At 37.2% G+C, this 137024-nt stretch overlaps 28 protein-coding genes, 2 long non-coding RNA genes and 1 pseudogene across 39 annotated transcripts in view; 19 read left to right on the plus strand and 12 right to left on the minus strand.

Moving 5' to 3' along the window:
• Positions 1-5936: 5936 nt before the first annotated feature.
• Positions 5937-8441, plus strand: LOC9324100 (protein NRT1/ PTR FAMILY 8.5). Its single transcript, XM_021035388.1, is given in 6 exon segments — positions 5937-6115; positions 6319-6442; positions 6525-6742; positions 6826-7425; positions 7428-7455; positions 7458-8441. Coding segments are annotated over 6 exon segments (1911 nt in total). The 5' UTR covers positions 5937-5998; the 3' UTR covers positions 8282-8441.
• LOC9322552 (fatty acid desaturase 4-like 1, chloroplastic) lies at positions 8435-9426 on the minus strand. The gene is given in 1 exon segment (XM_021035389.1): positions 8435-9426. A coding segment is annotated over 1 exon segment (888 nt). The 3' UTR covers positions 8435-8538.
• Positions 9427-14774: 5348 nt separating this feature from the next.
• LOC9324101 lies at positions 14775-17591 on the plus strand. Its single transcript, XM_021035046.1, has 5 exons — positions 14775-14860; positions 16464-16686; positions 16771-16962; positions 17090-17137; positions 17238-17591. The coding sequence occupies exons 1-5, from the start codon at positions 14775-14777 to the stop codon at positions 17322-17324; spliced, it is 636 nt and encodes a 211-aa protein (XP_020890705.1). The 3' UTR covers positions 17325-17591.
• Positions 17592-19917: 2326 nt separating this feature from the next.
• On the plus strand, positions 19918-21910 carry LOC9322553 (5'-adenylylsulfate reductase 2, chloroplastic). Of its 2 annotated transcripts, none has more exons than XM_021035369.1 (4): positions 19918-20111; positions 20238-20375; positions 20461-20590; positions 20687-21910. In XM_021035369.1, exons 1-4 carry the CDS (start codon positions 20027-20029, stop codon positions 21699-21701), a joined length of 1368 nt encoding a protein of 455 aa, XP_020891028.1. In that variant the 5' UTR covers positions 19918-20026; the 3' UTR covers positions 21702-21910. The 2 variants fall into 2 exon arrangements, with proteins under 2 accessions (XP_020891028.1, XP_020891029.1); XM_021035370.1 differs by having other exon boundaries at positions 20464-20590.
• Positions 21911-21918: 8 nt separating this feature from the next.
• Positions 21919-22781, minus strand: LOC9322554 (probable non-inhibitory serpin-Z5). The gene has a single exon (XM_021035371.1). The coding sequence runs from the start codon at positions 22702-22704 to the stop codon at positions 22006-22008; it is 699 nt and encodes a 232-aa protein (XP_020891030.1). The 5' UTR covers positions 22705-22781; the 3' UTR covers positions 21919-22005.
• Positions 22755-23566, minus strand: LOC110230977 (probable non-inhibitory serpin-Z5). Its single transcript, XM_021035372.1, has one exon. It carries the CDS (start codon positions 23429-23431, stop codon positions 22838-22840), a length of 594 nt encoding a protein of 197 aa, XP_020891031.1. The 5' UTR covers positions 23432-23566; the 3' UTR covers positions 22755-22837.
• Positions 23567-23880: 314 nt separating this feature from the next.
• Positions 23881-25573, plus strand: LOC9324102 (transcription termination factor MTERF2, chloroplastic). Its single transcript, XM_002886442.2, has one exon. The coding sequence runs from the start codon at positions 24024-24026 to the stop codon at positions 25413-25415; it is 1392 nt and encodes a 463-aa protein (XP_002886488.1). The 5' UTR covers positions 23881-24023; the 3' UTR covers positions 25416-25573.
• Positions 25574-26426: 853 nt separating this feature from the next.
• Positions 26427-33309, plus strand: LOC9322555. 2 transcript variants are annotated; one of them, XM_021034965.1, is made up of 27 exons: positions 26427-26596; positions 26688-26787; positions 26877-26968; positions 27044-27160; positions 27279-27419; positions 27518-27769; positions 27846-27976; positions 28249-28376; positions 28460-28551; positions 28652-28865; positions 28961-29015; positions 29305-29453; positions 29536-29606; positions 29691-29864; positions 30308-30364; positions 30455-30544; positions 30876-30951; positions 31038-31131; positions 31217-31286; positions 31379-31549; positions 31806-31916; positions 32003-32086; positions 32170-32327; positions 32413-32551; positions 32663-32722; positions 32825-32929; positions 33015-33309. In XM_021034965.1, exons 1-27 carry the CDS (start codon positions 26465-26467, stop codon positions 33120-33122), a joined length of 3171 nt encoding a protein of 1056 aa, XP_020890624.1. In that variant the 5' UTR covers positions 26427-26464; the 3' UTR covers positions 33123-33309. The 2 variants fall into 2 exon arrangements, with proteins under 2 accessions (XP_020890624.1, XP_020890623.1); XM_021034964.1 differs by having other exon boundaries at positions 26444-26787.
• Positions 33310-33648: 339 nt separating this feature from the next.
• Positions 33649-35201, plus strand: LOC9322556 (transcription termination factor MTERF15, mitochondrial). The gene is given in 2 exon segments (XM_021034966.1): positions 33649-34542; positions 34544-35201. Coding segments are annotated over 2 exon segments (1290 nt in total). The 5' UTR covers positions 33649-33670; the 3' UTR covers positions 34962-35201.
• Positions 35202-38354: 3153 nt separating this feature from the next.
• On the plus strand, positions 38355-39198 carry LOC110230838 (ankyrin repeat domain-containing protein 2B-like). Of its 2 annotated transcripts, none has more exons than XM_021034969.1 (4): positions 38355-38451; positions 38559-38638; positions 38723-38926; positions 39006-39186. In XM_021034969.1, the coding sequence occupies exons 1-4, from the start codon at positions 38373-38375 to the stop codon at positions 39063-39065; spliced, it is 423 nt and encodes a 140-aa protein (XP_020890628.1). In that variant the 5' UTR covers positions 38355-38372; the 3' UTR covers positions 39066-39186. The 2 variants fall into 2 exon arrangements, with proteins under 2 accessions (XP_020890628.1, XP_020890627.1); XM_021034968.1 differs by having other exon boundaries at positions 38386-38484; positions 39006-39198.
• A 124-nt stretch (positions 39199-39322) lies between these two features.
• Positions 39323-41536, minus strand: LOC110230837. Its single transcript, XM_021034967.1, has one exon. It carries the CDS (start codon positions 40733-40735, stop codon positions 39962-39964), a length of 774 nt encoding a protein of 257 aa, XP_020890626.1. The 5' UTR covers positions 40736-41536; the 3' UTR covers positions 39323-39961.
• A 111-nt stretch (positions 41537-41647) lies between these two features.
• Positions 41648-47183, plus strand: LOC110224179 (transcription termination factor MTERF4, chloroplastic-like). Of its 4 annotated transcripts, none has more exons than XM_021009970.1 (2): positions 41648-44241; positions 44340-47183. In XM_021009970.1, exon 1 carries the CDS (start codon positions 42558-42560, stop codon positions 43944-43946), a length of 1389 nt encoding a protein of 462 aa, XP_020865629.1. In that variant the 5' UTR covers positions 41648-42557; the 3' UTR covers positions 43947-44241; positions 44340-47183. The 4 variants fall into 4 exon arrangements, with proteins under 4 accessions (XP_020865629.1, XP_020865627.1, XP_020865630.1 ...); XM_021009968.1 differs by having other exon boundaries at positions 41648-46248; positions 46343-47175; XM_021009971.1 differs by having other exon boundaries at positions 41648-45807; positions 45918-47175.
• A 65-nt stretch (positions 47184-47248) lies between these two features.
• Positions 47249-50612, plus strand: LOC9322557 (transcription termination factor MTERF15, mitochondrial). Its single transcript, XM_021034306.1, has one exon. The coding sequence runs from the start codon at positions 47342-47344 to the stop codon at positions 48725-48727; it is 1386 nt and encodes a 461-aa protein (XP_020889965.1). The 5' UTR covers positions 47249-47341; the 3' UTR covers positions 48728-50612.
• Positions 50613-50863: 251 nt separating this feature from the next.
• LOC9322558 (ankyrin repeat domain-containing protein 13C) lies at positions 50864-53775 on the plus strand. The gene is made up of 2 exons (XM_021035365.1): positions 50864-52566; positions 53247-53775. The coding sequence occupies exons 1-2, from the start codon at positions 51094-51096 to the stop codon at positions 53613-53615; spliced, it is 1842 nt and encodes a 613-aa protein (XP_020891024.1). The 5' UTR covers positions 50864-51093; the 3' UTR covers positions 53616-53775.
• Positions 53776-54478: 703 nt separating this feature from the next.
• LOC9322559 lies at positions 54479-55186 on the plus strand. Its single transcript, XM_002886447.2, has 2 exons — positions 54479-54673; positions 54840-55186. The coding sequence occupies exon 2, from the start codon at positions 54861-54863 to the stop codon at positions 55062-55064; it is 204 nt and encodes a 67-aa protein (XP_002886493.1). The 5' UTR covers positions 54479-54673; positions 54840-54860; the 3' UTR covers positions 55065-55186.
• Positions 55187-55641: 455 nt separating this feature from the next.
• On the minus strand, positions 55642-57114 carry LOC9322560 (autophagy-related protein 8c). The gene is made up of 6 exons (XM_021035366.1): positions 56960-57114; positions 56774-56830; positions 56499-56554; positions 56359-56411; positions 56026-56144; positions 55642-55881 (listed from the first exon to the last, which is right to left on the minus strand). The coding sequence occupies exons 2-6, from the start codon at positions 56808-56810 to the stop codon at positions 55787-55789; spliced, it is 360 nt and encodes a 119-aa protein (XP_020891025.1). The 5' UTR covers positions 56811-56830; positions 56960-57114; the 3' UTR covers positions 55642-55786.
• Positions 57115-58658: 1544 nt separating this feature from the next.
• Positions 58659-59878, plus strand: LOC110230654. The gene is made up of 2 exons (XR_002333782.1): positions 58659-59447; positions 59670-59878. It is a non-coding gene; the product is annotated as an uncharacterized LOC110230654 (long non-coding RNA).
• A 7102-nt stretch (positions 59879-66980) lies between these two features.
• Positions 66981-69684, plus strand: LOC9324103. Its single transcript, XM_021010186.1, has one exon. The coding sequence runs from the start codon at positions 67274-67276 to the stop codon at positions 69503-69505; it is 2232 nt and encodes a 743-aa protein (XP_020865845.1). The 5' UTR covers positions 66981-67273; the 3' UTR covers positions 69506-69684.
• Positions 69685-69695: 11 nt separating this feature from the next.
• On the minus strand, positions 69696-71251 carry LOC9322561 (annotated as a pseudogene).
• A 257-nt stretch (positions 71252-71508) lies between these two features.
• LOC9324104 (coatomer subunit alpha-1) lies at positions 71509-75951 on the minus strand. The gene is made up of 4 exons (XM_002887995.2): positions 75803-75951; positions 75449-75681; positions 74839-75333; positions 71509-74678 (listed from the first exon to the last, which is right to left on the minus strand). The coding sequence occupies exons 2-4, from the start codon at positions 75654-75656 to the stop codon at positions 71728-71730; spliced, it is 3654 nt and encodes a 1217-aa protein (XP_002888041.1). The 5' UTR covers positions 75657-75681; positions 75803-75951; the 3' UTR covers positions 71509-71727.
• A 1347-nt stretch (positions 75952-77298) lies between these two features.
• On the minus strand, positions 77299-78875 carry LOC9324105 (putative F-box protein At3g19560). Its single transcript, XM_021009978.1, has one exon. The coding sequence runs from the start codon at positions 78619-78621 to the stop codon at positions 77350-77352; it is 1272 nt and encodes a 423-aa protein (XP_020865637.1). The 5' UTR covers positions 78622-78875; the 3' UTR covers positions 77299-77349.
• Positions 78876-79626: 751 nt separating this feature from the next.
• On the minus strand, positions 79627-81350 carry LOC9324106 (transcription termination factor MTERF15, mitochondrial). Its single transcript, XM_002887997.2, has one exon. It carries the CDS (start codon positions 81131-81133, stop codon positions 79862-79864), a length of 1272 nt encoding a protein of 423 aa, XP_002888043.1. The 5' UTR covers positions 81134-81350; the 3' UTR covers positions 79627-79861.
• A 19321-nt stretch (positions 81351-100671) lies between these two features.
• On the plus strand, positions 100672-101831 carry LOC110231056. The gene is made up of 2 exons (XR_002334143.1): positions 100672-100810; positions 101513-101831. It is a non-coding gene; the product is annotated as an uncharacterized LOC110231056 (long non-coding RNA).
• Positions 101832-111552: 9721 nt separating this feature from the next.
• On the minus strand, positions 111553-113145 carry LOC9324108. The gene has a single exon (XM_021010208.1). It carries the CDS (start codon positions 113035-113037, stop codon positions 111778-111780), a length of 1260 nt encoding a protein of 419 aa, XP_020865867.1. The 5' UTR covers positions 113038-113145; the 3' UTR covers positions 111553-111777.
• A 231-nt stretch (positions 113146-113376) lies between these two features.
• On the plus strand, positions 113377-114553 carry LOC110230858. The gene has a single exon (XM_021035047.1). It carries the CDS (start codon positions 113672-113674, stop codon positions 114551-114553), a length of 882 nt encoding a protein of 293 aa, XP_020890706.1. The 5' UTR covers positions 113377-113671.
• Positions 114554-115768: 1215 nt separating this feature from the next.
• On the plus strand, positions 115769-118590 carry LOC9324110 (probable cyclic nucleotide-gated ion channel 12). The gene is made up of 8 exons (XM_021035459.1): positions 115769-115932; positions 116004-116424; positions 116508-116711; positions 116787-117088; positions 117160-117271; positions 117336-117572; positions 117647-118023; positions 118119-118590. Exons 1-8 carry the CDS (start codon positions 115904-115906, stop codon positions 118405-118407), a joined length of 1971 nt encoding a protein of 656 aa, XP_020891118.1. The 5' UTR covers positions 115769-115903; the 3' UTR covers positions 118408-118590.
• On the minus strand, positions 118530-120650 carry LOC9322562 (mitochondrial inner membrane protein OXA1-like). Of its 3 annotated transcripts, XM_021035462.1 has the most exons (5): positions 119695-120650; positions 119365-119619; positions 119175-119265; positions 118960-119014; positions 118530-118768 (listed from the first exon to the last, which is right to left on the minus strand). In XM_021035462.1, the coding sequence occupies exons 2-5, from the start codon at positions 119589-119591 to the stop codon at positions 118665-118667; spliced, it is 477 nt and encodes a 158-aa protein (XP_020891121.1). In that variant the 5' UTR covers positions 119592-119619; positions 119695-120650; the 3' UTR covers positions 118530-118664. The 3 variants fall into 3 exon arrangements, with proteins under 3 accessions (XP_020891121.1, XP_020891119.1, XP_020891120.1); XM_021035460.1 differs by having other exon boundaries at positions 119365-120650; XM_021035461.1 differs by having other exon boundaries at positions 118679-118812; positions 119365-120650.
• A 58-nt stretch (positions 120651-120708) lies between these two features.
• Positions 120709-122012, minus strand: LOC9324111 (transcription termination factor MTERF4, chloroplastic; the record flags this gene model as incomplete). Its single annotated transcript, XM_021035048.1, has 1 exon — positions 120709-122012. A coding segment is annotated over one exon (1170 nt), but the record flags the coding sequence as incomplete, so codon positions are not given.
• Positions 122013-122054: 42 nt separating this feature from the next.
• Positions 122055-123478, plus strand: LOC9324112 (F-box protein DOR). Its single transcript, XM_002886450.2, has one exon. The coding sequence runs from the start codon at positions 122141-122143 to the stop codon at positions 123389-123391; it is 1251 nt and encodes a 416-aa protein (XP_002886496.1). The 5' UTR covers positions 122055-122140; the 3' UTR covers positions 123392-123478.
• Positions 123479-123566: 88 nt separating this feature from the next.
• On the plus strand, positions 123567-131537 carry LOC9324113 (putative disease resistance protein At1g63350). Its single transcript, XM_021035562.1, is given in 3 exon segments — positions 123567-124576; positions 129012-129286; positions 129289-131537. Coding segments are annotated over 3 exon segments (2682 nt in total). The 5' UTR covers positions 123567-124415; the 3' UTR covers positions 131535-131537.
• A 3275-nt stretch (positions 131538-134812) lies between these two features.
• The window catches only part of LOC9322564 (F-box protein DOR), a 2261-nt gene continuing 49 nt past the window's right edge, over positions 134813-137024 (plus strand). The window contains exons 1-2 of one of the 2 annotated variants that reach the window (XM_021035563.1): positions 134813-135943; positions 136024-136128. In XM_021035563.1, the coding sequence (XP_020891222.1) occupies positions 135182-135943; positions 136024-136047 (786 nt within the window). In that variant the 5' untranslated portion in view covers positions 134813-135181 and the 3' untranslated portion in view covers positions 136048-136128. The other variant, XM_002886452.2, reaches the window with a different exon arrangement.

Consider the following 137024-nt stretch of genomic DNA (forward strand, 5'->3'; position numbering starts at 1 on the left):
TGGCGTCCAGGAGAGTCTCTAATGCTACAAGAGTATCTTAAGAACATCTCAAGCTTCATTTCCAGCCATTGGATCAGGTTGATTCAATCTTTCCTAATCATACACCAAGAGTTACCATATATGGACCCGAGAACATTCAAAGCCCAACCCCAACGTCTATCTTCTGATTTGGTGCGACTTAAGGGAGTTATTAGAAGATTAATAAGCCATGGAATCATCCAGAAGCTGTCAAGATACAAGAGCCCACGAATTACTCCTTTTGGCCTAAGCATTCAAAGCCTAACGGCTATATTCTTTCAAGGCACAACTCCACTTGATTTCTTTGATTTATTTCGTGTATTGCTTTCCTATTTTGAGTCATTAGACTGTTATACCAATCCTAGAGTCGAGCCTATATAAGCTCAAGTCATTTCTTTGTAAAAACGACCCTTAATCGAGATTTTAAAGTTCATAAGAAACATTGTTTTCTTTTCTTCCACAAAGTTGCAAATTCTTTGTGTTTCCTTTCATTAGTTCTTATTTGAGTGAGTCAATTAAGTTCTTTTGAGTCTGCAAATCAAGTTGTTTGAGTGATTCAAACTTTTGGTTTGTTCATTGATTGAGTGAGTCAATCGCATCTATCCATTGTTCCATCCCTTGATTCACGAGAGAGTGCGTTATAGCCAGCTCGTGGATTCCACCTTCCGCAAGTTAAGCTTGGAATCTCTTGATCATTGAGTGATCATAAGTTGGATTGGTTCCAATCTTATATCATTTGGTATCAGAGCTTCAAAAGCTCATATCCATTAGGTTGTATTCATCCAACCTTTATCTCTTTTAATTTTCTGTTTTGTTATTTCATTTTCATAAAATTTTAAAACCCTTAATCATCTATTTTAATAAACGTTAAGTTTTCTTTCAAAGACAAGTTCTTTGTGTTCCTTTTCATTTTGAGTTTAGTGTGAGATACACTCTTCTCTTGTGAAGCTGCGGATCAGTTTGTTGTGTGATTCAACATTCTTATTCGTTCATTGATTGAGTGAGTCAATCGCATCTATCCATCGTCCCATCCCTTGATTCACGAGAGAGTGCGTTATAGCCAGCTCGTGAATTCCACCTTCCGCAAGTTAAGCTTGGAATCTCTTGATCATTGAGTGATCATAAGCTCGTACAAAGGACTCATAATTAAGACACCGAAAAAACCGGGTTGGGGCGAGTTAGGGTATTAGGAAATTACTTCATTGGGTAGAGTTTTGGTCTATCCGTGGGTATCGGTTCGGGTCGGGGAATATTCGTTACCCATTTAGGGTACCCATAAACCCGAAACTTTTAGACATGTGTTTATATATGTATATAGATATATAGTTATATAGTCATATAGCCTTAGCTTTTGAGTTTTAACGATTGAGTTTCCTAATTTCCTTCTAGAATCCCTATTCCCTCGATAATCTTTGCTTAAAATCCCCTTCTGAGTCTCATTATCGAAACTGGAAACCCTCGTCGCGACAGTCTTGGCGACTTTACCGTCACCGAACATTCCGATGTCATGTGATTTTGGTTTGGATTTACTCTTAACACTTAAGACTTAAGTAGTCACCTTTGTGATTTTGGATTGGATTTAGTCTTTAGATGTCATGTTTGATGTTCTGTTCTCTTTATTTGATCATTTGAGCATGTACAATGATTTAAAACTTCGGGTATTGGAGTCATATTTCGGGTTTATGGGTAATTTTATCCATTTAGACCCGAACCCAATGGGAACCCAAATATTTCGGATTTTTTTCGGTTCTCATACTTATTACCCCAACCGACCCGAACCCGACGATACCCAAACCGGACAGGAACCGAATCTTTAGAAATACCCGAATGGACCATAAATTCATTACCTATTCAACCCGAACCCGAACGGGTTACCCATATGCCCAGGCCTAAGAGTTTTCATACGTTTTTTTTTTTTAACGTCTGGATTTGTTATTTATTGCAAATTATGAGAACTGTTACATAGAAGATTTTACAACGGACAATTTTTTCCGACCCTTCTTAGATCCACGATAGATTACACTTCCTTTTTCATGCTCTTGATGAATACCTTCAATGATCCACAACCTGACGACACTTCCCTCCCTACGTAGAATCCTAGCAAACAGCTATAATTGTACATCGTTAAAAATTTCTTGCACACTTGTTTCCAGAATCTGCAAATTTATTAATAAATCGCAGTATCTAAGACTCGAACCCCATATCTCTTAGTGTAAAAGCATTAATTAACCATTAGTCAACCAATGGGGTAAGAGGACTTCCACTTCATAACTTTTATTAATCATTAATTATCTTATAGTGACAAATGAAAATGGTAGTATATATTTCGTCGTATACAGAAATAAAATAAATGTGAAGAGAGTTTTCATACGTTTTATTAATCATTAATTATCTTATAGTGACAAATGACAATGGACTCATCAGTCATTATATATATTATATATCGAATTCATCAGTCAGTCAAACTAAGGCATTAAGCAGATAATATGGAAATATTAAGTGAAGAAAAAACTGTTCATCCCAAGTTTTGGCTAAGTATTTACAACTTTTATTTTTCCCTTGAAAATTGCATCTCACTCCATTGAAATTTCACAGATGCAATTGCAATGTCCATAATGGTCATGCACATTTGAGCCGTTTAATGTGTGTTGATTCTGATGGATTATGCCAAAGTATAGCTAAAATACAAAATCACCTAACAGTCAAATTTAAACTAATTTGTTAGTGTTTTTTTAATACACGTTTTCATAATTTTCCAACATAAATGTTTCGTATCGTGTAAAGTATAACTTTCTTTTTAAACAATGACAGGAATTGCATTAACTCGTGTCATGAATATATACGGCTTGATTCACTCCTCTCCGTCTGAAAATGAAAGCCACATAATCAAAATATTGCTTAATCTCTTCACGATCTTGGATATAGCTGTGGACGCTAGGCCATTTGAGAAGATACCTAATTGCTTTAATCAAATTCAATGAGTCCTTCAAACACCACTTGTTTTAACCCCAAGTTTGCATCACATGAAACGGCCCAAACAAGGGCAGTGGCTTATGTTGCTAGGATGGTCATGGTGTTGACATCATGTCATATGTTAGTTTAATTATATGTGAGCATGTGATACATTTAATTAATTATTGTAGTTTATTATACATTTTCAAATTTGGGATGTGTGGTCATGTCTTGTACTATATACGTCGTATATATACATGACAATCTTTATGACAAACATTGAATCTACTAGTAGCCATGATTTGGTAGGACGTAATGCCACGGCTACCAGAGTATATATCAAGAAAACTGTGTAGCTACTTGCTTATGGTGACTACATCATTTTCATTTCCACAGATTGACCTTTACGATTTTCGTGGTTAGGTTGCAACTGATGGATGTGGTATATAATTTTGTGACAATTAATTATATAGATTTTTTACGACTTTAACCACTAGATATTCGTGAAAAAATATATAACGTTGTAATTAATCACGAACTATCGTAGTTATCATCATCAATGGGTCACATATCACTTTAACATGAAAAAATTTCTCTTAGTCTTTTTTTTGTCTTCTAAATTTTTTCATTGATTAAACATGGAAAAACACAAAATCCATCAAGGATTATTGAAATCCTTCTATAGACAAAGCCAATGAATTCTGAAAACTCGTAGAGACAACATCCCCATACCGGAGAAACACATGGATTACAAACCGAAAGCTAACAAAATATCACAATTTCTTCAACCCTCAATCCACTCACACGTCTTTGAGATCAGAAGGACCGAAAAAAACACCCAACAATGCCTAACTGGATCTTCAAATCTATTTGTTCTCTCTTGGAATAAGTAATCTTGGGAAGTTGAATGCTTGTGCTTGCTAAACTTAGCCGGATAAGAACTCAAATGAGGCATATTGGACCCAATTACCAAGAGTGGATTGACAGAATTCTTGTTATGGATTATGCTTTCATATTTTTATTTTTTTTGCCATGAGACCATTTATGTAAGTTTATAATCATCGATTGTAAATCTAACACGTTTTTATTTTTATAAAATATTTACATTCTTAACAAAAAAAATGAATGGAGTGGGCTTCTACAAAGCCGTTTTACCGAAATAGCAACACTCGAAAGTGGTTCCAGTTTTCTTATGATAAATCAAAATGCTCTATAGTTTAAAAAGTTATTAAATAATTTATATGTTATTATGATTTATTTTTGTTTTTTCTCATCATAAAATAAAAAAAATTCTATCTTACAAGTTCCATTATACATGAGCTTAAATTATACTCCTTCCGTTTCAAAATATAAGATGTTTTGAGGTATTATTTTTGTTTCAAAATGTAAGACGTTTTCAAGTTTCTATGCAAATTATATTAAATTTAATATTTTTTAATTATTTATATTATGCAGTCTCATTCATGATTGGTTGAACTTTCTAAAAGTTGATATTTCTTAATCTGCGTGTTTTTAACTAAAACGTTTTATATTTTGAAACGGAGAGAGTATATTTTAAAATTACAATAATAGTAAATTGGTATTATTTTACTTAATAAACTAATTTGAAATTGATCACGTAAAAAATATGAAATTTGAAATTTTTTAATATATATATATATATATATATATATTGATCTATTAAAATCATATATTATATAAACAAATAGAACTAATTAATAAAAATGAATATATTTAAAATATAATTTGATATGGTCTAAAAGATATTAATAAGAAATATTCTAATTTAAAATAAATATTCAAACTAAATTATATTATAAATAATTAAACTATATTAAAATTATTATATTAGTGAAAAACTTAGCGATTCTATCATAAATAAATTCCAAAAAAAAATCTAACACTAAACTATGCTACAAATAATGATTTCTATTAATAAAAAAAAAACTCAATATCTATCACGTTCTTACAGATTTGTTTTAAGAGTCCTTCCAAAAGTTCACGAATCTTTGGTCTCCTAAAGATTAATCTTTAGTCTAAGTTAATGATTAGACTATTTTTATTCTTCTTATTGGCTGGTGTGTTAATCCCCTTGTTTGAAGACTCGCTAGGCGCTAGTCGGACGTTCGGTATGGGTCTAGCGATTAATCGGAAAATCGGATTGAAATCGGGGATTAATCAGGGATTAGTTTTAGGGTTATTTTAATATTTTAAAAATATATTAATCTAATATAGTTTTCAAAATTGTAGGAAACACATAAAAATATATTTTAAGGCAAATTTTTATGATTTTTTATTAAAAATTATGACTTTTATTAAAAATTTGAACATAAATTATTGTAAAATATCACAAACTTCGAATCAAATGTTTAAATAACAAAAAAAAAAAGAGTTGTTTTATACTTGGAATAAAAAAATAATTTGGATATGTAAGAATATACGGAAAATAATCGGATTAGACGGAGAGTAATCGGATGACTTATGTTTTTTAAGGGATTAATCATTAATCGAGGCGGAAAAGGTGAGCCTAGTCTGGGCCGGCCCTGAGGGCAGCCAAATGAAGCAATGGTTTGGGGCCCCATTTTTGTGGAGCCCCCATTTTGATTTTTTTTTTTTTTTTTGAAAATATGTAAATACATATGCTATATTTTATAGATATGATTAGAAAAAAAATAACAATTAATCTTTTAATGTGTACTCTATATAATATGAAATAAAAATTCAGTTTTTAACACATTTTATTACCTAAAATAATTTAAATTAATATAAAAATGATATAATAATAGAAAATATTAAATATATAATTATATTAAAGGGCTCCTATTTTTGTTTTGTATTTGGTTCATATTTTCTCAGGACCGGCCCTGGACCTAGCGATTAAGCGGGGAGTAAACGGATTAGACGGAGATTTTTTGAACGGGGGTAATCCTAACGAAAATGCAACAAGTCAATTTTGATCATTTAAAAAAAAAAAAAAAAAACTATGCTCTAAATCTATTGCGTCCACGCAATCTGATTATATAGCTTGATGAGTTCCAGAAATCTAATTGCTCCTCTCAATAGCTTTAATCAGTTTCAAAAGATGAATTCCAATGAAGACGAAAGGATAATAATCCTTGACGTTGAAGAATCTCTTCTTATACAGGTTTTTTTTACTTAATTTATTAATTTGCGTTTTGTGAATTTCTCTGAATTAGCTATATTTTCTTCAGTTTCAATGTTTAAAATCAGTTCAAGATTGTTTGTTATATGTGGGTCAGTTTTTTTTCTGCTGAATAAATGTTTGATTTTCAGCCACAACACAACTTCTGATCCAATCATTTTTTTGTTGTTGTCTGAATATCTCAGGAGGAAGTGAAAAATGTCTTGACCGGATTGTCTTCTTCAGCTGAAGATGGTTCTGTTGACATTTATGGAAACCCACCATCGAAGAAGAAAACAGGAAACTGGAAAGCTTGTCCTTTTATTCTTGGTAAACAAAAAAAGATCACTTTTTTTTTTGTTCTCTTGTGTTTGTGAATAGTTAATCCTCCAAGTTTGGTGTCTCAATGCAGGAAACGAATGTTGTGAGAGATTAGCTTACTATGGAATTGCCAAGAATCTAATCACTTATTACACAAGTGAATTACACGAGTCCAATGTTTCTGCAGCTAGCGACGTCATGATTTGGCAAGGAACTTGCTATATCACACCTCTCATTGGAGCTGTTATAGCTGATTCTTACTGGGGAAGATACTGGACTATTGCTTCTTTCTCTGCTATTTATTTCTTTGTAAGACTAATCAAATCACTTTGAATAGTTGCATTTGTTGTTTAAGTTATTTGTATAGTTAGTTAATCTGGTTTTTGAATTAGGGAATGGCTTTGTTGACACTCTCGGCTTCAGTTCCCGGTTTAAAGCCAGCGGAATGTGTTGGCTTTGTTGCGGTTCTATGCCCACCAGCAACAACGGTTCAGTATGCGGTTTTCTTTTCAGGACTTTACCTTATTGCACTTGGTACTGGAGGTATCAAACCATGTGTCTCATCTTTTGGTGCTGATCAGTTTGATGATACTGACCCGAGGGAACGAGTTAGAAAAGCTTCTTTCTTTAACTGGTTTTACTTCTCTATCAACATTGGTTCATTTATCTCGTCGACTTTGCTAGTTTGGGTTCAAGAGAATGGCGGGTGGGGACTCGGTTTCTTGATCCCCACCGTGTTTATGGGAGCCTCTATCGCGAGTTTCTTCATTGGAACTCCGCTTTATAGGTTTCAGAAACCGGGTGGTAGCCCGATTACTAGAGTTTGCCAAGTTCTTGTAGCTGCATACCGTAAATGGTATCTCAATCTCCCTGAAGATATCTCATTTCTGTATGAAACACGAGAGAAAAACTCCATAATTGCTGGAAGCAGGAAGATTCAGCACACTGACGGTTACAAGAAAATATCTGTCCCCTTTCAGTTTCTCATTTTGACATGAGCTTTTGGAAATGTTCACTGGAACATAACCTTCGTTTTCTTATCTGTGCAGGTGTCTTGACAAAGCTGCCATTGTCTCAGAAGATGAATCGAAATCCGGTGCTTTTTCCAACCCATGGAAGCTATGTACTGTAACTCAAGTCGAAGAAGTTAAGATTCTGATCCGTATGTTTCCTATCTGGGCCTCGGGGATCATCTACTCGGTCTTATATTCACAGATTTCCACTCTATTTGTGCAACAAGGACGGGCCATGAACCGGGTAGTCCTCTCTTTTGAGATCCCTCCCGCTTCATTCGGGGTTTTCGACACACTTATCGTGCTCATAGCCATCCCAATCTATGACCGTTTCATCGTACCCTTTGTGAGACGGTTCACAGGTATACCAAAAGGGTTAACGGATCTGCAGCGAATGGGCATTGGTCTTTTTATCTGTGTCCTAAGCATTGCAGCTGCAGCTATTGTTGAGACAGTGCGGTTGCAGCTCATTCAAGACACTGTTTCAATGAGCATATTTTGGCAAGTCCCTCAGTACATACTAATGGGAATTGCAGAGGTCTTCTTCTTCATTGGTCGAGTCGAGTTTTTCTATGATCAATCTCCTGATGCAATGAGAAGTGTATGCAGCGCTTTGGCATTACTCAATACCGCAGTCGGAAGCTACCTGAGCTCGTTGATCCTCACTCTTGTGGCGTATTTGACGACAATTGGAGGTAAAGATGGTTGGATTCCAGACGACCTTAATAAAGGACATCTTGACTACTTCTTTTGGCTTTTGGTCTCTCTTGGACTTATCAACATTCCTGTTTATGCCTTCTTCTCTGTTAAGCACACGAAGAAGAAGGCTTTATAAGCTACTTTTGTAACAAGCTATGCTGTTTTGGTTCATCATGTTCAGGGTGATACTCTGTGTTTTATAGTCTGTACAGTTCTGAATGCAGGATACTTGTACAATGAACGATTATTGAAACAAAATGTAGTTCTTTATAATATAGATTCCAAGTAATAGTTGATATGGTTCTTTATTCGATATACTCAAACTTCATTACATATAACTTACTAGACAAACATTTTCAGCATATTCTTTAAATCTTTGTAATAGATTAAGTACTATGCTTGGTTGTTGGAGATCTCGGTTTCTTCTGCCCAGTCAGAGTTTGGCTCGTTCCATGACCTTGGTCTCACACCAAACTGGAAATACAACGCCATCTCCAATGCTTCAAAGAACTTACTTTCATCCAAAACCTTGTTCCATGCCCCACTCACTACACAGTAGTTGCTGTTATATGGTGCTTGGTGATGTCCCAAGTGATGTTTCCGTGAAACGAGTAGTCCCATATCCTGTAACGCCACCACGAGAGGCGGAAGCTTGCTCGTGGTTCCATGAGCCCAAGCATGGAATTGTTGGCTTAACAATATGCAAAATGCAAATATACTCACAAAGCTATGAAACAGAGGATTGTTAATTACAAGGTTTAGTGGTAGAACTGTAAAAGTTATGGCTCGAGCTATAGTGTGTGAGTTGTTGGCGAATTGACGCTTGGTGATTGTCCAAGGCCACTTGTGATGACCCTGAGACGCTTCGAGTTGTGCTCCTACTAAAGGTGTTGATTTATCACCGTAGTTGTCAATGGCCCAGTGGTACACACCTGAGCCTAGATCAGCTAAGACGTACCCTGCATAACTGGCTAAAGCTGGTTCGAGCCAGAGATGGGAACCAAACCCTCCAATGAAAGATTTAGCGAAAGAGGCAAAGACAGTTGTGCTTCCCGCTGCAACCCATAACCGATGAGTCCATGTCGATTGCAGAGTTGGGTCGTTGTCCTTGGACAAAGGATGATTCACAAGGCGTTGCTCAAGGACAAGCGCCTTCTCATGATTAGGATGAGGATTGGTGGTAGTAACAGAGCATGTGATACGTACACTTGACGGACCGTAGCTTCTTGGGATGTTGGTGATGGGTCTTAGAGGGTACTTGGTTTGAAATTATATAGCCATTGAGAGAGATTACAGGTGAAAGATGTCAAGTTTTGGCAAAGATATATATAGAGGAAGAGATAACGATAGAGTACGAACTAACTATATTTATGCGTGGGGGCAATTGAGAGATGCATGTGGACACGTTAGAGATGCGTTGGGGGCTTGGGGCTATCGTGATCTGGAGATATCAAATGGCAATCAATAATTGCTGTACACGCGGCGGACCATAGCTTCTTGGGATATTGGTGATAGGTCTTAGTGGGTACTTGGTTTGAAATGAGACAGCCGTTGAGAGAGATTACAGGTGAAAGATGTCAAGTTTTGGCAAAGATATACTCTCTCCGTTTCAAAATATAAGGCGTTTTAACTAAAAACACGTCTATTAAGAAGATTTACTTTTTAAAAGTTCAATTAAAGTAATACAGTATATAATTTGCATAGAAACCTGAAAATGACTTATATTTTGAAACAGAAAAGTTTCTCCAAAACGCCTTATATTTGAAACGGAGAGAATATATCTTTGGGCATGTGGGTACGTCAGAGGTGTGGGGATAGTGTGATCAAGTACATCGAATGGCAATAATTGATGTTTGTTTTTAAACTACCATAAGGAAATTAGGTATACTGAAAACATTATAACAAAGTAACAAAAAAATATTGAGGAATTTATCAAAAAAAGGTATAAAAAAAAAAATCCAAGCAAATTGGAAAACAAACACTAGATATGGTGAAGGAGACGACGTATACCGTGATTTAGTAATTGATGAGCCGAATCTCAGTAATTGATGTTTTGAGCTACATCAGATTATTCCTACTACAAAGTATGAATATTAGTTTCCGAGTGTGTTAGTCAGTCATCGATCAACACGAAGAATCCAGCAACACACTATATACGTGTTTGGTCCCTACAAATAATTACCTTAGTCTATGTCATCAAAACTAGAAAATAAAATAAAAGAGAAGCTGCAACACAGTTTTGAAAATAAAAAGAAAGGATGTGGTAAACTAAGACTTTGAATGGTTAGTCCACATGATGCAGATTGGACACTGCATACCAATATTTTAGTATGCAAAATAGCGGACTGTAGTATGGAGCAGACAATTGTATGTTGGTATGGAGCTTATGATGGTATGGAGTTTTTGGGAAGTGGAATGAAAAAATGCAGACTAACAATGAGTTTATGATGGTATGGAGTTGTATGCTCAAGTGCATACTAGTATGAAGATGTTTAGTCCGCAATAGTGCATACTAATCCGCAATAGTGAATGGTGAATTAAATGCAGACTGATCCGAATTTAGTCCGGTCTGCAGCATACTAGACAACCATTCAAAGCCTAAGTTTTTGTATGAAATCATCTATCATTCTTTGTTCGGAGGTAAACAAGTTAAAGAAAAAATGAAGTAGACTTACGATTAATGAGAATTGGTGGCTTTCTTTTTTCTGTCTTAGTTACGCAAATTTTTACGACTAACTAAAACTAAGTCCCTACAAATTCCAATTCACAAACAAACACATATACACAGTCACGAATCAGAGAGCTTAAGATTGGAATCAAAAAAAGCAAGGAAGTTTCAAATGTCTAAAAACACCATTAAAATCATACTCTGAATCAATTAACAGTAGCAAACAATAAAACAACACCATTTCAATAAACAAGATACAGAAACAAGAACAAAAATGCGGTTGTCGATAAGCTAAGGAACCAACTCCGAACTAACCTCAAAGCTGTAAAGGAAGAAGCTGGAGATTCTCGATGCGTGATGGAGTGTTTTTCCAGCAATTGATCAAGTCCCCTCTGTTCTCACAACATCATATATCTTTGTATAAATACAAAGTGGAACACAAGTTTAACATCAATAAGAAAGTGCATTCTCTAAAATTTACAAACTACCAATCGGTAGTGAAATAGACAACAAGCTCAAATGAAATAGAACACTTACTAAACAAAGTAGAAACATAGAACATAGTGAAGGGAAAACGAAACTTTTAGGTACCTGTTTTAACCGACAATCAATAAGGACGAGGAGAAGAAGAGTTAACCCTAGTTACATAGATACCATGATCTCAAACCAATAGATGCTACATATGGGGGAAGACTCTCTTTGGATAAGGAAGGATCCTTCTATAGGAAGTGGCTGGAGATCATAAGTAGTCATGATCACACCGTAGAGGTTTGGAGAATCGGTGGAGATAGAAAAATGGCTACGTAAAAGTGTAAGGGGGTTTCGAAGAAGGGTGGTCTTCTGACAAAGCTTTTAGAAATCTTGTTATGCTTTTTTTTAATGAAATTCTTGTTTTTGATCAAGTGCCCGGTAACAAAGCTTTATACTCAAGTAAGACTATTTTCTAGTGGGAGGTTGGGGGTCGAATGTTGGGCCATAGCCCATAGTGTAGAGCAACGAAAGTTAAAGGGAGATTGTTAGTTCATGATCCAGACTATTTTATGGGGCCATTTGAAAAATGTATGGATCTTGTTTAATGAACGAAAGCTATGGGCCATAAATTTGAAGGCCATAAAATGTATGGACCTTGTTTTATTCACACGTGATTTATGTTTATTCAAGTTTTATTGCCCTAGAAATTTACTAAGGTTTTTAAACGGTGTCAGGCAAGAGTACATATATGGGCCCTGTTCGTTTAAGTGTCGTGCGACACAAACCAGCGACTGCTATTTTTTTTTTTTTTTTTTTTTGTTTCGGTAAGTTTTGTAATTATGAATATCTAAAGGGTATAACTATAAATTTGGCAAAATTATCCATTAAAGGCTGGATTTTTAAGTTGGAGAAGAAGAAGGAATCGTAACAGATCTGTGAAATTCTGATAACTTATGATTTGATTTTCAAACTCCAGCGACTATCGCTACTTCAAACTAAAGCTTAGAATTGTGTCGCTGATTATTCCGGCGACTCCGAAATTTTGAGATTGGAGTCGCTGCGACAGAAATTAAAGAGAAATGAATGAAAAGTAAGGCAAATTTCTGATCGCCCATGGGTGTCGCTGCGATTCATTGCCGAACGATATATGCACTAGATAGTCAAATTCTGAGATCGACATAAACTGGTTCATATATTGTGTGTGTTTACAAATATCATATTTTAAACCCAATAATATGTTATTTTACATAATATTATTGAAATCACTTTTTATATTATTAAATGATGCGATGCTGTGGAAGTCCTCTTGGCCCATTGGTTGAACAAGGGTTAATTAATGCTTCTACACCCAGAGGTTTGAGGTTCGAATCCTAGATACTGCGATTTATTAATGTATGAAGAAGAAGGTGAAGAAGGTGTCGTCTGTCGTGGATCTAATATGGATCGGAAGGAATTGTCCGTTGTAGAATCGTCTATGTAACAGTTCTCATAATTTGCAATAAATAATAAATCCAGACGTTAAAAAAAAAAAAATGATGCGATGTTCCTAAATTTGCAACTTGGGAATATCTCTATACTATTAAAAGAGAAGTACAAATGAAAATGGGTCGGGTTAAAATCAGAAAATTGATCCGAAATTCTGAAATCGGATCTTTGAAAATTTTTTTGGAATATAAATTCGAATTAATGATGAAAAATCGAAATAAAATCAAATATTTATAGAAATCAAATAAAATCTGATTGTACTTATGGTAACTAATAATAAAAGCATATTCCAAATAATATTATACATTAATTACGTATAATAAATTTGTTCATATATTTTTGGGACTAATTCCATAACAATCAACGTTTTTGTCATTAATTTCGCTCATTTTAGCCAATTATCATTAATTGAAAGATATTTTACTTGCTTCTAAAGATTTCTAGAAAATTTATCACAAATAACCCATCTGTTTTATAAATTAAATTGATATTTTTATTTTGGTCGTGTAAATTAAATAGATATATTTATTTTGGTCGTGTAAATTAAATAGATATGAAATCCATGTAACTAATTTTAATTTAATTAGATTAAATCGAAATTATGATATTTTCATACCTATAGCTTACCAAAGAAGTTTAATTTTCAATTTATAAAGATTTCTTGAATATGATTTTAGAATTATTCAACAAGATGATAAGTATTTATTAAATTTTGTGAATCATGAAAATAATAATTAATTTTTAATCATTATACTTCATCTTTCAATCTCTCATCTAACAAATAAGATACATATTCTATTATTACTATGTTCAAACTTCATTTTGTCGTATGACTAAATAATATTCCCATTAGAACTGTCAAAGCGAGTTAATTCATCCCGTTAAGTCCGTTTTGCGATAGACAAAAAATATTTTGACTTGTAGTTTGTCGGTCCGCACGACCCGCGGGTAGCATATATGAAATACAAACCCGTCCCGCGAATGTATGCGGATTTGTGGGATTGTCCATGAATTTTGTTTAAATAATTTTAAAGTAACCAAAATTTAAAATACTACTAAAATAAGTAAATAAATCAAAATACTATTAAAAGTTTGTTTAAATTACCACATGTTGAATAAATTATAATTTTATCAATAAATACTAATATGCGGGCTGATCCGCCAACCCGCGGATGAAAACCGATTAAACCTATGACCCACTGCGAATTAATCCATGTGGCCCGCTTATTTGCGGGTTTAATATATTTTCCCAAATCTGCCCCATAGTGAGATGATGTGGGCTCGACCCGCGGTTTTTGACCTATTTTGACTGCTCTAATTCTCATGAATCGTCTAATTTTAGAATTTTAAAACACAAAATTCTATTTTGTAAATCATAATTAATACGATGGGTATATTTATAAACAATTTTACATTTTCTCTATAATTCGTTATTATGAATATCTATAAGTATACTACACGTTTCGTTCTACTAAAAAACACACACAATATTAAACGCAACGTATGTAAACCAATATTCTCCCGCGGTCCACCGCGGGTCCGATCCTAGTGCTCCTCTTATTATTAAAGGATCCAGCTCAAACCACATATATTATTCTTATAATATATTATATGGACCGTGGTCCTAACATTTTAACTCAACACGTATCAAAAGAAAAAAAAAATAAAAAAAATAAAAAGAAAAAAGGAACAGAACTTCAAATCCAATATCATTATTTATGTAAAATAACCCAAGTAGCTTTTTTTTTTTTTGTCGGTAATCCAAGTAGTTTATTCGATATGCGGTCAAAAAAGTTTGTTTGATATATAATTATCTTGAGATTGATTTATAGTCACATGCACTCCAAAATTTAAACTCAAGAGGGTCGGAGAAATTGGTTAAACCGTGCCAAATCGAAGTTAAACCAAATTTGGTTTTGAGTAAAGTTTTTTCTAAACCTTGATTGGTTCTCCCGCTAGCATCCTCCTAGCGGTTGGTTGCGGTTGTTAGCGGTTGGTACCAATCATGGAAACCGTTCCATACCGCTTCGAACCGCTCGAAATTGCTGAATTTCAAAAGCTCCTTCCCGCAAGCGTTTGCGGTTACGGGCGGTAGCGTTTAGATTTTATTAAAAAATAATTAAAAAATAAATCAAATGTTTACTTATAATCTATATATAATAGCAATCTAATAAATACCATTTGCACATCTGAACGGTTGTGTCTTTTTATCGTAACCTTTCGTTTAAATCGGTTATTTTTTTTACGGTTATTTTGGTTGCGTCTTTTTATCGTAATTTTTGTTTTAATCGATTATTTTTTTACGGTTATGTCGTTTCCAATAAATACCATTTGTACATCTAAACGCTTGTGTCCTTTTATTGCAATCTTTCGTTTAAATATTTATGGTTGTTTTTCAGTTATTTTTGTACGGTCATGTTGTTTTATTGAATTTCTTTTTACGTAAACCAATAAACTACATAAATTAGTTTATTTCATAGTTTACATATGGATATATTTTTAATTTTTAAACTAAAATTTATATTTTACGAGTATATTTTTTAGAAAATTGCAATCCGAATATCTTCTGCGGTTGCTTCTTTTTATTGTACCTCTTCATAAACAGTTGCAACCGTTTATTCGAATTATTGCAATATTTAGTTTATTTCACGAATAATTGCAACCTTTAGTTTATATCACAAACAATTGTAACCTTTGATTTATATATTTAGTTTATTTCACGAACGATTGCAATCTTTGATTTATATATTTTGTTTTGTATTTCACGAACAATTCCAACCTTTGGTTTATTTTACAAATTGCTATAACATCTAATTATCTACCGTCGCGTCTCTCGGTATAATTTTCATAAATTAATATTTTTAATTTTTAATTACCAAAATGCATTTAAATGAGATTGTTATCGTTTAGTTGAACCGTTGAAACATTTGGTTTATTTGACCAATCATTGCAATTTTTGGTTTTGTTTTACGAACCATTGTAATTTTTAGTTTATTTGACGAACTTGACGACCCGCTACAACTTTTGATATATCGTAACATTTCATTTATTTCTTTTTAAACTAAAAAAATTATTTTATGTTATGTTTTTTGAGAAAGTTGCAATCCGAGTAAATATTTTTTACGGTTGCATCTTTTATCGTAATTTTTCATAAAATGATTGCAGCCGTTTAGTTGAACCATTGCAACATTTAGTTTATTTCACGAAAAATTGCAACTATAAGTTTATTTTATAAATCGTTATAACATTTAATCATCTACCATCGTTATTATTAATTTTCGTTTGATATTTTTTAACAATTTTTGAAATATTTTCCCCCGCGATCCTAGTTATTATAATATATATTAATCTTATATATATCTTTCATCTTTCTATCACGTTCTCATGAGAAAACCCTAATCAATATTCTCAAACTCTATTCTCTCAATTATGTCTTCCACCCAAACTGATGAAAATCAAGAATCAAACGTAAGTATCATATATCCTTTTATTCATTCATCACTTCATGTGCAACTCTTCGAATATTTTTCATGACATCGTTTTTTCTTTTCATTATGTATTGGTTTGCTTGATGATTGAATATATGTTTTAATTTCTTTTCTCGAATAGAAACTCACTTGGTCAGATGAGATGACCCGTCTCTTGTTAGAAACTTAGAATTAATAACACTAGAGAAACAAGCTGGAAATTCTAGAGGCAAAAGTTTGAGTGAGAAAGGAAAAGAAAACGTTCTCACGGAATTTAAAAAGCAATTTCCACTAACCTTAAATTGGAACAAAATTAAGAACAGACTTGATACTTTAAAGAAGCAATACGAAGTCTATCGTAAAATCACGTTTGGGTCGACTGGGCTTGGAACTAATCAGAGGACAGGAAGTCTTGATGCCCCTGACCATTGGTGGAAAGATAAAATTAAGGTACGTAACCACATAGTTGTATTTATATATTAATTTCTTGTTTTCTATTCTTATTTTGATTGAAATTTGTTTTTGGTTTATAAGGCTTATCCTGAAGCTGCTAAACTTCGGTCGCACCCACTGCGGTTTATACCACTTCTTGATGTGGTCTTCCGAGATGAAACTGTTGTGGTTGAGGAGTCATGGCAACCAAGACGTGGTGTATATCGTCGTGCTCCAATAATGGACTTAAGTGACAATGAATGGGTAAACAATAATGGAGAAGACAAAAGAGAGGTACCTTCTTTTTCTTTTTGCTAATTAAACGTGTTTCTATTTCAATTATGATAGTAGATTTGGTTAAATTTTGCTAATGATCATGTTGATTTTAGTTGTAATTATGTTTTATTATATCTGTTTTAAGGTCATATTCATGGCTTCCCAACCTAATCTTTTGGCTTCCACTTCTAAAGTAAGTTATTTTTATGTTTATGCATAATTTATAATTTACTGGATTACAATATATAGTTTATTGAAATATATTTTAATATTTCAAAAATTTATGTGGTCAGACGAGATCACATATGCTTTACTTCAACGGGTTATTGTGGAGAAACAAACGGAAGAAGCCAAAGAAGAACCCAAAATCAGATTTCTAAGTGGTGTTCAAAGAGAAAATATTCTTAAGAATATTAACGACCAGTTTGGAATTGATTTGAGTTGGAGCCGTGTTAAAAATCGTTTGGATACCTTGAAGAAATTTTACAATATTTATAAAGGAAATCCAGAAAATCCGCGAATTCAACGTTATTTGCAGTTTGTCCCATTACTTGATGCAATTTTTGGTGTTAAACCAGATGCATAAGTACTATCTTGTTACAAAATTTCTTTATTTTTTTATAATTATTTAGTGCTTTATTTATGGTTTTAATTATTAAGAATGTTCAATTTTTCTAATATTATCATAATAATATATTGGTTTTCTATTTCTTTTTTTTGTAATATTTTTGTATTTATTTTGGTTATTTTTTATTTAACTGCTACTGCACCCGCTGGTTTACCAGTCATAAAACTCCCGCAAACGCATCCATTTTTAAATGTTAAACCAGTCTTTTAAAACGCTTTGTAACGCTTAAAGCCGCAACCGTCCGCTTCCGCAAACTCCCGCAACCGCAACCGTAACCGCAACCACTGTGTTTAAACCAGTCAGGCCCTGAATGAACCGAGATGAGAAAGATGAACCCAAAACAAAAATTAAGTTCTCTTGAATATCATTCTGAGGAAAACATTATTTGGAAAAAAAATAATCAAAACGGATATATATAGTTTTCTTTCAAAATTTAACAAACCGATAAAACAACAAAGATAAACAAAACAATACCTAATTACATTAATTTCATATTTTAAAAATTTTGACTTTAAACTAATACCAATAGTATATATCTGTGTGAGTTAACGTTAATGAAAAAATATATTATAAAGATCATACATATGACAAGAAAAGAGTTAGATAGATTGATTTTTTAATGAAATTAAATATTTTAAGTATCCTTTGTTGGACCCAAAGGTCAGCAAGTGTGCTTCACCACAAGTATTATATTCCATTTCCCCTCACACGAATCTTAATATAATTCTATGCAAAAGTAGCCACCAGCACCAAATATCATAATCAAACTTTTGGGAAAATTATGAATAATTATCTCATGGAATTATTAAGATAGATCATGCATATGGACCACATTTAAAAATGAAAAGCAGTATAACCACTAGTTCTGCCTGTTTTTAAGGGTTTAATTGGTTCTCATAAAGATCCAAATCTTGTTTCCTTTTACAATTTGCAAGTGTGCCTTAATCCTCATACATCATTGGGCAAATATATATAAGCTTTGTTATAATATCAGAAGGTTATGTGTTTTACAATATTAGCAGAGCAAAATCATGTGAAGTGTTGTTACGTATGTATAGTATACTGTAAACACTAGACTAATAAGTCGATTTATGTTCAATTTAAAATCAAAATCCCAAAAATATAGACATAAATAGGAAATACTTGAGATACAATGACAGTTTTAACATAGAGAGTGTTTTTGTTTGTTAAATGTTTTAAAATAGAGTTTTACTATGCTTTTGGAATCTTTCATCTTATGTGCAAACTACAGATAAATTATATGTATTACCATTAGGAATCGGACCAATATAATAGATATCAGGATTAGATATCTAGCTCTCGTCACCATCACTTAGCATTAACTTCTATTGATTGATAGAGATTCTATTTTCTTTTACTAAAAAAAAAAACTAAATCAACATTAAGTGTGCAATTGTGTGTTGTCCACACAAGTTACTTAAAATTATACCGCAGGTGGGAGGGACCATTGCTGCAAATTGTTTCCGAACCACTCCAATTAATTTCTTTCTTTCTGATTTTGTTATCCGGAAAATTATGGAACCACTTTATTTCAACTTCAAAACTATTTAAAATGTAGAAGCATCTTGGTACATTAGTCAATGATTTAAAGACTTTTACACTAGATTTGAGGTTCGATCATCAGATACCACAACTTCTTATAAATTATTTATGTAAATTTTGTCGGAGACGCCAAAGTACAGCATGCAGAGTCGCATGTTCTAATTTCGTGTGTTGCAGAGGAAAACATGTCATCGGATATTATAAATGTAGAATCGTTTTTCATGGATCTGAGCGTTACGAGGAAAGCTGTATAGCTTGCATTGTGAAATCGTTATTCGTGAAAATTGTTCATCGTAATTACATATATTTCATATATTCTATCACCATAATAAAATTGATCAAATACTTTTAATAATAATGTAACCATAATTTTGTACAAGAGTATTTAATTAGTAAAGGTTTTTTAAAATGTTTGGAAAATTCCAAAAATTACAAAAAAATTCAAAAAATTGTCAATGAATGAAAAAGAAAGTCAAAAAGTTATATGCAAATGAATGAAAGAATATCATTTGTACAAAACCACTTAAAATTTGGAAAATTCAAAAAACTTGTCAAAGTTTTTATCTCAGCCGTGTGTCTTCCTTTCCTAGCCGCCACATCTCACACACTAATGCTCACCACGCGATGTAACCGTAAGCGCTGAGTTTTTGCAGTTTCCAGATTTCACTTCCACCAATCAAAACTCGCCACGTCATCAATACGAATCATTCCGTATAAACGTCCAGATTCTTTATAGGCTAAATGTTCTCTACTTTGGTCGGCCATTATTTAACGCTTTGAACCTAATCTAGCCCAGCCAAAGAAGAAGACGAAGCAAAACCAAATCCAAAGATCTCCATTTTCGTAGCTTCTTTAAACCAAAGAGAAAGTTTTTCACTTTTTTGATTAGAAATGGCTTTAGCTGTTACTTCTTCTTCTTCAACTGCGATCTCTGGATCAAGTTTCTCTCGTTCAGGAGCTTCTTCTGAATCTAAAGGTACTAACTTTCTCTTTCATTTTCTCGGGAAAATCATCAAAATTGATTCTTTGATTGTTTATTGTGATACCCATTTGCTGGATTCTGATGAATCTAATCGGAAAATTTTCAAATTTGGTGTTGCAGCTCTTCAAATCTGTTCGATTAGGTTATCAGATCGAACCCATTTGTCTCAGAGACGTTACTCTATGAAACCTTTAAACGTTGAGTCACATTCACGAAACGAATCTTGGGTTTCTCGTGCTTCAACTCTAATTGCTCCTGGTTCGTGCTTGTGACTATTCTCAGATTTCGAATTTCACTTTTTCTGATTTGTTTTTCGATTACTGATTTTGATGAGTTGTCACAGAAGTTGAAGAGAAAGGAGGAGAAGTTGAAGACTTTGAGCAACTTGCTAAGAAGCTTGAAGATGCTTCTCCACTTGAAATCATGGATAAAGCTCTTGAGAAGTTTGGAGATGAAATCGCAATTGCTTTTAGGTAAGATTTGATTATAAATCATTGAGAAATTGATTCAATTAGGTAAAATAGAAAACTTTAGTTGACTTATTATGAATCTGGTTTTGATTTTTGTAGTGGTGCTGAAGATGTTGCATTGATCGAGTACGCTCGTTTAACTGGAAAGCCTTTTAGGGTTTTTAGTTTAGATACAGGGAGGTTAAACCCGGAAACGTACAGACTCTTTGATGCTGTCGAGAAGCAGTACGGGATTCGAATTGAGTACATGTTTCCTGATGCAGTTGAGGTTCAAGCTTTGGTGAGGAACAAGGGTTTGTTCTCTTTCTATGAGGATGGTCATCAAGAGTGTTGCCGTGTGAGGAAAGTAAGACCTTTGCGTCGTGCTCTTAAGGGTCTTAAAGCTTGGATTACAGGACAGAGGAAAGATCAATCTCCAGGGACGAGATCTGAGATTCCGATTGTTCAGGTTGATCCGGTGTTTGAAGGGTTAGATGGTGGTGTTGGAAGTCTTGTGAAGTGGAATCCTTTGGCTAATGTTGAAGGAAGTGATGTGTGGAACTTTTTGAGGACAATGGATGTCCCGGTGAATGCATTGCACGCACAAGGATATGTGTCAATCGGGTGTGAGCCTTGTACTAGGCCGGTGCTTCCTGGTCAGCATGAGAGAGAAGGAAGGTGGTGGTGGGAAGATGCTAAAGCTAAAGAATGTGGTCTGCACAAAGGGAACATCAAGGAGGAAGATGGTGCTGCGGATTCAAAGCCTGCGGCTGTGCAAGAGATATTCGAAAGCAACAATGTGGTTGCATTGAGTAGAGGAGGGGTTGAGAATCTTATGAAGCTAGAGAATCGCAAAGAGGCGTGGTTGGTTGTACTTTACGCTCCTTGGTGCCCTTTCTGCCAGGCGATGGAAGCATCATACATCGAATTGGCTGAGAAACTTGCGGGAAAAGGAGTTAAAGTGGCGAAATTTCGGGCTGACGGTGAGCAGAAGGAGTTTGCTAAGCAAGAACTTCAGTTAGGGAGCTTCCCGACGATACTTCTCTTTCCGAAAAGCGCTCCACGAGCTATTAAGTACCCGTCAGAGCATAGAGATGTTGATTCGCTCATGACGTTTGTGAATCTTCTTCGATGAGTTATGAGATCGAAAATCAAAATAGTGTGGTGAAGAATGAAAGAGAATTGAGATGAAGGAGTGATTTCATCTTGGTTATAAAGATTGTGGACCTCAGAGAATAAACAAGAGTTTCTCTTCTATATGATTTTGTATATTTGTATTGTAGGGTTTTATAGACTCTTTTTGTATAACGTTTTTTTCTTGTGACAAGAAATTGGTTTATCAAATCTATAATTCAGCAAATCATAACTTAAGAAAAACAATCTAAACTACAGAGAATCAAATTTTAAAATACCAAACTCTAATCCGGTTAAGGCCGGTCCTAAACAGAAGGATCAAAGATTTGACCAGCGAACAAAACAGTTCCGGTTTGGTTTTCTCTAATCAAGAAAACAAACGGATGATCTGCTACAAAATCTAATGTCTTCACAAAACGGCAGCCTTTGCATCGAACAAAAGCTGCTACAGCAGCAGCTTCAGTACCTTCTTCATCGATCTCAATCAAAGCTTTTTGGTACAATGACACATCAAGCTCAAAGTCACTGAAAACACTTGAAGCTTCAAACCCAAATTCGATCTTAAACTTTGGAATTCTGAATTTACCAACTTTAACTTTGTCTTCCGGAATATGACTATCCAAGAATCCAGAAGTAGATGTCATTCTCCCCAACAGTTTATCCAATTGCCCTTTCTTGTCAGGGAGATAGAAATACATTGAGAAGTTGCGGTTGGTATCGTCACGGCCTTGTCGATAAGGAAGCCTGAGTACCTTGAAACCATCATAAGCCTCAATGTATTGGTCTTCAGAGCTACTCATGAATGGCACAGACACTGATGTTCCATTGAGAAGGTAAAAAGGTTTGTGTCTCGTCATTGACTTGTGGAATTCGTCTTGCCAGGCTCCTTTGAAGTACAATGTGCTTCCATAAATCCGGTTGGTTAGGCTTGTAACTGATCCACGAGGAAGAAGATCTTTGATGAGACCATTTGTGTGACTTGATGCCCACGCATTCACCTCCATAAGCACTTCTTCGGCCTTTAAAACAACCAAAACCACAACCAGTCGAACCAAAGATCAAATATACGGATTATAAACCTAACCAAGAGATGTGTAAAACATATTTCATTCAAAAAAATATGTAAAACTAGAGAAATCAGAAACTAACCTTGGATCTGAAATCAACTTGAGCGAAAGCAGCCTTGAAGAACTTCTTAAAGAGATCTTTCGACGAGGGGTTAATAAATAGAGATTTCTCCATCCAAACACCATTAACCACCGCGATTTTGGGGCCGCCTTTTTTGCTTCCATCAACAAGGACGGTGGAAGAGATTTCGCTAAAAACTGCGTTAAGTTCATCGGTTGAGGAAGACTTAAGGAAGGATAGGATGAAGGATCTTAGTTCTCTACTTTCTTCATCACTGGAGCTAGCAGCAACCATGGTGAGTACGGTGTTGATTGATGCAGGAGAGAAGACAAAATTAGTATTATTGGCTACGGAAGAGATTACTAGCCCCGTAAGGAATATAGCGAGATCGTTTTGCTTCTTCATTGCTTTTCCCACATCAATATTTGCTAGAGAAGGACTTTTGATTACCAAATCTTTATTCTTTGACAGAGAGGAACTTGTGATTACTTGTGATTTTCTGATTTTTTGCTTCTTCTTCTTCTTTAGATGCGTCTTTGAGAGAGAGGGACTTGCGATGATTTCTGATGTGTCAAGCTTTTGCTTTTTCTCCTTGGGCTCCATCTTTCAAGTTTTCTAGTTTATTTCTTCTGAGCTTATAAACATGTCCGTGTATAAATAGAGAGAACATATAAGATGGAATTAGGGTTTGGTGTGTTGCCTCATTGAGAAAAAAGAAGAAATTTTCCTATATTAACTTTGTTGCTTGTTACGCAAGTTTGCTTGCTTTCTTAAGTCTCATGTTATTATAGTCAAAAGAAAGAAAAAAATGTTAGAACAAAATGGCCCATCATCAACCTCGGTTGTTTCCTTTTCTCCTTGTAACACAAACGCAACAAATCTGAAGTGGGCTTTTGTGTAGAGACTGGCCCAAGTTACTTTATGAATTCTAATAGGACCAATAAGGAAATGAGTAAGCCCAAAACTCACGCAAAATAACAATCGTTACCAAAATAAAATTGAATCCAGCATGAATCGGTTTGTGTGAATCGTGTTACCCTTTAAACCCTAGTTTCTTCTTTCTTCCTTCCCCCTCAAATTTTGATTTTTACCATTTTGGGTTTCTCGAACACTCATTGAGCTACTATGAGTCACTGGTGAATCAGATAGCTTGCTCGAAGCCGTTTCAAGCATTTGTCAATCGCATTGTATTGTCATGTGTTCTTCTCTGATTCCTCATGGAAAAAGGTTGGTCCAGTTTCAGAAAGGGCATAACTTTAGTGTCTCAGTGAAGCTTTTCCAAAATGTATTCTCTGCTTTTTCCAATTCCTTCTCATCTGTTGCTAGTTCTCATGATGTGAGCATTAGAGATGGTCGAAAAGGTAACAACTTTACAGTCTCTTACCTCATTGATTCACTTGGTTTAACTAAAAAGCTCGCAGAGTCGATTTCAATAAAAGTCCGTTTCGAGAACAAGGCCAATCCTGATTCTGTTCTGAGTCTTTTGAGAAGTCATGGGTTTACAGATTCTCAGATCTCCAACATCATTACGGATTATCCACTATTGCTCATAGCAGATGCTGAGAATTCCCTTGGTCCCAAGCTTAAGTTGCTGCAGTCAAGAGGAGCTTCAAGCTCTGAGCTCACTGAGATTGTTTCTAAAGTTCCTAAAATCTTAGCAATGAAAGGGGACAAAAGTATCAGCAGATACTATGATATCGTCAAAGAGATTGTAGAAGCGGATAAGAGTTCCAAGTTCGAAAAGTTGTGTCATTCTTTGCCAGAGGGTAGTAAGCAGGAGAATAAAATCAGAAATGTATTGGTTTTGAGAGAATTGGGCGTGCCTCAAAGGTTGTTATTCTCCTTGCTCATCTCTAATCACCATGTCTGCTGTGGAAAAGAAAAATTTGAAGAATCACTCGAGAAGGTTGTTGGGATGGGTTTTGATCCCACCACCCCAAAGTTTGTGGAAGCCTTATGCATTGTTTACGGATTGAGCGACAAAAGGCTAGAAGAAAACTTCAATGTCTATAAAAGGTTCGGCTTAACTGTAAACGATATATGGGAACTTTTCAAGAAGTGCCCTGCCTTTCTTGGATACTCAGAGAATAGGATAATTCAGACATTTGAAGCCTTAAAGAGGTGTGGTCTGTGCGAAGATGAGGTCATGTCAGTGTTCAAGAAGAATCCACTATGCTTACGTGCTTCAGAGCAGCAGATATTGAATTCCATGGAAACATTTATTGGCTTAGGATTTAGCAGAGATGAGTTTGTGATGATGGTCAAGCGCTTTCCTCAGTGCATTGGATATTCTGCAGAGATGGTGAAGAAGAAGACTGAGTTTGTGGTGAAGAAGATGAATTGGCCACTAAAGGTCATAACTTTGTTCCCTCAGGTACTTGGATACAGCATGGAGAAGAGGATTGTCCCAAGGTGTAACGTAATCAAAGCTCTTATGTCCAAAGGATCGCTTGGAAGCGAACTCCCTCCAATGCCGTCTGTCTTGGCATGTACCGATCAGACCTTCTTAAACAGGTATGTGGTGGAGCATGATGAAAAGCTGGTGCTTGAGTTGATGGCTATCTTCAACCAAGATCGTATCTCATAGCAAAGAGAGGTTGTGTCAAGTATTTTGCTTTTATTAATTAATTTTTGACTTTTGTAATCTCAATTTGATCTGGATCCCAACTATATACAATCCAACTTTTAAGGTAACTGTAACTTTCCTGTGGTTGATATGATAAAGCAAAAGAGCTTTGGAAGACATGTTATGTGTTCGTAGAGAATTGCAGTCAAGAGAACAAGTGTTTTTACATGCATGGTTCCTAGCTCTAAATCTTCAAATAGATTAGTTTGGCTCTTTCTACATATATACAGAAGATGTTTTGCATGTAATGTATTATTATCTCAATAAACCAAAAGTTAAGAGAAAATAAATAAATTACAAATCTCTTTGTCTAGAAGGTTTTGTTGTTTTAATATGGTATCATATTACAACAACAACACATAACATGATACATAGCTATTGAAGACTGAGATACAATAATAATCTCATTCGGGTATTTCGGGTTAGGATTAGGGTTTACCCGAAGTATTCAAATATTAAAAAATTTGTATCCGATTCTATGCAAAGTATTGAAATACTCAAAAAATCTATAAATTTTAAATATTTAATACCCGAATCTAACCAAAAGTAGCTAAAACACCTAAAAATATCTTAATATCCGAATAATTTAGACACTACGACTATTACAAGTATAAATATTACTAATATATTATAACTATGTATTTATATTTCGGATATGTTCGGGTACTTTATTGGGTTCGGGTTCGGATCGGATTCGGATTCGGGTTTAGAAGTTTAGAGCCTGTTCGGGTATTTTAAAACTTCGGGTTCGGATTTGGATCGGATTTTTTAGATCGGGTTCGGTTCGGTTCTTCGGGTTCGGGTATGATGCACAGACCTAATTTTTGTAGTCCGATACCCGAATTTAAAAGGTTTTATTTTTCCCACCTATATACACAAACTATATATACACAAATACTCTAATCACATTTCTTGTTTAGTTGTTTCAAAATCCATCATCTCTCTAGCATTGATTCTTTCTTCTAACTCTCTCAAAGAATCGCCGAAAGAAGAGAGATCAAGAAATAGTCATGGTGTCATCGCCACGGAGTGAATCTACCTCCGGCAACAACAATACAACCACTCCCGATGGAATCAGCGGCAAGAGAACTCCTTCCTCTTCTTCTTCGGAAGATAAATCTCCTTCATCCAAACGCCCAAAGGTTTCTGATCGGAGACCTTACTTCTTCCCCATCTGGAGCTTCTGGTTTGAAATATTTAGGGCGATTTTGGGGATTTCCGTTTTCGTTTCAGTTGGGAGATGGCGGCGGCGCTTCTATCGAGAACAGTAAACCTCCAACCTCCGGAGAAGCCAAGATTGCGGCGGAACCACCACCACCTCCTGTTGCGGAAGGTCCGTCGTCACTCTTAATTATTGTTCGATCTTTCTGCGTTTTGAAATTGGATTCTCAAATTGATTTTGGATTGTTTATAATCTTCAAGGCTCAACACCAGATAGTTCTTTTTCCGGATGGAAATATCAACACAGTACATTTAAGACTCCATGGTGTCGATTGCTATCAGAGTCTGCACAGGTTTGCTTTTTAACCTCTCTATCAATTTTTTTAGGTTTTAATGCTTTTATCCTGACAAATTGATGGATTTTTCAGCATCCAAACGTTAACATTTCTACATCGTCCTTCACTATTGGTTCTTGTCTAACCTCCAACCTCACATTAAAAGATCGGAATCTTGGTGCATTATTGTGCAAGATCACAAGAATTCAGGTTAATTTTGTAATCAAGATCCTTTGATAATCGTCTCATTTTATTGTGCACTGCTGCTGGAGTTTGTGGAGTGTGGAGATATGCAGTATGTATTCTCATTGTTTGTGCACATGTTCAGCGCAATGGCAATGTTGTAGCGGTTCTAGATATCACAGGAACCGGGGGACCTGTGCGGATAAATGGAGCACTTGCCAACAAGAATGTCAGCCATGTCCTACACTCTGGTGACGAATTGGTTTTCGGTGACGAATTGGCTTTCGTATCCTCATGTGATCCCACCTTTTTTGTCCTTCAGTTTTAACATGTGTTATCAGATGACTAAATTACACATAAGTTTTCCCATCAAGTTCTATCCAGATATATCAGCAGATGTCTAAAGTTGCAGTCAAATCTGGTGGGGAACAGGTTCCTGCAGCAAAATTTCTACAGTTAGAGAGAGAGGCAAGAGATCCATCAACTGTTTCGATTTTGGCATCGCTTGAAATCTCGCGTGAGAATCCTGCTACTTCTGGCGTCCAAGAAGGCGCAGAGCTTGAATTTGACAATCAAAGTAATAAAGCTGCAGACAGTGGAGTAGTCAGCAGCCACAACCAAGATTCCAAAATGGAGGTAATTACTCTATCTTTCCCTTGGACCCTGGCGTCATCAACAATATTTAGCACTATATTAACAAATCTGGTATCAGATATTAGATGAGAAAAACGAGGTGACAAGGAGGCCAGAACAAGCTGCAAGATTCAGGAAATATATTCAAGCTGGAATTGTTGAAGGCGAAAGATTGAAATTTTCATTCGAAAATTTTCCTTATTATTTGAGGTATTTATGCAGAGTTAAGATATGTGCATGTGAATTTTTCATTACGAATCTGTTTATTATCATCATAGAATATTTAGGTCTAATTTTGCTCTAATTTTTTTTTCTTCTGACTTTGAATTATCAGAAATTTTAACTCCCTTCCTGAAGTATTAAACTAAGAAAATATGAGTGTTTATCCTTCCCGTCGCAGTCTTTCACACGAATCATATTGCATGGGTACTGTTCTATGTTTGGTTTATGCTGAGTAAGGTCTTTCTGTTTTATTTTTGCAGTGAGAATACAAAGAACGTCTTACTAGCTGTTTCACATATACATCTGAACAAAGAGAATACAGGATATGCCCTATATGCCTCCGACTTTACCACTTTGAATCCAAGGATATTGCTTTCTGGTCCTGCAGGTTTGTGGTATCTTGCTTGTGTGGTTCCTGTACTTCTTTTAGGCGGCAATATCATTTTCTCTTTTTGGTTGGAATTGTCTCAGGAACTGAAATATACCAAGAGATATTAGCTAAAGCACTTGCCAAATACTTCAAGGCGAAATTGCTAATTTTTGACGGCCATCCAATTTTGGGGGTAAGATATTGGCATCTACACTTATTTATCTGTTTTCTTGACAACGGGTATGATATTACCGCAGTAATTCCTGGTGCAACCGCTCTGCAATTTCCTGCAGGTTATGACTGCTGAAGAATTTGAGTCACTGATGAATGGACCTGCTTCTAAAGAGCTCATTGACCGAGGGAAAAGCTTGGATTTGTCAGCAGGTGAAGGAGGTTCATCTAGCCCTTCTCCTGCTACTTCTCCCGGTCCAGACTCACAGCCTAAGTTTGAGCCGGAGACTTTACCTTGTTCATTTGGAACTCCAGTGAATCATACTTTGAAGAAAGGCATGCCCCTTTATATTGTTTGCAACAAAAGAATGTTCTTCAATATTCTTAGATTTCTGGTTTACTGATACTTCATTGGGAAAAAACACTTGCAGGTGACAGGGTAAGATTCATAGGTGATGAGTTGTGTTCGGGGCTACCTACCTCAAGGTTTGCTTCTTATGTTAGTTCTGATGGAGGCAGCTGCTGAGACTGATATTGGCTTCTATATAGTATGACTATGAATATTTGTTGGTTTTGGTGAAGAAAGTGTTGTCTTCTTTTATAAGAAAAAATCAAATAATTTATTGATGAATTACTTTTATTTACATCCAAGAATTATATCTCTTTCAAAAAATCTATTTCCTACTATATAATTTTATCTTCTGAACTTTTTTCTCTTGCCTTTTTATAGTCACTCTTTGACTTAGTGATCCACTTTTTACTTAATCTTATTCAGGGGACCACCTTATGGGGTTAGAGGGAAAGTACTTTTAGTATTTGATGAGAATCCTTCAGCTAAAGTGGGTGTTAGATTTGAGAATCCAGTAGTTGATGGCGTTGATCTTGGTGAACTGTGTGAAATGGGACATGGGTTCTTCTGCAGTGGTAGGTCATGTTCAGTAGTGCATTGGTTACTGGTCCTCAGCAGCTCTTGTCTCACACACTTATTCGTCTGTTTTTTATATAGCTACTGATCTTCAGTTTGAAAGCTCGGGTTCTGAGGATCTAAATGAATTACTTGTTAGCCAATTGTTTGAGGTACTTGTCAGTTGCAAAGTAATGAATTGTTTCTTCATCTAATACTCCGTCTTATACTTAGTCTAATACTTCGTCTGTTTCCAGGTTGCCCATGATGAGAGCAGAACTTGTCCGGTTATTCTATTCCTGAAAGATGATGAGGAAGTTTTTGTTGGAAATTCCGATTTCTGCTCTGCATTCAAAAGCAAAGTTGAAGAAATCCCAGATAACGTAATTGTGATCTGTTCACAGACACACTCTGATAATCACAAGGAGAAGGTAGTTACTATGAGATGCTTTTGCTTCAGTTGCATGCATTGAGCTCATTTCGCAAAAGTTATTAATTTTCTCAATTATAAACTTTTCCGAGGGCAAATAAGTGTGTTTCCTTTATGCATGTCACAGGCATAAAAATCATCGTTACATTTTTTTTAGAGCATTCTAGCTGCTGCATTTTCCGTGTTTCAGTGGTTGAAGTAGACTTTTAATGTTGTATGTTCACTAATTCATTACATGTAGGCTTTAACCTTTTGACCATACTGCGAAATTAATCTGGTGTCTAGTGCACTGGGAAAACTTGTTATGCTCCTCTTGTAACTGTTATCAGTTCTGTTTTCCAGTCGGCTTTCAATTCTGCATGTTTCCTTTTACGTATTTGATACGGAGGGTATCCCATTTCTTCTCGAGTGGGACTAATGTTACCTTTTGCTTAATATTCCCAGGATATTGGACTTCTAACGAATCTCTTTGGGAATAAAGTTACCATTTACGAGCCACAGGTCTGTTACTCTGTTCTAGTAGACGTAAGCACTCTCGTCTGTTGTCTGTCAAAAAAAACTTAAAGACTTGATGGAGCTAATTATTACTAGGGTGAGGATCTTCTTAAATCTTGGAAGTATCATTTGGATCGTGATGCTGAGACTTTGAAAACAAAGGCTAATCGCAATCACTTGCGCATGGTATGTCTTTCCTCTGAAATCTGACTATATGGTATCGGTAGCATTTTATGTCTGGATACAGAATAAGTTTTACATATGATGGGTGGGATTGAACTTGATTTTCAATCTCAGTGTTCTTAGATACATTCCTTATTTGCATATCTAGCTTCAAATATTTAAAGCTAATTTATATATGTGGCATTTTGGCTGTTAGACGTAATTGTGGAGGCACAACTGCAGACATAGCACATCATTAAAGTCTATAACTCTAACTTTCCTCTATTTTCAAAACTTGATTGCTAGTATCTCAAGTCACACGAAAATAAATTCTTGATAGTATACTTCAATTTAGGTGTTGGGACGATTTGGTATAGATTGTGAAGGCATTGAGACGCTGTGCATGAAGGATCTCACACTTCAAAGTGACAGTATGTTTTCCCTTTTGTTCGGCATGATGACCAGAGTTGACAATGGAATGCTTTTCGAAAAAGTTGACTTTGGATATCTGCATCAGGTGCAGAAAAGATCATTGGATGGGCTCTTAGTCACCATATAAAGTGTAATCCTGATGCTGATCCAGATGTTAGTGTCACTTTGTCTCTTGATAGGTAATTGGTAGCTTGTCCCTGTGCATTACATATCTGTTTCAGTATTGACTACTGACTATTGAGTATGAACTTTGGATCCTTTCAGCTTAAAATGTGGAATAGAACTCTTTCAGGCTCTTGTAAATGAAACTAAGAGCCCGAAGAAGTCTCTCAAGGTTAGCTAACCGTCTTGGAAATTGAATTGTTTCTTACTTAATTTCACTATGGCTATATTGTAACAATTGTTAATTTTCTCTCTTGCTTTCAGGACATTGTGACAGAAGTTGATTTTGAGATAAGTGATGTTATTCCGCCCAGTGACATTGGTGTTACATTTGATGACATTGGGGCACTTGAGAATGTCAAAGACACTTTAAAGGAATTGGTTATGCTTCCTTTACAACGGCCTGAACTTTTCTGCCAAGGGCAATTAACAACGGTGGTTATCTTATCCGCATTATGTTTTAGAAAAATCCCATAATGTTTTACTATCGCCTGCTTCGAATTGATCACAGATGGATCACCTTTTATTTGTGTGTGCCCATACATGTTCATAAGTTTTGTGAAGTAATGATGATATTAGTAATACTAGCTGATAGTTTGGCTTTCCTCAAAAACTTTCCCTCCTATATTTAGTTGTTACGTTATGCATTGGTGGCTTCCTAATCAGTCTGCTCCTGTACTTTTCTATGCAGCCTTGTAAAGGAATTCTCTTATTTGGACCTGCTGGAACTGGAAAGACCATGCTTGCAAAGGCATTGGCAACGGAAGCTGGTGCTAATTTGATCAACATCTCAATGTCAAGGGTAACAGAATATCCTTGAAAAGTTGGACTCTACCAATTTATACACGGAATCTCTTGTTCAAACTTGTGTTCTTCTCAATATTGCAGTGGTTTAGTGAGGGTGAGAAATATGTCAAAGCTGTCTTTTCGTTGGCCAGTAAAATCTCCCCTAGCATTATCTTTATGGACAAGGTAATTTCTCATGGTCAATTCCTGGGCGAATCTTGCCTGTAGTCAGAGCACTGACAGTCTTACAAGATTTTACTGTCTTGTAGGTGGACAGCATGCTATTCCAAGATCAGAAGACGGCAAATGAGTTCATAATAAATTGGGACGGTCTGAGGACAAACGAAAAGGAACATGTTCTGGTTCTTGCATCCACAAATAGACCTTTTGACCTTGATGAGGCTGTCATTAGAAGGTTGCCTCATAGGTAATTTATAAATAGCTTCCTTGTTGGACTAAGCTTTCTGTCAAATTGACATGTCGTAAAAAGTTTGTGGTATTGACTTGTGCAGGTTGATGGTGGGACTACCAGATGCTCTGAGTAGAGCAAAGATATTGAAGGTTATACTTGCAAAAGAAGACTTGTCCCCTGATTTTGATATCGATGCAGTTGCTAGTATGACTAATGGATATTCTGGAAACGATCTTAAGGTAAAATTCTTAGTAATTCCTTTAACCTTTTGTTATGGTCTGTCGAAATGATAAGAAATGTGAAGTAATGCTCATATATTTCCATGTTACATGCTCTTTTGGTGCGTGCAGAATCTATGTGTTACTGCTGCCCGCCGTCGAATCAAGGAGATAGTGGAGAAGGAAAAAAGTGTAAGTCGTCTTTGTGTTAAACCAAGAAAACTTACCTTATGCTGCCTAAAACTTCTCTATAGAAGAAAAATATGCTTATGATGGGATATTATATTATGGTAGGAGCGAGATGCTGCTCTGGCTGAAGGAAGAGTTCCTCCAGCACGAAGTGGAAGTTCTGATATCCGAGCTTTAAACATAGAGGATTTCAGAAACGCACTTGAGCTGGTATGATTTTTACTTGTGAGCTTTCTTTTCTCATCTGTCTCTGGCTCAGAGAACTATATAACTGTTGTCAATGTTGTTGAATCAGGTGAGTATGAGCGTCTCATCAGAGTCTGTGAACATGACAGCGCTTCGAAAATGGAACGAACATTACGGGGAAGGTGGATCCAGTAAATGGAACGAACATTACACGTAGGATAACATCTACTTTAGAAGCAGAATGTGTTGTATATTTTGTTCACGTGAATAGATAGATAGTCATAAAACAGTATAATATATAGTGAGTTCTGATATAGAATAACCGGGTTTTAGTCGGAGTTTTGATACAAACCGGTCAAGTTCGGTCACCTTGATTTTGATTACGATTAGTGAGTTTTCTGCTACTTAACAACGTATTAGCTGGAATATATGCAAGATTCCCTACAATAGCAAATTATGTTTTGTAGATAAAGTTTAATTTTGATCTTCTCTGATTACACAACGTCGAGCAAGTTAGCAAGAAATAGAGCGAGTCGACTAAACCGAACTATACTGATCATCCGGTTTGGTTTGATCGAATTTGAGCGACACGCAGTTCAACTCCATAACTTGGATTCGGCAGGCAGTTCACACAGATGTATATAACTGTGGCGACGCTTCTTCCCCACACAGAGGAAGTGAGAAGCTTGGAGGCTCACAAAGGTTAGAGCTTTATTCAATTTCTCGAATTGAATCAGCTTTAGCACACTCTGCGTTGTCTTTGTAATGTATTCTCTGATTCTCCATGGAAGAAAGTTGGTCCAGTTTCAGAAATGGCGTCACTTGAGGGTTTCGGTGAATCTTTATCAAGATGGATCTGCTTTTTCCAATTCCTTCTCCTCCGCTGCTAGTGCTTCTGATGTGAGTCCTAGAGTTGGTCGAAAAGGAAACAACTTTACAGTCTCTTACCTCGTTGATTCATTGGGTTTACCTAACAAGCTCGCAGAATCTATTTCAAGGAAAGTCAGCTTCGAGGACAAGGGCAATCCTGATTCTGTTCTGAGTCTTTTGAGAAGTCATGGGTTCACAGATTCTCAGATCTCAAGCATCATTACGGATTATCCAGTATTGCTTATAGCTGATGCTGACAAATCACTTGGTCCCAAGCTTCAGTTTTTGCAGTCCAGAGGAGCTTCAAGCTCTGAGCTCACTGAGATTGTTTCTGCAGTTCCGAAAATCTTGGGAAAGAAAGAGGGAAAATCTATCAGCGCATACTATGATTTCGTCAAAGTCATTATAGAAGCAGATAAGAGTTCCAATATGGGAAGGATATGTCATTCTTTGCCAGAGGGTAGTAAGCAGGAGAATAAAATTAGAAATGTTTTGGTTTTGAGAGAATTGGGGGTACCTCAGAGGGTTTTATTCTCATTGCTTCTATCCGATGGCAGACATGTTTGTGGAAAAGAAAAATTTAAAGAATCACTCAAGAAGGTAGTTAAGATTGGTTTTGATCCAACCACCTCAATGTTTGTCGAAGCTCTCAAGGTTCTTTACACATTGAGCGACAAAGGAATTGAAAGTAAATTCAATGCCTTTAAAAGGTTAGGCTTGGCTGTGGGCGATGTATGGGCAATGTTCAAGAATTGGCCAAACATTCTGACAGTCTGAGAAGAAGATAGAGAACTCCATTGAAACATTTCTAGGTCTAGGATTCAGCAGAGATGAGTTTTTGATGATGGTCAAGCGGTTTCCTCAGTGCATTGGATATTCGACAGAGTATTTGGTGAAGGAGATGAATTGGCCACTTAAGGCTGTGGCTTCAATCCCTCAGGTACTTGGATACAGCCTAGAGAAGAGGACTGTCCCAAGGTGTAATGTAATCAAAGTTCTCATCTCAAAAGGATTGTTCGGAAGTGAACTCCCTCCAATATCATCTGTTTTGACAAGTCCTAGGGAGAAGTTTTTAAATTGTTATGTTAGGAAACATGATGACAAGCAGCTTGTTGCTGAGTTGTTGGTTATCTTCACTGGAGATAGTGTTTCACTCACCGATCAGAAGACACGCCTAGAACAATGAGCAATGTTAAGGATTGTTTTTTGCTTTCTTTTAGGTTTAGTAGATTCATTAGTGAATCTTGATGCTTGACTGTGGGAAGTAGAGAATAGCTTTTGTGTACGAGTGTCTGAAACCCATTTAGACTTTTGTAATCTTAAGTTGACCCGGATCCAACCCTTTTCCTTCTATTATGGTATCCGTTTGGGACAATAACGAATTGTAAATTTGAATCTCTTTGTTTTTGGAGTCCTTTTAACTCTTCAGCATCGCTAGTCTGGAAACAGCAACACAACTATTTACTACATGACATTTGTGGCTTATTGGTACAACTAGAATAAAGATCCAGAGGTTTTGGATTGTCTGAACCCGAATACTTTTAACTCTGAAGGATGATGAATCAGTCTTGTACGAAACAATCTTCACAATTAGGAATATATCTTATTTCACAAACTTTGAATCCCTTCTCTAATATATTATTTTCAGGTTTGTAGTCTAGAAACAACAATGCAGCCAAATAGCTGAAGGGGACATGTGAATCCAAATGATATATTTGCTAATTTTGTTTTTTTTAAATCATTGATTCTCTGAAATTCTAGCGACCTTGTTCGTCTGGGAGGTATGCGTGAACATTTCTACAGTTTCTTATTTTGTGTTTGATGAACTTATCGTCCTTTCTTGATATATCTTGAGTTTAATTTCTGTAATCACATATCTTGTTTCGACAATGTGTGTTTCTTTTTGTTAACTATGCTTTTGGATATGCAGTTATTGACTGCTGATGGACCTAACGGCTCTCTATGACTGATATTAGTATGACCTTTAGAGGAGTTTTGCAGGTTAGAGGAAGACACTCTTGTGTGCATACATTGGGAGTTTATTTCTCAGTCCTCCTGCAACACAACTTGAGTATGAGTCATATATATGCCTCTTTCAATCGTTCGAGTCATTGCTTGGATCAACTTGAGTAAGATGGAAACAACAGAAGGCAGCTCGTATGTGAACACTTGAGATGAGTTTTGAGTCTGCAATAAACTTATATCAAGTTGCATATCATATTGTATTTAATTGTAGGTTGTGTGGAAGCAAGTCGTAAATCAATGCACGAAATCTAGAAACCGCTTCAACCGATGAATTTTAACTTTAATTCGTTAACGTTTGATTTTATGTTTGATTGATAGTGTTTTCTTATTTTAATTGTTGGCAAAAATAATTTTTTTGAGTTTCTATAGATCTGCAGGAGTTACTCTTATTGGCTTTTTCCTTATAGCGATAAACAGACATTGATGGAGCTTACTTTGGGACAACATTTCCCCATCTGTTCCTGATGAGTTATGGGCATCTCAAGCCACCAAAGGCAACACAAAACTATGTTCAAAGAGTACTGTTCGGGTTCAAATTGCACAAACCGTGAAGGAAATTTGAAGACAAATAAAAACCCAAGAATATATCAAGATCGTGGCTTAGGTTTGGAAAAGAGAAAAGAAGAGACGTGTGTGGTAAACAGAAACAACAAAAAGCATTGTACGTAATCCTTTTAAAGTTGAAGAGAGCATTCATGTCTCTATTTGTCTTCTGGTACATACACATTATAAGAAGCAACTAGAAAGCATATGGTTACAAGGAAGAAAAACGAAAATCCTTTTGATGAGTTTGTTAAAACTTGAAACTGTATTTTCCTACGTTTTGTAATCTTTTCACTTTATCTCTATCTCAGATTTGTTCTCATGGTTGCAGAGCGTTTAATCAGAATATTACATATCAAAACACGTAATATATATAAAGAGGCAAGAATGTACGTATTGTTAACTCAAGTCTCTGGATATTCAAACATCGTCACGTAATTTACCATTGTGTTTATGACGAAGATTTTGGTTCCAATGGAGCTCATTGAGCTTATTTCTCAAGAAAAATCCTTTAGTAATCTCCTCACAACTCGTCTTTTCATGGATTGTCTGAAAAGTGTTTGTCCTCTTATAACTAAGGTATTACAAAAACCATGTATAAATAGCATAGACGTGAGTTATTAGTTTATTACAAACTTAATTATGGTTAGGTGGTCCTTATTGTAAAACGCTAACGAAACATTCATTGATGGAAATTTTTTGTGATGTTGCGACGTAAGAGGACGTGTGAAGGATGACGTATTGTTCGTGATGTATTATTATCTTTGAACAAACTAGCCAACTTTATATAATTAGATAAATGGTGTGCATAAAGCTTTGTTAACGCAATAAGCTACGTACAAGATGCTGAATCAAAAGCACAAACAAAGATCAATGATTTATTTGAAGAATGAGAATAAGCAATAATCAAGAAGCTAATAGATGATTATAAATAAGTCCGAGAGATGTTGGAAGAGTACAAGACGGAGGTGACAGAGAAGTGATGCAAGAGACCAGTAAAGATGTTGCATCGAGGGAATCCGGCCGGGATTGTAGATCCGAAAGAAACGGTAAAGAATCTACGTAATGAATTAGAGTTATGTGGAAGCGGTGGACGAAGATGCTTTTGACGGCGAAGAAGTGTGTGGTGGAGATAAAAGAGTTTTAAAATAGGGTCAGTTCGACTAAGAATCAACATTGATCATAGCAAAAAAGAAGACAATAGAGTTAGTTAGGCCAAATACAATATACTTTGAAAGACCAAAATACTATATGAAGTTTTAGTGTTAAGTTTGAGATTATTTTTGTTTAGATGAATATTATCATCAATATCTATATGTTAAAAATAATAGTTTAATAATTATCATTATGCGTATATGCTTTTTACTTGTCTAATTGTTTTTGTTAAAATTGTTTTTGTGAAAAAAAAAACATAAATGATATACGGTTGCATATTATATATCACTATATACCTACTTCAAAACAATCAATAAACATACCCTATCAGGAATAAGAAAAAGTATAAAATTTTTGGTTATTTATTGTGTTTAAATTACTTTTTGTGGTTTTTATCTACTATCGACTAATTACTATCCTCATGTTCAATATTTTTTATGTGTTGAAACCAATAATTTCTTTTCTTCCTTTTTTCTTCAAATTTTTTGGTAAATATTATTAGTAAAACAACAGTTTCACTAAAAATTTTGCAAATACCCCGCGCTAACCTACCAAACAAATAAGATGAAATTTGGATAATAATAAAATAAAAAGTAGAAAAAAAGGCTTAAAAAAACGTGAAAACATCTTTTTTAATTGATTTAAATTATTTTGATCTCTACTTTTCCTAAATAAACTATAATGTCTATTATTTTTCTTAAATAACTAATTATCTTTTTTCAATATTTCTGGCTAAACCAGACTTTAACCTTATAGAAAGTGTGTTTAGGGGTTATAATTTAGTTGTCTAGGTGACAAAAATGGGCTTGGGCATGAATGGGCTTTCTTATTTGGGTAATTTGAGTCGGTCGAATTCATTGTTGGATTATAAAAGATGAAACGAAAAGAGGATCGATTTCCAATCTGTGAACAGATCCGTGTGGTTTTTGTGATTTCTAGGTCATATCCGATGGGTACAAATTCAGAGAAAACTCTTGCTCTTTCAGATATTGTGACCTTTACGGTTGTTTATCTCAATTTTTAGTGTTTGAATTATATAAGTGTTTTCATATTTCCGCAGAACCGGAATCAGGCTTACGAATTCCTGCGCTCAACATGAATTTCAATTTTAATCCCTCAGACGTGGAGGACCTTGCCAAAGTAAATACCCTTTCTTTTTTTTTTTGTTTTAGGCTATGATAATTGAATTTCTGTGGAATAAGGTTGGATTTTGTTTTTTTTTAGAAACCAAAGTTCCAGAAATTGCTTAAGAAATTACTGGCTAAAGAGCCTGTTAATGACGACGAGTGGCAGAGATCTATTCCAGTTAAACTGTTAAAAGAACATATACCTGGGTTCGACCTAGAACAGTACATTGACGAAATTCGTGAGATGCGGAAGGAACCTGGATATATCAAAGGGAAGGAGACGTTTTTTAACCGCCTTCAGGTGGTAGCTCTTTCGGTCTTTCCTTTGTTATTATTTATCCTTTACATTCACTGATTGCTTTTTTATTTCCTTGTTCCAGGATCCACCAATGTCTGTTTGTCCCGTTGACGTGAACAATCCAGCAGCACCGGACGCTTAGAGCTTTTACCGAGCTCACTGATACAATTCTGGTTTGATGTTTTTTCTCATGGTTGTAATAAATATTACTAAAACTTTATATCTTCTCTGTAAAAGATATATAATCTTCCACCTTTCCATTCGTTGGGGTCTCCGTCACTTTTCTTACAACCATTCTCTATCACCATCATCCTTCGTTTTTGTTATCCTTCTCTCCAAAACCAAAAGAATTTTAAGTTATCAAAGCATATTTTTTTGCTTCAGCAACCAAGAACTCAAGCTCAACACTAGCAGCATTATGTTATGACTTGAAAAATCTCTGAAAAATTTGGATATGATGCATCTTAGCTACGTTTGTGTGTGTAATAAATCTGTCCCCTTAATGGTTTCGGTTAAATGAACTCAACTTCCAAGAGTTAACGCTAAAAAGGGCATGAAACGAAGGAGTTGGAAGTAAATGAAATACACAAGTTTGAGCACAAGACAAGGGAAGAGAGAGCGGCCGCACAGAGAAGAGAACCCAGATGAAAGCAACCCGCGAATCCAAAGAGAAGGATAAGTTCGTTGAAGTTCCCTTGTGGTGCAATACCAAGAGGAGTTCACTTTGGGAAGAAATCAGTACCGCAACTTCATCATTCTCTGAAGATCTATAGATCGGATTAGGAGCATACAGGGTTGTTTACAAATGCAATCTGCATCATACAATCGCCCTTGTCAAAGTTTTGCTTTTCGCTGAAAGTAATCTTTCCAAGCAATTCGATCGTACACAGCCCAAAAGTGTTTCTTTGTTTGAAAGTTTTCTTCTTTCTTTTTTCTGCTAGAGTCTTGGCCCAGAATCTTCCTGATTGCTTCGGCCTACCGATAACTGTTTATTTTTATTTTTTTGGCTCAACTTCAAACTTTGCATTAACCAAAATATTACATCTCCATATCTAGTTCGACAATGGATTTTAACCAATTTGGCATAATAGAGTACACCTTAGGATCATAATTCTCTAGAGAAGAAGATTCCCTCGCCACTCTATCTGCTGCTTTGTCCCCCTCTCTCGATGAAAACACGAACTTGACCTCGTTGAAGTTTGGAAGCAGAGATCTAATATCTTGTAGCTGAGGGTCTAAATGAGGCCACCCTTCTCCACTGTTAAGCAACTTAATTAGTTCTTGGGCATCCGATTCAAAGATGATGTTTTGGTAGTTTAACCTGCTCATGAATAAGACCGCCCATCTCAATGCTTCTGTCTCCATTTCCATCACTGTTCTGGTTCTCGGGAGAGCCCTTGCTCCGACCCATAACACTTTGCCCTGATTGTCCCTTAGGACCCAGCCAATCCCCCATCTGTTTCCCTCTTTCGACCATGCCCCATCAGTGTTGCACTTTACCCATCCTTGTGGAGGCTTTTTCCACTTTACTGCCTCCCTTGTCTCTCGGGCTGGGGGATTTGGTGGGCACCTTGGACCATTAGCTTCTGCTTCTCTTCTCTCCCATTCCTCCTGATCTTCCATGGCCTTGGTCAAAACCTCCTGGGCATTATATTCTTTCCCTTTAGAGATCAGTTCATTACGGTTCTTCCAGATTCTCCACAGAAGCCATGGCACGAGATGAGCTGCTTTTGCTAGATTTTGTCCCTCCTTTTCCAGGTTAAATACATCCAACGTTTCTCTTATTATATGCTTGAGCTTGTCCATTGCCATGGGGGTGACGCGGAGTCGATTTATTCAAACGAATGCGCCACTTTGCACAAAAGTCTTCGAACAGACGTGATGTAAACTGGTTGCCGTTGTCAGCGACGATTTCATATGGGAGTTCATGTCTGTAGATGATGTTTTTCCAGACGAATTGTCGGACATGCTCGGCTTCAACTTTGACGTATGACTCGGCCTCCACCCACTTAGTGAAATAGTCAGTCATAACCAGGATGTAAGGCTTTTGGCGAGACCGGGGTAGTGGGCCGACAATATCCATTGCCCATCTCATGATGGGGTATGGAGCTGTTGTGGATCTCGGATCCAACACCCAAAAATAATGGATTAAAAGTAAGAATAAATTTGGTATCTCAACAATAATTTGCTCTAAGAAAAAGTGTAAAGTATAAGTAATGTCGTCTGTTTTAGTATGTACCGATGAGTTGTTCTTAAACAGGTATGTGAGGAACCATGATGACAAGGAGCTGGTGCCTGAGTTGATGGCTATTTTCACCAGAGGTCGTGTATCATCATAGATCAGAAGGCTTGTCAAGGATTTTGCTTTCATTTTTGAATATCTGACACCTTGAATTTAGACTTCAAAAGCAATCCGACTTGGAACAGTAACTTTACATTGTAATTTTGAATCTATTTCCTGAAATATTACTAAGGTTTGCATCCTAGAAACAGAAATGAAGCGAAATCACAGACCTGTGTATCCAAACTATGTATTTACTGATTTTAATGTCCTAAATCATCTATCTTCTGAATGTTTGGTGACCTTGTTTGTCTGGACTCTTGAAGTTTAAGCCCAAGGCGTATAAGAGGCAGTCAAGATTATGTTTGTGGATCTCTTCTCTATTTACCAAAATCTTCATTTAAAAAAAAAAAACTGTGAATTGTACTGTAATTTGCATACTCATTTGGCTTGGAGACTTTATGAAAGAACTTGCTTTGGTAGGAAACACAGATGCACAAACCACTTTATCTTGGTATTTTCTTAGAGTATTTTAGACGCAATCTTCAGGATAAATTGCCGATTTTATCGTGTCTCCAATGGCGAGATAAGACCAAAAACGTCCATCTCTTATTACACTTTTAGCGATGTTCCTTGCTATCGAGTTCATCTTTGTTGAAACTAGCTTTAAATAAAAACTTAGAAACCCGAAAGAAGTCGGTGTATCCTATCAAAATATGCAAGATATCAAGGCCAATTCAGAGGATCCGTTACAGTTACTGCAGTCACAAAATCTGACCAAATCTCAAAAACCTTTAAAAGAAGGTCTCGTAAACATTGTAATGCCTATAGGATGCACCTTAACTCTGCAGTGTAGGCAGTGCAGCTATCCGATTAGTTGCTGGTAAAAGAACCGGGCCTTGCGGCCTAGTGGTAAAGAGGTCACATCTGTGACTTCCGCCACCAGGGTTACATAGGAGAATTGCCAGCTTCGTGGAATTAGTCCATACAATGTGATTCCATACAATCCATGATCACACATACATACATGTGCCATCAATCCAAGAAGAATTAACATTGCATTTAGGAATACCTATAGGGCTATAGGTGAAGAAAGACTATGCGGCTATACGCATTCTACAATGAAGAATCATAAACAAAATCAGGGTTTTGAGCCTAAACCCTAAAAATCATTTTTTTTTTTTGCCTCCTCCCAAATCCGTATTCTTGTTTAGTCAACCCACCCATCGATCTTTGGCGGCACTCGATATATGGGTCAGTGTAAGTTTTGAATTTTGAGATTGATCATCGTAGCCTGGGCAATCCATTTTCACGAACTGAATCAGATAGATCGCTTCTGAGCTTTGTCCCGTCATGTATACTCTGATACTCCATGGAAAAAGGTTGGTCCAGTTGCAGAAATGGCGTCATTTGAGAGTTTCAGTGAACCTTCTCGAAAAGCCATCTCCTTTTCCCAATTCCTTCTCCTATGCTACTGCTACAGATGCGAGCCTTAGAGCTGGTCGAAAAAGGTTGAATTTTTCTGTCTCTTACCTCGTTGCTTCATTGGGTTTAACTAAAGAAGTCGCAGAATCGATCTCAAGGAAAGTCTGTTTGGTTGACAAGGGCAATCCTGATTCTGTTCTGAGTCTTTTGAGAAGTTATGCGTTCACTGATTCTCAGATCTCCACCATCGTTACGGATTATCCACAATTGCTAATAGCTGATGCTGAGAAATCACTTGCTCCCAAGCTTCAGTTTCTGCTGTCCAGAGGAGCTTCAAGCTCTGAGCTCGCTGTGATTGTATCTACAGTTCCTAAAATTTTGGGAAAGAAAGGGGACAAAACTATCAGCATATACTATGATATCGTCAAAGAGATTATAGAAGCGGATAAGAGTTCCAAGTTCGAAAAATTATGTCATTCTTTTCCACAGGGTAGTAATCTGGAGAACAAGATCAGAAATGTTTCGGTTCTGAGAGAGTTAGGTGTGCCTCAGAGGGTTTTATTCTCCTTGCTCATATCTGATCACCAACCTGTCTGTGGAAAAGAAAATTTTGAAGAATCACTCAAGAAAGTTGTTGAGATGGGTTTTGATCCGACCACCTCAAAGTTTGTCGAAGCTCTAAACGTTGTTTATAGACTGAGCGACGAAACAATAGAAGAAAAAGTTAGTGTCTGTAAAGGGTTAGGTTTTTCTGTTGGAGATGTATGGGAAATGTTCAAGAAGTGGCCTTGCTTTCTGAATAACTCGGAGAAGAAGATAAGTCAAACATTTGAAACCCTGAAGAAGTGTGGACTACCCGAAGACGAGGTCCTCTCACTGTTGAAGAAGTTTCCACAATGCATTAACGCTTCAGAGCAGAAGATTTTGAACACCATTGAAACATTTCAAGACCTAGGATTTAGCAGAGATGAGTTTGCAATGATAGCCATGCGCTTTCCTCCATGCCTTATTTTATCTGCAGCGACGGTGAAGAAGAAGACTGAGTTTGTGGTAAAGAAGATGAATTGGCCACTAAAGGCTGTGGTTTCAACCCCTGCGGTACTTGGATACAGCCTCGAGAAGAGGACTGTACCCAGGTGTAATGTAATTAAAGCTCTCATGTCAAAACGATTGCCCGGAAGTGAACTGCCTCCAATGTCGTCTGTTTTGGTATGTACCAATGAAGAATTCTTAAACAGGTATGTGAGGAACCATGAAGACAAGGAGCTGGTGCCTGAGTTGATGGCTATTTTCACCAGAGGTCATGTATCATCATAGATCTCAGAAGGCTTGTCAAGGATTTGCTTTTATTTTTGAATATCTGACACCTTTAATTAAGACTTCAAAAGCCATCCGACTTGGAACAGTAACTTTAGATGTAATTTTGAATCTATTTCCTGACATATTACTAAGTTTTGCATCCTAGAAACAGCAATGCAGCGAAATCACAGACTTGTGAATCCAAACTATGTATTTGCTAATTTTATTGTTTCATTTATCTTTGGAATCTTTGGTGACCTTGTCCGTCTAAACTCTTGAAGTTTAAACTCAAGACGTATAAGAGACAGTCAAGGTTCTGTTTCTGGATCTGTGCTCTTTTACCAAAGTCTTCATTTTTTAAAAACCCTGTGAATTGTACTGTAATTTGGATCATGTATTATCTGATTTCAGTATCATGTATTGGATCATGGTTTTTGGAACTGCAGATATGGATTGGAATGATGCAGTGCAGCTCCTTAGCTCTTGGATTGGTCATGTAAGCCTTTTTCGTTTCTTTATTAGTGTTTGATCTTTGGTCTTCCCTGAGAGTCTTTAATTTCACTAAATTCCTTATCGTTTTTGGATTCGAGCCAAAATCCTTTTAGGATACTTCAAAACCTTGCTATGTAGAGATTCTTTTCCAAGTGATTTGCTTCGTCTATGTCACAAGCAGGGGCGGATCCACGTTGTAATGAGGTAAGGCACGTGCCTTATACTCATTGTTAAATATGATTTAAATGATTGCTTTTGTTAAGATCTCTCAGCTCATTTGGATGGGAGTGCCCCATATAATACCTTAGGAGAATGGTTCGATGCTCCTTTGCTACAATTTTTTTCAGTTTTGTTTTTTTTTTTTCTAAACATTTTGATATTTTCTTTCTTTGTGCTCCATACAACTTTTTCCCCTGGATCCGCCACTGGTCACAAGTTCTTGGATCATACGATTCATCTGATTTGTGGAATATTCGTTTTTGTCAGATTGGTAATGTTGGTCTTACTTGATTGGATATCACTTTGAAAGCTATCTATTGTCATTAGCACTCATAAATCATTGTCACGTAAAATCCGGAATCTAGCTATAATAGTGGAAACCGAAGAAGCCTGAGACCTTTAAAGGTTGTTGAGCTTCACTAAGTTTTTCTGCACACTGAAGTTTATTTCCCTAGGATTATTGAAGAAACCCAATGATATGATCCTAGAAATCGTGTAGGTGCAATGTTATTAGAGGTATGAAGTTGTAGTATCTTTCTTTTTTTCGCCTTTCAGTTTCTTTGTATACTTATTTGGCTTGGAAGACTTTTATGTTGCTTTGGTAGGAAAGACAGATGCACAAACCTCTCTTTCTTGGTAGTTTCTTGGGGTATTTTAGATGCAATCTTCAGCATGAACTGCTGATTTTATCATGTTCCAATTGCATAGAAGTATCTGCGTAGGAACGTCTCCCGATATGTCATGAGCTTTAGATTGTAACTTGCCTTAACGTGTGTGTTCCTCTCTCTCTCTTTTCGATAGGAAGTTGGTGAAAAGGATTCTTCATTTCACCCAAAAGTGTATTACTTTAGAGTTTCTTTCATCTTCTGACAACGAGGAAACCGTTGGGAAAGCAGCAAAACATATTTCTTCAGAAATACTTGAAATCCAAAAATCTCAGGACGAGAAGGGAGAAATAACATTTTTACAGAGGATCACTTGACTGAAGCATTAACAGCTGTTGGTTTGCAATAAATTCTCAGATGGGATTATTCTAATAGGATTGATTATGAATCTCTGATAGGAACTCAGAGAGGAGGTGAAGGCAGACATGAACTATGGTAAGTTGATAGGGTTCCCTTGTAAAAAAGGGCAATCTACATGTTTACAATGGTACGCCAAAACTATGGTAAGTTCTTTTCATCTTTGAAGAATTCAGAATCTAATCTCATACATTTTTCCACCTTTAACTTGGATTTATCTAACCCATTTACCAATTTAGTATCTTTTCTATTCAAGGAAGATGCCAAAATTCAACTGTTTGTGTGTTCTTGACCGGAACTTACTTACTCGAGGGCAAATCACTTGGCTCAGAACAAAGGTTATTTATTTATTTGTGATTCCCATATCTTTTTCCAGTGACGATATGCATTGGAGAGAGCTTAATTTAAACAGAGCTAAACATTAGCTTATAAGTAGAAGGGAAGAGGAGATGATACAGTTAGTTACTGAAACTAACCACGACCACGCCCTCCAACATTCGTCCACTGCATCTCTTGGCATTTTTGAGATTTTTTTTACTAGTCTCTCCCTCAGAATTCACTGAGCAGATGCCTCCATCTCTTGAGTGGTGAGTCCCTCAACCCTTGTAGTTGGTGAGACTTTTAACTCCAGTGGTGAAAAGCGGTAGGTGGCTTGAATTGATGTGTCCTCTATATTCGCAGCAAAACTTGTTTCCGGAGCAAAAGCAAAATGAGAGGACCTTTCTAAAACAGAGGTTGTTACCTCATTTGTGACCTCGACAGAGGTAGATTCTGTTATTGTGGCAATGTGTGAAGCCTCACGTACGGCTACAAGTTCTAAGTCTTGAGACTGGCTAAATTCAATGGCTAGGCTGAAGCTTCTTCAGCTTCAGAGAGAAGGGTTTGGATTCCTTCATAAACTATGGCATCTGAAGCACTAGAGACGGAAACGTGAGACATGAATATCAGCCTCTGTGATTGAGGTAGTAACAGTGGTCTCTGAGTTAGTGTCAACAATCAGAAAAAAGTTCAGTTGCAGCCTCTGCATTTGGGACAGATACAGAGTCTAAGACAGGACCATCCTTTAATACTGAGGCAGGCGTAGAGACAACAAACATATGAACTCCAGCTGGCATGTTCCCAAGTACTGTTGCAGAAGCTTGAACAGGGGCTCTTGTTGCAAGCAACAAAATTCTTTGTCCTAATTGGCCACATCTACTACATTTGGTTGGAACCCAAGGAGTATTCCACATCAACCATAGAGATGTGCGTCTTTTTATCATAAGCTGCAATCCTCTGAGGAAAGGACTTATTGAGCTCCACTTCAACCATTATATTAGCTTCACCCATGAACATAGGATCAAGCCTCAGCTTATTGGAGAGCATTGGAGCACCTAAACCTGAGGCTATGTGACTGATTCCTGCAGTAGAATAAAGGATGTGGGGGATATTTTTTAGGGTAACCAAGGTTTAAAAACATTGAAATTGTAGTAACAGAATCTGTATTCATTTTTATTTATTGATATCGATTTTTATTTCTGTAGTTAAGGAAATGTAGCCTAAAGTTTACTACTGAATATAATACGACGTGATTCCATAAACCCTAAACCCCATTTTGCGCCTAAACCCTAAACCCCCATTTTGGATTTCGTAAGTAAATGAAGAGAGAAGCTGATTCTTGAATAGTCGACGACCATTGTTATGTCTTCTCTGATACTCCACCATGGAAGGTCTCTTAAGTTACTACACAAGTGCCCTAATTTGAGAGTCTCACCGCAAAACCCATTTTCTTTTTCCAGTTCCTTCTCTTCTACTAGAGCTAAAGATGGTCAAAAAGGTCAGATTTTCACTATCTCTTACCTCATTGATTCATTGGGTTTAACCGCAAACCTCGCTGAATCGATCTCAAGAAAAGTAAGCTTCGAGGAGAGGAGAAATCCTGACTCTGTTCTGAATCTTTTTAGAAGTTATGGTTTCACAGATCCTCAGATCGCAAGCATCATTACTGATTATCCACGATTGCTTATAGTAGATGCTAAGAAATCTCTTGGTCACAAGCTTCAAGTTTTGCAGTCTAGAGGAGTTTCAAGCTCTGAGCTCACTGAGACTGTTTCTAAAGTTCCTAAAATCTTGGCAATGAAAGGGGACAAAACTATAAGCAGATACTATGATTTCGTCAGAGAGATTATCGAAGCGGGTAAGAGTTCTAAGTTCGAAAAGTTATGTCAATCTATGCCACAGGGTATGCAAGAGAATAAAATCCGAAATTTATCTGTTTTGAGAGAACTTGGCGTGCCTCAGAGGTTATTATTCCCTTTGCTCGTCTCTGATCGTAAACTTGTATGTGGAAAAGAAAAATTTGAAGAATCTCTTAAGAAGGTTGTTGAGATGGGTTTTGAACCGACAACCTCAAAGTTTGTCAACGCTCTACGTGTTGTTCAAAGAATCAGCGAGAAAGAAATAGAAGAAAAGGTCAGTTTCTATAAAAGGTTAGGCTTTGATGTGGGAGATGTATCTGAAATGTTCAAGAAGTATCCAGTCTCTATGAGATTATCCGAAAAGAAGATAACTCAGAAGTTTGAAACCTTGAAGAAGTGTGGACTACTCGAAGACGAGATCCTCTCAGTGTTTCCGCAATGCATTGGTGCTTCGGAGCAGAAGATAGCAAAATCCATTGAAACATTTAAAGACCTCGGATTCAGCAAAAATGAGTTTGCGTTTATGGTCAAGCACTTTCCTATGTGTCTTAACATATCCGCAGAGACGGTGAAGAAGAAGACGAAGTTTCTGGTGAAGAAGAAGAATAAGTTTATGGTGAAGAAAATGAAATGGCCACTAAATTCTGTGGCTTTTTACCCGCAAGTACTTGGACTAAGCATGGAGAAGAGGATTGTACCAAGATGTAACGTTATGAAAGCACTCATGTCGAAAGGATTGCTTGGAAATAGAGAAAGCAAATTACCTTTAAAGGAAGCTGTCTTGTTATGTACCGATGAAGAGTTCTTAAGAATGTATGTGAGGAACCATGATGACAAGGAGCTTGTGGCTGAACTAATGGCTATCTTCAACGGAGATCGAGTTTTATAGATCAGAAGGCTTCTCAAGTATTTTGCTTTTATTTATGAATCTCTTTTCCGATATACTACCTTGAGGTTTGAAGCCTATCAACAGCAATGCAGCCAAAGAACTCATGTGTTTATATATTTGCTAGTCTAATGGATTTGAATGATGATATACTCATATGTTGGTGGATTAGTCATGTAAGCTTTTTATCATTCCTTAATTAGTGTTTGATCTTTGGTTTCTTGAGAATCTTTGTTTAATTAGAGCCAAAAATCTCTTAGGCCTTGGTAGAAAAAGATTGCGTTTCCAAGTGATTGGCTTAGTCTTTGTCACACTTCTATGTCGTTCTTGTGCGCTTATGATTTCATCATTCCCGTAGAATATTTTGACTGCCTCTTTCCATTCCCCTGCACCAACTAATCTTCACATGGATCTTGACAATTCAATAACTCCGAAAGTACTCACTAGTCACTAGTTCCAAAGTGTGGTTGTAACTGAATTAACCTGCCAAAAGAGTAGCGTCCAAGACTGTGTGTGGTCTGCAAAATCTTCAAGAAAGCTGAAGGCATGGGAGCTCTTATAGCAGCTCGTATGATTATTAATAATGCTTTCGAGACTCTTGCCTTTGTCTTAAGTTGCCACAACTTCTGTGGTATAGGCCAAAGAAAAGGTAATGTCAACTGTTAAGTTTTGCTTTCCAGCTTCCATGAGATGTAAAGAGTAGTCCAATTTATTGAAAGAGCCCTTACTCACTTTAATTCTCTTTAAACTCTCTCTAATGACTTAAGAATCTTCACAGACTAATATTATGAAAGTTCAATTCTCAAAACTCTTTTTTTTTGTCTGAATATAATACGAATGTGGAATACATGGTAAAATACGATTTTGGTATACATCACCGACAAGAGTCGAAACTTTTTCAGAAACTAAACATATAGAAAACACGAAGACAAGAAGCTCATGGCCGAGTTGATGGCTATCTTCACTGGAGGTCGTGTTTCATATAGCAGGAGGCTTCTCAAGGATTTTGCTATTACTCATGAAAACCTGAAACCTCAATTTTAAACTTTTGTAATCTCAATATGATCCGGTTTGTTTTCTTCTATATGTAATCCATCTTAGAAAATAACTTAAAACCATTTGAGGCTAATTATGAGTAAATGCATATAAGAAACGATGTCGTTTTGTTGTAGAGTTTCAATTTTTCTCCACCAAGATTAGAGAACTATACTTTTATATATCAGATCAAGATGACTCAGTTTTAAGGTTTAAGACTTGATATTTTTGTCATTTTTAGTAGTAGTGATTAGTTTAACGATAATGATAATAATTTAATAATGAAGATTAATAAAGAAGCAGAAAATTTTATTCTGTTGCATAATTTGCATTTGGTCACGACAAAGCGATTCTTTTCTCACTTTTCTTTATCTTTGTTTTACTTCGTATCGTACCTTGTGTCCTATTTAAAATTAAATTTATGATTGGTCAGTAGAAGTAGTATGCGTCGATTTTGTAATCAATAAACTTTAAATACTTATAGTTATGCAATGAATTTGACGTTAAATCCAGTCCGTAAATATTAATGTATACACAAAATTGGTTGTAACAAAATTTTAAACCGGCGAAAAATTAATTGCATAAAGTACTCAAATCTCATAAAGAAAATTTAAGAACTATCAAATCTTTCAACTGTCGAAATAGTCGTATTAAACATATGTATATGTATAAACATTATCAATCAAATAAATAATGATATAGTTTCGACAACCATGATAGAAACTAATAATTATTTATTTTATTTCATCATTACTAGTCAACCATGAGTCCATGAGTGACTAAAAACTGTAACATCTCAAATAATTTTGTTAAGAGAGTAATTATTAAAATTCCTTCTCATCCATCAAATATTTTTTCCACCTATCATCATATACAGTAATGTTTTTCTTTTTAACTTGCTACAATACAAAAAAAACACCTAAAGTCCAACAAAATAAAAATAAATTCAAAACAATAGTGCAAAAGACAAAAAGGCCAAATAATAAAACAAAGAAAAAAGAAGAAATTAAAAGAAAAGAGTACTGACAAAAAGCCCAGAAATATCCTTATTACGACTCTCTTCTCTCACGCCTCCCCAAATAAAGAGAGTTCTCTATTTTAAAATAATTAAACAAAAAAATAAATAAATAAAACAAATAATAATAAATGAATAAAATAAAAAGGAATTAAATTCCTCACCACATCTTCGATTTCTGTAACATCCCATTTCCAAAAACATTCCGTTTCAGCTTCAACGAAGAAGACGAAGTAGTAGAAGAAGAAGAAGAATCACAATCACTCTTATTGAGGAAGTTAGATTCTCAATCTCACTGTTTAATCTCGCCGGAAAAATTATGGCTCGGCCTTCGTCGGCGTCTGCAACGACAGCAATCAGACCGGAAGATTATTCTCACAGTCCAGTTCATTACGCCGTCGTTTTGGGAGATCACGGTGCACTGACTCGTCTTCTCTCTTCCTTGCCGAAGTTAGGAGATCCAGAACAGATCCGAACAGAATCTGACTCACTGAGTCAAGAACGAGTTGCGGATCAGATCTCCGCCGTGCTTGACCGTCGCGACGTTCCTTCGCGCGAAACGCCTCTCCATTTGGCGGTTAGACTTGATGATTTGTTCGCGGCGAGAGCGATTTCGTCAGCCGGAGGTGATATTTCGCTTCAGAACGCTTCTGGATGGAATCCGTTACAGGAAGCGTTTTGTCGCCGGAATTCTGAGGTTATGAAAGTGCTTTTACGGCATCACCACCGTTTAGCTTGGTGTAAATGGCGGCGGAGATTACCTCGTTTAATCGCTGTTCTTCGTCGTATGAGAGATTTTTACATGGAGATCTCTTTCCACTTCGAGAGCTCTGTGATTCCGTTCGTCGGGAAAATCGCTCCCTCTGATACTTACAAGATCTGGAAACGCGACGGTAACCTCCGTGCTGATACTACTTTAGCTGGATTTGATGGTTTGAAAATTCAAAGAGCAGATCAAAGCTTTTTGTTCCTTGGTGATGGTGACGAATCTCTAGATATTGCTCCTGGATCTTTGCTTGTACTGAATCGAGACGATCGGAAAATTCTCGACGCTTTTGAAAGTGCCGGAGCTCCGATTAGTGACTCCGATATCGCCGGATTCTGTTCTCAGTCTAGCTTGTATCGTCCGGGAATGGATGTTACTAAAGCAGAGCTCGTCGGACGAACAAATTGGCGACGGCAAGAGAAGATGGAGAACGTCGGAGAATGGAAAGCTAGGGTTTATGAAATCCAGAAAGTGACATTTAGCTTCAGATCTCGGAAAATTGTTACCGGAGATGGAAGCGAACAAGTCTTACCGTTGGAGTTAGACGAAGACGATGAAGGATTCTTAGTAGCTGAGAATCCGAGTTTTTTAGCTCCTCCGCCACGGTCACAGAGACGACACAGTAGCTTCGTTAAAGAAGATAGAGATTGGATCTCCGTTGGGAGAAAAAGCGTCGACGTTTATCCATCCGCCGCACCACCACCGCCGCAGCAATCTCAATCACCGAGAAGATCAGTGTCTCAATTTCAACCACCGAGAAGATCAGTAGCTCAATACCAGCCACCGAGAAGATCAGTGGCTGTACCTTCAACGGTGTCTCCGGTGAATCCTCCGCCGTCTCCTCATATTAAAGAGAAGGAATTCGTTAAGAGCTTGCATCCGTCAGTGTGGTTAACGGAACAGTTTCCGTTAAAAACGGAGGAGCTGCTTCCGTTACTTGATATTTTAGCTAATAAAGTCAAAGCCGTCGCCAGAATGCGTGATCTTCTCACCACCAAGTTCCCGCCGGGAACTTTTCCAGTCAAGGTAACAAAAGTGGCAATCTCGTAAATATCTTTAATTTCTCTATTTACATATTTTTAAAAGGACTTTTTGGAAACTATCATATCTTATACCAAAATTAGCAAATTAATCTATAGTTTAAAAGAAAATTAAATAAATAGTTTTAAAAAATAAACCTTAATCCTAAATCTTAAACCCACAAAATTAAACCTTAATCCAATCATTTTAAACAACCAAAATAAATAAATTCTAAATCTTAAAAGTTAAAATCTAGACTCAAAAATAGTGTATTTTCTTCATTTTAAAAGAGTTAGCCTATTTTAATTTAGATTTTGTTAGCATTATATTTTTAATTGTCCCAAATTGTTATTAAAACCATTAAATCGCTTTTTACGTTTGTTACTCTTTTTGGGCTCTTCCTAAGCTTAAAACATTACGACCGTTATACCTAATGGGTCAAACCAACTTACGCGTCAAGTTCTCATTGGTTAGCCTCGCCAATGGAAACGCTGACGTGACAAGATCACGGATGGGTCACGGAAGAACCAAAGCTTTAGCTTTTTTGGGGACCCATGATTTTTTTGCCTCTATAGATCTCTAATTTTGGGAAATTGTGCTTTTTAAAAACCCAAGTCAAAATCTTTAGATGATTATGAAATTTCTTGCTTTCTTTATGCTAAACAAAATCTTTGTGTGGGATCCAGCTGTCTATTCCGGTGGTCCCTACGGTCAAAGTAGTCATCACATTCACCAAGTTCGTCGAGCTTCCCCCGGCGGAGACATTCTACACGCCGCTCTCAAGCCCAAGATTCCTCTACTCTGCCGCTGCCGAAGAAGACCAATCCGATGGCGAAAAACCTGATGCTCGTAATTCGATTTCACGGCCATCTACGTGGCTGCGACTAGCCACCGGAAAAGGCTCACATCGACGGATAGAGGAGGAGGAGCAACAAACGCCGGACCCATTTGCTATACCAATTGGGTATAAATGGACAAGCATGAGTAGTAATAATAATAAGTCAGGTAATAATAGTAAAATGAAGAAATCGAAGTCTACTAAGAGATCTAAGTAGTATCCTCTTTGAGGAATTAAAGATATAAATCTAGTTTTTTTTTTAGTGTAGATAATCTGATATTAGTAATATACAGAGAAACTATTGATGAAACTGGTTGTAGTATTTTTTTACTATACATTTTATTTTTTTCATATGATTAAATGCTGTCATTTTTTCACTCTTTTTTCGTCGGTCATGGTCTAAAAGAGTTCAATAATAAAAGCTTCCAAATAGACGCACCAACTAAAGTAAGAATAAAATTGAACAAAAAGAAAAATAACTATTTGTTCACGCTTTCCATTATTTTATGGACCAATATTGGTGGTTGTATTAACTTTTCCAGATACAAAAATACTTTTTCTTATAGCCATTTGTATTATTATTCATTTTTTTTTTGTTGTTTCAATATTCCTTAGTATTCTGTACTAAACTTTGAACTAATGACTTTTGATAAAGCAATCACTGAGTGTTCTGCTTTAGGTTACATAAGACACATTTTAGACGTTTTGGATTACATTCCATTCCAAGCTGGCTTTGTATAATCCGATTTTAAATAACTTGAAAAAGCTACAACACCATTACATAATGAGAGTCCGTAGAGACTTGAAGACTTGAAGTTGAAGCTAATAATATAGGACTTTTCATGGGATTTATGTGAAAATAAACTCCCTTTTTTGACTAATAATCTAAAGAACATAAGTTTGATATGTCACATGGAAAGGGACATATTTAGATGGCTTAAATCACGACCTATATATATCATATGCTTTATACCTAAATATTCCAAAACAATGTTTGCTTTGCAAGTCGGAAACGAACAAACTTGAGTTAATAAAGTGCATTCAAAGACAACCCAAAAAGAATAAAAATATATATATCTTACACATTAACAAATCTAAAGATTTGAACCCTGATAGGAAAAAAATGACAATATAAACTATAATATTTTACACTTTTATCTATTAAAGAAAAGAACAACACATCTACTATTTGTCTCCATTCTCCGCGATAGCACTCATTTTGCTAAATCAAAATCTGTCTTTCTTCCCCAAAGAAGACCTCTCAACACATTAAAGGTAATCTTTTTTCTCTCTTCTAGTTTCTTAGTTATGAACATTATTCATTTTTGATCCAGTACCCATTTAAAAACTAATTGAAAAAAACGAGTAATTTGTATCTCTAGATGTTTATATTATGTTTCCTTGATTGATTGATATGGAACTTCGATTTTCGGCTATTTAGTTTGCGAAAAGATATCGCGAAATGGCAAGTGAAGCACCGAGTTGGGCAGATCAATGGGGAACCGGAGGGATCGGCGAGATGCCGGAGGAAGAGAACACCAAAAGCAAGAAAGATGCCAGCGGTAAGAATTCTGGCCAAAACAAATCGGCCAAGATTGTTGATTTCATAAGTCTCAAGTGGATGAAGAATCTTGTGCAGAAGAAGAAAAAAGACTCTGATTCTTGAAAAAGAATAGAAAAAAATATCATTGTATCCATATTTCTTTTCGATGTTTTGAAAGAAATTGTTTCATCCTAAGATCTCAATTCATCATTTTATTTATTTATATATATTTGTTTTGAGTTTCACATGAGTTTTAATGGGTTTTGGTGCATCCCACGATCGGAAGTTTTTGTTTTATATGACATGGCTCAAATCTTCGCTTACTCTTGCAAATAATAATTTATATTTTAGTAACATGTAGGCTACTAGGCCTCGGTTATAATTTGTTGTTTCTTTTCTCACAAATTTGCTAACTTTTTTTAAAAAAATGTATGCACCAGAATCCAGATAGTCAAATTCAACCTTAGTATTTGCAAAAACACGAATGACATTGTAAAATAATCTAATTCATTTTAAATAACACCAAATATACACTACTTATTTACAGTTTTTGCCACATTTTCTGCCAATTTTGGTTGAAATATAGCCTTTTTACCACATATATCTCAACTATTCCTTCCACAAATACCCAAACTAACATATTATGATCAAAATGGTAGAAGAGAGCATCAATAGATGACACAAGTTGTGTGTCCAAATGTAAAAACCCAAACTATTGAACACAAATTGAAAGCAACATTTACATTAATTAGTCCAAAGCAGTAAAAATAACATTTGCATATTCATAGTCATACATAAAGGAGCATATAATATACAGATAAGCACAAAAGCATTGGAAGGCACATTTAAACCAAACCAAAGGTGTTCTCTCCACTGTAAGTCATGTAGAGAAACCCATCTTCGTCTTTGTTCTCATCATAGATTGCGGACATCATTGCAGCTGCAAAAAATCATCAGCAAAGAGCATTCATCATTGTTTCGAGTTTGCAGAGAAGTGTATGCGTAAATTACCAAGTTAGCAGCGGATTTTCATGAAAGCAAAACTATCATAAACCAGCTATTATGCTAAGGGTTTGTGTTTTACCGGTTGGAGGCAATGTGTTCTTCACGAAAACGAAGATCGCCTTTTCGGCACTCAGCTTGATTCTTTTACGGACAACATACACAAATTGCCCCACAGTTAGATCGGCCGGAACAAGGTACCTGAATCCAACAACCAAAGAGTCACAGATCAACACATTTTCCCTGATATAAGACTCTTGTAGTCTTCAATTAAGATCAATCCCATACAACACAAATATAAAGTTCTTCAAGAAAATGTTCAAAGCAAGGCACTCATAAGTAAACAAAAGAAGCGTAGAACTCATAAGTTGTCAACAAGAAAGAAGAGCAGAAAAAGAATGTCATTAGTACTCACTTTTTCTTATCGATATTCGGAACATCACTTCTTTCAGCTCTCTCTACAATCACCTGCAACATATACTTGCTATTGTTAAAGCTACATAGAAGAACATATACAGAGAAATACAAACAAACAAATGTTAAAAAAAACATTACTGGAATTCTGTCTGGATACTTGTCCCTGATGCGAGAAGATTCAATTTGTCTCCTCTCTGCCATTACCAAACCCCAAAGAATGGTGACAGAACATCAGTGTTTGATCAATCAATCATAGGAAACATTAGAGATTTGATCCATCGTAATCAAAGTCTCTAACAATGATCATACAATCAAAGATCTATAATTTCTAGTAACCCACTAACAAAACCCAGAAAGTTTTAGTTTTTATGCATGATTTGATGAAGAATCAAGAAGGAGACGAATAAACTTACCCAGTGGGTGTTCCAACTTGAAAGAGCTATTAGCCATGGAGATTAAGAATCGAATTTCTGAAATCAAAACACCAAAATCAATCAACACAAAAATATGAAATCTGATATTCAATTAGCGATCTCGCGACTAATCGGAAAGGAAAACAAAAACCCAGAAACTACAAAATCAGAGAGAGAGCAACATACCAAAGATTAGGGCTTCTCGTTTTCCCCAGATTTGTACCGATGAAGATGATAATCAAATGGCAGAAACTAGAAACCGATCAAATTTTCGATTTTGATGGGTTTCGTGTAGAAAACAGAATTAGGGTTTCAATCTCTGCACGAAACTGAGATAACTTAGCGTCATTGCTTTCTTTTGTTGCCATTTGTTCTGCTGCAGAACCGGAAATTCGTACCGGATTTATGGTTTAGGATAACATTCGGTTCTCATTGATTTCGTGACTCAATTAATTTTATTTGGTTTTTTGCAAACGCCACCATTTATTGTTTTACCTCAGAAAAAGGAAGAAAATGTACAACAAAATTATTAAGAGTTTTATACGGTTGCAGACAATGTGAAAACTAAAATTTTATCTTTTAAGGGCTGATGCAATTTTTTTTTTTTTTTAGTAATTTAGAAATTTTACTAGGTAAAATTAAAAATTTAAGAGGGATAGTATGTATTTAAATAAAAAAATGGAAGGACCAAATTAGTTTCGAAATTCAAATAGATGTTGGGAGTAGCAGAGCCCACCAACATGCCATTGTCTCTCTTACAAACCCTCATAAATACTGATTTTGAAAGCTCATGGCATTCCTTTGTTCTTTTATTTAATTTTGTTCTACAAATCTCTCTACATGTACATATACTACATGCACTATTCATATACCCATGTGTATATTCTTGGAGATAAAAGTTACCTAGCTAATTGAGTAATACAGTAAATTTTAGGTTCTTAGGAGAAAACATTATCTGCCTTTTTTCGTTAGTGTAGCTCCGTCTCAGTTTATCTCCGGCTATCGGTGAAAGGACTTTCTCCTTACTTTATCGTCGATCTAAAGTTTAACAATTTTTCTTTATTGTTCCTTGTCAAGGTTTCATTTAAAAAAATTTTTAGATCGATTTTCTATATATACATCTCCTTCTATAAGTTTCATCGCTTTAGGGGGCACGGGGTCATAAGCCTAGATTCGCCACTGCTTAAAATTTAGTTGATGCGATGAAACTTGAACAGTTTATGCTTCCATGTTGTTTACTTTTTTTTTTTTTGGTATAAGACCATATTTATAGGATTTGATTAATGTAAAACCTAAACTTTCATTCTAATCCTTAAAAAAAAAAATCTTCTTGGATATCTTTATGCAATATACGATATAAATGCTGTTTTTTCTTATTAAAACCAACTGTCTACTTTATCGACTTCTATGTTAAAGTTTTAGAGTTGAAATAGTAAATCAAATATGGATGCATCAAACAGATTTAAAAACAATGCTTAGACCAAGCTTACGCACAAACTTCATGTAATTGTTCCGATTTCCCGTGGAGTCGTTACACATGTTTTAGGGAAGGAGAGATCAAGAGTATACATGCAAGATGCAAGATGCAAGATGCAAGATGCAACATGTAATAATATTATTTACAAATATTGCCTCACAGGTTTCATGAGGATGGAATCCAATTACAAATAAATTTTAAAAAATGAAAATTAAAATCGCAGAAGTGTAGTATTTCTTAACACGTCCGCACGTTATCACATAACAAAATTTGTGACGTACGTATTTTTTTGTAAGAAGTATGCAATTAATTCTACATCGCCATTTCTACTACGAATTTGCAGTATATATGTGATCACATATCCATCACCAAGTAGTAAATTTTTAATGGCTTATAAGCACTATGATATTTTTGTCGTATAATTAGTTTTTTTTTTTCTTTAAAGAGAAACGTCTATATAATGGTTTAGCTGTTTCTTATGGACTTTAATAAATCAGAACTAGCAAGCAATCATCATGAATTCTTAGAAGTGGTTCAATATTAAAAAAAAAAAAATTTTGTAACGGCAGACCTGGCTATTTGGTTTGATATTTATTAGTATAACATATCTATATATTTATTAAAATGTAACGAAAAGTATTTCACTATTTCTTAAAAAACATATTTTTTTTTTCAAATTTAATACAACCAACTTCCTTTTTGTTGTGGGGGTTGTTGGCCTAATTCAATGCTTGTTTTTCTCTGTTATTTCTTCTTCACCCTCTTTGTATTTATATCTCCTTCACTCTGCAAACCCAAGAAAAAATATTGATTTAGCTCATGTTGTCTCTTTCTTATCTTCATATCTGCCAAAAAAAAAAAAAAACACTGTGATTTCTAAACTGGTTTAACGGTAAGTACCTGTCTCTCGTAACATACCTATCAATTTGTTCCAATCATTTACTTGCTTTGATTTCTTTTTCGATCTCTTTTCTTTTGTTTTCTTTCTTTTTATGTGGGTGAGTTTGGGATAATAAGCAACTGAAGAGTCGATGAGCGCATTATCGGACATCGAATACGAGATATTGGTGCGGTTCAATCAGAAAACTGTACTCTTTTGTTTTAAAGATCGGTTTGTTTGATTGAGCCGTGCCAATATCACGTGTTTAAATAGTTTAAAGATTATATGTTACTAATTAATTGATGTGATCAATCAAGGTATGAATCTATATCGATTCTCTTGATTTGTTTTCATTTTTCTGATGCATAGTTTTAAATTTACAGAGATAAGGTATATCAATATCTATCGTCGAGGATCACGCTCATACTTACGTTATGTTTCTATATAATTTTATTAATTAGTTTCTAAAAGACAAGGACAATTTAAAATTATTTAAAGAGTTTTTTAAGTAGTTTTGTTTTCATGTTTATCTTCTGCAGGCTCTGAATTTCGGATATTAACAAGAAAAAGGACAAAGGAAAAAAATTTCATATACATTTGTGAGAAGATCGTTTAGCGACAATGATACATTTTTTTCCTTTTTTTTTTTACAGATGATTTATGTCACCCATTAATGTAAAGATGTCTGACTAATGAATTCAAAATATTGTGTATTTTTCTGAACTTTAATTTGTTTATATTTATATTCTATCACAAAATTGAGGGTGTCGATGATGTTCGTTAACCCGCGGATTATACACAACTTGTCAATTCCATCATTATCTCAAATATATTTGATCTTGTTGTATTACAGAGAACAATAACCTATCGACCAAGCTGGTCCGTAACTTCAGCAAGACGACATTTGCGCAGCTTCTCAAGACTGATGCAACTGTGGCTCCACTAAAGCTTTTTTATTGAACCTCATAAATTCTCTTTTATATGCTCCCTTGTTTTTTATTTATTATTTTTGGCAAGGTAGCAATTCTATAGGTCTAACTTCATGTAAGCCTCAACTTTCATTCCTTAAATGATATTTACAATTTAGCAAAAAAATATAACTAAATGTGTCATATGCAATTATGATGAATATTTTAACAAACAATTTTACGATAGACACTTCTCTTCGCAATACACAAATTTTCAAAAGACAATTCTACTTACATTTTACCCATGATACACAATATTATGATGGATAATTCTACATGCAACATGTTGGAACCTCTAGTAAATTCTACTTCTAAAATTTTGCATTTTATGAAAATCAAATCCAAATTTGGTGTTAAGAGATTAAACCCTGAACTAAACACACAATCAAAGAATTTCCACATGTAAAATTTCTAATATAAGATCTAATTGAAAGAATAAAGTAAAATTAAAAATAACAAAAGTACTTACATTTAACATATCATGTATATGTGAATCAGAAGTTTATTTTTCTTTATAAAATTTTAAAATATATATAAATGACAAAACATATAAGATTATATATATATATATATCAAATATGCATAACCAACCAAAAACCTGCGAAGTGGTCGCCTATCTTAATTACACATCTCACAGAATACCCACGAGTTTAGGACCAAAACCTTAATTTTTTTTGGCGAGGACGTATTAAATGAGATAGCTCTATTCTTATATATTGACAAATCTATATATCCACAATCCAACAATATGGATATAAAGGCATTTTCACTTTGTAAATTTATCATCCTAATAATGAGTAACGAATCTAATACCCACAGCTTTCTTCATCTTGAAATAGTATTTGAAATTTTTTGGCACACACAATGTTACCTTGTTATCGATCATTGATGTTCAACAGCAGTAAAATTTCCAAATTGATTATTTAGTTCTAAAAATTACCATATCGAATAATATAAAGATATGAAAGTAAAAAAAAAAAAAAACAGAAAGAAGAATTTAATGAGAAGGAAAAAGAAAGCATGTGGAAATAAATGAATGGGCACAACAATAAGAGCTCTGTCTCTTATAGGACAAACCAAATGTAACAAAAAAAAAATGGTTTCTCTCTATCTCTTTCTCTTCTTTAATTTCTTTCCCATTCATTTCATTAATACCACTTCACTTTCTCTGTATATATTTTTACCTCCATTTTTTTTCCCAACCAAGCATCCAAATTAGAATGAAGCTCTCTGACTGGTTGTTCAATCGAGAGAAGAAAAATTTACAAAATAAGTCATTAATAATAGGCAAAAATTAAAGATTTATGTGTGTTTTTGAAGTGTATTTGCAAATAAAATAAAAACCATCATAGTATTAAATGATGTGGGTTAGGTCATTAGGTGATGTTATTATACACAGCACATGTATTTCCAAACATATCAGAAGGGTAAACGGCCGATTTCTTCACGAACTTAGTTGCTTTATCGTATTTATACACAGAGCTTTGAGTCGTGTCTATAACTACATGAACTAAACTAAAATTTATGTTTCCTATACTCAAGTGATAAGAACCTATAGCCTATGGGTCTGACTGGTGAACGTTTAGAAGAAGAAATAATTCTTCCCATTTCTTCTGGACCCACATCTTTTTGTTTTTGTTGTAAAAGAAATTTTTTTTTTCCAGTAGAAAACTGTATTCTCTAAAATACTGAAGGTATAAATTCTTCCGACTCCTTCCAATTATTTTTCTTCTCTCTACGCACCAGTCACAGCCTATATACTCAAGTTTATAACCAGTAGAACCAACATAACTTATTACTTTAGATAGTAATCTTATCTATCTATTACTCGATCCAAATTAATCTATAAATATAACACAAACTACCCGTTTTGATCATGATAACTTATTTCAGGAAATAAGATACGAGTTACAAACTTACAATAAAACAGTTCCTTTTTTTGTGTGTAAATTACAGTATTTGTTTTAGGAATACTACTTAAAATCATCTAATAACATCCACTATGAACTTTGTTTTTATTTCAAGTAATCAACTAGAAATCTATAATGGAAATTTTTTAAAAAAGTCTCCTGGTTTGGATAATGGAAATTTATAGTTGATTAGTTGAAATTCATGAAATCAAACGATGTATTTTTTTTTTATTGATTTTAAAGAAAAAAAATAAAACGACTAGTTAGTTAATAAATATCAAACGAGTAAAATTAATTAAAAATTGGTTTGCGTGATAGAGCCGTTATTATAACGGTTAGAAAAATATCGTTGCCTAAAAACATAAAAATTCAAGTTCATCTTCATTATCTTATTCACGAGAGGAAACAAAAATACAAGTCTGACGAATTTGATTATGAATAAAGAACGAGAGAGATGGTAGCAGAAACAGAGTTTTTCCGGTGGTTTTAGAAGTTGAATTGTTTGATAGGGTTACTTTTGATTTTTCTTTCTGGGTTCTGAAATCAATCTTCAATAATTAGGAATTTGACTGAATTGCTTCGTATTAGGGTTCTTTAAAAAGATGTTTATAAAGCTTAGACGACCCTTGGTTGTGTTGTAGGTTACGCATGATCGATAAGTCGATAGCTCTGTTTTGTTATTGATGAAAAAGATTATATACGATTAGATTGATGATGTGAACAATTTGGTAGATTGTTGAGGAAGTAATCGAGAAAGTGCCTCTGTAATAACTTATACGAATACTACACCAAATTTTAATCAAATTGTCAGGTATTATTTCAAACATTCTATACTAAAGATTGAATCTTTTTGCATAATCAATCAACTTTAATGTCATGATCATCACTTCAAACATAGGTCCATTATAAAAGAAACTTTCCCAGGTTATCGGTTCGGAACCAATCCACCCAAAGTCCAAAAAAGGGTATATACAAGTCTATTCTACACAATTAAGACACGATAATCTCTCTTACAGACTTAGATTAAGGTGGAGATGTTTTTTTTAGTATGTTACTGAAACCGATTTTGGTGAATCGTAAAAAAGGGTTAAAACTTGGAAAATAAAAACTAATGCTTCTTTGGCTAGACAAGTTAGAGCAGAGGAAGATGGTTTGTTGGGTTTCTTGGTGAGTGTAGCTTTAGGACTATAAACCCTTTTGTAGCTTTGATCTAATATCCCTCTTGCTAGCTCCTACATGACTTTCTTCTTACTCCATAGTTTCTATTTTGAAACCCTATCTTCATAAGATCTTTAAGGCTTTAAAGAAGATAATTTTATAAAATCTGAATATGATTCTTGGATCTCTTAAAGCTTAGACGAGCCTTGGTTCATTCATGTTTGCGTGTTGTCTGAGACTTTAAAGCCTTGTCTGTAGTTATTATGTTTGTTAACATGTCTTTGTCTTCACTGCTTGTGTTTTCATTTGTTGCTATTCTCAATTGAGCTTGAGTTTAAGCCTTTTAGTTTTGATTGTTTAAAGATTTAATGTTTCTGACAGCATTTGTTTTGTTCCAATCACTGAAATTTGATTTATGTTTTCAATGATGTGTATACATTTTTAGGGTCTAAAAAGGAGACTGGAGGGCCTGAGAGATACATGGAAGATGAACAGATTCCCATAGACGATCTATCTTTTCAAGTTGGGTCTCTCTTTGGATTGCGAAAGCTAATTAAGTGCTATCTATGCGGTTATGTATCGTTGCTTCGTTACTGTCAAATGTTCTTTTAAATATGTAACCTGACTTAATTTCCTGTTTAGCTTTTTGATGGCCATGGAGCATCAGTGAGTAGTTTCAGTGAGTAGTGTTTATGTTGAAGAAGTGAAGAAATGTCTTCATCTAGCTTTGGTAGAGGATCGCAGCATTAGCTTCTTCTTTTGGTACCAGTACTGCTTCTTGCCACTCGTCTCGTTTTTGAGAAGGTACGTGTGTCATTCATTTAGTTCTTTAAATTCACTATCAATCTTTAGGATCTTGACAAAGCTCTTGCATTTTTTAAGATATTTCTTACATTTTATGTTTCATAGTTGGTTTTATGTATTGTTTGCATTGGGAATTTTGGTATCGGCTCTATTGCCATATACAAAACTAGATTTTACAACTATTAATTTATATAAACTGTTTTAGCTAAAGTTTAAAGAAATTTGAGTGTCAATTTGCCTCTGTGAAAACAAACCGAACATATGATATTCCGTCTAATCTTCTGGATCATTAGAGGTATCATAAGTACAATATGTTTTCATGTAAGGTGTGAATGTTAACACTTAATTTTTGATTTATTTGGCAATAAAATGTTTTTCACGTTTGTTAAATTTTACAGTTTTTCTTGGCAAATACCAAATCTTACACTTATATATTAGTTTTACACAATTACTAGGATCGGACCCGCGGTCCACCGCGGGAGAATATTGGTTTACATACGTTACGTTTAATATTGTGTGTTTTTTAGTAGAACGAATCGTGTAGTATACTTATAAATATTCATAATAACGAATTGTAGAGAAAATTTAAAATTGTTTATAAATATACCCATCGTATTAATTATGATTCACAAAATAGAATTTTGTGTTTTAAAATTCTAAAATTAGACGATTCATGGAAATTAGAGCAGTCAGAATAGGTCAAAAACCGCGGGTCGAGCCCACATCATCTCACTATGGGGTAGATTTGGGAAAATATATTAAACCCGCAAATAAGCGGGCCTCATGGATTAATTCGCAGTGGGTCATAGGTTTAATCGGTTTTTATCCGCGGGTTAGCGGATCAGCCCGCATATTAGTATTTATTGATAAAATTATAATTTATTCAACATGTGGTAATTTAAACAAACTTTTAATAGTATTTTGATTTATTTATTTATTTTAGTAGTATTTTAAATTTTGGTTACTTTAAAATTATTTAAACAAAATCCATGGACAATCCCGCAAATCCGCATACATTCGCGAGACGGGTTTGTATTTCATATATGCTACCCGCGGGTCGTGCGGACCGACTAACTACAAGTCAAAATATTTTTTGTCTATCGCAAAACAGACTTAACGGGACGAATCAACTCGCTTTGACAGTTCTAATGGGAATATTCTTTAGTCATACAACAAAATGAAGTTTGGACATAGTAATAATAGAATATGTATCTTATTTGTTAGATGAGAGATTGAAAGATGAAGTATAATGATTAAAAATTAATTATTATTTTTCATGATTCACAAAATTTAAATAATACTTATCATCTTGTTGAATAATTCTAAAATCATATTCAAGAAATCTTTATAAATTGAAAATTATACTTCTTTGGTAAGCTATAGGTATGAAAATATCATAATTTTGATTTAATCTAATTAAATTAAAATTAGTTACATGGATTTCATATCTATTTAATTTACACGACCAAAATAAAAATATCTATTTAATTTACAAGACCAAAATAAAAATATCAATTTAGTTTATAAAACAGATGGGTTATTTGTGATAAATTTTCTAGAATCTTTAGAAGCAAGTAAAATATCTTTCAATTAATGATAATTGGCTAAAATGAGCGAAATTAATGACAAAAACGTTGATTGTTATGGAATTAGTCCCAAAAATATATGAACAAATTTATTATATGTAATTAATGTATAATATTGTTTGAAATATGCTTTTATTATTAGTTACCATAAGTACAAATCAGATTTTATTTGATTTCCATAAATATTTGATTTTATTTCGATTTTTCATTATTATTTTGAATTTATATTCCAAAAAAATTTCAAAGATCCGATTTCAGAATTTCGGGTCAATTTTCTGAGTTTAACCCGACCCATTTTCATTTGTACTTCTCTTTTAATAGTATAGAGATGGTAAAATGTTTTTCGAAGTTTTGGTAAAACGATAAAACTTGAGTGTTAAATTGCAAAATTGTGAAAACAAACCTAACATATGATATCTAGTCCAGACTTTCGGATGTCATAAGGACAATATGTCTTCATATAATAAAAATCTAACACAGTTTTTCATAAGTTTGGTAGTTAATTCTTTTCACTATATATTATTTTCAGGTTTGTAGTTTTTTTTTTCGTCTAGATTTATTATTAATTGCAAATTATGAAAACTATTACATAGACGATTCTACAACTGACAATTCCTTCCGACCCTTACTAGATTCACGACAGACTACACTTCCTTCTTCGTGATCTTGATAAATACCCTTCAATGATCCACGACCTGGCGACACTTCCTTCTCTGCGTAGAATCCTGGCGAACGGCTATAATTGTACATAGTTGAAGATCTCTTGCACACTTGCCCTCATTAATCTGCAAATTTGTTAATAAATCGCAATATCTGGGACTCGAACCCCAGACCTCTTGGTGTAGAAGCATTAATCAACCCATCAACCCTTGATCAACCAATGGGCCAAGGGGGCTTCCACCGGGTTTGTAGTTTTAAATATACAAACTAAATTTTACTTATAGTTTTATACAGTTATACTATAAAATAGTTTTACTTATATGTAGTCTTATACATTTATACTATAGTTTTAAGCTTAGTAACTAAAAAAAAAAAAAAAGTAAAGTGTTAAATTGCAAAAATGCACTAACCGAACATATCAAGTGTGGTTTTATGGCTCGTTAGAGGTGTCATAAGTATTATATCTTTTCACTTAATAGAAATTTTACACTTAATTTGTTTGTCACTAATTTGTATGTATTATAAAATAAGTATAATATGTTTTAACTTAATAAAAATAAAATTTCAACTTCAGTTATTTTGATAGAAAAGGAGTATATATCATCCGTCACCTAATAGAATGACTTCAACAAAACAAAGACAAACAAATGGTCGTTGTTTTAATCAAATTAACAAAATCTTTTTAAGAAGAGATGTTACAAGTTCCTTTTCAATGGTTTATATACCATTGCCGTCCAAAGTTACCTGTGAAGTTTAACAAAGGAACAATTAGTTGGTAAAAAGAAAACAATAATGTTAGATACAATGCATTGAATTTGGAGGGTTGGATCTGAATTGGCTGGTGACAACATTAAATTCATTGACAACGAACACTAGCACTCGTGTCCTGAATTTTCACCACTCAACTACGAACTCCAAACTTTTCCCATCTTCTTATAACCTCTCAATCATCTAGCCCTAGCTAACCATAAGAAAAGGAAATAAACCAAAAATCACAGTGACCATACTCAATATCTCTCATATCTTTTGTTACTCAAAATACTCTCTGTCCAACACTATGGCTTTGGAAGGGGAGGTCATATCAGCCATTTCTCAACTAATTTCTATGGATGACCCTTGGGAAGTGGATAATGGGGATGCGAATACGGAGATCATTGCACGCATTATTAAAAGAAGCTACGTTAGTAGCGTATTCTGCGAATATGCTATGTTACTAATGCAGCAGAAGCCGGAGTCGGAGCTCATGTTACTCATTACTCAAACCATCTCTATCTACAACTCTATGGATTTGGATTCCCAGCCGGAGCCGCTAAGAAAACTCATATCATTCATCGCTAAAAAGGCAGATCTCGACTACTATGTTGATCCCTTGTTGTACCAGGATTTGGAGGTCTTGCCACTCTTTGGTAAAACATTAAGTCTTGAGCCAGAGCCAGAGCTCATATCACTCATCCGTCAAATAGTCTCCCTCGTCGTCTCTATGGATCCAAAGTGGAAGAAGCTTATTTCCTTATGCCCTCAAGTAGCAGTAAGATTGGAAAAAGGAAAATTACTTGTGGATGAAGAATTCTTGTGGGAAACCAATGACAAATGGTGTTGTTTCCCTTTATTCTGGCTGAAGTTTATGTCAACAGGAGAAGACTCTACACATTTTTTCTGCCGAGGTTGCAATGGCAAGAACCATAATGAAAACAACAAGGCTCAAGTTGAGATCAAACACCCTCTTCATCCAAGACATTCTCTTCGGCTTGCTTTGTTGCGGAAGTCTCATGAAACGAGGCAATGCTATTGTTGTGATGAAAGTCTCCAAGAGCTATTTTATTATTGCTCAGCTTGCGACTATGCTATGAATATAGCTTGTGTGGAGAAACCACCGGTCTTTTCTGTAGACCATTTGAAGTGGCATGAGCATACTCTTGCTCTGTTTCCAAGACAGACTCCCTTTGCTTGCAGCCTCTGTTCCTTGACACATACAAGCTGTCCTTTTTATATATGTCCTCCTTGTGACTTTGTGGCCCATCAACGGTGTATCGGCTTACCACGTGTCATAAGGATATCTCGCCATCCCCATCGTATCTCTTTTACCAATTCTTTTGGTCAAGGAGATTGGTCTTGTTGTGTTTGTCGCAGAAAGATCGACAATGATTACGGGGGTTATTCTTGCATCAAGGACGGTTGTTCATATGTGGCTCATTCGAAATGTGCAACACAGAAGAATGTATGGGATGGTAAAGAACTTGAAGGAATACCAGAAGAAGATGAAGAAGTTAAACCGCCGTTTGTGGAGATAAGTGATGGAATCGTAGAGCATTTTAGTCATCAGCATCATCATTTGAGACTTGATGAGAATACGGCTAGAGATTACGACGTGAATAAGCCGTGTCAAGCATGCATCATGCCAACCTATTCCGGTAACTTCTACTCATGTATGCAATGTGATTATATTCTCCACGAAAAATGTGCAAATCTTTCTCGCAAAATGCATCACCCGATACATCCACATTTGCTCACTCTAAAAGTAGGATCTCGGGATCTTGTGGAACATAGTGTGGATCCATGTTCAGCTTGTCCTTGGAAGTGCAAAGCTGGTTTCTTCTATGAGTGTCAAGAAAAGGATAAAGATAAATATCTTTTTAGGCTACATGTGCAGTGCGCCACAATGTCTGAGCCATTAGTCCATAAAAGTCATGAACATTCTTTATTCCTAACTTCCAAACCAGGAGAGCAAAGAAGATGTTCGGTTTGCAAAAAGTTAGAACAATTCTCAACAAAAGAAACATTCAATTGCATTGAGTGTGACTACTTTGCTTTGTGTTTTGGATGCGCCACTTTACCTCAAGAGGTGAGGTATGAGCATGATAAACATATGCTCACTCTTTCTTATGGAGAGGAGACGAGCACCGTGACTTATTGGTGTGAAATTTGCGAGCAAAAGATAGATCCAAAGGAGCGGTTTTATACGTGTGGTGAGTACTGTTGCGTCACCCTACACATTGAATGTCTACTTGGGAAGGACTTATACGTGAAGCCTGGTTCATCTTGGATAAGCTTCTCCTTCAATGGAGCGAAGATAAATGTTCGGCCCAACAATCATCATATGACTCGACCTTTTTGCTCTCATTGCAAGAAGCGTTGTCCACACAAAATAGTTTTGGAGTCATCTGGTTCAAAATTTTGTTCCACATCTTGTGTTGGTGAATTTTTGTCTACAAAGGTGAACACAGCTGGTCATCGTGAATATCTACAACGGAGAGGCTACGGGAATTATGAGTTCTCAGCATTGACATAGAGATTTGTGGAATCTTGTTCGAATTCCGACAGTCTAGATCGTTCTCAGATGTGTCTCCGTTTTTGTGTTGCTATCGGTTCGGTTGCATCGGGTTGTGTCGGATAAATCTTTTTTAGAAAGCTCAATTGATAATAAGAAACATGTAAAGAGTTAGCAATCAACATGTTTTATATAATACAGTACTGATTTGTTTCCTTAGAACTGCAGTTAGTATTAATTTCATTCTGCTTCCCACAGTCAGGCATCAAAAGATTCACCGATAAATCTAAAAACTAACATAAAGAAAAACAATCCCTAACGTTGCTCATTGTTCTAGGTGATCAGTGAGTGAAACACGATTTTTGGTGAAGATAGCGATTAACTCACGCACGAGCTGCGTGTCATCATGTTTCACCACATACTTGTTTAAGAAAGCTGGATCGGTAATTGACAACACACACGACAATGGAGGGAGTTCACTTCCGAGCAATCCTTTTGAGATGAGAACTTTGATTACATTACACCTTGGGACAGTCCTCTTCTCTAGGCTGTATCCAATTACCTGAGGGAATGAAGCCACAGCCTTTAGTGGCCAATTCATCTTCTTTACCAGAAATTCAGTCTTCTTCTTCACCGACTCTGCAGAACATCCAATGCACGGAGGAAAGCGCTTGACCATGACCACAATCTCATCTCTGGTGAATCTTAGGCTTACAAATGTTTCAATGGAGTTGGCTATTTTCTTCTCCGAGAGTCCTAGAAACGTTGGAAACTTCTTGAACATTTCCCATACATCTCCCACATCAAAGCCTAACCTTTTATAGAGATTGACCTTTTCTTCTATTGTTTTGTCGCTAAATCCTTGAATAACGTGCAGAGCACGGACAAAACTTGCAGTGGTCGGATCAAAACCCATCTCAACAACCTTGTTGAGTGATTCTTCAAATCTTTTTTTTCCACATACATGTCCGTTATCAGAGATGAGCAAGGAGAATAGCAACCTCTGAGGCACGCCCAATTCTCTCAAAACCAAAACATTTCTTCTAATGTTGTTCTCCTGCTTACTACCCTGTGGCAAAGAATGACATAACTTTTCGAACTTGGAACTCTTATCCGCTTCTACAATCTCTTTGACGGTATCATAGTATCTGCTGATAGTTTTGTGCCCTCTCTTTCCCAAGATTCTCGGAACTTTAGAAACAATCTCTGTGAGCTCAGAGCTTGAAGCTCCTCTAGACTGCAAAAACTTAAGTTTGGGACCAATGGAATTTTCACCATCTGCTATGAGCAATAGTGGATAATCCGTAATGATGCTGGAGATCTGAGTATCTGTGAACCCATGACTTCTCAAAAGACTCAGAACAGAATCAGGATTGCCCTTGTTCTCGAAACTGACTTTTCTTGAAATCGATTCTGCAACCTTTTTAGCTAAACCAAGTGAATCAACGAGGTAAGAGACAGTAAAAGTTCTTACCTTTTTGACCATCTCTAAGACTCACATCAGCAACACTAGTAAAAGAAAAGGAATTGGAAAAAGAAGATGCATTTTCTAAAAGCTTCACTGCAAATCTCAAATTACGCCATTTCTGCAGTTCAATAGATCTTCTTCCATGGAGTATCAAAGAAGAATACATGAAAGAGGCAATGCAATTACCATAAGTGTGTTGAAGTGATTTGGCTGATCTTTAGTGCTCAAGAATCTGCAATCTCCGTTAACGACTTCATTCACTTGGAACTTGGAAGGAAGAAAACGATTTCTAGGGTTTAGTTCTTGACCCGGTTAAGGATATATCAAAAACCGGTTTAATTGACTAAAAATTTGGTTTACTACCGGTTAAGTTTTTAAAAAAATATATACAGTATTGATATTGGACTTTATCGGTCCATTTCGTTTGTAGATAAATTTGTAATTAGGAACAAGTAACACTCACAAACTCAAAAATTTGGAGAATTTTATAAAATCATAATTTCACAAGTAAACCATAATTTTCGAAATTGAAATTAAAAATCATCCAGCACTACTATGCATCAAAAAGAAATTATAAAGCAAGAAGCTAATGTTCTCATGTGTTGTTGTTACTAAAAGATAAGAAACAACTTTAAAAAGAGTAATAGAAAAACCTGCAACGAGAAAAATCCACAAACCTGATTGGTAAGTACACAATCACAAAAACACCAAAAGCTCAACATTCTTATTCTGTTAATAGAGCATCTCTGTATTGATTATGGAATCTGAAAATTGATCACCGGACTTGAGATGGAGAGCATAGCAAACCAGATGCGTCTGCGCCAATCACTGCTAGATCACAGACCGTGCAGATGTTTCCTTCCTGGTTCGGTACAAACCGGGCGGTGCAGTAAGGACATGAGACGTCTTTCTGTCCTCTGTAGATCGGGACATATGTGGAACCACATATCACAAACGGATTCCTGAAGTCGTAGTTAAGCTTGGTTTCATCGGTCATGTTACGTTCAGCAGCTTGCACAACTTGTCTAGCCATCTTGGCCTGGTTATCCACTGGGCTTGTTTCCAACAGTCTTCTGGCGAAATTAGAAGCAGTGGCGAGGTTCTTTGCCTTGTAGCAGACGCCCATTGCACTAAGCAGCGCAAGCCGTAAGTGAGGTGTTTGGAGGTTGCAGTGAGTGAAGTAAGCAGCGAGCTCTTGCTGCCTCACTGGATCATCTTTCATCTCTCTCCTCTTGAGCTCCATTTGAAGACCAAGGACATATTCTTTAACGATAACGATTAGTTCCTTAACCTCATCGACTTCTCTTCTTGACTCAACTACCACTAGCGGGATGGTGTGGAGGATAGAAAGGAAGAGACGGAGAGCCTCAGTGAATTTCCCACTTGTTGTGGCTTTGTAGCCGGACTTGAGCTTTTCGTCTAGCTGAGAGAAATCATAAACAAGAGCTGGTGGGCCACGGACGTTGGGACTGGAAGACTCGCTCCATCCACGCTCAATGGCAAGTGGAACCACAGGAGATGAAGAAAAAGCACGCAGATAGCTATGGCTGCCATTGAACAGATCAAGAAACATCGATTTCAAAGGTGTAAAGTTCTTTATACCAAGCTGTCTGTGGAGCAGACGCATTGCAGTGTCGAAGCTTCCCGCTGCAGCTTGCTCAGCAGCAAGAGAAGATTTCTGGCTCCAGATCTGACTTACTGGCATACCTTGGGGAGGTGTCACAAAAACCAATGAACGCGCATTAGCAGAGGCTTTAGGAGTGTCAAGCTCTGGTGGGAGCTCCAAGTCTTCAAGTCCTCCCCATCCACCTTCCTCATCGTTTTCATCTTCACCTGCTTCTGCAGCCGCCAAAATGTCTTCGATGTCTCTGTTCTCCATTCCATCAACATTTATGTCAAGTTCCTCACCCCAATCGCCTTCAGCATCTTCTTCATCAACAGTACCTCCTCTGTCTGCACTCTCAAGTCCTCCTTCAAATATTCCTTTCATCACTCTCAGAAGAGGCCAATCACCACCGCACATGATGGGTGTCGGTGGCATTAGAAGTGATGGGGTTTTTCCTTCAGGCAACGAGGGCACATTGTCTCCTAGCTCAGTTGCCAGTCGCTCAGCAATGTCATTTAAACCATGAACCGAAGCCGTAATATAAGCTAGAGGCAAATGACCAGCATTCTCCAGTATCTTAACACGCTCTTTAACATCTCCTAGGTAGAGAGCATTGTGAAACTGACCCATTACATTGTTCTTCACTTCCGCAATCTTCATCAACTTTGAAAGCTTGTCTAAATTACCAGTAATGAGATAAAGAAAAGATAACCTCTCAAAGTTCTTTGTCTGCTGGTATGCAAACTCAACAATGCCAGAATTACCTTGGCGAAGAGCCTCCACCCCAAGTCTATACCAGTGGTCTTTCTCGTTAATCTGTGTAGCGGATGCAACAGCCACACTGATGTTGCCACTTTCAAGAGCCAGGTTGAATCGGATCCTCTCATCTTCAACAAAATGGAGAGCAACTTCAGGGAATCCTTTTTGCTGCAGATAAGCAATCATAGCCTGTCCACATAGCTGGGAGTTCTTTATCATGCTCATGACATGATCATATCTCTTTCTCAGAAGTGAAAGCTTGAAAATGTACTCGGTTGCATTAATGGTGATAGCCTTGTTTTTCCCATCCCGATCCAAGCAGAAGATTGTATTACCAGACACCTTGGTGATATAGATCGGGACATCCAGGGTTCGGATGATTCCACTATCTCCATTGGGAAGACAGTACTTGATATGATTCAAAGTTGTGTAAATGAAGACACCGTTATCGTCCCAAGCTCCACTTTTCACACGTATCGTCTCATGAAGCGTGCACTGGAGAACAAGTTTTTTGCTCGCGATAATTATAGTATGTTTGCTGAGCAAAGCGACACTCTCCATATCACTAGACCAAACAACGTACCTAACAAATGGTGTCTGAAGTTCACCAAGGACAAGCCTTTGCTGGAGGTCAAATATAACTACTTTATCCTCAGATCTACAAAGCAAATTTCCAGTCCCGGCATAAAAGATAGCATCTGTGGGAATAGGCAGAGAACTCTTTTTAACCACCTCATTCTTTAGATTCTTGACTAGCACCTGGCTGGTGCTTTTCTCGAGAACAGCAAACCGGTTACGGGCAATGAATACTGCAGAGCCACCTGTCCCTCTCTTTGCATCTTGCACAACGTCACTCCTGCCAACACTATCTTTCGGTATGATGTACAACTCATAAGAACCACCATCCAGATCTGAGCAGATCAAAACTGCATTTTCAGTCGGACTGTATGATAGAGTCCGAGGACTTTGATTCAAGCTTGGAGTACCAGGACGCCGTATAGGGATAACTTGGGAATCTCTTTGAGTTGAATATTCGTAGTACCGCAAGAATCTATCCTTGGCATAGAACAAAGAATCCCCACTCAAAGCAAATGCAGGACGTTCTCTCTCAAGTTTGAACACTATCATGCCGCTGTCATGCCCAGCTGCTAGTAGATTCATCTCAGGGTGAACTGCAAGAATCCAGAATCTATCATGTTCACGACGGAAAGTCTGAAGTCCAGTTCGCTTGGTAGCATCCCAGACACGGATGCTCTTATCTTCAGAGTTTGATACAATTATGTCCTGTTTTGCATGGAACATAACAGATGAAACGTTATTCATATGGCCTCGCAATGTATCCACCTCCCAAGCTTTAGTTTCTGCAATGATAATGATAAAAACACATTACCAACTCAGCTTCACAGTTTCAAGATTCATCTAAGAATTACGACATACAGAATATTTGCATATCAGTAATATCACTGATGATTGATAGCATATAAATTTTGCAAGAACAAAAGGATAGCATCAAATAATTACCATTCATACGCCACAGCTTCACTTGGCGGTCATCTGCACCCGAGACAATAAGAGGCAGGGTGGGATGAAAAGCAGCCCAGTTTACACCTCTGTCATGACCTTCAAGAACGTACTTGACTATAGCATCAACTCCACCAAAAAGATCACTATTCATCTGAGTCAACCTCATGATGTCATCAGCAGGAGAAACAGTCTTCTTCCTAAGAGCACCGATATCCCAAACACGGACAGTCTGATCTAAAGAAGCTGATACGACGAGATCTTCTTTCGGATGGAAAGAAGCACACATAACATAATGATTGTGACCAGTCAAAACAGAAACACAAGTCCTTGATTGCCAGTTCCATATACGGATAGTCTGATCATCACTAGCACTCACAATCCATGGGTACTCATGATGGAACTGAACCGTGCGGATATAATCAAGATGGCCAAGAAGAGTGAAAAGGCACCTGTGGTTTTTGTAGTTCCACACTTTAATCTTGTAATCATCCCCTGCAAAGATCATTGTAATGCAACAAATCATTAAAGATCCATTCTTGTAATCAATTATACGATATCACTACAAAGAGAACAAAGCTAAATCTAGAAACCAAAGCATTATATATACCTCCGGAGACGAAGAGAGGCTGAGAATTGTGGAAATGAACACCACGAACAGGTCCTTCGTGCTCATCGAATCTATCGATCAAAGTACCCATACGATAATCCCAAAGCTGGATCACACCACTGTGCAAACTCGCGAGAATCCATGGTCGTTTAGGGTGAAAGCTCAGACCCTTAACTCTGTTACTCTTGGTTTCGAATTTTGTCAACATAATCTCTCTCTCCGATAATGGCACTCTACAAAAATCCGGATCACAGAAAACGAATCACGAACAATTAGAAATAGATCTAAATTGCAACAATGGAGTGAGATCAAAACGGAATTTGAAATCAGAAGGAGAGAAACAATGGTGATTACCACAGATCAGATGAGTTCACGAACGAAGCGAAGAAGAAGAAGGTATATAGATCTGAGTGAGTCGCAACGCCCAGATCTCGAGTTCTCTCTTTTGCGTTAATTTGGATAAAAACATGTATTCAGTGATGAATTCTAATATATCCTTGAAAAAAAAGAGTGAGTTCTAATACTATTGGTGTAATGATGCAATTTTAATATTTTGTTTTCCTTTTTTTTTTAACGTCGAAGGAATAAATTCCAATAAATTACTCTAAATTATTTTCTTCCCAAAAAAAACCTATTCCCTAATTTTTTTTTTTTTAGTTTTTGGGTCAAGTTTAATTTAGAAACCTTTGATTAGAATTCACTCAATAGTTGATTAAAACTAAGCTGTAATTTTACTAAAACAAAATAAAAATTAAACCTAATCAGAACCAAATTGAATCCTATAAAAAAAACTCTAAATATTCATTCACGTGATAAAAAAAAACGAATATATTATCATCTATATCATTTATTTTTAATAGTTTGGAGCCTCAAAGTGTTTTATATTTGATGAGTATTTCTAAGTTTTTTTGTATATTGTTGAACATAAGTGAAAATTAAATTACACATAAGATGAAAAATGACCAAAAAATTGAGAATAAATCTAAATAATTACGTCTATATATATCATCATAGCGATTGAGTTTCAAATCCGATTAGCGTAAATGGGAAATGTCTAATGTTTCAAAAACATTGCAAGACCTGAAAATAATTTGATCATATGATTCTGAAGGAGAGACCGATCAAGACACAAAAAAAAATCCAAAAAATGTAGACTGTGATAGGCGGCTGTGGTAAACGCGGTTCAGGCGGATGAGGTCGAGGCAACAACCATTAGAGATCTAGTGACATGTTAATTCACTCTATTTCATTCCATCACACTTGCTCTTTGCATCATCTTTGCTATCTTAATGGATTCTAAGTGTATGCTTAATAGGATCCGAAAAGGTCTTAGTTTGTACCTTACATATTTTTTGAATCACGTACTGTCTACAAAGTTGAAGTTTTTTTTGCTTCCGTTTCGAAAACACCGGTAGAATGAATAGAGGATGAATCAAGGAGGACAATGACCAAATACTAAGCCTAGAGTAGATGCATATGTCCAAATCTATATTACCAAAACCTTATTATCAAATTATTAGAAATGAAAGATTAACAACCCAAGTAAACTTTGAGTACCAAATGTAGGAAGAAACTTTTTTTTGAGAAAGATAATCAAAATGACCTGATCAAAGTGGTTAAAAGATTTTTACTCGTTCGCGAAAAACATTCCAAGAAAGAAGCTAGTGTGGCACAAGAACAATGCTTGACATTTCTTGGAGTAAAATAGTAATCTCAAATACCTCTACCCTTAAATAACAGTTAGTGTTGCTATAATCATAGAGAAGTAGAAGTGAAGGTCAAAGGCAATGCCAGTAGGATCATAAGAGAACCAGAAAAATTCCACAGGGATTTAGACCCAAGTATCATTTTGAGAAAAACGAATCTCCATAATTTCAAGTTTGACAACTAGTTACTCTTGTTCAAAGAACAATCTTTACAAAAGAAAAGAAAAGAACAGAGAAGAAAAGAAAAAGAGATATCCACGAAACATATAATGTATTGTCATATACACTAATTAATAGTCTCCTCTTTTCCTTTTGCCCTAAAGTACCAGAGCTTGGTTGATTTTGCCCTAACCTTGGAACATAATAAGAGCACACAAGTGGGCAACTATAAGGAGATTCTTCAACATTCACAGCTTCTCCAAGATCCACTTCTTTCAAGTATCCATCCTCCCCAATGATGCAAGCTGTTTTGTAGAGGCCGGTCTTGGTCGGTTTGAATCTATGGATATCACAAATCACTGCCATTTTCTTCTCCTCATCAACAAAGAAACTCCTAGGTTCAACCTCAAACTCAAAACCAGTGATTGTCTTCGTATTCACGGCTAAGAACTTGTTCCATGACACCGCATTGGGCTCAATCTTAGTTGTAATCCATATCTCCATCTTATCTGTATCTAAACGCTGAAATAACACTGCAAGATGCTCTTCTCTAACTGAAGACAGAACCATATCATCATATCTAACATCACAGTGAAACGGAAGATGCAGAGCCGGTCCAAATCTCTCTCTTGTAAAATCGAAACAGAGTAAAACACATTCTTTATCTACTTCTTCAACTTTGATTCTTTCTTGAGCAAAAAAGTAAGTGTTTCCTTTCAATGACACGCCTCGTTTGTAAAACACTATATTAGACGAGATGGTAAGAACCCTCCATGAGTTAGACTTAAAATCGTAGATTTCATACCCTACATTGTTGACAAACTCAAAGAAAACCCTCAAAATTTTGTAGTTGTTGTTCTTGTCGTATCCGATACCGAACATATCTGATCTGTGGTAAGGGATTCTAGGTTTGATCCAACTGGTTTGACCCATATACGGGTCCCAAACCACGAGCCTAGTAGTGTCTTCGTCCTTGGTGTGGCATAACAATAAGCCATCACAATAGATGACGTTAGATACCTTGACTTGATTAAGTTCACATATACGCTTTATAGATGGATCAACCACGTCTTTGTGGTTTTGGATTCCATGGAGATTAACACTCATCAAACAGACCTTAGAATCATTAAGCATGATCACCAACAAACCCTTGGTTGCTTTATCACATTGCTTCTTTGTAAAGCTAGGATCTTTGGTTAAACAGTTCCATTGTTTGCAAGTAGATCTCACAGCTCTCAGAGAAGTTATTGGAACCCTAGAGAGTATCTCCTCTACCAAACCCTTCGAAAGATCGGACATCATCGTCATTGTTTCTTCAAGTTTCTAACATAAGAGAATTAGGGTTTTATAACTTTCACGCTTGCCCACTATTTATATAGTCAAACACGGTAATTAGGTTTATGCGTTTTTTGTTTAATTTTTTAACTTCACGTTGATAGATGTGGTTTCTATTTCTCCCTGGGATTTTACAGATTTTAAGAAAAAAAAAAAAAGGAAAAACTTTTGCTACACAATAGAAAATTTCGTATGCTCTGTTTTTATTTCCAAAACAGAAATGTGAATAGCAGACCATATAAGTATAACCCCCAAAACGTTCTCCAATTTTTTTTTGTTTCTCAAATTTATTTTGTATCAACAAAACAACATTCCCCAAATTTATGGATCTAACTGTGATCCTTTGTCCGCAATACTCTATACAAAGTTAAAGTGTTTGCCTCTGCTTCGAAAACCGGTAAATGAATACATGATGAATCAAGAAGGACAATAACCAAAATTACTAAGCCTAGAGTATATGCATATGTCCAAATCTATATTACCAAATTCTTGATATCAGATTTATTAGCTTTGATTACGTTACACCTTGGGACAATCCTTTTCTCCAGCCTCTACTGGCCAATTCAACTTCTTCACCAAAAACTTAGTTTTCTTCTTGACCGTCTCGCAGAAAATACAATGCACTCAAGATAGCACTTGATCATCATTGTGAACTCATCTCTGCTGAATTCTAGGCCTGTAAATGTTTCAATGGAGTTCTCTAGACGCCATTGTGAACTCATCATAATGTTGCAGGCTTGATGGACCTTGATGCTTTGTTATCAGTTAGGAAGTGTAATGAAGACTGTTTCGAACAGAAGGATTCAAGTGGAAAGGCAAACTCTAGATGGATTAGAGGGTTCAACCTAAGGGTTTAAGTAGACAACACATTGGCTTGTTTCTTTGGAAGCTTAATGGTTTTCACATTCAAACATTCCAAAACCTCTCTATCTTTATTCGAATAAGCCACAACTGTCATGTAGCAAATAGTTGTGTTTATTTCTAGACTATTAGTATTATTAATGTTGAAGAGTTAAAAAACAAGTCAAAAAGAGTTTCACAATTACAATTTGTTGTTTTCCCAGTCAGATTGCACACAGAAGAAAACGCGTTGGATCCGGGTTAAAAGTCTAAATTGGTTTCAGACACTCATACACAAAAGCTATTCTGCTTCATCAAGATCCATAAATGAATCTAAAACTAACAGAAAACAAAAACCAATCCTTAATGTTGCTCATTGTTCTAGGCGTGTCTTCTGATCAGCGAGTAAGATAGCCATTAGCTCAGGCACTAGCTGCTTGTGATCATCATGCTTCATAACATACCTGTTTAAGAAAGCTTTATCAGTAATCGCCAACACAGACATCATTGGCGGGAGTTCACTTCCTCCGTCTCCGAGCAATCCTTTTAACATAAGAGCTTTGATTACGTTACACCTTGGGACAGTCCTCTTCTCTAGGCTGTATCCAAGTACCGTAGGGTTTGAAACCACAGCCTTTAGTGGCCAATTCATCTTCTTCACCAGAAACTCAGTCTTCTTCTTCACCAACTCTGCCGATAATCCAATGCACTGAGGAAACCGCTTGACCATCCTTACAAAGTCATCTCTGCTGAATCCTAGACTAAAAAATGTTTCAATGGAGTTGGCTACCTTCTTCTCCGAGTGTGTCAGAGAGAGTGGCCACTTCTTGAACATTGCCCATACATCATCCACAGTGAAACCTACACTTGTATAGACTTGAATCTTTTCTTCAATCGTTTTGTCGCTCATTTGGTGAAGCATGTGCAAAGCTTGGAGAAACATTAAGGTGGTTGGATCAAAACCCATCTCAACGACCTTCTTGAGTGATGCATCAAATCTTTCTGTTCCACACACGGGCTGAGATTTGGAGATGAGCAAAGATAATAACCGCTTTCGCGGCACACCCAATTCTCTCAAAACAAAAATATTTCTGATCTTGTTCTCCTGCAGAAAAGATTGAGATAAGTTTCTTTTCTTATCCACTTGTATAATCTCTTTGACGAAATCATAAAATAAGCTGAGTGTTTTGTGACCTCTCTTTCTCAAGATTTTTGGAAGTGAAGAAACAATCTCAGTGAGCTCAGAGCTTGAGGCTCCTCTAGACTGCAGAAACTTAAGCTTGAAACCCAGTGATTTCTGAGAATCTGCTATAAGCAACCGTGGGTAAGTCCTAATGATGTTGGAGATCTGAGAATCTGTGAACCCATAACTTCTAAACAGATTTAGAATCTCAGAATCAGGATTTACCTTGTCCGTGAAACTGACTTCACTTGAGACCGATGTAGTGCGATTTGAAGCTAAACCCAGTGAATCAACGAGGCACGAGGCTTTAAATTTGTTACCTTTTAGACCATCTCTAAGGCTCACATCAGCATCACTAGCAGAGGAGAACGAATTGGAAAAAGAAGATCCATTTTGCAATGAAACTCTCAAGTTACGCCATTTCTGCAACCCCACGAACCTACGGATTATCAGAGACTTCATGACAATGAAAATCGTTGAAGCGATTCGACCAATATATCTGATCCAATTCGTACCCAAGATTCAAAATTTGGCCTTGATTACCATCGATCAGTGAAGAACAAGAGTATCACTCATCGATCATTCACTTGCGGAACTCTCAGAATCGCACAGATACAAAATTTAGGGTTTAGTTCTTGACCGGTTTAAGAAATCAAAAACTGATTTAATTGGTTTATTAGTATAAAAACTTGAGTGAATTGGCGCAGACACAAAAATGAGGCATATAATTAGTTAATCGACAATAGTGAAAATCGTCGGGGACAAGAAAAAAACAATATAGATGTATGGGTCTGGAGTTTTGAGTAATAACGAAAATACCACAGCTACTTTTGTGAATGCGCGTGGGGAAGATGGTTTTGTCTTTCCAAGTATCCAAAGAATAACCTGCAAATAATAAATGCTTCCAGTTGAACTGACATCGCCACGTAGACAAAAAGAACGAAGTGATCGTTAATAAATGCAACTGATCTTAACTCGAACTAACTCAAATTTGAATATAGACAACTATCATAGTTGCATGGACACTCAATAAGTAGTTACTTTGAATTTTTTAAACAACTAACCTAGTTGCATGGATACCCAATAAATATTTTACACGATTTTGACATTTATATACAGTTAAACACATACATAGAGCATTAGAAATAGTTATAGTGTTAAATAATTTGGTCTATGTGTACATATAAATATATATATATATATATATATATATATATATATATAGCATTGTTAGCATTTGTATATATGTAAACACGTACATGAAGCGTTATTAACATTTGTATACATGTAAACACGTACATGAAGCGTTATTAACATTTGTATACATATAAACACGTATATAGAGCGCTATTAACATTTGGATATATGTAAACACATATATATATATACTGTTATTAACTTTTGATACTTGTATGCACGCTACAATGCATATATTAAAATCATCGTATCCCAAACTGTCGAACAAAGCAAGTGAGCAGTTCATTGCAATTGGACACTGAAATATCATTAGAATCATGGGTTTCGTCGGATTTGCAATGGATTTTCACCGGATTTCATAGAGTTATCAGCGGATCTTGTGGATGTCGGATTCACACACTCAAGTATTTTGTTAAGTGGGAAAGATTATTCTTGAGGGACAAAAATGAATACGTAAGAACTTGTAAATTGATATGAAAATTGCTATAGTATTTCTCTCTTGAGAGGAATATCCCCTTTACATGGCCATTGGCCTTTATATTTATACATAGAGAAATGACATTAAAAGGTATAATTAAGTACAATTATTCCTTCTTAAATGTGTCCGTTTTGATTCTTCGACTTTAATGCTCAACGTTTGAATTTGAGTTGACTCTGATCTTCATGGGCCTCGCCTTTTCTGGCCCAAGCGTCCTTGAACCGACTTACCCGTGTCTTCTACACCAAACTCGTGTCCCAGTACATTCACTTCGGATTCTCGAAGTGGTGACAACCACTTCGACCGTCCCTTCGGTTCACGGGTCCAATGGGCTTCATCCTTTATGGGCCATTATTTTGACTACGTGGCAATCTTTGGTTGGTCTCGTACTTCTGGTGCGGGATCCGACACCAACAATTAGCCCCCCAAGTTCTTCGAAGTGCTATTCCAATTCGGAGGACTTTAAATGCTCAAGTGGCCAAAGATTGCGCTCGAGAATCTTTCTGATTTCCCGCCGAAAATCTCATCACTCCTTTAATTTTGGCACTAGCCATTTTTAACCGAGTGACATCTGTCATCATTATGACCGTATATTGATTAATTACTATTAAAACGGGAAAAACCTTCCCACTTCCCACACAACTTTCGAGGCGGTTTCATCATTAGCTTGAGGTAACTTCTTTTCACCATTACTCTCTTCTTTTACTTTTGTACTTAAAAACTCTCTCTTTTCTTCTTCACGAAAAACCTCTCTCCGCCGGATCTTAAATTTTTCATTTTTATTCGATGACTTCTGATTCTGAAAGACCTGAATCTCCGTCTTACGACGAGAGGCGTTCTAGTAATGACGAATGCACTCGTCCTAACGACATCGCCGGTCCTCATTACAAATCCACCTGTACTCTTCAATCCCTTGAGCGATTGAAGGGACTTTGTCAAATTCCTCCTGGAATTATAGCGGAGGCGCAAATAGCCGACCCTGCGGAATCTCCTGAGAACCACCGTGCCGGCTACTTTTGTGTTTACGAAATTTTCTTCAAGGGCTGCGGATTGACCTTCCCCCTTCCCGAAGCCCTAGTTCGATTCTTGGCGGCTCTTGAGATCGCTTTGCCCCAATTAACCCCCAATCTCCTCCGAACCATCCTCGGGATTATAACCGTTTCGGCGGAGGCTGGCTACGTCATTGGAGTTCCCGAGCTGAATGAACTCCTAAGCGTAAGGAGTTCATCAAAGAAAACTGGGTACTTCTCGGCGTATCCAAATGCCAATAGGAACGTCATCTCGCACCTCCCGAACAAGGATGAATACTGGCACCATCCTTGGTTTCTGATTAAAAAAAACTCCTGCTTCGATTGGGAATCTTTCCGATGTACTCCCATCGAAGTGGTCTGCGAAACCTGGTAGAGACTAGGTCGTATATTCCTGTATTGTTTATTATTATTTTTTACTGACCGAATTCGTTGTTTCATTTCGCAGCTTTCATCGCTTCAACTCTCCCGACCGAAGAATTTGTCAAGTTCTTCAAAACAATCCTTGAAGGGGAAACCCTTTGGAATTCTTTTACCCTCGACCGATTTGTCGAGGCCAACCGGAAACTCAGGATGAGTCCTCCCAATCTACTTCATCGTCTTCCGCCTCCTCCCTCAACTCAGGGAATGTCAGCTCGGGCCCTCGCTGCCCAGCGTAAGAAGCTCTCCAAGCCGATAGCAGAGGCTTGTGATGAAAACAAGGCGTTCCTTGCAACCGCCATTGACAAAAAAGATTACAGCAGGACCCTGCTGGTTGATGACAACAGCTCCGAGGGAGCCAGATCCGTTGCTGCTTATAGGTTAACGCCTCGTCGCGAGCGCCGCGACGAGCGTTCTCCTCGGAGGGAGCGGTCTCCCCGTCGCGATTCTCCTCGTCCTCCCCGAGACGATTTCAGCAACGAACCACTTAAGAATTTGGTTCGTAAGAAGAGGGACAAGTCGTCCCGTGATGACTCGTCTCCGCGAAGGGAGAAATCAAGGGCCCGGACTGACCGTTCACCTCGATCCTCCCCTTCTACTGAACCAATGGGTCCTCCCCGACCTGTTGACATGTCTTCTTCTTCCCAGCCCGTCAGCGAAAAGACTGCTCGGAGTGCATCTCCTAAAAGTGGAGATTCTGAATCTCGAGATGCTTCCTCGAGACTGAAGCCTGCTCTTGTCCCTCAAGTCAAATCGCTTTCAGGTTTGGTGATTTACACATGCTTAAACTTTTTGTCTTTATTAAAATTCCAATTTTTACAATTCTTCCTTCTTCGCAGCTATGGAGACAGAAGGAAGCGTCTTCCGATGCTTCAAGACCCGTTCGGGTTCGATCTTGCCAGATTTCAACAAATGGCGCCCTGCAATTCGTGAACGCTATTTGCTTCACGCTTATCATTCATCTCGGGTTAGTTCCGTTTTCTTCCCCTTTTTTTTTTTTTATTGTATTGCCATTCTGCGAACTGACTCGCCATCCCGGGTTCATGTATGATACTAGGCTCATAGCGAACTTAACGACATGATCGAACATTACGAAGGGTTGGTCAGTGGACGGGAGAAAGAGATTGATATGTGGAAGAAGAAATTCTCAGCTCTTGAGGCTGAACTCAATTCTTCTGCTGGCTCCAAGCATGATCTGGAGGACAAGGTCGACAGTTTAACATCCGAGCTTGCGCAGATAAAGGGGGAGCTGCAGGGTCAGTACGACCAGAACTTCAAGCTCCAGGAAGAGTTTTCTGGTGTTCAGGGTAGGCTTCAAGAGTCCGAATCAAACGCTGATTCCCTGAACAACCAACTCATCGAGCTTAACGCGAAGTGCAAGGCGATTGCCAAATTGCGTGACTCCGAGTTGGCGAGGTCGGCATCAAAAGCCAGAAAAGAGGTTAAGGGACGCGGGATGGAGTTGATCCAAGGGGCCATCCGATTCATGCAGACTGAGAAGGCTAGGTCGGACTTGGAGTCAGACATCAAGGAGCACGAAAGCAACTTGATTCTGCTGGACCAAATCCATGAAGCAGATTTCTCCGAGGAGCAAGAAAGGACCGAGCTGTCGACTAACCTTTCTGAAAAACGGAGTCGCTTAGCAGCTCTTCCCACTTCGGCCTTCAACCCACTTGACTTCGAGGCATTCTTTACTGAATCACCTCCTATCAGTGAATCGGGTTTAGACTGGGCAGGTAACGCTTGGCTCCTGTGGCTTACCTTTTTCTTACCTTGTACCTTTGATTGACTGGAATCATTATTTCTAGGTTCAAGTGAGACGGAAGACGTTGTCCCGCCCGCAGCTCCTATGGTACCAGAGGTCACTCCGGAGGTTGGTTGTACCGCGGAGGGTGGTCAGGGAGCTTCATCTGATCAAGCACCAGTCAAGGAGGTGAATGAAACTTTGGTTACTGAGCCGGAGTCCGGGGTGGAGATCACTCCGTAGTGGCTGCGTCCACTTTAAATTAGGGATTGTCCCTTTAACTTTAAGACTTAATTTATTTTTGGCCTAAGGAGGCTTTATTGTTTTTGGCCTAAGGAGGCTTTATTATTTTTTCAAGATATTTGCCTGAGGAGGCTTTTAAACCTTTCTAGGTTGTGACCCAAGGGGGTTTGGTTAAAATCATATGCGGGTTTGCAAAGTCCGCTTTTTAACCTTTTGTGGCCTTGTGGCAATGCTTTTGAGATTTTTAGGCTGATCAGACCTTTCTCTTTAGTATGCGAGAACTGAGCTCGGCTTAAGCGAGTTCCCCACTTCGGGTTTAGTCAACTCGATAAACTCACTGGGCTTGGGCCTTAGAAACTTTTGTAGTTAATGCGACGGTTGCGCTTTCCCTTCTTATAAGTAAGGAAAACGGCTCGTCTTTAATGCAAAAAGTGCTTTTTTTCTTGATTTCCAAAAATGGTTTAAACCACTCGGACACACTACCATTATTAGGTTTATGGTTCCAAGACAAACCCTAAATCATTATAAATAAAGGCTTACATACTTCTAAGCTTTATTTAAGCATGGCTTTAGAATCTTACTTGAGAAATACTTTAAGAATGGAAAACGAAGGAGTAGCCCCCATCAATCCCGGCAGCCCACTTTTCTTGTCCGGCGACGGATTTGAACCGGCCGGCGTTCTCTTTCCTCACGCCGTCTTTCACTTCCCTTCAAAGGAGAAGAAAGAGGCTTGCGACTTCATCGACAAGGTAAATATTTAAAGTTTTTGACTCAAAAACTTTTTGCTTCATTTTATTCACTCATCTTTATGCTAGGTCGCCGACAAGCACCGTCGCTTATGTGAAGAGAGGCAGCGGCTGGGCCTCAAAAGGCAAACACTCGAGGCTCGCATTGCTCGGGTGGAGAGGAAGATACGGGCTTTGGAGAGTGATCCCTTTCAATGGGAGTGGCGGAACTTCGATTCCGTTGCTGAGATTCCGAAGATGCTTCGGATGTATCTCCGTGCTAGAGGAGTCCCGGGTCCCGTGAACGCCCCAGTCTTCGCCGTTCCATCCGATAGTGAAGAGGAAGAGGACTTGGAGGAGGAGGCCAGCAACTGCCGGAAACGCATTCGGGATCGTTCCGAAGTGGATGCCAAAAACAAGGCGTCCACTTCGAAGACTAAACCGGCGATGAAGGAGCCTGTTCCTGAGCCTCTCCCATAAATGTTCTTTAATTTCTTCACTTCTTCTCTTTTTTTTTAAAACTCGTAATGGGCTTCGGCCCCTTTTTATTTATGGAAATATTTGCTACTTTCCTTTCTTTCCAAATATTCTTGGAGATGCGTCTTTTAATGCAGGATCCGTTCGAGGGCATGAATCTCTCCGCGAATCACTCCATTCCTTGGATAAAATCCGCAGCTTGCTAAGGATATGGGGTTCCTATAAATTATAGGTTCAATTTCTCTTTACTTCTCACCCTTCTTTTCATTTTAGCAGGTATGGAGTTCAATCTTCGCTGTTCAGAATCTATGCCTGACTTCTCCAGAATCGGAATGATGAATGAAGATGTTCAAAATGAGCCAAACAGGCAGCCTTCTCCACTTCGCGGCTTCTCGAGATCTCAGATCCGAGCCCCATGTGCTTTGATCAGGGATCTCCCAATCAGAGACCAAGGAACAGCGATGGCGTTCATAGAGGCACTTGAACTTCAACACCGGAAGCTTATGTCGGAAAAGAGGAGGCTCCGGAAGAGGATTAACCGGATGCAACGCAGGCTTACTACGGTGTCAAGAAATCTTCACATCCTTGAATCTCACCCCGGAGAGTGGATTGAGCTTGGAATTTCTGACTTTGCTCGAATTCCGGACTGCATGATGTCAATCCTCGATCTTGCTGGTCAAGGAATTGAAGTGTTCTGCTCGTCAACGAGGATTTCGTAGTTCGAAGTGTACGATGAGGGACACTCCGTCTTCTTTTTTTTTATAAACGCTTTATTTCCAATCTCTTGTATGTTCGCATAGCCGAACCTTTTTCCTTTAATAAAGAAATAAAACAAAAATTTTATTAATAGCTGAACTCGTTTTCGAGCTGCCTACGTACCCATTTCGGGATCAAGCCAAATCGTAGTTCATGTACATAAACAATGCATGTAGCTTCTAAACATAAAACTTCTTTAAGTTGATCACATTCCAAGGTCGCTTGACTGGATTATCTTCTAGGTCTTTTAACCTATAAACGCCGTTTCGAACTACCTCGGTAATAATGTAAGGTCCCTCCCAATTAATACCAAGTTTTCCAGCACCTTCTTCTTTTTTATTGTCAAAGACGCGTCTTAATACGTAATCTCCCACGAAGAACGGCCTACTTTTAACTTTAGAATTGTAATACCGGGCTGCTGCCTGTTGGTAATTCTGGATCCGAATTAGAGCTTGATCACGCCTTTCATTTATGGTATCTAGTGAATCGTTAAGCATTGCTGAATTTTCTTCCTCATTTAACGGTGCTTCTGTTCGACGAAGTCCGGGCACATTGAGTTCAGCTGGTACTACCGCTTCCATGCCATAAACCAAAGAGAATGGAGTTTCTCCTGTAGGTCGCCTAGGGGTTGTACGATAAGCCCACAGGACGGGTTGGAGTTCTTCATACCATCCTCCCTTTAGATGATTTAAGCGTTTCTTGAGATTGCTTAATATCGTCTTGTTCGCGGCTTCGGCTTGACCATTTCCTTGCGGATATCTTGGAGTAGAATAACTAACTTTAATTCCCCAGTCCGCACAAAAGGCATCAAACTCGTGTGAAATGAATTGCGGTCCATTATCAGTGACTATTTCGTACGGAACTCCATGTCGACATATAATGTTTTTCCAAATAAAGGTCTTCACCGCCGAATCCTTGATGCCAACATACGCCTCAGCTTCAATCCATTTCGAAAAGTAGTCCGTAAGGACCAAAAGGTACTGTACACCTCGAGTTGATTTGTGCAATGGTCCGATGATGTCCATTGACCACCTCATAAACGGGTATGGGGCGGAAATGGAGGAGAATAACTCCGACGGTTGATGGATTAATGGCGCATGGAGTTGGCAGCGCTTGCATCTTTGGGCGAACTTAACACAATCTGTGATCATAGTGGGCCAAAAGTACCCCATTCTTTTAACTTTAAAAGCCATGGCTCTTCCTGATGAATGACTTCCACATAATCCTTCATGCACTTCGCTCATGACGATTTCGACTTTGGGCCCAAAAATGCATAATAGGTAAGGGTCACTAACTCCTCGCCTATATAACGCATCTTTTGATAGGCAAAATTTCGCGCTAACGACTTTCATTTTCCTGGCCTGCCATTTATTCTTTGGGAGCTCGCCTGTCGTGATGTAGTGCTTTATTGGCTCCCTCCAGTCAGCCCCCCAGTCTTTAGCCGGAATTTGGTCAACTTTGTGAAATATCCGTGGCTCCGGTTCGGGATGTTCGTTTGGTTCAAGAATATTCTCCTCGAGTAATGGCTCGGTTTCTAACATCGTTTCTGGAATCATTTCTTTAGCTAGGACAACGGGTTCCTTGTTAGATGTATTTGATCCCTTTGACTTTCTTCGTTTGTTGGGTGGCGGTTCGATCTCTGGTTCGCCACGGTCGCGTGCCGCTGCTCGAGACCTTGTAACGACGAGGGTTTCCTTGCTGTCTTGAATGCTTCGCTCCGAGATGCATTCTACTGGAATAACTCTCTTTAACTCAGGATCTGATGTTGACGCCAATACGGCAAGTGCATCTGCAGTTGTATTCTCTCCCCGAGGTATACGGATCAATTCAAATTTCGAGAAATTTTTAGATAGATCCTTCACCACTTCGAGGTATGCTTCCATTCTCGAATCTTTAGCCTCGTAGTCTCCGTTAAATTGGTTAACTACTAATTGCGAATCGCAATAAACCAATATTTCCTTAGCTCCAACTCCTTGTGCTAGTCGAAGTCCGGCAATAAGGGCTTCGTATTCTGCCTCGTTGTTGGAGGCTTTGAATAACAATCGGAATGACTGTTCTAGAATTTCCGATGTTGGAGATTCCAACTTGATTCCCACTCCGGATCTTTGTTTTGTTGAAGACCCGTCTACGTGTAATTTCCAAGTTTGGTTCTCCGGTTGCTCTATCGTTCCAGGTATTGGTAGTTCGGTCAGGAAGTCTGCTAAGACCTGAGCCTTCATACTGATCCGGCTTTTGAACTCTATGTCGTACTCGCTTAATTCCACCGCCCATTTCGCCAAACGTCCGGACTGACTTGGACCATGAAGTATTGTTCGGAGTGGTTGGTTAGTTAATACTTCAACTGGATGGGATTGAAAATATGGACGAAGCTTCCGAGCCGAAGTTACCACCGCGAGCGCGAGTTTTTCCATCATTGTGTATCTGGTTTCCGGATCAGTCATTGACTTGCTCACGTAGTAAATTGGTTTCTGCTCCCCACGGTCTTCCCGAACCAAGACTCCACTAACCGCGTGGTTTGAAACTGATACGTACAAGTAAAGTTTTTCATCTATTTCCGGTTTGGACAGTACAGGTGGAGTGGTTAAGTATGCCTTGAGCTGCCCAAAAGCTTCTTCACACTTCTCATCCCAAAGGAATCCTTTGTTCCCTTTTAGAATTTGGTAGAAAGGCAACGACTTATCTGTTGACCTCGAGATAAAACGGTTCAGAGCCGCAATCCGCCCAGTCAACCGTTGTACTTCTTTGAAGTTTCTTGGAGATGGCATGTTCAGAAAGGCGTTAATTTGATTTGGATTGGCTTCAATCCCTCTTTCTGTCACGATATAGCCAAGAAATTCTCCGGATGGGACTCCAAATGTGCATTTCGCCGGGTTCAGCTTCATTTGATATTTATTGAGAATATCAAAACATTCTTCCAAATGTTTAACATGATCTTCTTTCTTCAATGATTTAACCAACATATCATCTATGTAGACTTCCATAGTCTTTCCGAGGTGATTGTGAAACATTTTGTTCACCAATCGTTGGTAAGTTGCTCCTGCATTTTTCAAACCAAAAGGCATTACCTTGTAACAGTAGATACCTCTATCTGTGATAAATGACGTCTTTTCTTGATCTTCGGGGTTCATCATTATCTGATTATAACCCGAGAAGGCATCCATGAACGTTAACAGCTCATTTCCAGCGGTGGACTCTACAAGTCGATCTATATGCGGAAGTGGGAAACTATCTTTAGGACATGCTTTATTCAGGTCTGTAAAATCGATGCAAACCCTATCTTTCCCATTCTTTTTCTTGACAACGACAGTGTTTGCTATCCACTCCGGGTATTGCACTTCTCTTATGGACCCTATCTTCAAGAGTTTATCCACTTCGTCGTTTACTATTTTTGCCCGTTCCACTCCAAGCTTTCTTCTTTTTTGTTTCACCAGTTTGAAGCTTGGATCTACGTTTAGTTCATGACAAATTATACCCGGATTTATGCCCGGCATGTCCGCTGCTGACCATGCAAACGACGCCTTGTTTTTCCTTAAGAGTTCGATCAAAACTTCTTTTATTTGGCCAGTCAAAGTTGCTCCAATTCTAATTTTCCGGTCCGGCTTGTCTTCTTCCAGTACCACTTCGATTACTACATCCTCTTTCTTTTGCCCACTAGGAAATTTTATTTTTAGTCCTTCCTTTGCGGGCTTCGTTAGTTGCTATTGAATCTTCATACGGTGGCTAGCTAAGTAACAAGTCCGTGAAGCTTCTTGGTCTCCCCGAATTGTTTCCACCCCATTTGATGTTGGAAATTTGATACATTGATGGTATGTAGAGGGAACTGCTTTCATTCGATAAATCCAGGGAGTCCCAAGGATGATGTTGTAAGCTGCGGGCTTATCGAAGACGACGAAGTCCACAATTTGCGATACTTTTTTGGCAAGGACCGGTAGCTTGATTGTCCCGAGAGACATGGCTGATTCGCTTGTGAATGCAACTAATGGAGACGGAGGCCCTACTATGTCTCCTCGGCTGATTCCCATTTTTTCTAGAGTACTTAAAAAGATCAAGTCGACCGAACTGCCTGTATCTATAAGGATCCTTGATACTTCGAAGTTTGCGACGTCAAGAGTAATGACTAGAGCATCGTCATGTGGTCTTTCGAGATGCCGCGTTTCTTCTTCGTTAAATGATATTGAAGCACCTTGGAAATCAATTTCTTCACTCAAGCTTGCTTTGAGTAAGACATTTCGTCTATGTTTTTTGATGGAACTTATTGAATCTCCGCAAAATCTGGAACCCCCTAGAATCACATTGATCTTCCCCTTCGAACTCCTTGGTTCTTCCTCGTTGGATAACCTTGGTCTTTTGGAATCTTGATCTTTGGAGTTTTCCTTTGCTTCGTGGTATTCCTTCACAAAATCTTTTATATCGAATTTAGAAAGATCGCCACTAGCCCAAAGCTCTGCGAGGTACTTTTTAAGAACGCTGCAATCCTTGGTTAAATGTCCGGTTACTTTATGAATGTCGCAATATAGACTTTCATCACGGACCCAAGTGTTTGATCTTCCTTTCCCTTGGAATTGCTTCCCGACGGAATTGTTGAAGGGTTGCGACCCAAACTTCCTTGGTCCTTTGCTCTCTCTAGGCTCGAACTTCTTGGTAGGGACGGTGACTGCCGGCTTTTCTTGTTTATTCCGTTTGGCAAAACTTTCTCTTTCGTCTTCTACCTCCATCCAATTGTTTGCGCGGAAGAGTGCATCCTGAATTGTGTCTGGTTTATGAAGTATTAAGTCTTCTTTAAACCTTGAATCATGTCGCAATCCTTTTCGTAGGGCAGATAAAGCTGATTGCTGTGAGATTCTTGGGAGTTTTGATAGCACTCCTTTGAATTTGGTGATGAAAACTCGAAGTGACTCATTAGATCCTTGCGTTAAGTTCCAAAGATCGGCATCCGAAACGCTTTTATCCATAAGGATAGAGTATTGCTTTAAGAACACGGCTGATAGTTCGTCGAAATTGCTGATCGAACCCGGCTCTAATTGGGTGAACCACATTAGAGCTTGGCCACATAGATTCTCCGAAAACAGCTTGCAATAGCCTGCGTCCTCATCAGCTTCATCCAATTCGACTCTTCCTGCAGCGATCAGAAAGGCTGCAAGATAGCTTTTTGGATCCTCCAATCCGCTGTAAGGGTCCAACTTGAGCTTCCGGGAATCTTTGATCCTCAGACTTGCAATTCGCGGGATAAAAGGGGTTCGCCTTGCTTCTTCAATGACTCGATTGATGTCTGGCTCCGAACTTGTAGCCTGATGAAATTTTGATTTCATTTCTTTTAATTCCTGGCTAACCTTCCTCATGGTCTCGAACTGGTCGAGGTTCTCCTGCTCGTACTGAGCTGCAAGTTGTTCTTCATCCCCGAGCTGCGTCTCTTCTTCCGACGTCTGAGCTACATTATTAGTAGCACCGGGAGTTGTTTGTCCGCTGGTTTCATTTCGTGCAGCGGAACTTGGCGAGTTGAATATCCCTCTTCGGATTCCCACCGGGTTTCCTGCACTTAAAGAGCGAACACGAGTTTGTATATTATTGACGTTTTGACTAAGAGATACCTGGGATGTTTGCAACGTATCGACGGCCTTCTCCACATCCGAGAATTTTTGTGATATGTCCGACATGGTTTGCTGCATAGCTTTGAGGGTTTCGGCCAATGATGTCTCAACGGCGTCTCCTCCGGACATTGTCGCTTATCTCGGGAATGTAGAAAAGAAGAAATCTGACCACTCAAGAATCCTGATATCCCCACAGACGGCGCCAAAATGTGGATGTCGGATTCACACACTCAAGTATTTTGTTAAGTGGGAAAGATTATTCTTGAGGGACAAAAATGAATACGTAAGAACTTGTAAATTGATATGAAAATTGCTATAGTATTTCTCTCTTGAGAGGAATATCCCCTTTACATGGCCATTGGCCTTTATATTTATACATAGAGAAATGACATTAAAAGGTATAATTAAGTACAATTATTCCTTCTTAAATGTGTCCGTTTTGATTCTTCGACTTTAATGCTCAACGTTTGAATTTGAGTTGACTCTGATCTTCATGGGCCTCGCCTTTTCTGGCCCAAGCGTCCTTGAACCGACTTACCCGTGTCTTCTACACCAAACTCGTGTCCCAGTACATTCACTTCGGATTCTCGAAGTGGTGACAACCACTTCGACCGTCCCTTCGGTTCACGGGTCCAATGGGCTTCATCCTTTATGGGCCATTATTTTGACTACGTGGCAATCTTTGGTTGGTCTCGTACTTCTGGTGCGGGATCCGACACCAACAGATCTCACCAAATTTTATTGAATTATCACTGGATCTTCACTAATCGTGTTGAATTTGAAGTATTGGTTAACTCTATCCCAGCAAATTCTTCTCTGTCCGTAAATAACTGGAAAAACAACTCTGAATTGTTTACTACGTACAAAATAGATATCTCTTTTTATTCGGATATTAAATCAACGCCGACATAAGAAGAAGATAGCTTACAAGATACATACAAATGTATAAAAGATTTTGGACATCCATGCACAACATATTGATCTCGTGAACAACAAATGGAGAGGCGCGTAAGGTTATTTTTGGCAGAAAAAGGAGCTAAAATTATCATTGTCTTTGGCCTTCAAAACATAATACCCAAAATTTAATTTGATTCAGATCTGTTGTCTCTCACCAAATTATCTATGAAAACTTTCACCTGTTTTTCTTGTCGCAAACTATAGAATTTTTCAAACAAAAATTGAACATTCACCAAATTCAGATTACTATTGATATATCACTAGTTTAGGTTTTCATAATCACTTGTGCGATTGTATTATAGTTCATTGACTTAGAAATTTGTTCATCATCGAGAAACGAATCGAAAACTTCAAAAGGTTGGGCTCGTGCCTTGATCTATTTTTTTTTTTTTAATTGCAGTTTTTCTTTAAATATGTGGAAGTTTTGCTAGATTCGACAATCTTAGTAAAATCAAAATGGTTGATTCATTTCTTTGATATTGTTAGTCTACTTGACTACTTGATATCTATGGTTTAGATTTTATTCGGCAATGAAAAACAGTTGTGATGTTAATTTGTTTTTTGCAGATGCAGTATAGTTGTCATAGTCAAATTCAGTTGTACATTGAACAAAAATCAGTGTACAATGCGTGTTTTTATGATGGCAAACTATACAATTTTTCAAACATAATTTGGACATTCACAAAATTCAGATTTTGGAAAGAATTTCTAAAACCACAGTGTAAATCCCATCATAAATTTCAATTTTGTTTTTTTGATGAAAATTAAGAACAGTTGGAAATCGAATATAAAATTATTGTTGTATGTCACAATTAAACTTTAGAAATTCTCAAGGTTTGGATTTCAAATAAGTTTACACTTACACCTATGAATGAAACATGTGTCATTGCATATTTTCTTGGTTGCAAAGTGACCTTGAAAATCTATTTGTTGTTTTATTGTTACTTCAATGTCCCAAATTTGTATAGTTTTTATATTTTCATAGTTAGTTTGAAAAATCAACCTTCATAAAACTTAATAGTTGTATAATTTATATATCTAAATAGAACTGACTAATATATTCTCTCAGGATAAAGATTTGGAGAGGTTGAAGCATGCTCGATAGCGTTCTCCGTTACTATTCTAGAATAAGTCTTTCTTCCCAAAGATGTAGATATGCTCCAAAACTGGTTACCACCCCATACATCTCCATTGTAATCCTCATCAAATTTAGGTTTCTTCACACCAAAATCTAAATTTTGATTTTATATTTTCATAATTAGTTTGAAAAATCAACCTTCATAAAACTTAATAGTTATATAATTTATATATCTAATTAGAATTGACTGATATATTCTTTCGGGATAAAGATTTGGAGAGGCTGGAGCATGCTTGATAGCGTTCTCCATTACTATCCTAGAAAGTCTTTCCTCCCAAAGATGTAGATATAATCCAAAACCGGTTGCCACCTCATACATCTCCATTGTAATCCTCATCAAATTTAGGTTTCTTCACACCAAAATCTAAATTTTGATTGTTCTGAGGATCACCCCCTTATATGTATGCTTCATCCTCAACTTCTAAGACCTCGATAGCGAGAATTGTTGGATCTCCTTGACAAGTATGGAAGCAAATGGTTGATGTCCCATTGAGGAGAAAGATAAGAGCTTCAACAAACACTTGGTCATCCTTCTTAGTCCAGCCCATAATCAAAGTTGAAACCAAAGTCCCTTCAATAGATATGTCGAAAATGGTTTTTTTTTCTTTCTCAAAACATGTCTAGTTAACCAGCCCAAAGAAGATCCTGACAGAATAGTGGCCCACTAGCACTCTGACCAGGTTATAATAGTTGGTTGGTCCAGCAGATTCTGGGAAATAGTGCATCGTTTTCAAGGATGGAGTGATGTTACTTAATGTTGTTGCATTGGTAGCTAATCCTCCTGTAAAAGTTGTATCCTGTTGGGGTCGGATTTCACCCATATCTTGAGACCGAGCCAAACATCGATAGGAGAAACAACTCGGCATATGTTCTCTCTACTCCGTTGCTTCGGAGACTTCCTAATCGCCTTAGGAGATATTCATCACCACGAGATGCAGCTCGGCCACCTCGGGTACAAGTTATACTATCATTACACCCGAGCCGGTTTCACCTCGGGTACAAGCCCGAGGCAACTTCACCCGTGTTCCTAAGCCAACTTCACCCGTGTTCCCGAGCCAACTTTGCCCGTGTCCCCGAGCCCAAATCGCCTAGGGGTACACCTCAAATCGCCTAGGGGCACACCTCACATCGCCTCGGGGTACATGCCAAATCGCCTAGGGGTACACCTCACATCGCCTAGGGGTACAGTTCACATCGCCTCGGATACAGGCCACTCAGGCGCCCTCTCCTGAACCAATCACACCAGTCACCCGAGGTGAAGTCCTCAGTCACCCCGAGGCGAAGTCTTCAGAGTGACCCGAGGCGAAGTCTGCAGAGTCACCTGAGGCAAAGTCTTCAGAGTGACCCGAGGCGAAGTCTGCAGAGTCACCCGAGGTGAAATCTTCAGAGTCACCCGAGGCAAAGACTTGGTTAAACATTCACTTCCATAGTATCACTTCCGAATAGAACGGCATCATTTCCGAAAAAGAAGGATCATTTCCGAGATACTCGGAAATGATAAGGAATAATCTTGAAGGATCTTTGCAAATCAGGAAATCTTCCAAAAGCCTCCGAAGAATAAGGAAAGTATCCTTATCCGCAATATTCTAAGACGACTCCGAGGAAAATGGAAATCTTCCGAGAATATCGGTGGAGAGGCGGTTTACTATCCCTATATAAAGCGACTCAAGGTCTTCACAAAAAGGGGACAAGCAATATCGCTCTAGAATTTACACTACGCAAAGCTCTCATAGCACAAACATCTTTTCTTTTACGATCAAACTCTTGTACGATCAAAACTACTCTTTTCATCAATAAGATCAAGAACACCATCTTTGGTTACAATTGTTTCTGTTGTTCTTTGAGAATTCACATTTATCGTATCCCTAAATTAAAACCCTAGACAAATCTCGATTGTGTTAGTTTCGACTTCCACATATCCTTGTGCCACAGTCTGTAACTTGGTGGCGATTTGACACTTTGAAGAGCACCACAAATGATCCGGATTGAATGTAGCTCTAAAAAGCAAGGAAAATCAAACTGATCCAACAAGAGAATCTCGAGGAGAATCAAATCAATATTCAAAGCCTTTGTTGGTCTGATTATGGAATATAAGAGCATTCATATACTAAAGCCATCAAAACTATCCCAAGTAAATTTAACTCAGCTCTAAACTAATCAGCAAAATAAGAACTTGCAAATTATCAGTTATTCAAAGACATTTCTTTGTTGGTCTGATTCTGGAATATAAGAGAACTCAGATACTAAACCCACCAAAACTATCCCAAGTATCATCAAAATAAAGTGATTGTTTGAGAAACTTTACAAGATTCTGAAAAACTAATCAACAAGATTATAGAAAACTCTCTAACAATTCTAGAATCGTTCACTTGTTTACTTTCTATGGTTTTATTAAAGTCATCAAGATTCTTTGTAAATTAGGAACCAATAACACCCCCTTAACTTAGCTCTACTACTCAGCAAAAATAGGAACTTTGCAAATTTTCAGTTATTCAAAGACATTCCTTTGTTATCCTGATTCTGGAATATAAGAGAACCCAAATACTAAACACACCAAAACTATCAAAGTAAACTTAACTAAGCTTTAAACTAATCAACAAAAATAGGAACTTTGAAAAGAAATGCTAACCTGGTTGAGCCAAGGAAGATGAGAGAACAAACGCCGAAATGAGAACACATGCGAGAGCAAAACGAAGCATCGTCGTCATCCTTGAATCTTCGACGATGCAAGTTTAGGCGGACCTAATCTATATACATATAAACTTGGGTATTGAGCAAAAAAACAACCTCCAAATATCAATTTTTTTTTTTTTTTTGCAATTTTACTCTTAATTTATAAAAATATGTAAATCAACCCCACAAAATCTAATTTAACCCGCAATATAAGTCTTGGTCACTAGTTTCAATTTGTCAAATCGAAACCTTGCGATGAGAAGTCTAAATCTTTTTTTTTTTGTCATCCGAAATTAATTAACACTAAAAAAAGCCATTCATCGGGAATGTTGTTTACATATCTAAAAATACTTTAATGAATGTGGCCGTACAAACTCTCTAAAAATACACATAAGGTTTATATTATGCATTAAATTATTGCAATGGAACAGAGGTGAAAATCGGGGAAAAGGGCCTATTTCCACCCCTACTATTTGGACGGTTCCGTTTCCTACCTACACAACGAGTTGGTGCTTATTTCAATAGTTTTCGTAACAAATTTCAAATTAACTACCCATACTCTGTGTTTATAGTTGAATTCAACATTGACTCAAACGGACATTAGTCAACCGTTAAAATAGTAGAGTCGGATGACACGGTGGCAATTCAAAAGAGGGAAAAGATCCTATTTCCACCCTTACTAATTGAACGGTTCCTTTTCCTACCCACACAACGAATTGGTGTCCATTTCAACAGTTTTTGGAACAAAATTCAAATTAACCATTTGAAATTTGTGATGACAAGATTATTTTAAGAGGATTTAGCATTAACTACAAAATAGTAGTTGGCTTTATATCCATGATTTAGATATAAAATAAATACATGTAATTCTGTGTCACTATATATTAAATCTGAATATAGAGTAGATCTTTGCGAATTATATATAAGACATTTTTTTTTATAAAGGATTAAGAGATGAATATCTAAAGACTTGATGGTGTTGATATTTTTATTGGTGTTTCATTCTAGTAGAATGTGTTTAATGTTTAGTGCTGCTAGATTTATCTTTTATCACCGAAATCTAAATAAAATCCTGAATATAAAGTTGTCAGAATTACACAAAACGATGTTGGAAAATATGTGTTATTGATATAAGACGGCTACATACATATATATACTAGTTAGGGAACACTAACCCTAATTACATAAATATTAAACCTAATAAAGCCTATAATCAAAGGCCTGATCTGATTCTAATCATAGGCCTGATATCAAGGGTTTGATCCGGCCCTATTACACCTCCCCCCTCTCAAGTTGGAAGTGTGTAGATTAAGAACACCCAACTTGCTGAGAAAATCTTTGAACTCTTTCTGTCCCAAAGCTTTGGTGAAGATATCAGCCAGCTGTGCATGAGTCGAAACATGTTGCGTTGAAATAGTACCCTTAACAATCTCATCCCGCACAATATGACAATCAACCTCAACATGTTTAGTCCTCTCATGGAATACATGATTAGCACTAATATGGATCGCAGCTTGACTATCACAAAACACGCTCATTGGACGTGTCATCACAACTCCAAGATCCGTCAACAAACCTTTGATCCACAAGAGCTCAGCAGTGAGCATTCCCATAGCTCGATATTCTGCTTAATTTGAAATTTGTTCCGAAAACTGTTGAAATGGGCACCAATTCGTTGTGTGGGTAGGAAAAGGAACCGTTCAAATAGTAAGAGTGGAAATAGGACCTTTTTCCCTCTTTTGAATTGCCACCGTGTCATCCGACTCTACTATTTTAACGGTTGACTAACGTCCGTTTGAGTCAATGTTGAATTCAACTATAAACACAGAGTATGGGTAGTTAATTTGAAATTTGTTACCAAAACTGTTGAAATAAGCACTAACTCGTTGTGTAGGTAGGAAACGGAACCGTCCAAATAGTAGGGATGGAAATAGGCCATTTTCCCATGAAAATCGATGTTGATTAGTTTTAGTATCTTTGGGCTCCAGCTACGTTCATTAGGGAGAATCAGAATGAAACCTTACAAATGGAGATTGTTACTGAACCAAATAATTTCAACAAAAGGACTTCTCTACAAACATACAATTCTCTAGGAGGCGGATAGAAGACATAAGCCTTTCTAGAATTCGACCGTCACCACCAAATTTTAGTCTTAGTTTCATTCATAAAGTTTTTAACATCTTTGAAAAATATTTCCGATATACGTAATAATTTAAATATTTGAATACATTATCACAATAATTTAATACGTAAACACAATCAAATAATTTTTGTAATTTAATACATAAATATAAAAGTTTGTGGAAAATAAATTTCGTCTACGACATCACAGGGATTCATAACCTAGTATATATAACTACGAGATATGAAATGCGGTATCTCTTACTAATAAAAGGATAGTTTGAGGCTTCTCAGCCTAGCTACATCAGCTTTCTCAACTACTACCTTATCAATTGCCACGTCATCAGAATCACTCAGCTTATCCACGTCACCATGCATAGTCTATTGCGAGACTTTAATAACCAATAATGAAAGGCATCAAAAAAATAAAACTCAATTAGCCTAAACTGGCGTTATAACTCATCACCCACGATAGAATTCACGATCTCTTCAGTTTTCTCTACTCAACATACGTACAATTGGTTTGTGATTCGAGACGGGATAGCGTGGTATGATTTTTCTAAACATCTCCAACCTCTTTGGGGCAGACGATAGGTAGGATTTAGCTATTCTTCTTCTCTTTTGCTTATTATTCAATTTTATTGGGGTTTCACATCAGTCTACATGTTAAATACATGTTGTTTTTTCATGTAGAGGCATCAATCGATGGTATGGTGTGGTGATGATGTACCATCGACTGCCAATTAGGGTTACCTCATCTTTTTCAGTTGATAACTTCCTGAAAGTTCAATTTGTGCCCCTTCACATTCTTCCTATGATTCTCTTATCTGGAGTACCTATAGGCTATAGGTTTGTATTATTTTTAGTTTCCGCTTCATTTTTGATGCAAGGACAAAGAAACATCATTTGGGTTTTTGTGGGTAGATTTCCGTGTGCTATTACACCATTTGATCATTCACGATCACTTCCATTACGAGCATTTGTTAATCTATTTTACAATTAATATTAGAGTCACAATTTTAGAAAGCGTGTGCGTGTGTTTATGTTTCGTAAGTTTTGGTTCAGTGCTTTTCTAGCACATGTATCTCTCTCTTCTATTTGGATATAAATTTCACTTCGTAAAGGTTTCCAGAAAATCATAAAATGTATGAGTTAAATTGTCATATGCAACTTCAAAAAGTGTCTCACCTTCATACTGTTTTTATTTTGATTGGGTTGTAAGCAGTTCTTAGGGACTTCATACAAAGGTTTGCATGTTACTCTTATTTATTGGCAATATCTTTTCTTTTTCCCAAGGAACATGATGAAAACCAGAGGAAGTTTAAGCTTTTGGAGCTAATTAATGAAGGCTAACAAAAAACACTTCTGAGAGCAGAGGAAGCTTAGGGGGTTTATTTGGAACACTGATATGTAAGGAGCCGTAGGGAGAAAAACTCCTTACATGGAGTTTGCTTCTTAATACAATGAGTTAGATCAATAACTATAACTATAACTATACAATGAGTTAGATTAATTGAGGATATTTCTAACATACACTATAACTATAAGATCTCGACTTCTAAGTTCTGAAGTTTTATAATTTGTTTTGGGAAACAAGTTTTATAAGTTCTGATTTTTTTCTTAGCTACCTAATACGTAGTTAGTCATCATATGTTTTACAAGTTCAAAAGCATCCTAACCATTCAAATTTCACACTTTGTGGAGTTAGAAGCTTCAACGGTGATACTAAGGAGGGGTTATTGGTTCATAGATTTATATGGAATTAGAAATCCAAACAAAAATCATTTGTTATTCAATCATTGATTTTAAAATCCTAATTAAATTCATGTGTTATTGGTTCTATGATTTATAAATACTATTTAAAATCTTATGTTATTCGTTTAGTCATTTGTTTTTGGATTTGAGAATCCAAATTATGTTTTAAATGGAATTGAATGGAATTGAAAGAGAAAAATAGAAGGATTCAAATCCATGGGTAAACACATGTTATTTCAAAATCCATATATCTTGATTTCATAATTAATAGAAATTTTCAAATTTTATATGGATTTACAAATTAACAAACTAATAACACCCCCTAAACTTTTAGATACAAATATAACAATTGTCAAATAATACTTAAAATTTTACAATTGTCAAATATACGCCCGGACTAACCCCTAGTTCTATATAAAAGTGTTATGTACATTTAATATTGTAAAGTAAGTATAACAAAAATAATTTGGATAAATCGACGAACAACAAAGTTGAAAAAATAATTTAGAAGCACTTTTTTTTTGGGATCAAACATGGTTTAGCTTTGGTCAATTTTCAATTCTAGCCTACCTTAATCGGAAATACCAAATACGTATATGGTTCGGAATATGAATAGCAAACACATTCCAATGTCTGGATTTAACCGTGATCCTCTCTCCTCAATATCTATACTAGTATTTTTGCAACACTTTCAGTATTTGTAAGCTCTGAAACAAACTTTTCATCTTCCATCTCAAGCATATCAAACCCTTTCTTGAGAGTAACAGCAGCTTGCAGCATCATAAAGGTCGAATTCCATCTTGTTTCAACATCTAAACAGAGACCAGCCTTTGATTCAACCTTTTGAATCTCTAAACACTCATTAAACCTTTTCAGCCTACTAGGAGAAGATCGAACATACCTAACAGCTGATCTAACCTTTAAGATTGAAGCATTTTTTTCTTGAAGACCATCTCTCACAATCAGACCTAAAATATGTGCTCCACATCGCATGTGCAGAAATTCTCCATCCAAGATTGTTGTTCCCCATGATGTCAACTTTCTTTTCAAGTATCTTATTGCAAGATCATTAGAACTTGCATTATCTACTGTAATGGTGAAGACCCTTCTGATTCCCCAGAAAACCAAACACTTGTCAACCATTTTACCAATGGTTTCACCAGCATGATTATCAACAATGCAGAAATTTATGATCCTTTTGTGCAGCTTCCAATTCTCATCTACATAGTGAGCAGTTAGACACATGTAGCTCATGTTCTGTATGGATGTCCAGCAGTCCGTAGTCAGAGAAATACTGCCATTATAGTTTCTGAAAAACTTTCTCAATTTGCTCCTTTCATCCGCGTAAAGCTCCAAACAATCTTTAGCCACAGTTTGACGACAAGGTATAGCAAAACGTGGTTGAGCAATGCTCATAAATCTTATGAATCCCCTATGCTCGACAAATCTAAAAGGCAGCTCATCCATAATGATCATTTCCACTAATCCCTTACGGGTTGCTGGTTGACTAAATGGCATAAAAGATGGAACTTTACTCCCTTCATCCGTACACTTACGATGAAATAATGTTGATTGCTTCAGCTTTTTACCTTCATTTTCATCTTCATCTTCTTCTAGAATAATCAGCTTGCATGTCTTGATGTGGCCTGTAAAGATGAGAACTTGTTTACAATCAAATGAAGATCAAAAGTAACTAAGGTTTTGACTCTAGTCAAGTTAAGATTGGGTTAAGTTACTTTTGGGACCACAAAGAGGAGCCTTTGTGTTTTGTCATCTTGTGCACTAGGTTTAAGGATGTCTCCTTGTATTTAAGTAGTTGGGGACGTGAGAGAGATTGTAGCAGCACACAATGTAGAAAGAGGGTGAGAGAGGAACACATAGAAAGCATTAGCTTTGGGGTGGGTTTTCTCATTAGAACAAGGGTGTGATACAGAGTATTAGTGTGTTAGCGAGAAGGTGTTTTCACATTGTAATATCTCTTGTATCTTTGTTCATTTCTAGTGGATTCCGAGACAAGGTCTCGGCGAGATGTAGGTAGTGTCACATTGACACTGCTGAACTCGTTAAACGTGTGTGTGCTCCCTTCTTCTCTATTCTCATCTCTAATATCTCTCTGCTCTGTTTTCTTGCTGCAACATAAGCCTCTCTGTTTTAACAAATCCGTTTTTGCACCAAACTACTTTAGTCTTGGTTGTATGAGGTTCATGCTCTAGAAAGTTTAAGTCTTTTGAGCTTCTGAATTCTCAACAAGTGGTATCAGAGCTTAGGTTCTGTGTATTGTGGTTCTCCAAGCCAGAGAATCATGTTTTGTCAAGAAAAGAAGTGGTAGAGTTTGGTGCTTGTGGAAACTTTGCTATGCGGAAGGAGAAACTCATGGATACCCTGCAGTTTCTAAGCATGAGTGAAGCGTTGAAGATGACTGAGATTTCAAGAAGGAAAGTCTCAGATCTAAGAGAAGTAGAAGCAAAAAGAGAGAAAGAAGATTCAGATCTAAGAGAGAAAAGATCTAGAGAAAGAAGGAGAGTGAAGAAAGGTGAAAAGGTTGGATCTTTGGAAAGCTAGAGCAGCAAGGCTCCTTTGCTTTAAGCATCCATGACCTTTCTGTGGAGAGCTTGTTTGTGCAGAGACAAGAAGCGTCTCAGGTGCAAGAATCAAACAGAAGCTCTTGGTAAACAGTGTAGAAGAGATAAAGATGTCATAAAACTCTATCTTGGTGGAGCACTGTTGGGTTTTCTCAGGTGTTGAGAAATATTGTGGAGACATGAGTGTCTCTGGCTCTAAAAGCAATCTAAGTCTCTTGGAAAAGAGCACGAACCAGTGGAGAAGGAGTTATAGGACTCGGTCTGGTGACAATAAAGCATCTCATTCACATCATCTAAAAGAAGCAAAAGTTGCAGGTTTTCTAGTTGCTATCTTAGAAGCAGTTCCTGTTGAAACAGGAGAAGAAGTAACAGAGGTAACTCCAGAGACTATTTCAGAGCTGTTGCAGAGCCAACGACAGTTACAGAGACAGCTACAGAGACTGTCTCAGAGGTTGCTGCAAAAGCTCAGGTTATGGTTTGTAGTTGAGTGTGAAAGTGAGATGTTAACAAGTTGTACCATAAGGAGAGATTCATATATAGCAGAAGTTTTGAATCAAGTGAGGTGATTTCTAGGTCATGAAATCAGGTTTCCTCTAAGTTCTTAAAGGGTACAAGAAGCTGCAACATAGTGAGAAGGATTTATAATCACTCACAAGTCAACATGTTGCTAGCACAAAGAAAATTCAGAGATGAATGAAAGAAATACGTGATCAAAGATGGTCTTCTTGATCACTGCTGAAGAAACCGATCAGAGTTTATGTAGGAATCAAAACATAAACTTCAAGACTCAAATTATGGGAAATTTCAAGTCTAATTCCGCTGCAGTCACAAGGTGTTTGTGATGCTCTGTATTGAAGTTTCAGATTTGCTCAAGTTCTGCAGGTTTATGGGAGTTGAAAGCTGGTTAACACAAAGGCAGTGTTATGATTTTGCAAGCGATTGGCCAAGATTCAGTGATGGTTTCAGGTCAACATTTGTGTGGTAAAATCAGTTGCAGGTGGTGTTTAAATACTGTTGTAATCGCAGCCTCGGAAACTCATAACATTCATGGGACTAAGGGACGCCTTAGAAGCTTGAATTTTACGTGTATTAGGCTGTGGAGTATCAGTAAGGTTTTCTGGATTCTCTAAAAAGGGTTTTGCAGATCAGAATTGGGTGAATCAGAGAATGAAGTTTGCTAGAACAGGAACAAGTTTGTTGGAACAACAAAAGCTGTTATTGTTCTGTATCGAGAAGATGTGCTGGAGCACTGAAAAGTTGTTGGTATGTCAGTGTTATTATCGGTATAAGCTGATAAAAACTGGAAGTCTCGAGGTGTTCACTTCAAGGGTTTGGCTGAGTTTTGAAAGGGGTTTCGGTTGTAGGTTTATCTCTGTGTGTAGTTCTCAGTTCTTGTGAATGAAAGAGTCTATAGGTTGTGGATTATCAGAGAACGTGAAGCTACAAGGCTGCTATTTTCAGAGGGAATGCAGCGTCATTTGTAAGTCCATTTGTTTGGTGTAAGCTGGACAGTTTGTGGTTGTAGGTCATGAGAACGAATTCTCTTGACAAGGTAGTGGCAGCATAAAAGATTCATGTTCTACGCAAATTTGTGTTTGGCATAACACATGGTGATTTTGCTTAAGGAACATGGAGTTCTTATCTCGGGTGGAGCAATATTTTCTCAGAGTGTATCTTGTGTTTTGTGTTTTTTGGATCAGATCTTCAAGTGTTAAAAGAAGCATCTGATGGTATGCAATTGGCTGTACTATTTTCTTGTGTCGAAAGTCTTCCTAGCCAAAGGGTGTTAGGCGGCGTGTCCTGTTCGTTTGAACAGCGGTGCAAGATAAGTATATAGTGGAATTGGCTACAGGAAAGTACAAGATTTTATTTATGAGATTGAGGTATGGTTTGATGGTGTATCAGCCTAAGTTGTTTCACAATTAGATCATGAAGAATGTTCCAAGTAAAGAGAGGACAAGGCTGCAGAAATTAAAGACAAGTTCTTAGTGGTTTTCTAGTTGCAAATGGATCATTTGAGGTGGCTGAAGGAAGAAAGAAGATGTGTCTCATGTTTTGACACACTTTCTCAAGCAAGTAATCATGGTGATTCATAAGAACGTGGAAATGAATCCAAGATACAGTGAAAAGTGGCTTTAACTCAGATTGGTGAAGCTCAGCTTATAGAGACAAAGTGCATCCAAGGGTTATAGTTTCAGGTGGAGTATTGTTGCTACAAAAGGAGCAATGCATATCTAAGGATATTTTTTCCTTCATGGTGGAGCTATGTTTGTGGATGGTGTCTCGGAAGGTTAGCTGAAGATAAAAGAGTTAAATGGCTGTGTAACTCACTAGTTTATCAGATTCATGGAAGTTCAGTATGCTAATAAGAGAACAAGTCAAGAACAGTTTATTATCAACGGGTTTTTCAGCTCAAAGAAGGTTATAGTCTGAGGGTACAAGGCTGGTTACAATTTTTGGTTTTGAAGCTGATTGTTGGTGATGATATCCAGAAACAGAGCTGCAGGTTTCTATGAAAGAGTTGCAGGTTTTTTGAAAGCTTTTTTCAGAAGATCCTAAGATGTAAACAAAGATGAAGACATTGAAGTGGTTAAGTGAGTTCTCTAAAGGAGAAACTGAAAGGAGACAAGCACGAGTGTTGCAGGAGTTGTCTCAAGGCTGTTCACTTCGGGAATGTGAAAGTGTTGTGTATCAAGTTTGATAACAACCCATCTCAAAGCTGGTCTTGGTAACTGAAAAAGGAATCCTATGAAGGATGTAAATGCAGAGAATGCATTTGGAAGACAACAACTAAGGAGTTTTTTTTTTTTAGTTTTGGTTGTCTGCATCAAAGGGGAGTATATGTAAGTATCCTCTCAGAGAAAGATACTTGCAGGCCATTCAAGTGGAGTATCTTCAAGTATCATATGATGATAAAGAAGAAAAAGACTTTGGTTAAGTCTGAAAATTGGATGATGCAAGGTTCAAATCATTTGGTGGAGGTCCGCAGGTTTTGCAGGACTGTACTACAGTAGAAAGTGCATCAGAATTCTAGAATGGATGTGAAAGGTGCTGTAAGGATTGTCTCAGGGTTATCACAAGGTCTTGTTGATGTGAGACAGGTTTAAAGATTGCTGGTAGTGGTTAAAATCTGCTGGTAAAGGCTCTGTTTAAACATAACAGTTGAACAAAGGATGTGTTCTGGATTGGTTTTGTTAAACAGGTTTGTAAAAGTAATCTCAGGTTTCAGTGGTTCTTAACGGGCTGATGAGATTGTCTGCAATGGTGAATCAAGAGCTTCAAAGCTGAAGCTAAGATGATTCAGATACTGCATAAGATTCAGAAAAAAGATTTGATTCAAGGCTCAGTGCACATGAGATGAATCAAGTAGTCGACAAAGGAATCAGGTTTGCAGAACGAAAAAAAAAGGATGATTACAATCACTGATACATGTGTGTGGTCCTAACAGAGGCCATGGTGGAGAATGTGTGATTGCACGTTTCATAGGTGGTGAAGCTTATGGAGTTTTCTGTTGATATTAACAAGTTGGAGGCGTTTCGTAACTTGTTAATGGAGTTTTCTGAGCGGTGATATCAAGTATTCAGGAGTTGAATGCATCATAGAAGGTGATCAGGGAAGAGTTGAGCTTAATGCAAAACTGCATTGAAGCTGGGTTTCACAACTCGTGATCTAAAGATGTGTTGATGGCTCAGGTTCAGCAGTGTGAGCAGTCACAGCTGAAGTGTATTGAATATAAGTTTAATGCAGGAAGGATCAAGCAGGTTTATAGTGTTTTTTAAACTGCTAAGGATCAAAGGCTAAGTAATGATACTCAGAGCCAAGACTGAAATCCAAGGTTCAGGGTTCAAAATCTCTCTCTTCAAGCTAAGTGCAGGCTGGTTTAGGATTGATCAACATGTTCTCAGGTGGAGATTGTAAAGATGAGAACTTGTTTACAATCAAATGAAGATCAAAAGTAACTAAGGTTTTGACTCTAGTCAAGTTAAGATTGGGTTAAGTTACTTTTGGGACCACAAAGAGGAGCCTTTGTGTTTTGTCATCTTGTGCACTAGGTTTAAGGATGTCTCCTTGTATTTAAGTAGTTGGGGACGTGAGAGAGATTGTAGCAGCACACAATGTAGAAAGAGGGTGAGAGAGGAACACATAGAAAGCATTAGCTTTGGGGTGGGTTTTCTCATTAGAACAAGGGTGTGATACAGAGTATTAGTGTGTTAGCGAGAAGGTGTTTTCACATTGTAATATCTCTTGTATCATTGTTCATTTCTAGTGGATTCCGAGACAAGGTCTCGGCGAGATGTAGGTAGTGTCACATTGACACTGCTGAACTCGTTAAACGTGTGTGTGCTCCCTTCTTCTCTATTCTCATCTCTAATATCTCTCTGCTCTGTTTTCTTGCTGCAACATAAGCCTCTCTGTTTTAACAAATCCGTTTTTGCACCAAACTACTTTAGTCTTGGTTGTATGAGGTTCATGCTCTAGAAAGTTTAAGTCTTTTGAGCTTCTGAATTCTCAACATGGCCTAACATTGCGCTAGTTGTAGGACCATCCTTGGTTCTACATGTAATCATTGCAGAACAATGACAACACTTAGCTTTGTCCTTAACATTAGTCTTCACAAAATGGTTCCAGGCTTTGGACTCTGTTTGTTGAGGTTGTTCTTCCGATTCTGGTAAGCTTTCTTCCCAAGTACCAGTTCCACAATTTGCTGTGGATTTTGAAGCCCCATCAGTAGAATCCATCTACACAAAGAAAACAAACTCGTGGTCAGACTTTGATGTTAAAGCATGCACTCATAATTTTTCCAAATAGAATCCAATTGAAAAACCTAACATATCCATAAGAGATTTCACAAACATTTAGAGAGAGAAGGAGCGTAGTACCGAAACAGAGAGAAGGTGCTAGGAATAAAGAGAGAATTTTGCAGTGATGACAGAAGTCAAGCCGATGAGAGAATTTCTTGGGCAACGGCGTCGGCACACGGCAATGGAAGAAGAAGAAGAATGGTTTTGTTTTTGGTTTTTTAGGGTTTTGATTTATTTATTAATATTAAAACACTTAAAAATGGTGGGCTTACAGATTTCTCTTTGGGCTTTAAGATATAAATCATAACTCATAAAACCTTTAAGAGACAATCTTATATTATATGGACCTAAATATATATGGACCTAAATAGTGCCTGATATCCGTTATCCGTTTTTAATTTTAAGAGAATCCGTATCCGTATCCGTTTTCAAAATATCCGTCATTTACTATTCGTATTCGTATCCGTTTTTCCGGATCGAAAACCGGATACGGATACGGATATTCGCGGATAGCGGATATTAATCTCAGGCCTAACGGGTGGGTAAAAATGCTTTTGGGTTAATCGGATATCCAACCCATTTTTTAAATTCCTTCACAAAAAATTTGTTGGATCGGGTTATATTTAACTCAACTCATACACCGGATATTCTATATTTAATAATTTAGATATTTAGAAGATTTGATTAAGATTTATAATTATGATTCTCCTATCATCTTTGTTTGATTTGTTTTTAAATGTTTTGAATCATCATATAATACAAAAAGTAAAAAAAAAACAATTTTTTTTTCTGCATATACTGTGATTCGAAATTTTAAAAACGGACATATATTATCCAATTGACGAAAATGTGTGTTCAACGTTCTACATCGATTAAAATATTTAGATAATGATTCAGAATCATATCATAAATAAGAATATTAATAAAATAAATGAGTTTTTTGGCCGGACGGGTTTGGCGTGACGGGTTTTTGAATCAACAATAATAAAAAGATTAAAATATCATTAATCCGCCGCTTCACTACGAATTAAATCCTTATTTTTTTAATACCACAAATATTAGAAATATTAAATCAGTCTCATTTAGAAAAGATTGTATAAAACCAAAAATTGTCCTGTGGTATAATGTTACTTAATAACAATATTTATAAAATTTTAAAATATCATTAACATGCCGCTTTAATACATACTAAATTTTTAGTTTATTAAAATATAAATCTCTTAGATAATGATATGATTTGTAAACTTTTATATATAATAAATGATCATTAAATTTTAAAATAAAAACAAATCACGGGACGGATTAAGAAATTACGGAACGGGTTATATTTCGGAAAGGATTTATATAGCGAACGAATTTGGATCAATATTTATACCGCTTTAATAGGGGTTAAATCCTCAGTTTATTAAAAATTGTCTCGTGGACTCGTGGTATACCGTTACTTAATAACAATTGTAAACTATAATATAAATAAATATGTTATAAGGATATACAATTTACAAAATATTATTATATTAACTTTAAAATTAAATCATCCCGCGGTATACCACGGGTTAAAATCTAGTACTCTCTACAAAGACTCTAGTGGCCAGTTCAACTTCTTCAAGAAAAACTTAGTCTTCTTCTTAACTTTTTTTTTTTTTTTGTCATCCGAAATTAATTAAAGCTCAAAAGAGCCATTCCTGAGGAATGTTATTTACATAAGTGATATGAAGCGGTTCTGTACGAACTTTTCGTGCCAGATTATCCGCCTTAACATTAGCCCTACGAAAAATTAAAGATAAAGAAAAAGATGAAAACTCCTCCTTGTTGCTCTGAAATTCCTCCAAATACACTAAAAACGCCGGCCATTCGGTTGGAGAAGACACCATCTTCACCAGGTCTGAACAGTCTGTAAGGAACGCTACCTCTTGATTATCTGCACCAATCATACACTTCATCGCCCAGAGAAGGGCCTCAAATTCGGCATGTAGTGGAGATAGACTTCTACGGAGGTTCGCAGCTCCCATGGTTGGCGGCTCTCCATTTGACGATGTACAGAACCAGCCTGTACCAGAGAACTTATCACTTTCTTTCCATGATCCATCTACAAAACAACGATAGTCTTCTTCTTAACTATCTCTGCAGAAATTAGTAAAATGAAATATTTCGTATGCTCTTGTTAATTTCCAAAACAGAATCTTTACGACAATTCATATCAACAAGAGAAACAAAGATATTATAAGTTAGAGGAACAAAATTGAGTGAGCAATATCCTCCTAATTGTAAAGATTTTTTCATACAAGACTGATTCATGATCCTTCAGGGTAAAAGGTTCAGACACTCGTACACAAAAGCTAATCTCTACTTCCCACAGACAAGCATCAAGATTCACAAATGAATCTAAACCTAACAGAAAACAAAAAACAATCCTTAACGTTGCTCATGGTTCTAGCCTTCTTGGCGTGGTGAGTGAAACATGATCCCCAATGAAGATAGCCATCAATTCAGCCACGAGCTGCTTGTCATCATCATGTTTCCTAACATACAAATTTAAAAACACCTCACTAGTACTTGTCAAAACAGACGATATTGGAGGGATTTCGCTTTCGAGCAATCCTTTTGACATGAGAATTTTGATTACATTACACCTTGGGACAGTCCTTTTCTCTAGGCTGTATCCAAGTACCTGAGGGACTGAAGCCACAGCCTTTACTGGCCAATTCATCTCCTTCACCAGAAACTCAGTCTTCTTCTTCACTAACTCTGTCGAATATCCAATGCACTGAGGAAACCGCTTGAACATCATCAAAAACTCATCTCTGCTGAATCCTAGACCTAGAAATGTTTCTACGGAGTTGGCTACCTTCTTCTCCGAGTGTCTCAGAGAGCGTGGCCACTTCTTGAACATTGCCCATACATCGTCCACGGTGAAACCTATACTTCTATAGACTTCAACTTTTTCTTCAATCGTTTTGTCGCTCATTTGGTAAAGCATGTGCAAAGCGTGCACAAACGTTGAGGTGGTTGGATCAAAACCCATCTCAACGACCTTCTTGAGTGATGCATCAAAATTTTCTTTTCCACACACGGGCTGAAATTTGGAGATGAGCAAAGATAATAACCGCTTTCGAGGCACACCCAAATCTCTCAAAACCAAAACATTTCTGATCTTGTTACCCTGTGGCAAAGAATGAGATAACTTTACATACTTGGAACTCTTATCCGCCTCTATAATGACTTTGATGAAATCATAGTATCTGCTGATAGATTTGCCCGCTCTCTTCCCCAAGATTTTAGGAACTGTAGAAACAATCTCAGTGAGCTCAGAGCTTGAAGCTCCTCTGGACTGCAAAAACTCAAGCTTTGAACCCAGGGATGTCGCAGAATTGGCAATAAGCACTTGTGGATCACTCCTAATGATGCTGGAGATCTGAGAATCTGTGAACCCATAACTTCTAAGAAGATCCAGAACCGAATCAGCATTGACTTTACTTGTGAGTTTTGCAGCTAAACGCAGTGAATCAAGGAATGAAGAAGCTTTAAAGGTCTCCCCTTTTCCACCATCTTTAGGGTTTACATCAGCAGCAGTAGCAGAGGAGAAGGAATTAGAAAAAGCAGATCCATTTTGCAATGAAACTCTCAAGTTACGCCATTTCTGCAACCCCACGAACCTTCTTGCACCGAGTATAAGAGAATTCATGACAACGCAAAGCGATTACCTTTAAAGCGATTCAATTCGTGCCCAAGATTAAAAATTTCACCTTTTTTACTATCGAGCAGCGAAGAAGAAGAATCGACTTCATTCACTTCAATGGGGAAAAAGAAAGACACGGTTTTTAGGGTTTTCAGTTCTGGACCGGTTTAAGGACAAATCAATAACTGATTTAATTGGTTTACTTTTGGTTCATAAAATCACAGGTAAATCATAAATTTCACTATCTATTTTCGGAAAAACGGTCTATTTCCCCCCGAGAACTATCGCATCTGGCCAGATAAAGCCCGATCTTTGACCTTTGTCTATATACCCATGAAACAAAAGTTAAATGTTTATTTCCCCACCAATTGAAAGTTTGAGATCTTAATGTCCATGAATCCTAAGTTAGAGATTTAAAACCCCATAGCGCTGGGTTTAATTGGTTTACTATATACCAAACCGATGCTTTAACCACGTTAACCTAATTAGAACCAGCCTTAACCCAATTTACAACCCGTTTATGACCCATTACCCAAAAAAACAAATCGAAACCTAAAACTAAAACCTAAATCGAAAATCCCCAATTTGCTCTTGACGAACCCTCTTGAATCCCCAAATCACTTTTCCCCGAGTTTGATCGATGTCGTTAGCCCTTCACGACCCTGATCTTGTTGGTGATGTCGATCCCGAAGCTGAAGACAGAGATGAGTTTCACATGGAAGAACTGCTAAAGGAGTGGACCGACGAACCACCAATTCGCCACGATGTGTACCCGGAGAGTGATGATGAGGAAAACGCCGACGGTTCTGGAAGATTTGACACACATATCAGGTGTGGTGATGGGTTTTTGTACCACAAGCAGAGTTTTTTCAGTGGGGTTGCGTTCAAAGAGGCGGTAGTTGATTACGCTCTCAGAACCGGCTGCAATATAAAGCAGTACAAGTATGATTCCGATAAAATTGGGTTCATATGTGTTGGTTGTGATGGGAAAAAAGGTGGAGCTAAGTGTGAGTGGAAAGTTTATGCGGCCATTCTCAAGAGTGATAATATGTGGAAGATTAGGAAGTTTGTTGACACACATAGTTGTATCCCTAATGGAGAATGTGAGATGTTTAAGGTGCCACATATAGCTAGGTTATTTGTTGATAAGATTAGGGATAGTCCTGAATTTTACATGCCCGCAAAGATTGAAGAAATAATTATGGAACAATGGAAGATTAGTGTCACTAGGAATCAATGTCAATCTGCGAGAAAGAAGGCTTTGCAATGGATTGAGAAAGAGTATGATGATCAATTTGCAAGATTAAGGGATTATGCGGCTGAGATAGTTGAATCAAACAAGGATTCACGGGTTGAAGTTGAATGTCTCACGAGTGCTGAAGGTAAAGACATGTTCCCCGCACCAGCATCTTGTTGGCACTCCGACCACTCTTCCTCTTCCACGTGGTCCCGCATTGGGATCAATCCTAGTTGTAAAAAAAATCTCAAAAGTCTCAAATTCCCCAGCGTTGATATAACATAGCGAGCTGCTCTTCCCTAACACAAGATAGAGACACAAAATTTTCTGCATTGTAAGAGTTAAATGGCAGTGGCAGAGGCGGTCCAAATCTCTCTTTTGTAAAATCAAAACAAACTAGAACATCTTCAATATTTACTCCTCCCACGGTTCTTTTCTTATGCACAGGAAAATAAGTATTCCCCTTCAAAGACACGCCACGTTGATGAGAGTGTATATTCCACTCTGGTTTGACATCAAGAACCTTCCATGAATTAGAGCTAAAATCATAGACTTGGTACCTAAAATCGTGGTTTCTGCTTGGATACAGATTGAAAATCCTCAAGATTTTGTGATTACGGTTGTTTTTTTTTTTTTTTTTGACAGCGTGATTACGGTTGTTATCATATCCAAAAGCATACATATCTAGTCTGCCCCAAATAAGGGTTTTATACCAAGAGCCTTGTGTTACCCATAATGATGCTAGAAAAAACTTTTGTCGGGATCAAAATATAAAAATTTTAAAAATAAATATTTTCGCGTAAATTTTTCTATGACCAATTTATTGGTTAGTAATAAAGATCATATATTTATCCAATGAATAAAATTTAAGAAAACAAACCTTGTAACTTATATTTTTATATAACTTTCATTTTTAATAGTTTTATAACCAGAGTTTATCATATGTCTAAAATTTATCAATATATTTGTGGATATAAAGTAGATATTTCAATACACAAAAGGGATTTAAGAAATGAAAAATAAAAGACTGAATAAGCAAATAGATTAAAAATGAAATTATCGAAAAGAAAAGAAATAAAATTGAATGCAAAATCATTATAAAAAAGGAAAACATATATAAAACAACTAACGAAAAAAATACCCGAGAGAGTTTTAAACAATTTTACAATGGGGTCAATCCACAAAAAATAACCAAATGATCAACATATATGTATTAGTTATATGCCTAACTTAAATAAAATTTAAAAAGTTATTAGGGTCAGCTGACCCCACTGCTCTCTTACAGCCTCCGCGGCTCCGCCCCTGTATTTGAACATGGTACCAAATGGGCAAGTTGTAAAAAAGAAGACAAGTTGGGTTTTGTGCATATTATTGTAAGTTGCATGGAAAAGCGTGAGAGTGCAGAGTGGCCCCACCGTAGACCTTTACTTTCTCCTCAAGTCCATTTAGCTTACCACTCTGCACCCACAGTTTGCCCACCATTTCTCACTGCCACAGCCATTTTTAGTCTCTCTCGCTCTCTCTTCTTAGTTTGAGAAGACGGAAGTGGACTTCATTTTCTTCTTTTTTTGCTAAAAAAGTAGACTTCATTTTCTTGTACGGGAACTAAAATATTGCAGATTGACATATACAAACATGAATCATCAGAGGAGTAAATTTGCTAGGTAGCTTCTTCTTCTTCTTCTTTTTTTTTTTTTTAATTATTGGTTGTAGTGCTCATATCTTGTTGATGCAGGCTTGATCATACTAGGAATTTGGGGAGTTCTGTGGATGGAAAAATCAAAAGTGTTAGAGGAGGCTTGAAGAAGTTTTATCAGAAGATGAAAACACTGAAAAACTGGAGGAAGACTGTCTTGTTAGCTTGCGTGGTTGATTTGGCTATTGATCCTTTGTTTCTCTTTATCCCTTTGATTGATTCTAATAAATATTGCTTCACTTTCGACAAGAAACTTGTAGCAGTAGTTTGTGTCATTCGTACTTTTAGTGACACATTCTATGTGATTCACATCATATTTCATCTTATAACCGAGATCATGGCTCCTCGTCCTGAAGCATCTTTTAGAGGCGAGATTTCCGTGCATTCTAAGGCTACACGGAAAACACGTCACCTCTTTCAATTCATTGTTAACATTTTCTCTGTTCTCCCCATTCCTCAGGTATTGTTCTCTTCGTTTTGTGACATGTACTTTTCCATGGTTTTATTAGAGCTAGATACATATGTGGGGATGCAAAACTGTAGGTGGTGGTTCTAACTCTCATTCCACGGTCTGCGTCGCTAGTGTCAGAGAAAATACTGAAATGGATTATACTTTGTCAATTGTTACCAAGAATCATTCGTATGTATCCGCTTTACAAAGAAGTGACAAGAGCCTTTGGTACGGTGGCAGAATCAAAGTGGATTGGAGCTGCTTTAAACCTTTTCCTTTACATGCTGCACAGTTATGTAAGTATGTGCTCTTCTTTCTTTGTTTTGTTATACGACGCACGCGACTATAGGATTTGTTACAATGGCTACTAGGTGTTTGGGGCTTTTTGGTACGTGAGTGCAGTAGAAAAGAAAAGCAAATGTTGGCGTGACGCGTGCGCTAGGACATCCGACTGCGATCTCACGAATCTGCTTTGTGGACGAGGTGGCAGAGACAACAGTCGTTTCCTCAACACTTCATGCCCCTTAATCGACCCTGCCCAAATCACAAACTTCACAGACTTCAACTTTGGGATGTTCATTGATGCATTGAAGTCAGGTGTGGTAGAGGTGAAACCAAGGGATTTTCCGAGGAAATTCCTCTATTGCTTTTGGTGGGGTCTCCGTAATATTAGGTAATAGACATATCCATCCATTGAGGACGTTTTAAAACTCATAGATTAACCCACTCTATTAACAATTACAGTGCTTTGGGCCAAAACCTGGAGACAAGCAACTCTGCAGGGGAGATTTGTTTTGCTATCATCATATGTGTCTCTGGTTTACTCTTGTTTGCTGTGCTCATTGGAAACGTTCAGGTAATGTTCATACCTTATAAACTAGAGTTTGATCTCATAAAGCTGTTTTTTTTGTTGATCACAGAAGTACTTGCAATCATCAACCACTAGAGTAGATGAAATGGAGGAGAAAAAGAGAGACACTGAAAAATGGATGTCCTATCGGGTGATACCACAGTATTTGAAGGAACGCATTAGGAGATTCGAAGATTACAAATGGCGAGAAACCAAAGGCACCGAAGAGGAAGCTCTTCTTCGTAGTCTTCCAAAAGACCTCAGACTCGAAACCAAACGCTATCTTTACTTGGATATGTTAAAGCGTGTAAGCTCCCTTTTCGTGATTAATGATCCCTGTATCTCTGTTCACCCAGAAATAATAGCTTTTTCACCCCTCAGGTTCCATGGCTTGACTTCATGGATGATGGTTGGCTACTAGAAGCTGTGTGCGACCGAGTGAAGTCTGTGTTCTACTCAGCGAACAGCTACATTGTGAGAGAGGGGCACCCAGTTGAGGAAATGCTGATTGTAACCAGAGGCAATCTGAAAAGTACAACCGGATCTCATGAAATAGGTGGCCGCTACAATTGTTGTTACCTCCAAGCTGGTGACATATATGGAGAACTTCTCTTCAATGGTTCTCGCCTTCCCACCTCAACCAGAACCATAATGACTCTGACTGAAGTTGAAGGCTTCATTCTCTTGCCTGATGATGTCAATTTTATAGCGTCTCATTTAAATGCCTTTCAACGACAGAAACTCAAACAAACATTCAGGCAAGTTTCGAACCAAAGTAGCCGTAGGAGTTTTTTTACTACCTTAAACAAACTACAAGACTCAAATTCCCCCTTTTTGGCCATCCATTTTTCAGGTTCTATTCAGAGAAATGGCGCTCATGGGCGGCATTCTTCATTCAAAGGGCATGGAGGGAACATTGCAAAAGGAAGCTTTCTAAGATCTTACGTGCCAAAAGAGACAACGAGAACATTCCACAAGGCAAGCAACTCAATCTTGAATCAACGCTCTACGTGTCGAGATTTGTGTCCAAAGCTTTGCAAAATCGACGGAAAGATACAGCAGATTGTTCCACTTCTCTTGATATGTCACCTCCGGTACCTCATAAACCAGCCGATCTCGAGTTTGCAAGGGATGAAGCATAGTGTATCTTTGAAGGAAAATGACTTTGTACACAAACAAGGAAGTGAAGACTATGCTTAATTCACGCAATCATTTATTAGGAATTGTAGGGCATGTTTTGAGTACATGGAGATAACTTGGTCGATTGCTGTTTCTAGGTCAAGTCTGCCTTAAGAGATGGTTCAAAATAGCTACAATAAGTTGTATGTACAAAACAGAGTATTCAAGTCAAATTTGATTCAAAGACAAAAACAGAGAGACTAAGAAAGCAAAAGAAGATTCACTTCCTGTCTTTCTTCTTCACCACGTCAATAAATTCTCTCATCAGACTTATCAATCTCGCCATGATTCTTTGCTGCTCCGAGACCATTTTTACGTGAATATCTGGCCACCAAAATGATGCTTCTCAACTTTACTATCTGATTGGACTTCAACATTATTTGAGTGGAAAAAAATGTTACGTGTTTTAGATTGAACGAGAGAGAGACATAGAAAGAGATAAAGAGGATAGTGGCCAAGGAAGATGTATACTGTGAATTATGAGAGATTCTCCACAGAGAGGGAGATGAACTTACTCAGGTATAATGTGGAGACATAGATTCTAGATGTGATCATGTAAAAGTACACTCCCTGCAACAACACAAAACGGAGACATATATCACTAAAAGATTCAAGACAAAGTTAATGTTCAAAGTTAAAGATCAAATGTAGAATTATTTAAAAGTTCAAAAGCAACAAGATTTAGGAACAAAAAGGATTAAACTTGTAAAAGAAAGCATAAGAAACTAACTTGTAGTTCCAGAGCTTGTTTCTGAACCCGCATAGAAACTGGTGACATCAGTACACTAACCAGAAAAGCCGTAAGAACAATCAACATCCACCTATAAATACAAGATTAGAAACCAATCACTGAACTAAAACCTTAAGAAATCATCAAGCAATAACAAACATAAAGTCCCAACCAATATAATCAATGTTACCAATTGAAGCCTGTGAGTTCATGGATTCCATTAATCACATACTGCACGAAGTCCCCGGGGAAAGAAAAATTCTCAATTGCTGCAGTACACTCATCTATTGCTTCCACAGATTTCTCAGAGACGAGATCCTCAACAACATTTCCAAAAGCATCAATCTTTGAACACAATTCTTCTGGTTTAGACGACAGCAATACTCCAGAAAAACCCGTTGGTTGAACAAAAGACATTTTCCTTCTATCTTCAAAGAAAACTTGCCTGTGAAAGCTACGAATCAGAAGCCTTGAATCTGGGAAAGACTTGAGATACATCGATTCGATCGAGTTTACTTACTTGCTTTATAGATGGATCAACGTAGTCTCCATTGTTTCGTATTCCTTGGAGATCGAATTCCAATGAACAAACCCTAAAATCCATCATTATAAACCCTATAAACTGCTTGCTTGCTGCAGTTGCTTTTTGCCAAAAATCTGATTTTGGGATAAAGTGTTCCACTTTTTGCAAGTAGAACGTATTGCTCTCAGAGATGTCATCGGAACCCTCTCAGAGAGTATCTTCTCTACCATTGTCGTCATTCTTTCAAACTTCAGAAATTAGGTTTTGGACGCTCTCAAGAAAAAAGCTTTTTTATTCCATTCCATCTATTATGAGAGACTCTACTTAATCCAGAAGTTTCCATTTTAATCTTTAGAGCCCAAACCCTCTGTTTTCCAGACACAAACTTCCCTATTCTCCACTTCTATTCGAATATGGATTTGTTTTCTCTCTTTCCTAGCAATCCATTGGACTTGAGAGCTTTCACTAGAAACTCTATAATCTTCAGATAAAGCAAGATACCGAGGAAAGCGTTTAACCATCATCACAAACTCATAAATCCTAAGCCAAGAAATGTTTCAATGGACTTCAATATCTTCTTCTCCGATAGTTTCAGAGAGTTTGGTAACTTCTTGAACATTCCCTTCACCAAAGCCTAAACTTTTACAGACATTGACTTTTTCTTCTATCTTTTTGTCACTCCATCCATAGAAAAATTTGCAGAGCAACCCATGTGAACAACCTTCTTAAGGGATTCTTCAAAACCGTAAGGATGTATATCAACAACAAACATTACACCAACTCTGTGTACCTCTAATATTGTTGAACCTGAAACGGATTTGAGGCATATTACCTTGTGAGTCAAACAGAGAAACTCCAATGGTCGTTAGCCATCACAAAACACGAACAAGTTTTTAAAGAGTCTGAAGCTTCGTCGGTTGGATGATATAAGATAGCTTTCAAGTGCCTCCATGATATTAAAGGCAACGTAGTGAGACACCATAAGCTCACAAGAACGTGCATGAAACGCGATTAGTGAAAAGAGATTCAAAATAACATTTTACAGTTAAGTCGGACACCATATAAACAGAAACGGTTTAGATCCTGATCATATGAGATTACAAAAAGTCTAAAATTTAAGTATTCATAAATAAAAGCAACATTCTTCACAAGCCTTCTGATCTATGAAGCCTAATATTTGGTGAAGATAGCCATGCCATTAATTTAAGCACAAGGAGCTTATCATCATCCTTCACCACATACCTGTTTAAGAACGCCTGATCAGTACATGCCAAGACAGAAGCCACTGAAGGGAGTTCACTTCCAAGCGATCCTTTGGACATGAGAGCTTTGATTACATTACACCTTGGAACAATCCTCTTCTGCAAGCTGTATCCAAGTCCCGCAGGGTTCGAAACCACAGACTTTAGTGGCCAATTCATCTTTTTCACCAAAAACTCAGTCTTCTTTTTCACCGTCTCTGCAGACAATCCAAAGCACATAGGAAAGCCCTTGATTATCATCACGCATTCATCTCTACTGAATCCTACACCTAAAAATGTTTCAATTAAACTCAATATCTTCTGCTCTGAAATACGTATGAATTGCGGATACTTCTTCAGCACTTGAAGGACTTCGTTTTCGTCCAGACCACACATCTTCAAGGTTTCAATCGTCTGAGTTATCTTTTCCTCTGAGAATTTCAAAGAGCAAGGCCACTTCTTGAAGATTACCCATACATCTTCCACAGAAAAGCCTAACCTTTTGTAGACATCGAGTTTTTCTTCAATTGTTTTGTCACTCATTTGGTAAAAGCCATGGAGAGCTTTGACAAACTTCGAAGTGGTTGGATCAAAACCCATCTCAACAACCTTCTTGAGGGATTCTTCAAATTTTTCTTTTCCACATACAGGTCCGCTATCAGAGATGAGCAAGGAGAATAACAACCTCTGAGGCACACCCAATTCTCTCAGAACCAAAACATTTCGGATTTTATTATCCTGCCTACTACCCTCTGGCAAAGCATGACATAACTTTTCATACTTGGAGGAACTCTTATCTGCTTCTATAATGACTTTGATGAAATCATAGTATCTGCTAAGAGATTTGCCCTCTCTCTTCCCCAAGATTTTAGGAACTTTAGAAACAACCTGAGTGAGCTCAGAGCTTGAAGCTCCTCTTGACTGCAAAAACTGAAGCTTGGGACCAAGTGACTTGTCAGCATCTGCTATAAGCAATAGTGGATACATCTTAATGATGTTGGACATCTGAGAATCTGTGAACCCATGACTCCTTAGAAGACTCAAAACCGAATCAGGATTACGCTTGTCCTCAAAAAAAAAAAAAAAAAAAAAAAAAAAAAAAAAAAAAAAAAAAAAAAAGAGCCCGTGAAGATCCTTGTAATTGTGAAGATTGTGAAGTTGCCGTGATTGCAATCAAGGGTTTCAACTAGAGTGTCTCCGCCATGAAAACAGAGCGGCAAAACGTCTCGGAGGATGTTGTTGTCGTCACCGAACGCAATAAGCGAGCGAAGACCTCAAACAATGGTGGAGAACCGATCCCATTTGATTTAACTGTCGAGATTTGTTCGAGACTGCCAGCGAAATCTATATCAAGATTTCGCTGCGTATTGAAGCTATGGGGTTCCATTCTTCGCCTCCCCTACTTCACGGAGTTGTTCTTGACCAGATCATTGGCTCGCCCACAACTATTGTTTGCCTGCCATAAAGACAATCATGTGTTTGTCTTCTCCTCACCGCAGCCTCAAAATATTGATGATAACAACGCCTCCTCTCTTTTAGCCGCCAATTATCATATGAAAATTCCGTTTTATGCCTCTTCCTTTGAAAGATGTAGTTCTGTCAGAGGCTTGGTCTTTTTTGGAGATGAGCGGTATTCAAATGGAAAGGAGCATAAGGTCTCGGTGATATGTAACCCGAGCACCCGACAATCTTTGACCTTACCGAAACTGAAGACAAGGAAGAGGATTGGAGTGAGGAGCTATTTCGGGTTTGAGCCCATTGAGAAACAATACAAGGTATTGTCCATGACCTGGGGGATATATGGAACACGAGACATGGACTCTGAGGAGCATCAAGTTTTGACATTAGGAACTCGAAAACCGTCATGGAGAATGATCGAATGTTGGATACCCCATTCTCTTTATCATACATACAACAATGTATGCATCAATGGTGTTCTGTATTATCCAGCGGTCAATACTTCTTCAAAGGGTTTCATAATCGTTTCCTTTGACTTTAGGTCGGAGGAGTTCAGATTTGTTGAAGACACAGACACTTCCATTTCATCATATTATGGTCCACATCTGATAAACTATAATGGTAAATTAGGTTCACTTGGGTCTGGAGGATTTGGCGGTATCGGTGCAAGCTGTACAAGTATTACGTTGCGGGTTCTAGAAGATGCCGAAAAGCATGAATGGTCGGAGCATATATATGTATTACCCGCTTGGTGGAAGAATATTTTTGGAGGGGAATGTACAGTTTTAAGCGTTGTTGGAGTGACTCGGACAAATGAAATTGTGTTGTCATTGCGCTTTCCATCCACGCCTTTCTACGTTTTCTACTACAATACAGAGAGAAACGCAATCAGAAGAGTCGAAATCCAAGGACAGGAAGCGTTTAAGGATCATTCTGTTTACACCTTTCTAGACCATGTAGAGAATGTGAATATGAAGCTTCTGGAAGGGTTTTAATCATGACTTTTATAACTTTGAGATTTTTGTAACAGAGCTAGTTTGGCCGTTACTCTTTACTTTCATCAATTTTTCAGTTTTCTGTTATGGATAAATCATCTGCTAATATGCCATTGGCTTTCTTTGGAGGCTTAAAGCTATTCATATTACCACATTCCAAAAAAACTCTTTATTCAACAAATATAACCAATGAAACATGACGTACATAGTAACTTAAACTCATAAAAGAGATTCAATATTACAATTTGTTATTGTCACAATCTGATTTGCATATAAGACGAAAACAGCGTGGATCCTCCAGATCAGATTGAGATTACAAAAGTCTAAATGGGTTTCAGACACTAGTCAGCCATCAAATTAAAAGTTTCACCAATGTTCTGGTAATACGTATGAATTGCGGATACTTCTTCAGCACTTAAAGGATTTCGTTTTGGTTCAGACCACACATGTTCAAGGTTTCAAACGTCTAAGTAATCCTTTCCTCTTGAGAATTCCACAGTAAAGCCTAATTAACCTTTTGTAGACATTGACTTTTTCTTCTATTGTTTTGTCGCTCATTTGGTAAAAGGCGTTGAGAGCTTTGACAAACTTTGAAGTGGTCGGATCAAAACCCATCTCAACTTGTTGAGAGATATTTTCTTTTCCATTGACCGGTCCACTATGTGAGATGAGCAAGGGGAATACCAACTTCTGATGCCTAGAATGCATGTAAATTACGAGTGTAATAATCGTGAATATATAAAGGAAGTCAACAGATTCGACTACTATTCGGTGGATCGGATTATTTTCAAATAAAAGTATAATTATTGAAATCAAACGGGGAGAAATAATCAAATATTACTCGCACAAGTTAGTGATTTTAAAGTATGTCACGTCTTTGGTCTCGCTCGATAGAAAATACTAAAGTTTTGTTTTTATTTCTTGATCGCAAAGAAAGTCTCTATCTTCTCTTGTTCTTTGCATCCTCTCTGGTTTGCTCAGATCAGTAAATTTCAAATTTCAGATATATCTGCCTTTCAGTAGAATGGGCGCCTCTATCTCAATACCCTGTGATACGTGTATAAATAAAGTCTTTTACTGGCAAGAAAAGAAAGTAGGCTATACTCGCAATCTCCAGAAGAATCTCGTGGCTCTAGAGACAACCATGGAAGAGCTCAAGGCTAAGCGAGATGATTTGACAAGAAGGTGTTGGTTTAAGCTTGAAAGAGGCTTAAACCGGAGGTTACTTAAACCGTAAGATGTCGGTTTATTGAAGAGATAAAGACTAATTCTTTAGGAGTTATCTAGAGAATATCATGTAATCCTAATTGAGTTATGATTAGGTTTAGAGGTTGTGGCTATATAAGCATATATCAAGTTGTGATATAGCTTAAGAGATTAAGAGAGTTTTATGCGGTTTTAGAGTTTGAGAAGTAATTGAGAGAGACTTAGGTTTTGAGAGATTTTCCTAAGTAATAAAAGAGAGTTATTCTTTTGTTGTTGTGTTCTTGATTACTTTTACAAACTAGAATTGGTATCAGAGCTTTAAGGTTTTGATCTTGGAGTTTTGAAGAAGGAGACGTGAAGATCCTACGTACGTACAGCCGTCGAGACCGAGCCATGGCCGACGACAGACCACCACGCTCGAAGGAGATCTCACTACCGTCTATCCAATGTCCGATGCTCAACGATTCTCACTACACGGTCTGGGCTAAGCGGATGAGAATCATGTTGAAGATATATCATGTATACGATGCAATCGAACCGGGATCGGAAGATATTGACAAGAACAACATCGCGACAGGATTGTTGTTTCAAGTCATGCCGGAGAGTCTTATATTGCAAGTTGGTGATCATGAGACTCCTAAAGCAGTATGGGATGCGATCAAATCACGTCATCAAGGTGCTGATCGAGTCAAGGAAGCAAGACTTCAAACCTTGATGTCGGAATTTGAAAGAATTAGGATGAAGGATACGGATACTATTGATAGCTTCTCGGGGAAGTTATCGGAGTTAGCATCAAAATCTTCCTCACTTGGTGTAAAGATTGAGGAAACCAAACTCGTGAAGAAATTCCTTAATAGCTTACCAAGAGGAAGGTTTATTCAAATCATAGCCAAAGAAAGAACAACAAACCAAAACAACCAAGGTCAAGCAAAAGAGAAGAAAGATATCTCAAAGGTGGTTTGTTACCGCTGTGACAAGCCGGGTCACTACGCCTCCTCGTGTCCAGAAAGAGTTCAAAGAACACACGAAGCAAACAAGACAGAGACGAAAGAAGCCGATGCTGCTCTTTACATGCATGAAGTGATCTTTTTGAATGAAGAAAAGGTGATTCCAAGGAATTACGAGATCAAAGATGGGGAAGACAAAGTGTGGTATCTCGACAACGGAGCAAGTAACCACATGACCGGAAACAAGACTTTCTTTTCTGAGCTCAATGAGAAGATTAAGGGAAAAGTGAAGTTTGGAGACGGATCATGTATCGACATCGGAGGAAAAGGATCAATACTTTTTCAAAGCAAAACCGAAGAACAAAGACTTGTTACGGATATCTACTATATCCCCGATTTAAAAAGCAACATTCTTAGTCTCGGGCAAGCAACCGAAGCCGGCTGTGACGTGAGGATGAAGCAAGACTACCTAACACTCCATGATTCAAGCGGAAGACTTCTAGTGAAGGTTACGAGATCGCCAAATAGACTATACAAGGTAAGTCTACGAATTGGAAAGCCTATGTGTTTAAACACAACACTAGAAGACGAGACATGGAGATGGCATGCACGTTTGGGACATGTAAGCTTCAAGACGATGAGAAATATGTCTCAACAAGAGATGGTTCAAGGATTACCAAAGATCAAAGAAGAAACCAGAATTTGCGAGTCATGCCTAGTAGGAAAACAAGTCCGTGGCTCTTTCCCAAATGCAGCAACATTCCGAGCCACTAAACCATTGGAGCTACTACACGCCGATCTTTGCGGTCCCATATCACCATCAACAATTGCTAACAACAAGTATGTATTTGTTATTATTGATGATTTTTCTAGGTATATGTGGACAATTTTAATGAAAGAGAAAGGAGAAGCTTTCAAAAAATTCAAGGCGTTTAAGCAATTGGTGGAGAAGGAATTTGAAAAAGAAATCATAACTCTAAGGACTGATCGAGGAGGAGAATTCACGTCAAAAGAGTTCAATGATTTTTGCGAAGAAAACGGGATAAAGAGACACCTCACGGCACCATATACACCGCAACAAAATGGTCTGGTTGAGAGAAGGAATAGGACATTAATGGAGATGACTAGGAGCATTCTCAAGGCTATGAAGGTACCAAATTATCTATGGGGAGAGGCAGTCCGTCACTCAACATATGTTATTAATAGGATACCAACGAGAGCCCTTGAAAATATGACTCCCTACGAAAGCTTGCGAGAGAAGAAACCAAGCCTAGATCACTTAAGGGTTTTCGGGTGCTTAGCTTACACGAAGATTGAAGCTACTCGCCTAAAGAAGCTAGATGACAGATCGCAAACTCTAGTACACCTTGGAATTGAGCCGGGAACCAAGGCTTATAGACTTTACAATCCAACGACAAGGAAAGTGGTTGTAAGTCGAGACGTGGTGTTTGATGAAAAGAAAGGTTGGTGCTGGGAAAAACAAGTAAACGGATCAAGGGAAGATTCGGGCATGTTTCACATGAGATGGGGTGAAGTCATAGATGTTGGAGAAGGACCCGTAATTGTCAATAACGATCTAAATAAAGATCTAGATGAAACCGGAAGTAACGGTAGTAACTTTGGTGACCATGATCAAGAACAAGAAGATGACAACAATACTGAGGAGACTAACACCAACACTAACAACAACTTGCCGCATCAACAAGTACAACATCAACAACCACAAGAGCAACAATTAAGACGATCGGGTCGTCAAACTCTTCTACCTAGGCACCTTGAAGATTATGTACTCCAAGCTAAGATAGAAGTAGAGAGACTAGAGAGACTTCTACTTTCAATAAATGATGAGCCGAGAAGCTACAAAGAAGCAAAGGGCTTATTAGAGTGGAGAAAAGCAAGCAAGGAAGAGATTGATTCTATCAACAAAAACAAGACATGGTTTTTGGTTGAAAAGCCGAGAGAAGCAAAAGTGATTGGTCTCAAGTGGATTTTTAAGATCAAGAAAAATGCGGATGATGCTATCAATAAATCCAAGGCCAGATGTAAGATGGGTGAGACGAAGCGAGAGACTGACAAGTCCGATGAGGAGAGGAAGGTTCTTGAAGCCATAGCTTTGAAAGGTTCGGAGTTAGAGACTAAAGTTGCACGGTTGCAGCATGAACTGATCAAGGCTACGACGGAGGCAAAGAAGCTTCTCTATGACAATGGCGGAATTGAGGAAGTGGAGAAAGAGGTCGCTGGTTTAAGGACTGTTAAGGAAGAGAATGAGAAGAGAATGAAGGAATTGGAGACAAAGCTTGGTGCTTTGGAGGTGAAGGAGTTAGAGGAGAAGAACGAAAGGTTCCAAGCAGAGGAAGTAGATGAGGAGAAAGAAAAGGAGGAGAAGAAAAGAAAGAAGATTAATGGTTTGGTTCCTGATAATGGTGTTGTTGTGAAACATATCAAGACAGGTGAAGAAATCGTTGTTTCGAGGAGAGTTGTTGGTGTTTTCCTGCTAATGACAATGGCGGAGTTTAGTGGTCAGTTTTGCGGGCTCCAAGATGAGTTTTTCAACTATGGCTGGAGACTTGAGTTTAGAGGGAACAACGTGACTGCGTTGTGGCCTGGGAATGGGAAACCTGGACTGTGGTTGAATTCGAATTCAAGGATGGGAGCGATTTATAGTTTGATTGTGAGAGAAGAGGAGATTTTGATAGAGAATGAAGAGAAGGGACAACAAGGTGAAGCCAATGGTGGAGCATTTATTAGAGAGTCCATCTATGGTGTTGGGATTTATTTAACTGTTGCAAACTGCTCTTACTTCAGTGCTAGATATTGTGATGGTGACAAAAACGGAGTTCGTTACATGGTTTTATGTCATGTAATAATGGGGAATATGGAGCTTCTTCGTGGTGATAAAGCTCAATTCTTTTATGGTGGAGAAGAATATGACAATGGAGTAGTCGATGATATCGAGAGTCCAAAGAATTACATTGTCTGGAACATCAATATGAACACTCATATATTCCCCGAATTTGTTTTTAGGTTCAAGCTGTCTAATCTCTCCAATACTGGAGGTAATTTGATTGCTAAGCGTGAAGTTGCTGCGTTGCTTAGAAACAATGATGGTGATAAGAAGATTTCAAGCTTAAGGGGGAGATTGTTGGTTTAAGCTTGAAAGAGGCTTAAACCGGAGGTTACTTAAACCGTAAGATGTCGGTTTATTGAAGAGATAAAGACTAATTCTTTAGGAGTTATCTAGAGAATATCATGTAATCCTAATTGAGTTATGATTAGGTTTAGAGGTTGTGGCTATATAAGCATATATCGAGTTGTGATATAGCTTAAGAGATTAAGAGAGTTTTATGCGGTTTTAGAGTTTGAGAAGTAATTGAGAGAGACTTAGATTTTGAGAGATTTTCCTAAGTAATAAAAGAGAGTTATTCTTTTGTTGTTGTGTTCTTGATTACTTTTACAAACTAGAGAAGGATCAGAAGAGAGGAAGATAGAGGTCTGGAAAGGCTTGCCGAAATACAGGTATGGCTTAATAAAGTTGAAACTGTCGAACAAAACGTCAACGAACTTCTTAGTGATAGAGATGTTCAACTTCAAAGGCTATGTCTTTGTGGGTTTTGCTCTAAGAAATTGAAATCGGGCTATCATTATGGGAAAAAGGTTTTCTTGATGTTAAGGGAGGTTGAGGAACTGATCAAAACTAGAGATTTTGATGTGATTGCTGATCAAGCTCAAGCATCCAAGGTGCAAAAAGGCCTCCTCCACGGATAATTGTTGGTCAAGAGACAATGCTAGATAACGCATGGAAACATCTGATTGAAGATGGAGCTGGTATTATGGGTATGTACGGTATGGGCGGAGTAGGGAAGACAACTATTCTCACCCAGATCAATAATAAGTTCAGTAATGATAGGTGTGGATTTGACTTTGTGATTTGGGTTGTGGTGTCTAAAGAGCTGCATATAGAGAATATTCAAGATGAAATTGCTGAGAAAGTTGGTCTTGGTGGAGAAGAGTGGAACAAAAAAGATGAAACTCAAAAGGGCCTTCATTTATACAATTTCTTAAGGACAAAGAGATTCATGTTGTTTTTAGATGATATATGGGAGACGGTGGAATTAGATAAGATTGGAATCCCGGATCCAACATCACACAAAGGATGCAGATTGGCATTCACCACTCGGTCTCTAAATGTATGCACGAGCATGGGGGTTGGAAAACCAATGGAAGTCCAATGTTTGGCGGACGATGACGCATTTGATTTGTTCAAAAAAAAGGTTGGAGAATTAACACTCGAAAGCGATCCACAGATCCCAGACCTTGCAAAAATAGTTGCTAAAAAATGTTGTGGTTTACCATTGGCTCTCAACGTAATAGGTGAAACCATGTCATCCAAGAGGACGATACAAGAATGGCGACGTGCGATATCAGTTTTGACTTCATATGCCGCAGAGTTTTCAGGCATGAATGATAAGATCCTTCCGCTTTTGAAGTATAGCTACGATAGTCTTAAAGGGGACCATGTCAAATTTTGTTTGCTATACTGCGCTTTATATCCGGAAGATGCTAAAATTCCCATAGAAGATTTGATAGACTACTGGATATGCGAAGGAATTATAGATAGAGGTGAAAGTGTTGTAGAGGCTGAGTATATGAGTTATGAGATAATTGGTAGTCTTGTGTGTGCATCATTGTTGATGAAGGGGGTTGATCAGGATGGAAAAGATTTTGTGTGTATGCATGACGTGATTCGTGAAATGGCCTTGTGGATCGCATCTGATTTGGGAAGAGAAAAGGATGTTTTTATTGTGCGTGCAGGTGTTGGGCTACGTGAAATTCCAAGGGTTAGGGATTGGAACATTGTAGAAAGGATGTCATTGATGAAACTGAGGAATAACAAGAGGTTTCATGTTACTGGCACTCCTGAATGTATGAAACTCACAACTTTGCTCCTGCAACATTCGAATTTGGGAAGTATCTCGAGTGAATTCTTCAAGTACATGCCAAATCTTGCTGTGTTGGATCTATCGAATAATGACAGTCTTTGTGAATTGCCGGATCTATCAGGATTAGTTTCCCTGCAATATCTCAACTTGTCAAATACTAGCATACTCCAATTGCCTAAGGGTGTACAAAAGTTGAAGAAACTAATTTACTTGGATTTGGAGAAAACATTTGTTATTTGGGGTAGTACTGGGATATCAAGTCTGCATAATTTGAAAGTTTTGAAGTTATTTGGTTCTCATTTTTATTGGAACACCACATCAGTGAAGGAATTGGAAGCCTTGGAACATTTGGAAGTTTTAACCATAACAATTGATTTTTTTTCTCTGTTTAATGAACTCAGACTGCGGGAGTTGGAATCCTTGGAACACTCAGTAAGTTTAACCTATACAACTCCTTCAGACTATCCAGAACAATTTTTAACCTCACATAGGTTGATGAGTTGTACACAAATTCTAAGAATCTCGAATACCATCAATCTGGAATCATCTGGAATATCACTTCCAGCAACTATGGACAAGCTTCGTGAACTCTACATTTTTAGGAGTTGCAATATCTCTGAGATAAAGATGGGAAGGATATGCAGCTTCTTGAGCCTCGTCAAAGTGCTTATACAAGATTGTAAAGGCCTGAGGGAATTGACATTTCTGATGTTCGCTCCAAATCTTAAATTTTTGTATGTTGATGATGCAAAAGACCTAGAAGATATAATAAACAAAGAGAAAGCTTGTGAAGTTGAAATTAGGATTGTTCCTTTTCAAAAGCTGACTAATCTTCATTTGGAGCATCTACCGAAGCTGGAGAATATATACTGGAGTCCTCTATCCTTTCCATGTCTAAAGAAAATCGATGTATTCGAATGTCCAAACCTGAAAACAATTCCAAAAGTGGCAAGGAGGGTGATAATGGACTCAGCATATGATATAACAAATGGATTGAAGGTGTGGAATGGAAGGACTCTCACTCTCTTTTTTTTTTTCTTTTGGATTTAGAATTGCTTCTGTTAAATTTTACTTCGATCTTTTTGTTTTCACTACACTCAAAACATTGGTGCAAATTTTGTAGTTAGATTGGTTGTTTTTCGAATTGTGTATGTACATTGGAACCGATTTAAACACATATCTAGTTAATCAATAAATAGTATTATCAATTGCCATTGCATAAGAAATCGAACATGTGAAAAACAACTTACGCATAAAATTATATTGGGAAAAATGTCGTTTTATCTCCCAACTTTCAAAAAGTGGTCAATCAATACGTCAACTTCATATGTGGCCATTTAAAACATTAAATAAACGTTGACTAACGTTTGAGACAAGGAAATTCGTTGACCAGGCCAAAATAGACATGCCGTTATCAGTCGTTAACGGAACCTCTAACGCCCGTTATCACCCGTAACGACTCTGTTAATCAACTTTCAAATTGTGGCCATTTTAAACATCAACTTTATATGTGGTCATTTAAAACATGAACTAATCGTTGACTAACATTTGAAACATGAGAATTCGTTGACCAGGCCAAAATAGACATATCGTCATCATTCGTTAAAAAAACCTATAACATCCGTTATCACCCGTTAACGACTCTGTTAGTATATCCAAAACGACGTCGTTTTGAAAATAATCGAGAGAAAATCAGGACAAATTTTTTGTTTAAAGCATAATCCAAGGACATGGTTTGATATATAGACAATCGTAGAGCCAATAATTGGAAGCAAACATCGTTTATATATTTGTTTTAAATCTAAAAAGGAATCATGAAAGCAAACTTGTAGACCCATCATAGGACTAAAATAGGCATGGGCGTTCAGATATTCGGGTCAGGTTCGGGTTGGGTTTTTCGGGTTTGGGTTTTTCGGGTTTAGAAAACTAAGATCCATTCGGGTATTTTAAAACTTCGGGTTCGGGTCAAGTTCGGATCGGGTATTTCGGGTTCGGATTCAGGTTTACCCAAAGTATCCAAATATTAGAAATTTTGTATCCGATCCTATGCAAAGTATTGAAAAATAATCAAAAAATCTATAAAACCCAAGTATTTTAACCCGAATCTAACCCAAAGTAGCTAAAACACCCAAAAATATCTTAACATCCGAATAATTTTGGCACTTAGGTTATTACAAGTATAAATATTACTAATATATTATAACTATGTACTTATATTTTGGGTATGTTCGAGTACTTGTTCGGGTTCGAGTTCGGGTCGGGTTCGGGCCTAGACTAAATGTAGCTTTTCTGAAATGGAGATAGAGATAATAGGACTATTCATCTTGTTTGAGCTGTTGTAGAAATAGATTTGGGGATTTGGTGTTTTCATTTGGGAAAAATCTTTTTGGACATACTAACAGTGTCGTTAACGGGTGATAACGGATGTTATAGGTTCTGTTAACGAATGATGACGACATGTCTACTTTGGCCTGGTCAACGAATTCTAATGTTTCAAATGTTAGTCAACGATTAGTTCATGTTTTGAATGGCCAAATATGAAGTTGATGTTTAAAATGGCCACAATTTGAAAGTTGATTAACAGAGTCGTTACGGGTGATAACGGGCGTTAGAAGTTCCGTTAACGACTGATAACGGCATGTCTATTTTGGCCTGGTCAACGAATTTCTATGTCTCAAACGTTAGTCAACGTTTATTTCATGTTTTAAATGGCCACATATGAAGTTGACGTATTGATTGGCCACTTTTTGAAAGTTGGGAGATAAAACGACATTTTTCCCAAATTATATTGGTCGATTTTGTAGATTATTAGTATCCGTGTAAAGTCTACGTCGCTGGTGGTCTTGCAATTTAAGGTGCAGTGGTGGGTCAGATTCCTTCTTCGTCAGCGGTGGTGTGGTGTCCTCTCCGACGATCTTGCGGTGGCTCCAGTTGGGCGGTGGGTCGATCTGGTGTTGTCATCTCTGGTTAAGGACGCTGGAGGTTTCATCGGAGTCGTACCGTGGCTCAGCCGTTCGATTGGTCGCTGCAGCAACGGCGGAAGTCGGCGGAGAGGTGGTGGGTTTCGCTGAGTTGTTTAGGTGGTTCACGGTAGACCGGCAATCTTGATGGCTTCTGCGGGTTACAGATCTAGAATGCTTGCGTGAGCCTGCAGCCTTTAGATCTGCCGTGGTGGTGTCCACCTGACCGAATTGAAGGTTTTGTCTCTGAGATCTGTTGGATTTTCCGGTATGGTTTGCGGGGATAGTCTCCAGTGGGTCGGATCGCTAGGCATGGGATCTGACTCCGTAGAGCCATTTGTTGGCGAGTTGCGTTTCCCGGGAGGACTGTAGCGGGTTCGGTGGCTCGGTGGTGTGAAACCGACGGCAGAAATCGGATTCTTTCGTCATTGGCATCACTCCCTCGTCGCTGCCACAAAGCCGTCGTCCTTGTTTCCGCTGGGGTTGGTGCGTCTGATTCGTTGCCTCCGGTCGACAGCAAGTTCCGAGCCGCAGCTCCGTTTTCAGGTCATTTTCCGATTTGTTTCTCTCTTTCGTAACTGTACCCACGAATTGTAAGCCCATTGGCCCAAACCCATTAAGGGGTTTTATGAATAAAAAAAAAACTCTTCGTCTGGTTCCCTTTGTCAACCATCAAAAGTTTCACCAATGAACCTAAAACTAGCAGAAAGAAAAAAGCAAGCCTTGAAGTTGCTCATTGTTCTACTTCTGCTATAATTTAAACAACTTTTAATCACCTTAGGTATATTTAAACAAGATAAAAAAAAGTATATAATATCTTCTACTATAATTTCTCAAAGAACAATTCTTGGGGTGAACCTCTTTCATTCACCCCTTCTTAATTAACCAATTAGAATTTGTCATGTCATCCAATAAACCAAATTAAAATAATTAATATTTTATAAACTCAAACCGACTTATAATTTTATTTAATTATAAAATCTAAATCCTAACCACTCTTTTATAAACCCAAACCGACATATAATTCCATTTAATTGTAAAATGTAAACCTTAACCACTCTTATGTAAACCCAAACCGACATAATTTTGCTTAATTGTAAAATCTAAACCCTAAACCTCATTTATAAACCCAAATCGATATATAATTTTGTTTAATTATAAAATCTAAACCCTAATTGATATTTTATAAACCCAAACCGACATACAATTTAGTTTAATTGTAAAAGCTAAACCCTAATCCACATTTGTAAACCCAAACCAACATATACTTTTGTTTAATTATAAATTTAAACCCTATTCACTTTTTTATAAACCCAAACCGATATATAATTAACTTTGTTTAATTAACATTTTTTTTTCTTAATATTTTTGTTTTGTGATTTTAATTTTGATTTATTTTTTAATATAGTGTTACATGGCATATTGTTGTATTTTAATTGTTAATTAAGAAGGGGTGAATAAGATAGCAATAATTTATCTTTCTCAAATTCATTTCATCTAATCAAATTTTCAGTCATTCTTTGTATAGATGTGATATTACATATTGTACTATGATTATTTTTGATAGATTTATTTTTTATAAAATAAAAAATTGCAAACGAAAAAAAAAAGAAGAAAATGTACACTAAAGGAGCCCGTGCAATGCACTCTAGGGTTTTCACTAGTATCCTTGTAATTGTGAAGATTGTGAAGTAGCCGTGATTAGCAATCTAGGGTTTCAACTAGAGTGTCTCCGCCATGAAAACAGAGCGGCAAAACGTCTCGGAGGATGTTGTTGTCGTCACCGAACGCAATAAGCGATCGAAGACCTCAAACAATAATGGAGAACCGATCCCATTTGATTTAACTGTCGAGATTTGTTCGAGACTGCCAGCGAAATCTGTATCAAGATTTCGCTGCGTATCGAAGCTATGGGGTTCCATTCTTGGCCTCCCCTACTTCACGGAGTTGTTCTTGACCAGATCGTTGGCTCGCCCACAACTATTGTTTGCCTGCCGAAAAGACAATCATGTGTTTGTCTTCTCCTCACTTCAGCCTCAAAATCTTGATGATAACAACGCCTCCATTAAGATCCCTACACTAATGTTATTTCTATATCCTTATACCTCCTCTCTTTTAGCGGCCAATTATCATATGAAAATTCCGTATTATGCCTCTTCATTTAAAAGATGTAGTTCTGTCAGAGGCTTGATCTTTCTTGGAGATGAGCGGAGTTTAAATGGAGTGGAGCATAAGGTCTCGGTTATATGTAACCCCAGCACCGGAGAATCTTTGACCTTACCGAAACTAAAGACAAGGAAGAGGATTGGAGTGAGGAGCTATTTTGGGTATGAGCCCATCGAGAAACAATACAAGGTATTGTCCATGACCTGGGGGATATATGGAACACGAGACATGGACTCTGAGGAGCATCAAGTTTTGACATTAGGAACTCGAAAACCGTCATGGAGAATGATCGAATGTTGGATACCCCATTCTCTTTATCATACATACAACAATGTATGCATCAATGGTGTTCTGTATTATCCAGCGGTCAATACGTCTTCAAGGGGTTTCATAATCGTTTCCTTTGACTTTAGGTCGGAGAAGTTCAGATTTGTTGAAGACACAGACACTTCCATTTCATCATATTATCGTCCACCTCTGATAAACTATAATGGTAAATTAGGTTCACTTGGGTCGTCTGGAGGATTTGGCGGTATCGGTGGAAGCTGTACAAGTATTACGTTGCGGGTTCTAGAAGATGCCGAAAAGCATGAATGGTCGGAGCATATATATGTATTACCCGCTTGGTGGAAGTATATTTTTGGAGGGGGATACACAGATTTATGCGTTGTTGGAGTGGCTCGGACAAATGAAATTGTGTTGTCGTGTCCCTTTCCATCCACGCCTTTCTACGTTTTCTACTACAATACAGAGAGAAACGCAATCAGAAGAGTCGAAATCCAAGGATTGGAAGCGTTTAAGGGTCGTTCTGTTTACACCTTTCTAGACCATGTAGAGAATGTGAATATGAAGCTTCTGGAAGGGCTTTAATCATGACTTTTATAACTTTGAGATTTTTGTAACAGAGCTAGTTTGCCAGTTACTCTTTACTTTCATCAATTTTTCAGTTTTCTGTTATGGATATATCATCTTCTAATATGCCATTGGCTTCTTTGGACGCATAAAGCTATTCACATTATGACATTCCAAAAAACCTCTTTATTCAACAAATAACCAATAAAACATGAGGTATATAGTAACTTTAAGGACTCAGAAAAGAGATTCAATATTACAACTTGTTATTGTCACAATCTGATTTACATATAAGACGAAAAGACACTCATAAACACTATATCACCAATGAATCTAAAACTAGCAGAAGAAAAGACAATCCTTGAAGTTGTTCAATCTTCCGATCAATCCTTTGGACATGAGGGCTTTGATTACATTACACCTTGGAACAATCCTCTTCTGCAAGCTGTATCCAAGTCCTGCAGGGTTCGAAACCACAGACTTTAGTGGCCAAATTATCTTCTTCACCAAAAACTCAGTCTTCTTTTCCACGGTCTCTGCAGACAATCCAAAGCACATAGGA

The sequence above is a fragment of the Arabidopsis lyrata genome (genome assembly GCF_000004255.2).
Source record: "Arabidopsis lyrata subsp. lyrata unplaced genomic scaffold ARALYscaffold_2, whole genome shotgun sequence".
Taxonomy (NCBI): domain Eukaryota; kingdom Viridiplantae; phylum Streptophyta; class Magnoliopsida; order Brassicales; family Brassicaceae; genus Arabidopsis; species Arabidopsis lyrata.

Coding starts and splice junctions, on each gene's coding strand:
- LOC110230858 (XM_021035047.1), top strand. CDS start 113,672: ATGTCGTTAGCCCTTCACGACCCTGATCTTGTTGGTGATGTCGATCCC.
- LOC9324103 (XM_021010186.1), top strand. CDS start 67,274: ATGGCTTTGGAAGGGGAGGTCATATCAGCCATTTCTCAACTAATTTCT.
- LOC9322562 (XM_021035460.1), bottom strand. CDS start 119,672: ATGTATCTCAAGTCTTTCCCAGATTCAAGGCTTCTGATTCGTAGCTTT. Junction 119,266..119,364: donor GAACTCACAGGCTTCAATTG/GTAACATTGATT, acceptor TTGTATTTATAG/GTGGATGTTGATTGTTCTTA. Junction 119,015..119,174: donor AACAAGCTCTGGAACTACAA/GTTAGTTTCTTA, acceptor GTGTTGTTGCAG/GGAGTGTACTTTTACATGAT.
- LOC9322555 (XM_021034964.1), top strand. CDS start 26,523: ATGGAATCAGCGGCAAGAGAACTCCTTCCTCTTCTTCTTCGGAAGATA. Junction 31,132..31,216: donor GTCACTTTGTCTCTTGATAG/GTAATTGGTAGC, acceptor GGATCCTTTCAG/CTTAAAATGTGGAATAGAAC. Junction 31,550..31,805: donor GCCAAGGGCAATTAACAACG/GTGGTTATCTTA, acceptor TTTTCTATGCAG/CCTTGTAAAGGAATTCTCTT.
- LOC9322559 (XM_002886447.2), top strand. CDS start 54,861: ATGGCAAGTGAAGCACCGAGTTGGGCAGATCAATGGGGAACCGGAGGG.
- LOC9324110 (XM_021035459.1), top strand. CDS start 115,904: ATGAATCATCAGAGGAGTAAATTTGCTAG. Junction 117,089..117,159: donor TGGGGTCTCCGTAATATTAG/GTAATAGACATA, acceptor TAACAATTACAG/TGCTTTGGGCCAAAACCTGG. Junction 118,024..118,118: donor AAACTCAAACAAACATTCAG/GCAAGTTTCGAA, acceptor TCCATTTTTCAG/GTTCTATTCAGAGAAATGGC.
- LOC9322560 (XM_021035366.1), bottom strand. CDS start 56,810: ATGGCTAATAGCTCTTTCAAGTTGGAACACCCACTGG. Junction 56,555..56,773: donor CAAGTTGGAACACCCACTGG/GTAAGTTTATTC, acceptor TGGTAATGGCAG/AGAGGAGACAAATTGAATCT. Junction 56,145..56,358: donor CCGAATATCGATAAGAAAAA/GTGAGTACTAAT, acceptor TGTTGGATTCAG/GTACCTTGTTCCGGCCGATC.
- LOC110230977 (XM_021035372.1), bottom strand. CDS start 23,431: ATGGAGCCCAAGGAGAAAAAGCAAAAGCTTGACACATCAGAAATCATC.
- LOC110230838 (XM_021034969.1), top strand. CDS start 38,373: ATGAAACGAAAAGAGGATCGATTTCCAATCTGTGAACAGATCCGTGTG. Junction 38,452..38,558: donor TTCTAGGTCATATCCGATGG/GTACAAATTCAG, acceptor ATATTTCCGCAG/AACCGGAATCAGGCTTACGA. Junction 38,927..39,005: donor CGTTTTTTAACCGCCTTCAG/GTGGTAGCTCTT, acceptor TCCTTGTTCCAG/GATCCACCAATGTCTGTTTG.
- LOC9322554 (XM_021035371.1), bottom strand. CDS start 22,704: ATGGAGGTGAATGCGTGGGCATCAAGTCACACAAATGGTCTCATCAAA.
- LOC9324106 (XM_002887997.2), bottom strand. CDS start 81,133: ATGAAGTCTCTGATAATCCGTAGGTTCGTGGGGTTGCAGAAATGGCGT.
- LOC9324102 (XM_002886442.2), top strand. CDS start 24,024: ATGTGTTCTTCTCTGATTCCTCATGGAAAAAGGTTGGTCCAGTTTCAG.
- LOC9322553 (XM_021035369.1), top strand. CDS start 20,027: ATGGCTTTAGCTGTTACTTCTTCTTCTTCAACTGCGATCTCTGGATCA. Junction 20,112..20,237: donor AGCTTCTTCTGAATCTAAAG/GTACTAACTTTC, acceptor TTGGTGTTGCAG/CTCTTCAAATCTGTTCGATT. Junction 20,376..20,460: donor TTCAACTCTAATTGCTCCTG/GTTCGTGCTTGT, acceptor GAGTTGTCACAG/AAGTTGAAGAGAAAGGAGGA.
- LOC110224179 (XM_021009970.1), top strand. CDS start 42,558: ATGTATACTCTGATACTCCATGGAAAAAGGTTGGTCCAGTTGCAGAAA.
- LOC9324108 (XM_021010208.1), bottom strand. CDS start 113,037: ATGAATTCTCTTATACTCGGTGCAAGAAGGTTCGTGGGGTTGCAGAAA.
- LOC9322557 (XM_021034306.1), top strand. CDS start 47,342: ATGTCTTCTCTGATACTCCACCATGGAAGGTCTCTTAAGTTACTACAC.
- LOC9322558 (XM_021035365.1), top strand. CDS start 51,094: ATGGCTCGGCCTTCGTCGGCGTCTGCAACGACAGCAATCAGACCGGAA. Junction 52,567..53,246: donor CGGGAACTTTTCCAGTCAAG/GTAACAAAAGTG, acceptor TGTGGGATCCAG/CTGTCTATTCCGGTGGTCCC.
- LOC9324112 (XM_002886450.2), top strand. CDS start 122,141: ATGAAAACAGAGCGGCAAAACGTCTCGGAGGATGTTGTTGTCGTCACC.
- LOC9324101 (XM_021035046.1), top strand. CDS start 14,775: ATGGAAACCGTTCCATACCGCTTCGAACCGCTCGAAATTGCTGAATTT. Junction 16,687..16,770: donor GGTGGAAAGATAAAATTAAG/GTACGTAACCAC, acceptor TTGGTTTATAAG/GCTTATCCTGAAGCTGCTAA. Junction 17,138..17,237: donor TTTTGGCTTCCACTTCTAAA/GTAAGTTATTTT, acceptor TTATGTGGTCAG/ACGAGATCACATATGCTTTA.
- LOC9324105 (XM_021009978.1), bottom strand. CDS start 78,621: ATGACGATGATGTCCGATCTTTCGAAGGGTTTGGTAGAGGAGATACTC.
- LOC110230837 (XM_021034967.1), bottom strand. CDS start 40,735: ATGGCAATGGACAAGCTCAAGCATATAATAAGAGAAACGTTGGATGTA.
- LOC9324104 (XM_002887995.2), bottom strand. CDS start 75,656: ATGTTGACAAAATTCGAAACCAAGAGTAACAGAGTTAAGGGTCTGAGC. Junction 75,334..75,448: donor GCCTCTCTTCGTCTCCGGAG/GTATATATAATG, acceptor TGATCTTTGCAG/GGGATGATTACAAGATTAAA. Junction 74,679..74,838: donor GAAGCTGTGGCGTATGAATG/GTAATTATTTGA, acceptor TTATCATTGCAG/AAACTAAAGCTTGGGAGGTG.